At 42.9% G+C, this 121,896-nt stretch overlaps 1 protein-coding gene across 1 annotated transcript; it reads left to right on the forward strand.

Moving 5' to 3' along the window:
- Nucleotides 1–15,537: 15,537 nt before the first annotated feature.
- On the forward strand, nt 15,538–121,563 carry FAM124A (family with sequence similarity 124 member A). The gene is made up of 4 exons (XM_082675776.1): nt 15,538–15,670; nt 23,938–23,969; nt 43,754–44,487; nt 120,446–121,563. The coding sequence occupies exons 1-4, from the start codon at nt 15,606–15,608 to the stop codon at nt 121,253–121,255; spliced, it is 1,641 nt and encodes a 546-aa protein (XP_082531902.1). The 5' UTR covers nt 15,538–15,605; the 3' UTR covers nt 121,256–121,563.
- The last annotated feature ends 333 nt before the right edge of the window (nt 121,564–121,896 follow it).

Raw genomic sequence — 121,896 nt, forward strand, 5'->3', positions numbered from 1 at the left:
CTCCGACCCCAAGCAGCTCTAAAAACATATCTGTTTTGTTTGTCACTTTATCTTCAGCACTAGAGCAGTACCTGGTGCACAATGGAGGCAAATAAACAATTAAAATATATAGTATGTACGATGGTGCTGTGAAAAAAATTCAGCAGAGAGGGAGAGGGGTGAAGTGCAACTTTTTAAAAAGGTGGTTAGGGCAAGTTTTATTGATAAGTCAATATTTGAGTAAAGACTTAAAGGATTTAGCAAAGCAAGGGATGAGGCAATTGGGAATAAGAGATTTCTAGGCAGAAGAGTAGCAAGTGCAAAGCCCTGAGGTAGGAGTGTGTCAATCAAATAATATGCTGAATTCTTTTAAACTTTACACTTTAAATATACATAGAACATTCCTTAACTTAACACAGGAACATGAACACAGTAGATTTGATTTATGCCATCATTTCTTTAATTCCCAGGGTTAAAGATGCTAACCAAGTAAACAATTTTATTATTTTAAGCAAATGGAGGTGACTGTTCAAAGGGAACTGGAGCTGAGGTTACTACCCAAGAGAATTGAGGTGACCCTTCCAAGAAAGTGTGGGTGATCCCTCTGACAATCGAAGTTGCTTTTTAACAAGTCATAGATATGCAGGGCAATTTTGCAAATAACCCTGAACCATAAGATTTGAGCCCCCTTTTCTGGACATCATCGCAATAAGGACACCCAGCCCACACCTGTCTAATGGAGTCATCTCTTAGCTCACACAACTGGGTTCAGGTTCCCATTGACTAATTCTCCAGTCTGATTTGGGTCTGCAACCCCCTGAACTGGAATCGACAAACCTTCCTGTCACCTGATTCTCAGAGTCTCCACCACTGTAATGACACCTTGTTTCACTTTCTGTAGGGCTTTCTGATTCTCAGCACTTTCTTCATGGATCTCATCCGACTTGACCTCCACATGATATGTCGACTTGACCGACACTCTTGTTGACTAAGCCCGTTCCCCAAACTCTCACCTCTGACTTCCATAGCATAGTCTCCCACTAATCTAGGCTCTTTCCTAGTCTCCCCCTGCCTGGGGCCCTCCCTTAATCAGTAATGTTCCGAGGGCTGCTTTGACTCTTTTCTCTCTCCCCCTACACTGGCTTCTCACTTAAATGCTCATAACATTCTTCCTACATTAACCCACAGGAAGAAGGAGGCAATTTCCACTCCCATCCCCATCCCCATCATCATTGTAATGTATAAGTAATGGTACCTGCTGAGTATTAAACAGAAAAACCAATGACTCAGTGGATAACGTTTATCATATATAGAAGAAAACTAAGAGATTGTGTAGAAACACAAAACTATGCTATTTGCGTCTGTCCAAGCTCAGTCACGCTGGGCCTTCCTCTCCAAGGGGCACAATTGGAGTGAGATTTTTAGCTAAGAAAGCTGAAATCTGAACAAGCGTATTTTGCTCTTCCTGAAGAAAGGCTTGAATAGAAGGATGTGGTCAGCAGGTGACCTAAAGAAAGAGCAGCCAGACAGTGCAGCCCTGTATCCACTGCACAGACCAGAGGGGAGGGAACCCGTGTGTTCTGACCTGAGAGCTCGCCTCCATGCTTCACGCTCTGTTTCCCCATCACCATCCCCAAGCCCCACCCAGGGTTTGCCCGAAGTAAGGGGTCCATAGCCAGGGTGCTTAAGAAAAGAATCCTATCTTTTGGTGTGTGGGTAAGAAAGAAAAAATATCAATAGAAAAGGCAGCAATGTCCCAGCCCCCATCTCAGCTCCACTCCTACCCTGGTCCTCAGGTGGAACCCCTCCATGGGTGCAGGCAGTGTCCTCAAGCTGATGGTGACTTACCACAGACATGAAGCTGTCACCTGTTCCGGGACCATGGCTCATCAGCTCGGGACTCTCACTTCCAGGGAGAGCAAAAGGAAGAGGTTGGGACCTTGAGACCGTGAACTCAGGAATCAAACCAGCTGGGTTCAGATCCCGCTCAGCCACTTACTGGTTGTATGCCTTCAGCAAGTTCCCTGCCTTACTGTACCTCAGTTTTCTTATCTGCAAATTGGGGATAAATAGAGCATCTAAGTCACAGGGTTTTAAGCACTCAATGAGCCAAGACAGCGCCTGGCTCAGAGTTAAATTCTCGATGTCACGCTAATGGGCGGGAAGCAGCAAGACGACTACGAACCTCAGTTCTGAGGAAATTCATTGCCTCTCCCAGTTTCTGCTCAGGAGAGCCAAGCTTGCTTCGCGGGGGTCCTTTTCCCCCAAGGCAACTGCATCAGAAGCATGGCACTTATCTCTCTCTGGTTATTTTTTTCTAAGACCCAAGCAGGAGGGAGGAATCAAATGACTGCTTTATCCTCCTCAGAGCAAACAGTTTAATAAATTATAGAACATTCTTCTGGCTGGTTCCTCTGGAGAGGCCAAAGTTACCTTTTGAATTATGATATATTTTGAGCTAAATATTTCTACCTAAATCCTGAACATTTCCATAGCCTTATGTTTTCCTCTGGTTATTTGTTTGCCATTTTTGTTTTTTTTTTTTACAAGGGAGCAAAAACATTTGTAGAAAATAATTCTCATATATAAATAAAAACAGCTACAGAAACAGACTCACAGACATAGAGAAGAGACTTAATGGTTGCTAAGGGCAGGGGATGGGGGCAGTGAAGGATTGGGAGTTTGGGATTAGCAGATGCAAACTAGTATATATAGGGTGGATAAACAACGAGGTCCTACTGTATAGCTCAGGGAACTATATTCAATATCCTGTGATAAACCATAACGGAAAAGACTATGAAAAAGAATGTATATATGTATAACTGAGTCACTTTGTTGTAGAGCAGAAATTAACACAACATTGTAAATCAACTATACTTCAATAAAATTTTTAAAAAAACTCCACTGTTTTTTTCTCAACCTCAAGGTTAGCTATGCAGCAACAACTTTAAGACACAGGCTCAACAATTTCTGGAAATATGTATATGAATATTCTGGACCAACAATTCAGTAAGAATCGTTCATCTCACTTCCTTACCTTGGATTTTACGCTCGCGAAGCAGCCTGCTGGTCATAATTTGTCTTACAGGCAGAGAATGTATTGAGTGGTGAACTTGAGTCTTTGGGAGAATTTTTAGTATTTCTATTTCTCACTCTAAATGAATGAATTGACATGGTGATCGTACATCAATCTCTTGTGAGTCAGGTGTATACAAAACAGCCACTAAAACACTGGTTAGTTCTGGGGGTCCTAGCAAGTCAGAGTTCCCCACCCTCTACATCCTCTAGAATGCTATGGTCACACCCAAGTGTGGTTACCATTTTGTGAGCTCTGACTGGACCTTCTAGTTTACCTTTATAACGTCTCCATTTGGTTCTTAGCTACAGCCGCAACTACCATAGTTACACCTCCTACTGTGCCTTCCCTCTGCATCTGCCCAGCAGACCCTAACTGAGTGTCCCACAGGCATGTCTTTTTTATTTATTTATTTATTTTTGGCTGTGTTGGATCTTCGCTGCTGCTTGTGGGCTTTCTCTATTTGCAGCGAGCGGTGGCTACTCTTCATGGCGGTGCACGGGCTTCTCGTTACGGTGGCTTCTCTTGTTGCAGAGCACAGGCTCTAGGGCACGTGAGCTTCAGTAGTTGTGGCACGCAGGCTCAGTAGTTGTGGCTCACGGACTCTAGAGCGCAGGCTCAGTAGTTTTGGCGCACAGGCTTAGTTGCTCCTCGGCATGTGGGATATTCCCGAACCAGGGCTTGAACCTGTGTCCCCTGCATTGGCAGGCGGATTCTTAACCACTGCGCCACCAGGGAAGCCCCCCACAGGCATTTCAAGCTCAACACTTCTAAGACATAATTCAGAGTCTCACCCTGCAAGCCCATTCTTCCTGCTGCTCCCACAGGTGGTAGGGGATCCTAGGAGAGATTTAAGCCGACTAGTTACACGATCTGGTTTGCATTTCTGGTTTGCATTCCCTACCTGGTGTAGAGAATAGATTGTTAGAGGACAGGAGTGGATACAGGGGGTCAGTTAGGAGGATATCACAGTCATCTAGGTCAGCAATGATGTTGGCCTGGACTGAGGGATGACATTGAAGAGGGAGGGAAGGAACACTTACGAGATATGTATGAGGTGTATTTGTGATGACTGGATGTGAAAGGTGGGACAGAGGAAGACATCAGAGATGACCCTGGGTTGTGGTGGATGGTGGGATCATTCACTATGAAAAGGCAGCAGGTTTGGGGAGGAAGATCATCATTTCTCTTTTGGACATATTGCATTTGACACATCTCTGAGACATCCAAGTGAAAATTCCATGTAGGGAATTGGACTTACTCTTTGAGCTCAGCTGGGAGAAATGGGTCAGAGATACAAATTTAGATGTTGTCAGCCTATTGATAGTACTTGTATTCATGGGCATGCATGGAATCATCAAGGAAATGATTAGAGAATGTAAAGAGAAATAGAGATAGAGCCAGACAGAGAGAGAAGAACTAGAACAGAGTGACTCCAGTACAAGAAGTCAGACTGATCTGTAGGATCTGGTAAAGGCTTCTGAGCCACAGGGTCCGGAGCTGTGGGAGGAGAACCGGCAGGGGTGATGTCAAGAGAGGGGGATGCTCTAGGGAGGAGGGCATGGCCACCTGGATGGGCTGCTGCTGAAAGATCAAGTTGAAGTGTCTATAACCTTTCCCTTGGGAAAAATTCCATAATAGAATTGGAAAATGTTTATCACAAAACCCCCCCAAAACAAACAAAAAACAGCTCTCTGGATAGCCATAGTTTATGGTTTGAAATGCAATGTAAATCCTAATTACATATAATAAACTTTTCAAAAATGATTTATGCAGCACCAAAATAATTGAAAAAAAACCCACACGATTTTTCATCCAGAAAGTTTGTCATTTCAACGTCAGACAGTTGCATGTTTCCAAATGTCTCAGTGTTTGGCAACATAGAAACCAAATGGGCAGGTGTTTGGCTGTCTTTTTTTTTTCCCCATGAATCATCCTGATATTTAGCATTATGTGCAAAACAGCCTAAAACTTTCCACAGCTCACTGACCCACATTCCCACCTTTCTAACATAAAGCTGGTGGTTGCACCTTGATCTTTTTGGTTATGCACTGTTGGTTTCTTAAGTCACTTAGGACACCATTTGTCAGTGTTCCCAGACTCACAGATAAAATATCACATGTGTTCCCTCCCACCATGAAGCCAAACCCAGATAAATTTTGAGTCAGTAGCACGAGCCCTCCAAGATCCTCACATCAGGCTTTGCTTGTTTCCTAGGAGACGAAGCTATGCAGCTAGTTACTATTCCAAAGCACACAGCCAGATTCCCATCACTATGATATATTCCATTTTCTATTCAGTTTCATCCCCAGGAGGAAACTCAAGGGTTATATGGAATTGCACATTAAGACTTGCCCTTCTGTCAAACATTAATAGGATCACGGAATCATAATTCAGAAGGAGACTGGGGAACTCATGGAATCATTTCACTCACCATCAGCAGAAGAACGTTTAACGTAACACTGAGGAACTAAGGAATCCCCATGTTTAAAAGACAGCTCCTTTCCCCTCCATCAGAAATGATTCTACAACCTCCGGCAAACAATTCTCACTGCTTAGCAGCCTCTACCCTGTGAGAATCCTGGGTGACATGGCGTCAACACCCATCACAGTAGGAGATTGCTAGTCAAAGATAGACTGGGAAGAAAATGATCTAATTCACTTAGCGATGATTCAGATATAATATTTTGAATTCTGGAAAATATTATGGAAAAGTGAAAGCACCAAAACACAGCCAGTTCACAATATAATGTTTTCCACACTAGATTACTCATGCCAGGAAGAGTCCAGAGGTCACTTGGGTCAACTCTTGAGGAGATGTGGGAATTAACCACTGTCACTCAGTGTACCCTTTTTTCATGCTTCTTCCAGTAAATAAATCTCCCAGTGGGATGAGACTTAATTATTTGAACTGTGTCTGCTCTGTTACATATCTTTGAAAAAATTTTTAGTGTCCTCCAAGGAATTAGAAAAGGCATCAGAACATCCACCGTCCATGTGCTCAGTCACCCTTTCAGCAACATTGGTAGAATGCCTACTGTGTACTAGGCTCACTGTTAAGTGCTAGGCATAGAGGCATCTGTTGTAATGACATCCTCTGTCAATCACTGTGATAGACAGAGAAGGTACAGTGGTGAGTGGAAACGTCTGGGCTTCGTGAAACTTATCATTTAGAGGTGGAAAGAGGGAATGATCAAAGTACCACACAAACAAATACAAAATGACCACTACGTTAGATCCTCTGAAAGCATAAATAGGGGGACCCACCTAATGAGGGAGGAAATAATGACTAAGAGGCAACCTGATGACCAAGTGAACCACGTGAAAAGTATCCCAGATAGGGAAACTGGCACAGCAAAGGCTCTGTGCCTGGAGAGGAAGTGCAGTTGGTCATTTGAAGAACTAAAAAAGGCCAGTGTAGTCGAGAACAGAGAATGCAGAGAGAATGGCAGTGGGGTTGGTGTGGGGGACAGTGGTGACACATGGGTGGAGGTTTGGTACAGCTCTGCTCTCCATCCTAAGAGCAACAGGAAGCTCTTGTAATCCTTCAGGCTGTACAGGGGACGCCACAGCCAGATTTATCTTTCAGGAAGAGCACTCTGGCTACAGTACAGTGACTAAATGAGAGGGGCAGGAATGGACGCAGGGATCCATTTGAAAGATTAGTGTAGTAAGCTAGCTTAGAGAGAAGGGAGGAATGGACTAGGGTGATGGCAGTGGAGTTGAAGACAAGAGAAAATTTCAGGGCACATCTAGCAAGCAGAAACAGCAGGACTTGGTGATGAACTGATAAATGGTTAAGGGAAAGGAGAGTTTTCAAGGATGAAACCTCTGGCTTGCATACTAGGAGGGATGGTGATACCACTTACTGAGATGAGAAACAGAGAAGAGCATCGTGGCGGGGTGAGCGGGTAGAGAGGATGGGCGTGGCCACCACGAGTTCAGTTTTCTATGACTTTAATTGGAAGTGCCTTTGGGACCTCCAAGAAGAGACGTCAAGGAGACAGTAAGATGGACAAGTCTGAGGTACAGAGGCGGTGTCGCAGTTAGAGGTTCGTATTGGGAGCGTATGTGCATCCGTTGAAATCATGGGTCAAGGGAGAGAGTGCAAAGTAAGAGGAGAAGAGAGCCTAGGAACAGACTTTGAGGACTCCAGTCCATGAAACCTGTGGAAGAGGCTGCATGAGAGCCAAAGTAGATGTGACCAGAGGGATGGGAAGCAAACCAGGAAGCGTTATACCATGGGAACCCAGAAAAGAGATTGTCCCAAGAAGAAGGGAGGCATTAGTGTCTAAGGAATCTGAAGCCTATGTGGAATGGAAGGAAACGGAGATGACAGATATGGACAATGCTTTCAGGAAATGGGCTGTGCGAAGGAGTGAGAGCTGATGAAAGAGGATGTGGAGCTTAAAAGGTCTTTTCGTTGTTCAGCATGAGAGACAGGACTATTTAAACGTTGATGGGAGAGATCTCTGGAGAGGTTGAAGATACAGCAGAGAGAAACGGCAAGCGGCAGGGCAACGTTTCTGGGAAGGACGGATGGGATAGGAGCCTTTAGGTGGAGAGATTTTATTTTGAGGATAGTCATTGTGGGTGTTGACAACCCATGCAATTGCCTGAGCAAGCATCTGTTGCCAGCATCATGGTCCCAAAGATACTGGCAGTCCCTCTTCACATCGCCACCCTGAGGCGGCCAGTCTAGTCAGAGCACTGCCTACCAGTCAACCCAGCGGAGTGGTCATCTGAGCCTGAGGCTTTGTTCAAGCCCCTGCCAGTCCCACAGTAGGGCTACCTTCTCATTCAGTGGCCACGTTGTTTGTAAACCCAGAGCACGACAAAGGGCTCTGGACCCCCAGACATAGTTCTGGCAAAAAAGCTAGCAAACGAGGTGAGTACACCCACAGGGTCACATAAAAGGTCCGGGGTTTATGGAGGTAAGGAGGAACCTTTCATCCTGGCTTTGGATTTGAAAAAGGTGATCACTGTCAGGTTGCTTCTTAGCTCTTGAATAAGCTGGCAGCTGCTCAAGGGCAAGAACTGTGCTTTTTTATTTATGTCCCCAAGTGTCTAGCACTATCCGGGATACAGTTGATGGACCAGGAGGCCAGGATCCCTCACAGGGGGTGGAAAGAGGATAGAGAGAGAAATGAGGCTGGAAAGAGAGCCCGGTGGAGGGTCAGCGCCGGGTTGAGGTGTTCGCCCGTATTCTGTGAGTCGATGGGGGCCGTGAAAGTTCTTAAATCTGCAGACCTATCCAGAGACCTTTAGGGTGGTTCAACTCCGAGATGCGTAAATAGAAGTCTTTATGAGGTTAGGGAACAGGTGGGGAGACAGAAACAGGAGTAAGAAGGCCGGGAACATAAATATGTATCTTGGAGTTTTAAATTGCAGCTGGAGCAGCTGTAAAATGAAGGCATTATTGGGGTGGAAAGGATGATTTTGAGCCAAATGTCAAAGTCCTCACTGGACCAGGGAAGGAACAAGGAAGTCTGTTATATCAACCCACCAGGAGCAAGGGGACCAGAAGGGGTGGGAAGGATGTGGAAGGGAAGACAGAACAGCCTAGACCTCAAAGAAAGGCTTGTGCCCTTCCCCTTTCTGTTTGATGAATTCTATTCACTCCTTAAGTCTCAACTTACATTTTCTATTCTGTGAAACCTTCCTCCTCGTTCTTGCCCACCCCGCCCGACCCTGCTCAGGATGTATTGTTTCCTCTCTTCCATCCCTTCCATGGCTCTAACAGCGTTTCGAAACTGAACTGCGCACACATCTGTCATGACATTAATTACATTGTATTGAGGTTTGCAGTGTACTTGTCTGGATCCCCCAGTAGCCAGGTGGTTCAAGGGCAGGGGTTTATCTTATTTGAACCAGATCCATCACGATACCCAAGTCAGCATCTTTTTTTTTTTTTTGTGGTACGCGGGCCTCTCACTGTTGTTGCCTCTCCCGCCAGGGAGCACAGGCTTCGGACGCGCAGGCTCGGCGGCCATGGCTCACGGGCCCAGCCGCTCCGCGGCATGTGGGATCTTCCCGGACCGGGGCACGAACCCGTGTCCCCTGCGTCGGCAGGTGGACTCTCAACCACTGCGCCACCAGGGAAGCCCCCAAGTCAGTATCTTTTGAGGAGAGAGTGAGGGCATGGCATTGGTGTGGAGGCGGGCAGGTGCATTTGGACAAGATACAGATCGTGAGAGAGCTCATGGAGAGAGAGACTTGGAAGCTGACAGCAGAACAAAGTGATGATTAACACCCAACACTTCCCACGTGCCGGGCGCTACCTCCATGTAATAACTTCTCAGTCCTCACAAGCCCTTAGTGTGCCTGTGACACAAACAAGGAAACTGACTCTCAGAGAAGTTACAAAACTTGCCTCAGATCACAAACCTAGTAGGCGATAGCGTGAGAGTCTGAACTCGAGCATTCTGGTCAGCGCGAAGACTCAGACCTACCCACTACGCATACTGTCCTGCCTCCTAGTGAGACGCCTTCAAAGGCAGTGTTACGGGCTAAATTTTGTACCTGCAAATTCATATATTGGAAACCTAATCCTCAGTACCCCAGAATGTGACCGGATTTGGAGTTAAGGTCTCTAGGGTAATAAATTAAAATGAGGCCATTAGGGTGGGCCCTAATCCAATCTGACTGGTGTCTTTATAAAAAGAGGAGATTTGGACACACACAAAGACACCAGGGATGTGCACACTGAGGAATGACCCCATGAGGACACAGAGAGAAGGCGGTCGTTTACAAGCCAAGGAGAGAGACCTCAGGAGAAACCGCATCTGCCAACACCTGGAGCTTGGATTTCCAGCCTCCAGAACGGTGAGAAATTAACTTCCTGTTGTGGAAGCCACCCAGTGTGTGGTATTTTGTTACGGCAGCCCTAAGAAACGAAGACAGGCAGAGTGGTGGAAGACTGGGTCACTGAAGCAAAGTGTGAGAAGAGGGAGAGGAACGACAGCCAACATCCCAAATCTACACCGTTAATAAGATAAATAGCGGATCCGGCCACAATTCCCAGAAGACATGACCGTCCTCTCAGGGGCCTGGAGGGCAGCGTCCTGAGTCTAGGGTTTCCCCGTATTTGTACATTTCCACAGCACTTTTCCAGAGGTCTTTCACGTTCCCATCTCATTTTTCGCCCACCACCTGACAGTTAGAGGGGTAACCATGGGCACGGTGTGGGATGTCTGGCCTTGGACTCCAGATCTACCCAGTAAACCGTAGGCTGAGAGTTCTTCCGGAGGCTCCAAGACAGGACCACTATCTTTGCTCTCCCCTATCCAAGCGGAGTCATTTATATTTTAATAAGATTATTTTCCAACTCAACAGTTTATCGTTTCATGTATCCCTTTGCCATCTGGTCCCCTTATGCTTGCCTGTAAGGCTAGTGGCTTTCTTTGTCTAAGTAGACTTGTCAATAGTTGATAATTTTTCTTGTCATGATCATAATATTTATTTTTCACATCAGACAAAGTCTTCTGGAGACTTGGAAGAAAGATTCTTTTTTCATGTTTCTCTTTAACCTGAATATTTTATTGCTGGGTTACTTCCCCAACCAGGGATCAAACCTGCACCCCTGCAGCAAAGGCCTGGAGTCTTAAACACTGGACCAACAGGGAAGTCCCAGAAATGTATTTCTTAAAATAAAGAATTAAATAAAACTGAATGAACAAAACTTCTCAACCTCTACTGGATACCCTAAATTAGTGTATTAGATCAGGCTGGGCTTACAACAAACGAGCCGGAAGATTTAGACTCATGCAGTGAAGAGGCCTAACTTCCCTCTAACTTGAAACTCAAACCCAAGCAAATCCCATGCCCAGGAGATTTTTACTTTTATCTTTGTTCAATCTCTAGCCTTTAAATTTCTTATCTGAAAGCTACTTACCTTCTATTGTTTAAAACCTTTGGCGTTGTCCCAATTACTTTTGGCCTTCTTGATTACTAATCTATCTCTTTCACTGGCAAAATCAAAGCTCTTTACCATCAGATTATTTTGAGTTTTTCCTCCAATAATGGTGTCAGGTTCCTGGTAGGGCTTCCTCTAAGGAAGCTCAGCTTGGTGGGAGGGCCGGCCCTGCCCGTGGGGTCTGGAACAAGATAAATTGCCCTCTCCTTACCTCAAAAGTTCCATGAGGCCAGCCACTGCCTCTGACTTGTTCCAATGTGTGCCGGACACCCAGCCAATGCCTGGCACACAATGAGAGCTTAACAAATAAATAGACGACGGTCTTGTTTTCTAATACACCACCCCATGCTACAACATCCACAGAGGCTGAAACAGTATTCTAGGTGAAATACAACACGAGAGTGTGTTCAGATCTGTCTGAGAAAAAGTGATAAAAAAATCAGTGACATCTTGTAATCATATGCTCCGCGGTTTCTAGAGGGCTTCACGTTTCCGCTGCGATTTATGCCAAGAACCCCATTTTAAGGACAATGGAAGCCCCACAGGTTTGTGTGAGGATTAAAGAGATTGTGCGCATAAGGCCCCTACCACAATGCCTGACTTGTAGTGAGAGCTTCTGAAACAGCTCACGATCTACCCAGTTTCTCTAGTGACCTGTCGGACTCTGGTCAGAAATCAGCTTTCATTTTTCCTGGCCTATTACACCCTACCTCAGTGTTCCTCCCATTCTCACGTGGATGGGAACGTCTTTAAGGAGGAGGGCAGGGCGTTCTAAGCAGACCAGTGACACTCCTCTGCCCGCATCTTACAGCGGGGAGGGGGAGGGCGTTGCATCTCCCCAACAGTTAAAGTGATCAACGTTAAATAGCTGGAAGTAGAGCCCAGGAACCATGTAAAGTTATGGGCAAAATACCCTATTGCGATCGCTACAAGGTCCTTGCTCTGATTACCCGCTGACAGCTCTTTTACCAAAAAAAAAAAATTACAAAGTGAGGCTCCAGGGACCCAAAAACTTACGCGGGAGCCCATGCACAGCTGGATACGGGTGCTCAGAGGAACAGTGAAGACTGTTCAGAATTTTTCTCTTCCCGATAGTAAAGGCATCACTGAGTCACCATCTGAGGCTGTGCCAACAGTAAATAACACTTGTGTCCCCTGCAGTTGAGGGGGCCTGAATCAATGTATCATTTGAGATGCGGTCCAGGTTTTTGTCTGGTCTGACCTTTCTCTGGATATTTGAGAAAGACTGAAATAATTTAAGCAGCATCTCATTTTCTAAGGGCCATGCTAATTTCACTGTTTCTTCTCTGTTCTTTTTCTTAGTGTTGCCTTCCTGAGGGTGTACCTGGTCCACCTATAGACTTCCTGGCAGATGACAAGGACTCCATCCACATTAAATGGGTCACCCAGCTCCCCGACTCACTCACTGGGTGGCCTGGGGCAAGGCCCTTGAACTCACTGGGGTTTAGCTTCCTCGACTGTAAAGTGGAAAAATGAACCTATTTCACAGACCTTTGTGCAGGATTAAATGAGGTGACAAATATGAATTGTCCCTACACAGAATAGACAAAGGTAGGTTCCCTCGTGGCTGTAAGGATAACAAGGTAGCAGAATGTTCATTGGACTTACCTATTTGGCCACTTTTATCACTCCCTTTAACCTGGTCTCATGCACACTGTATTTGTCCTTCTACTTTTCTTTTTTTTTTTTTTTGCGGTACGCGGGCCTCTCACTGTTGCGGCCTCTCCCATTGCGGAGCACAGGCTCCGGACGCACAGGCTCAGTGGCCATGGCTCACGGGCCCAGCCACTCCGCGGCATGTGGGATCTTCCCGGACTGGGGCACGAACCCGCGTCCCCTGCATCGGCAGGCGGACTCTCAACCACTGCACCACCAGGGAAGCCCTGTCCTTCTACTTTTCAAATAGGCTATAATGACCTATTGATTTCGGGGAGATGTTACATGTGTATAGAACTGCCTCACTGTCATCTTTGCCATTTTGTGTTCTTCTGGTCCCCCAGCTTTCCTTCCCTCCCTCTCTAATCAAATGCTCAGGGCCCTGTCCTGCCACACACTTGCTGGTCTCCGCACTGGGAAACCTCTCCTCACTAACCCCCTCCACGCTGGGGCTGCTTCCCTTTCATTCACTCAACACGTATTTATTGCTCGAAGGACTATTCCAGGTGCTGGGAATACAGCAGTGAACAAAACAGAGTCCCTGCTCTCCTGGAGCTGGCATTCCATGGATAGGATTGGGGAAGAAAGAACAGGTAATTAGTCAACAAACTTATCATATGTTACGTGCTGGCAGAGTTATAAGAAAGAGCAGAGCAAGGTAGGGGATACTGTGATGGGTTTAGTTGGGAAGGGCTCTCTGATGAGGGGCCATTTGAACAGACTCCTGAAAGACATGTGGTAGGAGCCTTGCAGAAAATCTGGGAGAAATTATTCCAGGGAGAAGAAATGGCAAGTGCAAAGGCCCTGAGGCAGAAGAGAGCTAAATATGCCTTCCCAAGAGAGCGTTCCCTGACATTCCAACTTGAATTACATTCTCTCTCAGGGCACACTGTTCTTTTCTTCACAGCATTCATCTCCACTGATGTTTTATATATATATTTTAATATATACTTGTTTAATAAGTCTCCCTCTCCTGATTATAAGCTCAGTGAGGGCAGGCCTCATATCTGTTGCTGTTTTCCCTTATTTGTATATCCAGAATTCAGCCTCCTGTTTGGTATTTAGTTATCAACTGCATGGATAAATTTAAGATGGTCATTAATGACATTGTGCTTTAAATCTCTCACAACATTCCTTTAGCCTCATCTGAGAATTTTCTTTTAGGAATTGGTACATGGGGTGAGAGGTGGGGGGAGTCTCCTTTGAACTGGCATGCTCCTTTCTTCCAGCTAATGAGCACAAATTGAGTATAATATATCCATTTCTGTTTTGTGTGCAAGGAATTTTATGCTCAGTAAGGACAATTCAGTTAAGATTTGGGGTTGGCATATTTACCTGTGTTTTTTCTTGATGATGAGATTGCATGTCTATTCTTCTTTTGTTTAGTTGGATTTCTCTTTTATGTAATTTAATTAAGATAAGAATCAAAAGGAGTGACATTTAGGTAAGTAGGAAGAAAGAACAGAAGGGAGGGGAGAGGGAGAGAGGAAAGACAATGGATTCCCCTTCAGTGATACCACTTGTCACTGCTTTGCAAATTGAGACTGGGAATGTAGCTAGCTCATGCTTTAAAAGTAATGATAGCTGCCTGGTACTAGTGCTTAGCATGTATCAGGACCAATGCTACGTATTTTTATGTATGATCTCATTAAATTCACAACAGGCTCTAGGGTAGATATCAATAGTCCCATCTTACAGATAAATAAATAAAGGCTAAAAGAGGTTAAATAACTTGCTTTAAAACAGAAGAAAGAAGAAATGAGTGCCTCCCAATGGCTTGGACAGGGCTGTCAGAATTAAATCCAAACTGTTTTGATTCTCCCTGCCCCCAAGTTCCATCCAGCCTCACCCTACTAAGAGGCGGTGAGGCCCTCCAACGGTGATCATTAACTCACCCCAGGTGCTGAGTGGGGTACTTTACAAACATCCATTATCCTCTTACAACAACAACCCCTGAATGCAGGTGCCTGCAATGGTCTTTAAGTTATTTTTAAAGGCTTTTTTTTTTTTTTTAACTAGCAAAAGAATGCATGACACCAATTGTAAACTGGCACGTTGGTGGTGGGAAGCCACTCAGACCTGTGCTAAGAAAGGTGATAATGAATTCACTGTTGGCAATTCTGAGGGAACTGTACGAAAACACCTAGATGTTCTAACTGGTCCAGAAGTAGAACTGATTCCTCCTTGCTTTCACCGTGCGGCTGGGGGTTTCTCGGTGGGACTCGCGACGCTGGGGCTGAGGAACCTCCGGGCAATCCCTAGGATTCTGAATTCCGGGACTGTGGGCCCAGGGGAGAGGCACGGCTCACTCAGACATCACACGCGGTCACAAAGCACAGACGGGAACACGCGGTCAGCAGACACCCAGAAGCGTGCACATACAAATACATACCAACCCACAGCGAACCACAAAGACAAGTGCGCACGACCACACAGACCTCGCCCACTCATGCATTCACACCACTCATAGGCGTGCAACACGCGGGCTCACGCGAGCTCGCGCACAGACTCACAGCCGGAGCACACACCCTCTTGCGCGCGCACCTACCCTCGCGCACATGCACACACTTTCTTGCGCGCGCACATATTCTGCACACATCCCCCCGCGCGCGCTCACACCGCGTGCACACGCCCTCTTGCGTACGCACATACCCTGGCTCACGTGCACACCCCCGCGCGCACACGCGCTCCGTCCACTCACCCTCTTGCGCGCGCACACGCTTGCACGGCCGAGCGGCGAGGGGCGGGGCGGGAGCAGCCCCGGGGGCCTGGTTGGGCGCGGCCAGGAGAGGGCGCGGCGCGGGGTGGCTCCTGAGTTGTTTGCCGGATCCCGGGCCGTGAGACGCTCAGAGGGAGCCCAGCCAGCTCGGGCTGGTCCGGGCTGCGCTGGGCGGCCCGGAGGGAGCCCGTCCCGGGTCACGCCGGCGCCCGCGAGCGGAGCGCGGCGGGGAACGCGCCATGGACCCCAAGGCGGGTAGCGGCGAGGAGGATGACTGCGTGGACTCGGGCGCAGAGACCGGAGGGTGAGCGGCGCGGGCCGGGCAGTGGGCGGGGGCCACTCCGAGTTGCGCGGCGGCTCCTCCCGGCCCGGGACCTTCCTGGACCCCGCGCCGGAGTCGCTTCGGCGGGACGCGGCTGCGGGGACCGTTTCTCCTGCCGGGTCCCCTGGGGAAACCGGAGGGGCTGTGGCGAGCCCGCTGTCTGCTGGGCCGGCCCTGAGGGCAGAGCGGCGGGGTCCGTGGCTGCCCCGGTCAGGGCGGGCCCCACCCTGGAGGGCAGAAAAGTGGAAGGACTCAAGGTTCAGAGTAACCCCACGCAGCCCACACCACCCCAGACCCTCTTGCCCTCCGTCATCACTGAGCTGATGCGGAGTGCCGGGCAAATGCAGTGTCCCCCGGTATCACCGTTAGAGAGACAAGGGATGCTCTTGCACTTGTTTCCACCTTCCGCGAGGACTTTCTTATTGTTGCTCCGGAACCCCCTGGAGTCCAGGATGGGGGTCTGGGGGTGGGGAGAAAAGGTAAAGCGGGTAGGACACGTGAGACCTAAGAGTCTTTCAGAAGTCTTCTAAGAGGATGGCGTTTTTCATTTTACGGCTTTATTGTGCTTGCCAAGACGCCCTCCCCAGCTCCTCCACTGCCCCGCCGAGCTTCCTCACTTCTGAGCGCACCTGTCCCAGCTGGAGCCGCTTGCCTTGGGCACAGGTGGGATGAAGATGGTGCTATGATCTAGCCTTGCTTATTTTTAAAAATGTCCTCTTCTCTTCGGCGGACTCAAACAATTAGTCCAAACCTTTGGAGACTAATTAACCCTCTCCGAGCAACACTGTTTTCCTGAGTGGGACAAAAGACTGAATGTCTTTTAGGAGACGAACGTCATTGTAAAGCCTTCCGCCCAGCCCCTGTCTCTAGAGGACTTCCCGGTGCAGAGTCAGGGCTACATCCAGGATGCGGGTACCGACCCAGAAGGAAAGGGTGTCTTTGCCTATCTGCAGTAACCCAGGGGGGAGGGCTGGAGCTGCCCAGAACACAGAAATCCTCATTCCAAGAAGGCTGGGGAGATTTAGACATAGATCTAAGGATTTGGCAACCCTGAGAGGACAGGAAGAGAGTCCAGGCCCAGAATAGACCTAGGGTCACACCTGACCCGGCGAAAGGCTCCCTAGGCAGCCCCCCCCCACCCCGCCTGCCCAACCCCACCCTTCCTTACAGCCTCTATCCACTGGAACCGAAATCCAGGAGTTTACTGCCCCCAAACAATTACCCTGCAATGGGCTTTCCCTGTTATCCGCACTTGTGATCATTGATGGTTCGCTACAGAACCCTGTTACACTGCAGTGTTGTAACCTGACTCCAAATACTGAACTCCTGTGCTTTCTCCCACGCTTTGTATGTGGGGCATTTATCAACTTTAACTGAAGATCCTTGGCTTCCCCCACCTACCCCCACCCCGCCCCGCCCCAGTTAGCTGAACATGAGTAGAAGAAACAACAAAAGTAATCGGGTCATTTTCAGCTGGGTTAAATAAAGCACCGGCGGGTCCATTGGTTTTCAACGTGCAGAGCTCACCTGAAACAGATCTTTTATGCCAGGGCTCTCTCGGAGAAACGGAGAGAAAGCCCTGACCCGGGAGTGTCATCACCCCAGGAACCCAACGAACAGCATGACAGCTGTCGGGGCTCCTGGGAGGGGCGTGCTGAGCTGCTGACGCCTCGCTGTCTCTGTCTTAAGTGTGTAAGTTAACAGGACAGAATTGTTTGAAGAATTCTTATTGCCTCCGTAGCATTCTTAAGCTAAAGGTCAAGTGGCGTGCACTTAAATGAGATAGTTGCAGTGAATGCTTCTCAGTCTTGTATTTGCTGCATATTCATATATCCCTTAAAGCTGAGATTACGTATTAAAAAACCGTTCAGTTTCCCTGCTTTTCCAGAGCTTGCCACCTCTTACCCTCTCCAGCTTCCATACAGCTACCTGTCGAGATTGTGTAGAAAGCATGAAGAAAGCTTGCTCAGTATGTGTGTGTTATCATTATTTTTAAAAACGCAAATCGGATCGTGTCTCTCTGCCTTGCAAACTTTTAGTGGTTCTGTCATCTATAAAGCGCGAAGGGTTTAGCATGGCCTACAAGCCCCAGTGTTCATGGGGTCCCCACCCCTCTCTCTCTCTGGCCTTGTCACTTGGCAGGCTCGTCCCTGCACCCTGCATATAACCACATCAGCTGGGTTTTTTCCAATTCCTCACCTGTGTCAAGCCGCCCTCTTTGCCCCTAGGCCCTTCTCCACCTGGCACGCCTGTCCGCCAGGTGAAACTCTACTCTTCTTTCAAGAGTCAGCTCAAGTGACACATCCACTCAGGCAGGGAGCCTTAATTTGGGGTGCATGAATTGCTTTAAGTTGCATGCAGAATGATGGGCTTTGTGACGTTTTCTAAGATACTGTTTTTCATCAGATTCTCAGAGTAGCCTGTGATCCCCTCCAAACCACGTTTGGGCAGGGTGTAAGTTTCATGTTCATCATGCTGGTTTGAAGTATTGGGAGACATCCAAGTAAAGATGATGAGTCAGCAGTCGAGTAATCTACCTAGAGAGGAGGTCAGACAGGAGGACTGCAGTTGGGAACCGGCAGCCTAAAAATGGCAGTTGAAGCCCTAGGAGTGGATTCGATCAACTAAAGTTCATAGCAGACACGAGCCTGGCGTTTACTATGTGCCAGGTACCATTCTAAGACTTAACATGTTTCATTAATTCATTTAATCCTTCAACAAATCTGGGAAGCAGGTACTATTTAAGACCAGCCTTGAAAAACTACAGCATTTAAATGTCAGGTAAAGGAGGGTGAGCTGATAAAGGAGGCTGAGAAAAATTAGGCATGAAATGAAAAAAGGAAGAAGGTGATATCCTAGAAGCCAAGGGAAGAAAGGAAAGAGATCAGCTGTGCTGTTGAGAAACAAATCAGGATGAGGAAGTCATCTCCCTTCTTTTTAAAGGGAGATGATGAAAAGGCAGAGGAGTAGTGGAGGAGGAGGTGGCTGGAGCCCTTTGTCTGGGAAAGGGAGGGGTGAGAAGTGACAGTAGCTGGAGGGGAGAGTGGGATGAGGGAAGGATTTCTTAAACGTAGGCATGAATTGGGCAATAAATGCTCATAGAAGGGATTCTGTAAATGGGGAATGATAACTACGCAGGAGAAAAACGGATATCTGTAATGTCAGCTTTCTGAAAATGTGCAGGTAGGTGAACTTCAGGTCACGTGGACAGATTGGCTTTGGAAAGAGGAGGGACATCCCTGTTGCACCCAGTGGGAGAGAAGGGAAGATGGGTTTCCGTTCAGTGCAAATGCAGCCCCCCGTCCCCCAGGAGAATGGAGACTTGACACTGTTGTTCCGGGCGATGGTGAGTGAGACCCCAGTCAAGATTAGTGATTACATATGAAGGTACTAGTCTACCTTGCCATTGATTTTCCTGCAGCAGTGTTCACCCACCTGGGGGCAGGCGGAGAGAGACAGTGGGTCGTTGAGATCATCAGGGTTTGGGGGAGAGGGACTGTTGCTAGGCTGGGGTGAACAGAACATAGGAGTAAGGGAGATGTGCGGCTGTCGCTTGAGCTGATGACTGGTCCTTTCAGCAGCATATCGGAAGTGCTTCCAAGAACCTTCGTGGATTCCGCTGCCAGTAGACAGACTGTGCTGATCCCTTTGAAAGTTACAGTCCACAGAGCCAGCCTGCTGGGGTTCAAATTCTGGCTCCTCCACCTAGGAATTGTGGAACCTTGAGCCAGTTACTTACCCTCTCCCTGCCTTCAGCTTTCTCCTTTGTAAGATGGGGATGACGATAGTACTAGTACTCACCTCATAGGGTGGCTGTGAGGATTAAATGGGTCTATACACTTAAAGCCCAGAGAACAGTGCCTGGCATAAGTAAACCCTCAGTACATTATTATTTCTTATGAAACACTCCAAATGGTAAACTTAGAGTTTTATATAAATAAAAATGTACCTCTCCAGGTGCACTCAAGACCATATGTTCTTTGTTACGCATCACAGTAGAGGCTCTGATGCTTTTAAATGCCTTAAGCAACTTGATTACTGTTCAGAACACCTGAAATAGTACAGCACATGCCTCAATCTGATCATTATTTTTATTTGGAAGATGAGGAAACGGAGGTTTCAGAGGGCGCGTGGCTAGTTAGTGGCCTAGCTCGCAGCTTGCGTCTCCAGCACACCTCCTGCCTAGTGAAGTTGCCTTTCAAAGAGCTATTTGGTCTGGAATTAATTCTTGTTTTCTGCTCAGACATTTTCTTTTGCTCGAAATGCTACCTTTGCTGTCTGACGCCCCCAGCAATACAGGCTAAGACTGAATGCAAACTAGCATTCTTCTGTGGCGGTTGATGTCGTTTTGAAACTCCCACTTTCCAGATCCACTTGAAGACAAGCCTTGTGCTTCTATGTACTTGCTGTTAGAAAAAACTGGCAAGTTGGCTACTGACCATGGTCAACTGTCTTAAGAAACAGAGTCTCTTAACAGAGGGACAGGCAGTGTTTTGTAAACCCAAACAAAAGGCTAAGATGAATGTTTTCCAGTGGGTGTTGCATTAGTGCTGTCTCCCAGATTTGGCCTCTAAGCCAGTCTTTCAAATATAACCATAGCTGATGGATTATTTTCATTCAGAAGTTTGACCTGGCATTAGTGGATCTCCACGTCTGTGGCAGCTGTCACTGAGCTTCTGAAAACATAGGGTCACACCATGCTCTTTATCCTTGGGTGAACTCCAACGGATGCGTCACTGTGATTTCAGTGATAAACAGTTCACAGGTCTAGAGTTTATAAACAGGTGGATGGAAAGGAATAGGTAGAATCCATTTTTACAGGGGACAGGCTTAAAGAGTTTTAGATGGGGAAATGTTGCATAGAAGACAAGATGATCTATTAGGTACTCTGTTGTCTTTGCGTTCAAGGTGGAGCTAGATAGCTCTAAATTACCATGGCGTCTAATTCAATGGACTGGGAGTTAACAGATGAGGTCCGTGGTGCAGTGAGCTGGTGTTTTACTGAAATGCCAAGGTCAGTTCTTATCCCAGGATTTCCCTGGAAAAGAGAATTTAGGAAGGTATCCATTTTCTATAAATATCAAAATTGGCAAGTAGGCTGCTGACGGTGGAAAACTATCTTGAGTGCAGACCCCTTTATGTTTAACCCCTATACGTATAACTGAAGTACAGTCAAGGGACCACATCCTACTTTCTGTTCATTATTGGCACAGATACTAAATAAATGTGACGTTTGAAAATGCGTTTACTCTATGTGTCAGGCATGTGAGTCTATATAATCCTTGTATTATTCTGCTCATCTGTATCATGTGTCCACAAATTTTTCATCCTCAAATTTGTGGATTCACCTTGCACGCTTCATTCTGGCAAAGCTGAATGTCTCATTCAGAGCCAGCTGGATAAATTCTTAGGATGTGAGACCAATAAGCAAAATTCCCAAGACAGGTACCCTGCAGCTTGCTTCCTCCTACCCAAAAAAGCTGGGAGTACACATCCCTCCGGAGAACCATACTCAGTATCTGAAATTGTTTGAACCTATTTATGCATACAGTTTTTCCAAGCTTTACAGCTTGTCTTTCACCAGCCCTATTTCTAGTAAATAACCTTTTGGGGTTATTTGGAATGTATTTTAAGAACTATAAAAGTCTTCATACCTTGACTCAGCCCCCATTCCGCATCATGATAAGTTTTCCAAGGAAATTAAATATCAGGCTGTATTTATAAATTTCTCATCACCATGTGCTTTGCAGAAGTGAACAATCGGGAACAATCGTATAGCCAACAAAAGGGAAGTGGGTGACTAAATGATAGTACATCACCTTATCTAAAATTATAGTTACAGAAACCATGTAGCAGCATTTTATGATGGAGTTTAGTGAAAAGAGCAGTTTAAAATTGTATCTCCATCGTTACGGCAACTGAGTACAAATTACGTCACCAGGACCAGAGGCTGGAGAGTAATGTGAAGTTTGAGGTGACTTTTCTTTGTTTGATTTCTGTTTTGATGGTGGACAGGGGTGGAAGTTGGGGTGATGGATGAGACTACAGAGCTGGGCAGAGGCCATCAGTCATAGAAAGAGGGGTGCACTGTTGTGCACTGTCAAGCTTGAACGTCATCCAGAGAGGGACATGATCAGATTTGTGCCTTGCAAAGATTGGCTGCTGCATGAGGAAGGAATTGGAGCAGGGCGAGAGTGACAGAAGACCGACCATTTGGCAGGCCTGACCTGGGCGGCGCCTTCCATCATGAGAAATATGGAGAGATTCGTGGCAGGGGCATCCGTTATGCCAGCACCTGCCCTAAAATACCCCCGTTGCACTTTAAGATTCTTGGAATATGTTTTGAATGTAAATTTCATTCTACATAGGTATCCATCTGTATGCAGATCTTTAAAATGTATGCATATGCGAAACCCATATGCTTCAAGAGTATTTGGAAGATCCTAGCTGAAAATACTGACAGAATTTTAAAAATAAAATAAATACGATTGCACATTCTTACTGAATGTTTTATGGGAATTGTCCTGCAATTTCTTTGAAGCCTGGCCTTCTTAAGATGATCATATTGTAATGGAATTGTTTTGCTGTTGCATCTCCCACAGTGGATGTTGGTTGAGTTTTCACTGCATATATGTACAGTTACATTTCTAAGTATTGTCCTGCCTGGTTCCAGAAAGAATTTAACGCACCAACACTGGGGTTACAAATCCTGCATTTCAGAATGTGCTTAGTCCCTGACTCTCCTCTCTCATTTTCTCTCCCTCCATCTCCTCTCCCTTTTCCCTTAGCCAGCATCTCTCCGGGCTCTATCCAATCCCTTCTCCCTTCTAACTCCTTCCTTACCACCGCTCTGCCTGCCTAGTTCAAGCCTCACCTCCTGGTCTCCTTACAGATACTATCACTTTAGTTTCCTAATCAATGATATAAAAAATTGGATGAGATCTCTGTGGATGCAGTTTGTAGTATATAAAGGGATATGCAAATGTTAGTAGTTGTTATTCTTTCCAGTTTTGAAATTCAGGGACTCTGTGACAACTAGAGTATTTCATTTGGAAAGAGAAAATCACATGCTGTTTTTCTTCCATTTTGTTCCTCTAGCAATAAGTCGGTGCATGATTTTGTGTGGGAGATGTAGGTTGTTTGAATTAGTGAGAGGCATGCTTTTCATGACTTTTTAAAAAAGTTTTGTATATATCCTTTTAATGTGGTAAGAAACTCAATGGAGTAAAAATTGGATGATTCAAGAAAGGCAGCCTGAGACTAAGTAAATGAAAGGAGTGTATATCTATAAAATTAAACATAATTAACCACTTTATTTGCATAACTATGTCCCCTAACTACAACCTTGGTAGAATAAACTCCTCCATGCCTGAGAGCTTAATTTCCTACCAAGAATGACTTGGGGACACTGTGGGGGAGAAAACCAATAGCTTCTATACCATGTACGTTGCCAGAGAGGGACGGTTTAAGAGCCACACAAGTGGAGCAGAAGCTTAGCAGAGATTAAGCAGACACGTTCTTGGCCGCATTCCCATTCTCACAGAGGCCGAATGCCAGCGGCTGATTTTTCAGCATACAAACTGATGGCTTATTTCACCCCGGCCCTAACCCTGCCTTTTCCCTTTCCAGATCACGGCCCACATCCTGTTACTCTAATATCTAGCAGGATTTCTTCCTAGATGGAACTGAAATCAACCATCACTGTGCTTGTGTGTTACCTGATGGTCAGCCAGGCCTTGAATATGGAAGCCCTCCCAGCCAGGGTTCCTTCTCCCCAGGGTCCACCTCGCCTCTGCTTACATCAGCAAAGAAACATTTCCCTGAGGGGTGGTGCTGACATTTCAAGGGTTTAACCTTTTGCAGTGGTTTAACCTTTTGTGGGAGTCATGAACCCCTTTGAGAGTCTGCTGAAAACTTTGAGCGTTCTCTCCGGGAAAATAAGCTTCCACTCAAAAATTTGCCAGTAAATTTAGATGGTTCGGGACCCATCTGGTCTCCCATCTGGGAGACTCACAGAGCCCATATGAAGGACCCCGGATTTCTAGAATGCCTTTAAAGTTGTGCTTTCAAATCCAGACATAACTTGATTCTGCACAAGACAGTCCGCAGCATGAGAGTTTTTAATTTGGGGCATTTCTTTATCAGTTAAATGCTACTTACCACTGACTGTTTAAAATTCAACTTTGAAGAGATCACTTGGAGAGAAAAATAATGTCTAATCCTACTAATACTAAGGTTTTGTGTTTCAGGTCTGACTACAGCCACATGTCCTCCACCAGCAGTAAGTATGGCTTAAATGTTCTTCAGTTTTGTCTTCAGAGTCCCCCTGGGGGTCAGTCCCATCTCTGTGTGTAGAGAAGGCCATCCACGTAACCCTTGCTTTAATAGAAAGACTCTCCGAAGGTATCCTGGCCAAAGGATGTGATACAGGCTTCTCTGGGGAGTGGAGAAAAGTGGAGGCTTTTCCTGGAGAATGTGATTGTACCTTGATTTGAGGGCTAGACGTGCCACTACTTTCCCCGGGAAAATTCAGCCTGGAGGAACTAGCCCAGGCTTTATTAACCCGCATGCTTGGAAAATACCTTCTCTGACAAAGCTGAGGTAACTCATTCATTCAACAAACATGTATCAAATACCTGCTGTCCTTGGGCTCACAGCTCAGAGTACATTCATTGGATAATGAGGTGGCCCCAGTTCCTCTGTTGGGCAGATTTCCTCCTGTGTATTTCTGTACCTGCAGGCAGATACCACAGATGATGATTATATATGGTAAAAAAAAAAAAAAAAAAAGTATGTTTATAAACATACTCTGAGCATAGAAAAAGGTGCTTGTATTGAATATTAAATTACATGTAAATCTATTTATGGGACATTAGGCATTATATCTAGGAACAATTTACAGTGATGAAGGTCACTACAGAGCCATTCAGACTGATTAAACACTTATTTTAAAATAACAAAAAATTTTTCTTACAATAAACGCCCTGATGTTTTGAGTCGGTAAACACTGAATTGTTTTGGCCTGTCTCACTATCCTGATAAGCTCTCAATTCTAAATAGTTCCCAAATGGAAAGACACTTAATTGGATTATTCTGTTTATTAATGTTATGGCTTAGTTTTCCTTTGCAATGAGAGACTGTGTGGAAAGCTGTATATCTGGGATGGTTATTTAGTGTCAAATTATATTTAGTTAGTATAACTGCAGCGAGCAATTTCTGATCATTTCAGCCAACTGGAGACCCAGCATTGCCCCTTAGTTATTAAGAACCGTTAGTAATAAATTAGAGAATAATGCTCCAGTGATTTGCATTTCCTCCCTGAAGCTTCTGCGTTCCTAAAATCAGAGAAAGCACGCCCTCCCTCCCTCCCTCCCTCCCTCCCTCCCTCCCTCCCTCCCTCCCTCCCTCCCTCCCTCCCTCCCTCCCTCCCTCCCTCCCTCCCTCTCTCTCTCTCTCTCTCTCTCTCTCTCTCTCTCTCTCTCTCCCTCCCCCCTGTCATTTTCAGTTTTGCCCAGAGGCTACATTTCTTTAAGAATGATTTTTATAAAATACTTGCCCGAAGTCCTTTGCTCAATTTGTAGCTCCCAAAGCAGTCCTCTGGGTCACAATAAAGCGCCTTTCTTGTCAGCGACATGGGTAATTTGGTTTGGGATGTTTTCCTCCCCATTATTTTAATTGCGATCTCTGAGTTGGAATTTCTCTTAGTGCAACTGGGATTGATAGCCTTTTATTGCTGTTCCTTTTCTCTTTAAATTTTTGGCGAGTCCTGCCTCATTCTTCAGTGTTGGGGCCTCTTGGTGAGTGAGGGTGTATATGCGTTTCATATTTCAGTTAGGAAATGTATTTGACTACCAGTAATAGAGAAAAAAATGACTTAAGTAAGGGTTTGTTTTCCTCTAATGGAAAAAAAAAAAAAAAAAGTCCAGAGGAGGCAGTGTGGGTGTGCTACACAGTCCTCAGGTTTTGGCCTCCATCCTCAGGGTTGCCTCAAAGTTACAGAATGGCTGCGTCTACCACAGCCATCACATCCTTGTTCTGGGCAGGAAGAAGAGGGGAGGGGAGGATACTGGTGGGCCTCTGGCTGTCTTTGCTCTCTATGTTGCCTGAACTGCCTTTCCTTCCAGCCAGAAGCGTCAATCCTGGCCGCACCCATACACAGGAGAAGGACCCTTATGCATTCAGTTAAACGTAACAGAGTGGACCCTTTCTGAAAAGAAAAAGAGAGTATTAAACCTAGAGTCTTAAATCTGTCCTTTAACACATAGGTTCAACAGTGCTGCAATAATAAAAAGTATTTTCCAAGTAGATGTTAAAAACAGCATTTCCCCACAAGCTAGATAATCACTCAGAGGACTGAGTAGAAGTTTGCTGTTTCTCCTGAATGGTACAGTTCCAGGCTCACTCTCCCTGTCACAGCCAACTCGGTGCCAGCACCTTCTGTGTGACCACGGGCCCAGAGGGCTGACCCGTCGGTCCCAGTTCCCACATTTTGGTCCTGGAAGCAGCTCTGACGCCTCATGGTCATTGTCCTGCGATCTGTCAGCCTCTCGCCACTGAATGGCTTGTTTCTGAATGATTCCTGACTCCTGATTGGGATCTGAGCATTGGTTACCATTTACTTTTAGGAAGTGGACTTTTCTGTGTGTGCAAGTGGTTCTTCCCGCACATTCACCTGATGCCCCTTTACCTGTCTGTTCCTGAGTTCAGAGAGGCCTGAGTGCTTCCTTGGGGAGAGCTGGGCTTAGACTCTGTCTGTCCACAGTTGGTTTCTGTCGTTACCAGGACTGTCAGCAGAGCTTCCTGCAAGAACAGCACTCTATTTAGTTGCCGGTTTTCTTCTTGGAATGCAGGGACTGCTTCTTCACACTGCCTGCCCCTGATGGCAGAAGAAGAAAGTCATCCCTAAGACAAAGTACCAGAGCAGCGGTGTGGGGTTCAGGTGTCCTAGGCCCCGGTCCAGGTTCCACCATACATTAGGTGTATGCTCTAGGGCAAGTCATTTACACTCTGTGAGCTTCAGTTTCCGCCTCTTTGGAATGAGGAAGTTGGGCTGAATGACCTCTAAGGACCTCTCCAGGAGCTCTGGGATGCTCAGCTGTGACTGTCTTAGAAACTCCTCTAAAAAGAGAGGAGAAGGGAGGGAGGAAAGTAGTGAAGAATCAAGGACACTGTATCTTTCTCCTTGATCCCAGAGTAAGAGTCCAGAGGATGGGCATTCTCTCTAGTGGCCCGTAGCATTAACCCTCAAGTGAGCGCTGTTCAGAATCAGTTTGAGTTTCTGTATTGTGAGCTGCCCATAAGTCGGTGGCGGTAGAGACCCTGTGGTGAGGGGCAGCTGCTGCTTTTTATCCCCCCTCCCCTCAAGTAAGTGGAAGGGGGGCGCCATGAGATCATTGGGCTTCCTGCTTCTCCTCGACCTCTTGGGTGAAAGAATCGCATTTCTGTTGACTGTGTCCAGTGTCACTTTCAATTCAGGGGAGTGGCTGAGGGGGGCTTCTTTAATGGATGTTTTGATTTTATGTGGATGAATTTTTTCTAATTGCGACTTGTCCGTTTGTATTTTTTAGATTGATGGGCAGAAAGGCTCTTTCTTTGTGTTTTCTGCAAAACTAAGCCCACTCTTAGCACTCAGGAGATCTCAGTAAAGCCTAATACTTCCTTAGGAAGCTGAATTTAATTTATACTCTCAGAATTTTAGGTTGTTTTTTTCCAGCAACCTGGTTAGAAGATCATCAAGCCACTGTGTACAATTTGCATTCTTAAGCGATTTAAATAGAAAGGGGGAATTTTATAAACAGAATAAAAGAAAAACAATAATTATGCTGGGGGAAAAACATGAACTGTGCTACGTAATGCTAATGAAATTCTCGTGTGTGGTTGAATATTTCCCTTCAAATAAAGATCGTAATGATACTTGGAGAATTCCTCCTAGAAGATGCTGGGAGCTGAAAAAATGATATTTTCAGGACAGTATACCACTTCTTGTGGGTCTCTAGCCCCAGGATAATGCCGGTAGGAGGCAGTCAAAGAATTAACTAGTTCTCTCTGTTTGAGACTCTTCTCCAAGAGCCTCTTCTCTAGTTGCCCTACTAATTGTGCCCTAAGACTGTTCCTTCTTGAACCTCAAGTAGAGTCGTCAACTCTTCACCTGCCAGTGACGGCAGGACTGCCTTGCAGTTTTGTGCCCCTTCAGGCTTTTCAGAGCACACGTGATAAAAAGTGAGTTGAAATGATACAGAGGGCTCTTGGCAATGCCCCGAGGAATTCTGTGTGTCTGAAATTATGGAGAAATGGCCATGAGCAATGCGTTCTCATTTGAGCCCAGGAGCATGTAGCAAAAAGCTGTAGAAAAAAGGCACATGTCATGGGTGGGCGGGAGTCACCGAATCTGTCCTCACCTCCCTCCTCCAGGCCTCAGATTCCTGCCCTACGATTTCTTCCCTAACTTTCTTTCCCTGACTTCCTGCTCTGTCCTTCCAGTGACTCAGGTAGCTTCCCTGTTTCCTGCCTACACTCTCCCTGCTGGCCCCGAGCTTCTGCAGGCTATTGGTCCCATGGACTTCTGTCCCCTCAGCTTTCCTGGGGCTGCCATGTCTATGACCTGCCCTTGAGGGCGGCCTTACAGAGGTCCAGCTGGTGCCGGGGGCCTCTGGACACACACTGGTGTCCAGGAAAAAGGGTCAGGTGGATTGCAGGTGTTTTTTAAATAGGAAAATTGGGGTGTTTCGGTTCATTGCAAGGCACTGTCGCTGGTCTAGAGCCACCATGGGCTTGTCAAGTCTGCCTTGCTGCTCTGACAGGATGACATACGGTCCCTTCCTGAGGTTGCCTTTTCTCACGCGCGCATCTTTCTAAATGCTGTCTTTTCCCTTTCATTTCTCAGTGGTGTCGTCGTTTCCTTGCTGTTTCAGGATACCGAAGCATCATACGTTTCGATTTTGCCTCTGGCCACATCTGTGGGTCCCGTCAGCGTGCAGGGAAAGATAAGACCATTGTGATTTAATTAACAATGTAAGGAGCTTTCAAAGCAGCAACACCTTGAAAAGATGGGATTGCGCGCTGTCGAACTCATCAGTGACGGGACATTTGAACATATATGATCTGTGTCTCCGTATCCAAGAGCTCAGTCCAGACTTGGGATATGAAATATTCGTTATTTTCTTTCTGTTAGGGGAGACGATAACTTATTGAAAGAATTTGCTCACTTTAGAGCCAGTTTTTATCACATACATCCAAAAAAGGAAGATCGGTATCTTGGAAGAGGCGGTGCGAGCCAATTTCACTGTGATCCATTTGTAAGTGCCGTAGTTTTTTTTTTTTTCTTCTGTGTACAATGCTTTTCTCCATTATGATTTTGAGAACACATAGCTTTCAGAATCTCATTCCACAAGATCTAGGCAGAACTCGAATCTATTCATTAATCCTTATGGAGAACAACTTCAGCCAATGAAGTGGCTTAATTTTGTGATGAGTTTGGAGTTGGCAATATGCACACGTTTGCCAAAAGACTAAAAAACCCACCGAGTCCATCCCCAGCTTCACACTCCTATTGCAGTAAAAGCACCAAAAGAAAAGTCACCGATTTTCTCTAATTTAGAATATCGCCTTTCAGACGAAGTTAGTTCTAGATGGTAATACAGTCATCAGAGACCAGCCTGCCAGGTATTTTAAGTATCTCAGTTCACGTCCATCACTACTTTCACTGATTTTCTACTTCCTCTGATTCCAAAGGGCTTACTAATATTAGTGACACTGTTTGATTGACTTACTAATATGCAGTGTCACTAGTATTAATAACTGTTGTAAACCCAACAGTCGACATAAAACGAATCAATGCATATCGGGAACATGTGTACATATTTTCAATGGAGGATAAGTCAGGGTTTTGTGTGCCAGGAGGTCTTGAGTGTGCAACTTCCATCAAATGAATCCCAAACAAGAACTACTCTCATTTTTATTCTGGTTGAGACCCTATTCTGTCCCAACAGTCATGTTCATGTGCAGAGCTGTTCTCATGGAAGTTCAGAGTGAGCTGCTGCACAGCTGGAATGACTCCACAGCCCTAGACGGGCTCTCCGTGAGTGGCCTTGTGCTGGACGATTGTATCACTGATGACACAGTGCTTCCTGATGTGTGGCGATGACTGCAGAGACCAATCGGAAACCATTAAGATGTTGTGCACGTGGGACAGATCAATCTGATTTTCTTGTCTGGTCTGTCCTGCTTTGTGGCTCTGCCTTCCAAAGTGACTGTGAGATTAAAGCTTTTACTCAGAAGTACCTATCGCGTTCCCTAGCATGGGGCATCTGGGCCACTGACAGCTCCAGCTCCTGTAGCTATGTGGGAAAGAGCCCTTAAGGCTTCCTCTGTCCTCCTGGGAATGCACTGGCCTCACTCCAGTTAGGAACTGGCTCTCCTGCCTGTGGAGAAGGGCCTGGTGCTGGTGGCTCTTCCATGCCCCCAGGCATTGAGGCTTTCTGGGACAACTGTGGCTTCATGTTTGAGACACTTCTTATGTTCCTGGACCTTTCTCTTAGGGCTGGAGCCATTTAACATGGAGCTTGTAGGTAACACTAATAAAAAGGCCACAGTCCTGGAAGCGTCGTTTTTGACAGGTATGGACCTTGCAGTCACTCAGGTGGAGGCTGAGCAGAAGCTGAGAGCCACAGAAGGCCAGCTGGTGCAGGTTGGGGTATTTGCTCCTTCCACATTTTGTCAGCTGCCCAGACAGGATATTCTTGGCCTGGCAGAGCACATAAAATCACCACACTGGAAAACTTGCTACTCAGAGTGTGGTCCACAGACCACAGCATCACCCTGAAACTTGTTGGAAATGCAGAATCCCATTTCTGACTTCCTGAGTCATGTGAGTTGTTTGTACGGAAATTTTACAGAGCACTGATCTAACCCATCTCCCCAGGAAATAAGATTGCTCTTAAATCATCCATGATTGATGTGATTTATCCAAGTTTCTTACTTTCAGAGGCTAATTTTTAATGGTATAATCTGTAGGTTCTAGGATTTGTATAACGTCTAGATAAAATTATTCACTTAATATTTAAGTTATTTTATTGATAATTTAAAAGAATTGTGTTCCTCCTCTAAGAGTAGTTTATTTTAAAACACAGGACTTGTTCTTTATAAGGCAGGCTAGAGGTACTTGTTTGGGGTTTTTTTGAGAAGCAGGTGGCAGCCTTATCTACATGATCATGAAATTAGCAAACGATACCTGAGATGAATGAAACTACTGGAGGTGAAAGAGTGGGTGCACCTACAATGTTATTTGATGGTATGGGGTCTGTATATTCAGAGTCCTATGAGTGGGAACCTGGAAAACTAGACAATATTACTAGTTGACAGTTGATAAGTAAAAAGCAATAACCAAAGATACTCATCAGGAAATCAAAGGCTGAGGACAATATCCCACACGGACAGCTCCTCTGATGCTCTGTTACACAAACATCCATTTCTGAAAAAAATGACTGTGTAGTCCTTTTGGCTTCAAAGATAAGTTTTAATTCTGTGATTTCAATTACATATAGGGTGTCAATTTCTAGCCAGGATATGAAAGAAAAATGGAGGCAGGCTTCTCATGATCACATTTCCCCTGAGAGGCTGAAGTGACACTTCAGGGACATCTGTCCTACCAGGGTTGTCAGGACCGCTATCCCACGAGAGGGAACAAGAGTGAGTAGCTGCGACTACGCCTTCTCCTGACATGCCAGGTGCTTTTCCCAGTTTTAAAATAATTATATCCAAATAATACATAGTCCTTGTAGAAAATCAGAAAATACAGATTAGCAAAAGGAAGAAAACTCAGAATGCAGCCATCCAGAAACAAGTTGTAATTTGGTGTCTGCCTTTATAGATTTCTTTCTGAGCATCTATATTCCTATATATGTGTATATTATTACCAAAAAGTATATTGGATAGTTTTATAGTCTAATTTTCTCACTAAGCATATTGTAAAGTTCTTTATGTACCAGTAAACTTACTTCTATAATAGTTTGACTGTCTATACAGGATTCCATTGTATTTCTTTCTGCACCATACTTTATTCACCAGTGCCCTATTTTTGGTCCTATAGGTCCTATTCACTTTTTCACTATTATAATCAGCATTTTATACTATATCTTTGTGCATATCCTTCATTATTTCCTTAGTATAAATTCCTACGAGTGGAATTGCCAAGGTAAAAAGCGTACTTACTTTTTAAAGCTTATGATCCCTATTGCCAGGTCATTTCACTCTCCCATTGGCATGAATGAGAGTACCAGCGTCTTATAAAAATTGGGATTTTTATAAACTAAAACTGTGTGGATGGATACACACACAGTAACAATGGGCAAAAGTGCTCTGAAGAGCAGACTGTAAACAGGGAGACTCTCAGCTTTTGGAGACCCACAGGCTGAAGTCTGTTCTGTGGCTCTCATTAAAAGTATAGTATTGATTACGTGCCCGCTCCAACCTCAGGCAGCAATAACAGTGCCTCCAAACCATCCGTGCACTGCACAGGCTTCATGGAAAGCATTTCGCTTCCAGTAGACAATTTCTACCTTTATTCAACATCAGTATTGTTGCTGTTAACCTTTGAGGGGAAGACAAGTTGGAAGTATTCAGGGAAGGTTGTGCAAAAAGCCAGGTCATATCGACTAAACGTTAACAATATTCAGAACTGACTAGGAAAGCGAAGAGGATCCCATCAGCCCTCCCTCCTTTCTTTGTAAACCTTCTCTCCTTCATCCTCATTTGTTAAACTTTTAAATTTTGTACAACACACTGGTTATGGAAGGGAAGGTACATTCCATCTGCTCTCACTTCCCCTTTTATTTTTATCTCACCCTGACATCTTCTGACATTATTATTGGTACCAAAAGGTACTGATGCTGAGCTGTGCAACCAGTGCCTGGAAGACTTATCTCTCCTTCTTTGTAACAAGAATAGTTGTGAGAAGTCTTTCCTTTATTGCGGGGAGAACTGGACTTCCTCTGTGAGTCCATCTTTAGTATTTCATTGCCTCAGGCTTGAGCATAGGCTGAAATGTATGGGTCACACACAATCTAGACTCAGAAGTTGGAGGTCTTTCTGTGAGCTGGCGTGTTTAGAGGCTCACCGTCAGTTGGATGCTGTCTCTTGAGAACTGTGTAAGAACCTCCTGTTTCAGTGAGTATGAATTTTCACAGTCACCTGCTCAGGTGTAAGAGTGGAACTGTTCGTTGTATTTCTCTATAATCGAGCTGAACTTAGCTCTTGAGCCACCACCTCAGCCCCTGGCAAGTGAAGGTACAGGTCTGTTCTGCTTTGGAGCACCCACCCCTGCAGGGCTCAGCCCAGGAGTTCAGTACATGACCCTCAGAAACCTTCTGGCATCCAGGCTTTGGTCAGGTCTCTTCCAGTCTTCTTCCTCCCACCAGAAACCCAAACCGGACATCTGCTGAGGCGGAAAAGCCGCCCCTGCAGCATCACACATTCTTCTGCAGAGTCCAATTCATGGGGTAAACGCCCTGCCCTAGGTTTTTAGCCTTTCTTAGCTCAGAAGGCCTCTTCTGTCTCCGAAACCTCAGTCCTTGCAGTAGAGAAGAGCCTTGCCCTTCCAGACTGTTTCCTCTGCTGGGATCTGAAAACAGTCTAAATTCAGAAACTTGATGAATGGTGGGTCCATCTGCCCCCACCTGCCCTGAAGCAATGAACAGCCCAGACTCTGCAGGTGGAGGGCCGCAAGCAATAAGAAAAGTGTGGGAGAGGGAAACTTCGGTTATTATCTCTGAAATTCATCCCCTACGTCATTCAGAACCTACCATCTCCCATTTTGTGTTTCTCTTCTATTTCTCACGTGTGAGCATCTTGCTTTCTCAGTTAGGTTGTGATCTCTGGAAGGGACCCTGTCTCCTCCTGCTTTGCAGTCCTTGGGGCCATTAGCAGGAGTAAGCACTTCAGAGCTAGGGGGAGCCCCAAATTGGGAGTTGGGAGATGTTTGTTCTCTTCTAGACCTGCCGTTGACTAACCGGTCGACTAGGTCAAGTCGTCTGACCTCATCTGTAACATGAGGGGCTGGACTAAATGCCTCCCCCATCTTTAATTTTCTAGTCATGCCCAGGAAGCTTGTTCTTCAAATGGGATGTAAGGTACCTATTTTTCTGAGGAAACTTGGAAACAAGGCCCAGGGATACATCAGTATCCTATTCAAGTTAGTGAAGCATTTGAATATTTCACTGAATTTTAAGCCAAAAAAAAAGAGTCCACAGCCTCCATTTCCCACATTGCTAGTTTGATCATGAGCAGAAGCAATGCCACGTTTTATCACTGATTTTTCAATGCCCATCCATGCTATATTTTATAAGCATGTCCAGTGTTTTTTCCTGGAACACTTGTAAAGCTAATCATGGTTCATCTCATTTCTCAACATCCTGCCAGACAAATCCCTTTATGAGATAAATCTTAGTTACTGTAGTTGTGAGGACTCGTCCCGCTAGCTCTCGCGTAAGGCTGAGCCGTCCTGATGAACAAAGCCTCGGGATAGGTTTGGTGAACACCGCCTCTTTTGTCTGCTTGGCTTTGATAGATGTACCTTACTTCTTAAAACAAGATGAATATTCTAACCCTGTTGTTTGCAAGCCCTGCTGCCTCATCTCCAAATCTACAGAATTTCATTGAGGTCCTGGCACTCTCAGGGTGACTGTGGCACCGACGGAAATGGCAAGATACAATGTGGTTTAGAAAGAATGGCAGTTACTGAGGAGAAGAATGGATTCTGTGTAAAATACTAGAGTCTCTCTCTTTTCTAATTTATTTTTTATTGAAATAGAGTTGATTTACAATGGCCAGTAGACACATGGAAAGATGCTCAACATCACTAATCATTAGAGAAATGCAAATGAAAAACTATCATGAGGTATCACCTCACACCGGTCAGAACGGCCGTCATTAAAAAGTCTACAAACAATGCTGGAGAGGGTGTGGAGAAAAGGGAACCCTCTTGCACTGTTGGTGGGAATGTAAATTCGTACATCCACTTTGGAAAACTGTAGAGGTTCCTCAGAAAACTGAAAACAGAATTACCATATGATCCAGCAATCCCACTCCTGGGCATTTACCCAGCCAAAACTATAATTCAAAAAGATACAAGCACCCCTATGTTCATAGCAGCACTATTCACAATAGCCAAAACATGGAAGCATCCTAAATGTCCATTGACAGGAAAGGACAAAGAAGATGTGGTACATATATACAGTGGAATACTACTCAGCTGTAAAAAAGAATGAAATAATGCCATTTGCAGCCATTTGCAGCAACATGGATGGGCCTAGAGACTAAGTGAAGTAAGTCAGAAAGAGAAAGACAAATACCATACAATATCACTTATATGTGGAATCTAAGACACAAATGACCCTATCTACAAAACAGAAACAGACTCACAGACATAGAAATCAGACTTGTGGTTGCCCAGGGGGAGGGGAGTGGAGGAGGGAAGGGCTGGGAGTTTGGGATTAGCAGATGTAAACTATTATATATAGGATGGATAAACAACAAGGTCCTACTGTATAGCACAGGGAACTATATTCAGTATCCTGGGATAAACCATAATGGAAAAGAATATTTTAAAAAATGTCTATATGTGTATACCTGAGTCACTTTGCCATACAGCAGAGATTGGCACAGAGTCTCGTCAGTCATCTGAACCATATAACTTTTTATACACAGGGGGTCTAGTACATTGTTAAGCACTGGGGACTGGTGTGCGTCAGACCTGTCTTACCTTCTCATAAAACTGCAAAGTCATTATAGTCCTCAGGACTTAGATAACTATGCCAGATATATTTAAGTGTTTCTAGCTGAATTAAACCTTCTCAGACCAATTACATATCAACTTCCCGGACCTCTTCCAGAATCAATGTCAAGCAGTGTCAGAATTTAAAGTGACTTTGTTATTTCCTCTCTGGTTGGTGTCTGGCCTTTCCTTCCCCCTCCTCTTCCCATCTGCAGGTTTGTTCCACAACAAAGCTTAGAAATACATTTAAAGTCAAGTTGATGTCACATTTCCAAGTGGAGAAACATGCAGGATGTCTAAAGCATCTGCCTTACTTTCTATATCAATTCTTTCTTAATTTTCTTTCTTTTTTTTTTTTTTTTGCGATACGCGGGCCTCTCACTGTTGTGGCCTCTCCCATTGCGGAGCACAGGCTCCGAACGCGCAGGCTCAGCGGCCATGGCTCACGGGCCCAGCCGCTCCGCAGCATGTAGGATCTTCCCGGACTGGGGCACGAACCCGTGTCCCCTGCATCGGCAGGCGGACTCTCAACCACTGCGCCACCAGGGAAGCCCCCTTAATAGTTTGAGAGTGAGTTCAAGAATAAGCCTCTCACATCCAGATTCCTGACATTGTTTCTGTACTAGGTGATGAAAATTGAGAGCCGTCAAATAACTACAGGGACGGCAAAGCCGTACTTCTTACAAAATCCTGAGAGGGCCTAAGGATCAGAAAGATGCCATAGTGTTCTCCTCTGTCAAAGGAAAATAGAGTTTTGGGCTTAGTCTCTTCAGCCTATATTCCATTCTTCAGTTACAGGAAAGTTCTGTGAATTCAGGCTGAAGGAGGAGATGCATTTTATCTATATTATGGACGCATTTTGGATCCCCTATATTAAATACTCTGCATGTCACCTCATTGCCACCAGATTGCCACTATTCCCAACCCTGCGTCTCATTTTGACTGCAGTCTGGGGCTGGCACTGGGACCAGCCTTGCCCCTTTCATAGCTCAAAGTTTCAGGCCAACCAAAATTACTGAGAATTGAGAATGTCTTAGACTTTAAGTGTTGTCAGGGACAAAGGGGATTGCTTCAACTTTTTAATTAGTTCAGAGGTTCCAAGAACTGGCTGTAAAAAGAACTGTGAAAAATAAACCAAAAAAACTGAAGGCAGGTTATTCATTATATTCCGGATGAATAGACTCTCCCAGGAAGGAATTTGGAAACCCCTTTCTGGGAGCTTTTATTTCAGGCATTCTGGGAAGACCAGGCAGCTTGATGTGGGGAGGTTGGCCCCCTGTGCCACTTTAACGTAGCAGGTTTTATATTCATTGTCATTCTGGAGCTTCTTTCCCTCCTGCTTTCTGACCTAATCTTTCTTCACAGCATCACCCTATGCCCTGGGCATGTCTTTCTTACACACCTGGTCCACTGTCTCCTGTGGGTTTTCTGCCACTTGGTCACATGTGTCTGGTTGACAGACCACACATCCAAGCCCCTGAACTGTTGGGTGCTGTGGGGCTCTAGAAATGCAAATCAGGAGTTTATTCAGCCTCCTGCATTTGAGGTTAGAGGGACTCAAGCTAAGCTCCAGGGCCAGATTGCCTAAACCATACAGCCTGCAACAGCTAGAGGTGCCCTTGTTCAGACTCTTGGCCTCCTGGGTGTGTCTGGGGCCCTGTGGTTCTTATGGCGCTGGAACGTCCAGGGCAGTTTATTCAGGGGATTGTAAGGTTACTGCCTTGGAAACCCCTTGTTGTACCCACATTGAACATGGGTTTGTTCAGTGAAGTGTCTATTGCATTTAGGTACCTGACTTCATCTTATATATTTTATTGTCTATCTCCCACCACTAGATTATAAGTTGTATGAAGGCAGAGACTCTTTTAGTCACCACTGTATCCTACAGTGCCTGGCAGGTAGTAGGTGCTCAATTAACATTCCTTGGTTAAGTAAGTGATTGCCACTGAATTGCAAACTGTCAGTGATAAATGGTGGATAAAATGACAGGAGACATCAGTCATTGCCCAGAAATTCTAGAAAGGGGTATCTGAGCTTGTCATATCCTGAGACTTGGCCAGGCACTCCCTTTGGAATGAGCGATCTGGACCTTCAATTAGAGACGTACCTGCTGTTGGGAAGTCAGTGTCTTGGGGACACATCTGGGAGGAGGGCAGTCTGGCAGGCACTGGACAGCAGGGGACAGTGCGGGCAAGAGAGTGGCAGTGAGGGGTCCCACTGGCAGTGAGGCAGCATTGAGATAGCCAAGTGGGAGGACCAGCATAAGGACATCTGTCAACAAGCAGAAGGACCTCAGTCCCCTCCCTGTCCGCCAGCAGACTTAGGATGTCCATGTGGGTCAGGGATTGCCAGAAACTGTCCAGGTGTACCGCGTGGGTCAGGGATTGCCAGAAACTGTCCAGGTGTACCGCGTGGGTCAGGGATTGCCAGAAACTGTCCAGGTGTACCGCGTGGGTCAGAGATTGCCAGAAACTGTCCAGGTGTACTGCGTGGGTCAGGGATTGCCAGAAACTGTCCAGGTGTACTGGTCAGTCCGTCTGCAGCAGAATCACCCACCCACATTTCCTGATGGAGCCCAGCCACAGTTTCAGAGCCCAGCCAGGCAGGCCGAGGTTCAGGGCAGGATGATTCTAAGGATGGTGGACTCAAGAGGCAAGAAAAAGCACATGGTGAGGCGCACAGACACGCCGTCCTTCTCCAGCCGAATGGCCTTTGGCGAGTCAGTTACCATTTCACCTGCAAGATGGGGAGAAAGAATACACCTTTAGCATGGTGGTGTTTTAAAGATTAAATGAGATAATATATAGTAAAGCTTTTAGGACAGTGTCTGACAAATAATAAGAACATAATACATGGTTGTTATTGTCTAAGTTATTTTCTGTTACACTTATGAAAAAGAGGGTATATACTGGGGAAAATGGAACAAATCCTCAGGTTAATAATACACTTTCTGCCTCATAGAAGGCCTGAACTGGTGCAGTGCTTTCCTTACAGTTTGTGTTTTACATTATCCAAGGAAAATCTAATTGTAAATGATCCCATGGGAAAGAATCTTCTTTGTCCTCTTGGGAAGCATAAGCTAGTTGGAAAGCTTTGTGAACAGCTCCGATCTCTCTCCAGCCCTGGGGAGATCCGCCCATTGGCCGGTTTGGGTCTGTGTCCTGCCCTAGCCGAACAGGTGCTCTCTGAGGGCCTTTGAGAGGACGTGTAATAGATATGATAAAGGCATATCCTACAGTCGCAGCGTCTCTGCTCCTCCAGGGAGGCGGAGAGGCTTTTCATGTCAATTAATTATTCACATTTTCTCTTCATCCCCTCAAACACTTGGCGTCCTGTCTAGCTCCACGGGGGCAGGTTTGCTCTGGGCGTGCGTAACCCCAGCACCCGATGACGGTGACAGTGTGGGGCTGCGTTCTGTGCCCCTTTGAGCCTGTTTATTTCAGGGTCACATGCAGTGGGCACATGCTGGCGACGGCCAGAGCGCACTAATGCCACCACTCATTCCCCCGCCTCTTCTCAGCGGCAGGATATTAGCCGCTTACGTCTCTGTGGTTCACACGGTGAAGAGGGAGCTCTGGGGTCTTCGTCCTCCTTGCTTGCTTGATGACGGCTGCATCCCGGGTGAGCCGTGCTTGGTCGAGTGCCTTTCAGCCCCCTCCCTGCTCTGAAGCTGGGCATCTTGCCCTTTTGCAAAGCTGTAAACATCCACTCAGCCATGCAGGCTTCTGCATGGCCTTTGTTCCTGCTCCCTGGGAAACCTTTGTGCCGCCCATAGAGGTGGCCGACTGAGCACCCTGACAGCTCTGTCTCGGAGACTCAGAAGCTGACTTACCCCGGGCCTCTTCTCACGCAGGCCTCCCACACCCGTCTGCTTTCCCTTGTCACTCTCTTGCTTTTCTGTCACTGTTGTGCCCACCTGCAGTGCTGCCCTGCACTTCCCCTTGAGGGCAGCGCTCACATCGCAAAGACCTGGGTGTGTGCCCTCAGGGAGGCGGTTTCTGACAGTCTTCCTCAGAGACCCAGGGCCAGAAGAAAGAGATGTAAAGGGGTGTCCATGACAGGAAGCTATGGACTGGTGGCCGAGAAGCCAGCCAATCAGAAGCGAGCAGGAGAGAGAGGTGAAGTAGCAGAAGCGTGGCCAGAAATGGCTGGAGAGTGAAAGCTGCCCCTTCGGCTGGGAAACAAGTACTTCTGTGCAGAACCGCGGGGGAACTGTGCACACAGGCCTCATGCCATAGCCAGTTGCCTGCCCGCTCCCTCCCTCTGTGCCCTCGGCAGGTTCCTTCGCCTCTTTGTGCCTCAATATCCTGCTCTCTGAAGTGAGGACAAGGGGAGCGACCCTCCCCGCCCCCCCTCCCCCTACTTCTGGGGTTGTTGTGAGGATCCCATGAGCTCGTACATGTAGAACACTGGCCCCCAGTGAATGTCATCTGCGTGTCACGCAGCAGCATCACCCCACGTCCATGGCCACGCACACGCTGAGTGTGGGGTTAGGATCTTAATGGGACCGGCTGACGCTCTGACAACTTCCTTTCCCAAACACTCTTGCTACTCCACGTGTCCTTGTTTCCCCTCGTGGAAATCATCGGTAGTTTTCTCAAGTGAATGTCTTCATCCCCAGATTATTCAAAGCCTTTCTACACCTTCCATTTATAGTGAGCATTCACGACTGTTTAGTGACATCACGTCTCCACTGGTGGGCGATCAGGGCACCATAGAAAAGTGGAATATCCATCGTAGGCGACTGTGGTACCTCCTGGAGCTACTGACGGGCAGGAAATGTCATTGGTTTGTGTTTTCACTGCTCTTGTTTCCACGTCACTCCTGCTGCTAGTGGTGCTTGTGTGCAGTGAAACAAAGTAGCCAGGTGAGCTGAAAGAGCAAGCAAAGGACCAGAATAATCTATGAATTCCAGTTGTTTTGTAAGCCACCAAGATGAATTTTCACTGGTTCATATCAAAACAGGGCACACACGAGATAACTGTATGAAAGCGGGAATGTGGCCGAAAGGTAACTGGTCCATCCTTAAGTTCAGCACGTCACCTCAGCAACACACAGGTCCAGTTGCCAACAGGACATCCCTCCTGGAAGTCAATCGGGCATCACAAGCCAGCATGGCCAAAGTGGATCTCCTTATCTTTCCCCACAAACCTGCCCTTCTTCCTCTGTTTTGTGTCTCAGTTAAGCATTAACATCAGATGAGTTGCTCAAGCCAGAAACATCAAGGTCAACTCCTCTCCTGCTTTTCTTGCTCCTACCTCCAGGCCTGTGGGCTCCACGTGCTTCCTAAATAGCCTGTGAGACTAGCCCTCTTCTGTACACCCTCTGAAAGTGTTGCTGTGTGTTTTGAGCCAACTCCAAGCCGTGGCTCGAAACAGCAGTCATTTATCATTTCCCATGTGTCTTGGGTCAGCGGTTCCAGACCAAGATCTGCTGGGTGTCTTTGAGTGTCTTGAGCCCGGCTGATGGAGGCTTGGCTCAGCTAGGCTGGCTCGGGTCCACGTCGCCCTCATACTCCTTTCTGGCCCCAGTGGGCTGGCCCGAGCATGTTCTTCTCATGGAAACGTTAGAAGCACAAGAAACAAGCCAGAACGCATGCCGCTATTTCTGTTGGCCAAAGCTAGGCGTATGGTCTCATTTGAAGTCAAAGGGTGGGGAAATGCACTACAGCCATTTAGTGGAGGGAACTACAAAGCCACATGGCAGAGAGCAAGGTGACAGGGTAAGATAAAGAACCAGGGCCCATAATGCGATCTCCCACGTCCTTGTTATCCTGACCTAGACTCTTCACTCATCTTCTAACTTCTTGCTTCGCTTATAGCCGACCGCCCCTGACTTGATCCCAGCATCCCTTTATTAAAAATTTCCACTGCCCCTTATCACTGCCGGATTGAGCTGAAGCCCTGTACAGCTTGGCCCCAATCCATTTTTCCTGCTGTATCTGTTGCCACGTTTCAGAATTACTCACCACCCCTTTCCAAATGTGCTTGTTTTTCACACAGCTCTGTGCCTTCATAAACAGTCTTCCCTCTTCCTGCCATGATCTCCCCCATATCTGAGGTTATTGTAAGTGAGATATCATCGACCCTTCAAGACGCAGTTCACCTGGAGCATCTTCCAGAAAGCCCTCTCAGAAGCCCTCTGGAGAAAAAATTTCTGCTTCCTTTGTGATGTGGTAGTAAACTGCAATTGCATCGTGCTCATACTTAACTCATAGCAATTCGAGATTAGGCTCAGCCAGAGGGAGAAAGAGAGGCAGAGCTTAAATAATTCCACCCACCGTTCTACTCCGTGATTGTGGGAGTACCGAGACTTGACTTTGCTGTTACCTTAGTCATCCTTTCCTCTTCAGCTCCCAAAAGCCTCTTGTAGCATAAAAGGCACAGCCTACTGAGCGGGCGTCTCGTGTTTAATGATACCAGACTCTTCTTTTATAACAACCAGGCAGCAAGCCTTTATTTCATCTGCTGTTCAACCAAAGGAACATCTATCTGGATGTGTGGTCTTGTTGCAAATCAGGACCTTCCAGTTCTATCCTGGAGATTCGAGGGACCATCAGTGGTAATAGTGTCTATAGTCAGTGTTCATGTCATGGTGACCTTAGAATCTCCCCTCCACCTGAGATGCTACTCCATCATATTTCCTATAGACTTATATCAGATTGAATTTTAATCTTTATGTCGGTGTTTCCCAGCTAAGTCATGAAGTTCTCATTTGTGGCTTATGGTTCTTTCTGGCTGCTGCCTGTGGCTATGCAGGTCATACACTGTACAACTCTAAGGGGGCACTAGTCACACCAGAGTCTATGTAAATGGACTCCCCCGTAGTCATGGTGCCAGCTCCCTTGTCTCCCAGTGCCTGGTACATATTGATTGCTCAAGAAATGTGTGGGGGAATGAGTGAAGGAGAAAGAAGGCAACAGGAAACTGAGCTAACTGTTCCGAAGTGAGATATTTAACAGTCAGGGTTCGAATGCAAATTCAGACAGGTTTTGCTCCAGCAAAATGAAGACCATGTTACCATAGGTGCTTGTGATGAAATGGACCTGTAAACCCACTTGGAATGTCTTGTTTAACTACAAAAAAATCACCTTTCATCCTGCAAACTGATCAAGGTGATGGTTCCTAAAAGCACATCATGCTTCTCAAACGTTACCGACCCCGTGATCGCCCTGTGCCTGATACCCTAGCGGACATCGTGAGGCATGTGTGTGCAGACAGGTCTAGATTCTAGATGAACCTTGCCCTCCAAGTCACAATAGACTTGAAGTTTCCTTGACTTCCCTTGGACGGTCACACAACTTAAATAAATGCAAGAGGAGCCATCATGAGCAAGAACAAGCCTTTTATCGGGTTACTTGATGAAATATGCTGAATATCTTTAAAGTAGAAATATGCCAGTGTGGCTGGCAAACTGTTCACCCCATGGGAGAAGGTTGCCCAGGTAAATGGTCACCTTCACACTTGGAATTCGCTGTTCTGCCAGAGGACACGGGAAGGGGAACTGACCCAATCAGGATGTGTGGGCTTCTGGGTGGACACGGCCTGAGGAGGGGCCCAAAAGGCAGCAGGACACAGGCAATGATGGTCCGACCATGCGTCACCCCACCCCTAACCACGGCCCCTGGCAGCTATGACAGCAAGAACACGGTGCTCGCCCTCCTCCCCGCTGGGTCGTTCTTCCCTGTGTCTCGAGCAGCAAGATGGTCACCACCCGGCCACCCTACCATCAGGACACAGTTGGCAGGATGCCTTACCAGCCAGGGCTTGATGTGTCAATTAGAGTAAGTGCCTGGTGAAGAAAGGATTCCATAAATGTTAAATGAATGAACAAACCGATGAACAAACCAGTGAAATAAGCAAACCAAAGAAGTGCAATGATATAGGGACCATTTGTGGGGGAAGGCACTGCAGTTACCTAAGGGAATTCTAAATGGTGTGCACTTAGGGCTGCAGCATCTTCCCTAATGGCCCTGTTATCCTTTCCAAACCCATGGAGACTTGACTCTGTGCTGTTCAATAGAAAATACGCTCAACCTGAGGAAGCACCACACCAAGGTTGTCCTGACAGCAACCAGCTTGGGAACCGGTGTGAGTAATAGTTCTTGAGTTTGGGGCTGCCAGGGTGCTGCAACAGGAGTATTTGCACGGGAACTTGGGATCAGAATTTCAAAACAATCAAGGAGTCCGTTCAGTTAAAATTAACTTCTCTTCCTGCCCGAGGCCTTGCATGTTATCACGGGACACCTCAATGAAATAGTCACCATTTGTTTCTTGGGTTTTGTTTTGTGCTGCTAGGTGAGCTCTCCGTGGAGGAAGCGCAGGACCCTTTCTTGGTCAGTGTCCACATAATCGCAGACCCAGGGGAATCCCGACCCCTGCAGGAGGCCATCGACAAGGTCTTGGCTTGGATCCACCCAGACCTCCAGCTGTTCAGGGTCTCTGAGAGGAGGGCGTCCCGGCGGCGGAGGAAGGCCCCCAAGGTGGCGCAGCCAGCCCTGGCGGTGGTCCTCTTCCTGCAGGAGGAGTACGGCGAGGAGCAGATCCTGCAGCTGCACCGCACGCTGCAGCGGCCGCCCTGGCGCCATCACCACACGGAGCGCGTGCCTAGCAGGTTTCTGCCCTACCTGCCCTGCAGCCAGGAGTTCTTCACTCTGGCCCCGGGGACACCGCTGTGGGCCATCCGGCCTGTGCACTACGGCAAGGAAATCGTGCGCTTCACCATCTACTGTCGCCATGACAACTACGCCGACATCCTCAAGTTCTACGAGCTGATACTCAGGCGGAGCCCCAGCCAGAGGAAAACGGACTTCTGCATCTTCCCCATTTTCTCCAGTCTGGATGTGGACATCCAGTTCTCCCTGAAGAGACTGCCCTGTGACCAGACCCCGGTCCCCACTGATTCCTCCGTGCTGGAGTTCCGAGTCAAGGACATTGGCGAGCTGGTGCCTCTCTTGCCCAACCCCTGCAGGCCCATCAGCGAGGGACGCTGGCAGACGGAGGACCACGATGGGAACAAGATCCTTCTGCAGGTACCTTGGGGGAAGTCTGTCTGTCTGTGTCTATCTCCACTTGGGGAGAACAGAGAAACAAGTGAATTGGTTCTGCCAGAAACCCTGGTTAGTACCTGTTACAGAACAATGAGTTAAGAAAAAAGAGAGGTCAGTGATCCTCTGTCTGGCTCGTAGATCAAGTCAAGGTGTCCATACGCTAATTAAACAGTTTTCACTTAGCTGCGTGGCCATGTGCCCCAGGCAAGCAACGGCCGATTCCTCTAGCGCCTCTTCACCCACCTGTTAGAGCATCCACTAAATGCCTGTGGCTCCCGGGGATTTAGAATGAACTGATACCCCAGGGGATTTGGTATTAAAGATTCCTTAATCTACTCCCTCACAAGTAGGGAGATTTTACCAATGAATTCTTCACTTCCACAAAGGAACTTCAGGAAAACCCGTCTATGACAATTGTAAAATATGTTGACGTTCAGTAGAGAAGATACCTGTTTTCTTCATCGCTCTGGTGCTTCCCCCCGCTTCTACCCTTCCACCCTTCTGCTACTGGGCAATAGGTGGTTCAAATTCAGTGATCATTGGAAATGACTTTCTTGGTCTTTTAAGGAGTACGTGATGCCTCTGGAGCTTCTTTCATTCAGCTTAGGAAGGGGGAGTGAATACATGGAAGGAAATGGATGCAGTAGACTGTTCTGTGGTTAATGTCTTGGCTCAATTACTGGACCCATTTCTCCTCCCATCCTTCCAGCGATCATCCCAAACTCTTTAGACGTTATTAGTTATACTCTAGAATTCAAAGTTCAGCATACAGATTTAAGAAGGTCCTATACCTACCCTACCTGATAAATGCTTTCAAGACCCAGGCTTTCTAGAATTAACAGGTAAATCCGTCCAGGCATATAGGATTTTGTCTTTCTGAAACACCTCTGCCTCTGGCATCTCAGTTTTCACATACGGCTACCTGAGAGGAGAAAGTTGATAGCAAGTTCGGGGACACTGTCTTGAAAGGTGCTGATTGTATTTACTTGAATCACAGGTAAAGTTTCATAGTTTTTGTTGGTTTGGGCATTAAACATCAGAACTATAATCCACATATCGCAAAATGAAGTGAGGATTTGGCACATGACAGATACCTGGCTCAAACAGCCAGGCCACATGGCTCAAGTCAAAAAGGTCACCTTGAGATATTTACGATTTAGAGGAACTAGATAATTTTCAGATTTCCCTTTGAACTATGCAAATAAGAAATAATATTGCTTTATTATTCACTGAACTAAATGCTAGCCAGCATTTGTTTTATTTTTTAATTTTTATTTTATATTGGAGTATAGTTGACTTACAGTGTTGTGCTAGTTTCAGGTGTACAGCAAAGTGATTCAGTTATACATATATGTATTCTTTTTCAGATTATTCTCCCATATAGGTTATTACAGAGTATTGAGTAGAGTTCCCTGTGCTATACAATAGGTTCTTGTTGATTATCTATTTTATGTATAGCAGTGTGTATATGTTAATCCCAACCTCCTAATTTATCCCTCCCACCCACGCACCTTTCCCCTTTGGTAACCATAAGTTTGTTTTCAAAGTCTGTGAGTCTGTGTCTGTTTTGTAAATAAGTTCATTTGTGTCATTTTTTTTAGATTCCACATAAAAGTGATATCATATGATATTTGTCTTTCTCTGACTTACTTCACTTAGTATGATAATCTCTAGATCCATCCATGTTGCTGCAAAGGGCATTATCTCATTCTTTTTTGTGGCTAAGTAATATTCCATTGTATATATGTACCACATCTTCTTTATCCATTCCTCTGTCAGTGGACACTTAGGTTGCTTCCATGTCCTGGCTATTGTAAATAGTGCTGCAGTGAACATTGGGGTGCAAGTATCTTTTCAAATTGTGGTTTTCTCTGGGTATATACCCCAGAGTGGGATTGCTGGATCATATAGTAGCTCTGTTTTTAGTTTTTTAAGGAACTTCCATACTCTTCTCCATAGTGGTTGTACCAATTTATATTCCCACCAACAGTGTAGGAGGGTTCCCTTTTCTCCACACCTTCTCCAGCATTTATTGTATGTTAGACTTTTTGATGATGGCCATTCTGTCCGGTGTGAGGTGATACCTCATTGTAGTTTTGATTTGCATTTCTCTAATAATTAGCAATGCTGAGCATCTTTTCATGTGCTTTTTGGCCATCTGTATGTATTCTTTGGAGAAATGTCTATTTAAATCTTCTGCCCATTTTTTGATTGGATTGTTTGGTTTTTTGATATTGAGCTACATGAGCTGTTTGTATATTTTGGAGATTAATCCCCTGTTGGTCACACCATTTGCAAATATTTTCTCCCATTCTGTGGGTTGTCTTTTCATTTTGTTTATGGTAGTTTTCTTTTTGTACAGCAGCTTCTAAGTTTTTATTAGGTCCCATTTGTTTACTTTGGTTTTATTTTCATTACTCTAGGAGGTGGATCCAAAAAGATATTTCTACAATTTATGTCAAAGAGTGTTCTGCCTATGTTTTCCTTGAAGGGTTTTATAGTATCGGGTCTTACATTTAGGTCTTTAATCCATTTTGAGGGTTATTTTTGTGTATGGTGTTAGAGAGTGTTCTAATTTCATTCGTTTACATGTGGCTGTCCAGTTTTCCCAGCACCACTTATTGAAGAGACTGTCTTTTCTCCATTGTATATTCTTGACTCCTTTGTCGTAAATTAATTGACCATAGGTGCATGGGTTTATTTCTGGGCTTTCTATCCTCATCCATTGATCTATAAATCTGTCTTTGTGCCAGTACCACACTGTTTTGATTACTGTAGCTTCATAGTATAGTCTGAAGTCAGGGAGCCTGATTCCTCCAGCTCCGTTTTTCTTTAAGATTGCTTTGGCTATTCAGGGTCTTTTGTGTTTCCATACAAATTTTAAGATTTTGTTGTTCTAGATCTGCAAAAAAAATTCCATTGGTAATTTGATAGGGATTGTGTTGAATCTGTAAATTACCTTGGGTAATATAGTCATTTTGACAATATTGATTCTTCCAATCCAAGAACATGGTATATCTTCCATCTGTTTGTGTCATCCTCGATTTCTTTCATCAGCATCTTATAGTTTTTGGAGTACAGATCTTTTGCATCCTTAGATAGGTTTATTCCTAGGTATTTTATTCTTTTTGATGCCATGGTAAATGGGATTGTTTCCTTAATTTCTCTTTCTGATATTTTGTTGTTAGTGTACAGAAATGCAACAGATTTCTGTGTATTAATTTTGTATCCTGTAACTTTACCAGATTCATTGATGAGCACTAGTAGTTTTCTGTTAGCATCTTTTCTATGTATAGTATCATGTCATCTGGAAACAGTGACAGTTTTACTTCTTTTTTCCAATTTGGGTTCCTTTTATTTCTTCTCTGATGGCCGTGGCTAGGACTTTCAAAACTATGTTGAATAAAAGTGGCAAGAGTGGACGTCCTTGTCTTGTTCCTGATCTTAGAGGAAATGTTTTCAGCTTTTCACCATTGAGAATGATGTTTGCCATGGGTTTGTCATATATGGCCTTTATTTTGTTGAGGTAGGTTCCCTCTGTGTCCACTTTCTATAAAGTTTTTACCATAACTGGGTGTTGAATTTTGTCAAAAGCTTTTTCTGCATCTATTGAGATCATATGGTTTTTATTCTTCAGTTTGTTAGTATGGTGTATCACATTGATTGATTTGCATATATTGAAGAATCCTTGCATCCCTGGGATAAATCCCACTTGATCATGGTGTATGATCCTTTAATTTTATTGTTGGATTCGGTTTGCTAGTATTTTGTTGAGGATTTTTGCGTCTATGTTTATCAGTAATATTGGCCTATAATTTTCTTTATTTGTGTGGTATCTTTGTCTGGTTTTGGTATCAGGGTGATGGTGGCCTCATAGAATGAGTTTGGAAGTGTTCCTTCCTCTGCAGCTTTTTGGAAGAGTTTCAGGAGGATAGGTGCTAACTCTTCTCTAAATGTTTGATAGAATTCGCCTGTGAAGCCATCTGGTCCTGGACTTTTGTTTGTTGAGTTTTTTTTTTTTTTAACATCTTTATTGGAGTATAATTGCTTTACAATGGTGTGTTAGTTTCTGCTGTTGAGAGTTTTTTAATTTCAATTTCAGTGCTTGTGATTGGTCTGTTCATATTTTCTATTTCTTCCTGGTTCAGTCTTGGGAGATGGTACCTTTCTAAGAATTTGTCCATTTTTGTAGGTTGTCCATTTTATTGGCATATAGTTGCTTGTAGTTATCTCTTATGATCTTTTGTACTTCTGTGGTGTCAGTTTTATAATCCCTTTTGAAATGTGAGAAGAGTTTTCTTCTGTGTTTGAAGACTGCCAGTTTTTTATGCAAAACAATGCAGTTGTGTAAGTAAAAATTAATGAAAGGATTTTGTTTATACTAAAAGATCAAAATGAATGTGATTGTTTCTGAGGGACTTTTTCCTTTTTGCAGTATTTAGAATATTTTTTGCTCTCAATCCCTGTAATAACGTAAATGAAAGAATAAATTAGGAAAGCTTGGCCTGAACTCCACTCAAAGGAATCATTGAAAGAATATTTCAAAGAAAAGCCACAGATTTAAATGGCTATACAGTCTGTATGGGTGCAGGCTTTTGAATTTAGAGCATCCAAGAGTGAAAAGAGTAAGAAAAAAGATTTGTATCATGCGGTCTCAGGAGTTTGGGCCTTTGTTCAAAACAGTAATGTTCCAGAGAGTTAAATTAATGTGGGCAGAAATGACTAATAGTCCCTCTCACAGTTCTTGACTATGGCCGTTTGAACAGGTTACTATTTACTGCATCACTGCAGAAAGCCATCCTCTGCTCTAGCATGAGACATACGCCTGCCCACCTCTTCAAATTACTTTTAAAAGTAAAAATTTATACTTCGTTCTTTAGCAAAATTAAGATATTTTGGTCGTGGAGGGAGGGACACAGTTGAGAGAACACCTTTTTTTTTGTTTTTTACATTCTCCTTAGCAGTGTGTTTCCCAAGTTTCATTTTCAACATACATGCTTTTGTTCCATTGGGTGCAGGTATACGTTGAAGGCAATCTTGGTTGGGTAGTTTCTAGTTGCTTTCTTAAAATATAGATTGCATTTCAGTTCCTCATCCTGCCCCACTGAGTTAACATTCCGTATTTCAGAGACCTCCTCCAGCCATTTAATTCCTCTGGAGGAGAAAAGCTGAGAGGTTTGTTTCTGGGAGCTACTCAGCCTCTCATAAGAATTTGGAAATGTTTTTAACTAAGATCTGATTAGATGGAAAGAAAGCCTTCTACCTCCTGAAACTCACCTCTCCTTTCTTGGCATTGCCTGATTCAGGGGGGAAAAGGCGGAGAGGAGGTGGGTGGGGAGTTGCCAGCATCGGATGTTGCCCAAGATCCCTCTAGAAAACGCATCTTAGAAATTTGCATTAATGCTTGATGATCGAAACTACAGCTTTCTATAGCCAAGATCTGTGTTACACGGACTAGAAGTAAACCGACACTGTACTTTGAACATAATAAGTTCTCTTTATACATTTCTCTTTACTTTTTATTGAAGAATAATATAAATGATATATACAAGGAAAAGTGCACATCACAAATACATGCTCAGTGAATTTTCACAAATTGAACATTTGAATAAGCAACACCCAGATGAAGAAACAGAACATAGAAACAGAAGAGGAGTCTTCTCTTCCCCCATTCCTGGGACTCCCTTGCCTTAAATGAACGTATTAATTACTCTGTATTTCACAAAAGTGGGGGGAAGGAGCATCTGGTCAGAAAAGTTGGGAACATGGCTGTGTTACCTGGGGGTGTTTTTGTATTTATAGGTAGCTCCCACATTTTTTTTATAAAAAGACTTACGTTGGCTGACAAAGATATAGATCATACAAGAAAGATTAATAAAAATAATTAGATACCAAAGGGACTTGAAGTAGAGGAAAAATAATGATAGGAAAGTAAGGTAAACCAAGTATGACCTCCAAAGTGCACGTCATTTCCTATCTGAGAGCTGTGCTGTTTAACTGGTAGCCACTTATGTGAGGAATCTCATATAAGTGTGATCATACAGTATTTGTCTTTTCGTGGCCATTTAAATTTAACATTTATGTGAATTAAAATAAAAAATTCAGTTCCTCAGTCTCACTAGAACATTTCAAGTCCTCAGTAGCTCCATGTGGCTGGCGGCTGCCATATTGGTTAGCACACATACAAAACATTTCCATCATTGCAGAAAGTTCTGTGGATAGCGTTCTTCCAGAAATAGGCCCCAATTTTGGTTTTGAGTTCTCCAGCAGCAAAAACAGAATGGAAAATCAGCAGTGATACAATTTAGAATCCATGAGGCAAAAATAAACTATGCTCCAGATGCACAACTATTCCAGGTTCTGCGTCCTGGGAGCAGCGTTGCTCCCACCTTCTCGTGTCCAGTGAGGTGTTGGCAGCCTGCCCTCAACTGTGCTCTGAACAGCTGCATCGAGGCCTCGCAAGGCTTTCTTCCACGGAGCCTGCAGGGTGGGCAGGGTGCCCAGCCAAGTGTCGTGCAGCAAAGCCACTGCACAAAGGGAGGCTGGGCAAAACAAGGTGGTCCCTGCCTGCAGCTCCTGGGGCCTTGGCTGACTCCCAGAGGGAGGGACACACCTTCAGAGAATCTCCCCAAATTTGTTTCTCTCAGCTAAGCTTTTGGTAGATCGCGAGGGACAGTGAGCTTGGCTTGCTTCTTTCCAGCCGAGTCCCTGGAGTACACCTGTTCCATACAGCTGGTAAAGGACGGAGTCATATGTCTTGCAACTCAGCCAAGCTGGGTTGTATGTTGATGTCTTCTTTTTTTTTTTAATAAATTTATTTTATTTATTTATTTATTTTTGGCTGCATTGGGTCTTCGTTGCTGTGTGCTGGCTTCCTCTAGTTGCGGCGAGCAGGGGCTACTCTACGTTGTGGTGCGCAGGCTTCTCATTGCAGTGGCTTCTCTTGTTGTAGAGCATGGGCTCTAGGCGCTCAGGCTTCAGTAGTTGTGGCTCGCGGGCTCTAGAGCACAGGTTCAGTAGCTGTGGTGCACGGGCTTAGTTGCTCCATGGCATGTGGGATCTTCCCGGACCAGGGCTCGAACCCATGTCCCCTGCATTGGCAGGCAGATCCTTAACCACGGCGCCACCAGGGAAGCCCTGTTGATGTCTTCTTAGGGAGCTCTAAGGAGCCTGACAAGGACACAGGCCTCAACTATAGGCCACTGCCTCCCTTGGAGGTCTTCCACGGGAGTGCCAGGGGCAAGGCCAAACTCCTTAAGAAGTGATTTGGGGTCCATCCAAACACAGAGAAGCACAGTTGAGGACCCAAAGGTCAGTTTCACAAAGAGAATGCAGCTGCAATTTTAGGCTGGAAAAATGTGGAAAGCAGGTCACTCCATGTCTTTGAAGAGGTAAGGTAATTTAACAGTGGCCTCTAAGCCTTTGGAAGACTTCTTCCATAGAGGATGGTCGCCAGCTGTCCTTTGCATCCTCATAAGGCAGAACAGGGAACTGGCTTAAACCAAAGGTTTTAAGTAGCATTTAAAAGACAAGAAATCCTGACACGCAAAATTGTTACCAGTTGAAAGGGGCTGCCAGGTTCAGTCTCGAGGACTGTCTTCACTGGAGAGCTTTTAAGATTTCATTCACACCAGCTCATTTACTTGTCTTCTTCACCCAGCGAGGAGATTGTCTAGACAGTCAGTCCCGGAATACTGGGGCCATCAGCGCTGTGAGGACAGGGAGATGGGTGCTAATGAGGATGCAATTGAGGGACTAAGTGGGCTTCACAGACTTTTAAAATATTTTTAATTGCGGTAAAATACACATAACGATAAAATTTACTGTCTTAACCATTTAAAAATGTATGGTTCAGGAGTGTTAACTACACTCACATCATAGTGCAACCGTCACCACCGTCCATCTCCAGAACTCTTTTCATCTTGCAGAACTGAAACTCTGTCCCCATTAAACAGTAACGGCTCATACCCCCTCCCTCCGGCCCCTGGCAACCACCATTCTACCTTCTGTCTCTATGAGCTTGACTGCTCTAGGAATCTCATATAAGTGTGATCATACAGTATTTGTCTTTTCGTGTAACTAGCTTATTTCACTTAGCATAATGTCCTCAAGGTTCATCCAAGTTGTAGCACGTGTCAGACTTCCTTCCTTTTTAAATCTGAGTAATATTCTGTTATGAACGTGCCACATTTTGTTTAGCCAGTCACCTGTTGATGGACAGGTGAGGCGCTTCCACCTTTGGGCTATTGTGAATAATGCTGCTGTGAACATGGGTGCAAATACCTCTTTGGGTCCCTGCTTTTACTTCTTTGGGGCTTGTACCCAGAGTTGCAATTGCTGGGTCACATGGTAAGTGTATGCTGACTTTTTTGAGGAGAGGAGCTGCCATACTGTTTTCTGTAGTGGCTGTGGCATTTTACGTTTCCACCAGCAACGTATGAGGATGGGACGTGTTTTTTAAGAAAGCAGAGAGAGGCCTGCTCTTTGTTTGCGGGGTACAGTACACCGTATTCTGCACTAGGCGATAAAGAGGGTGATGGTTGGAAAGAATTGAGCAAATACTGAAGTGAGGCATTGACGCTTCACCCGACACGCTCCAGATCTAGACTCTACAGCAGAAATTCTTAACGTGCTGTCCTTGGATCCCAAGCACAACTTGTATGCATGTGGTTATGCGCATCATCATAAAAGGTACATCATATCATGTCTCTCAAAATTAACTCTCCAAAGGGTTCCCATTCTCTGGCAGCCCTTCTAGATGTTCACCAAGGCCCAAGGCTTTCCGTCAGCGGCTCACCTCTCTGGCTTTACCTCGCACTTCTCTCCCTTCTGCTCGCTCTGTGCCTTCCACGTTGGCCCGCTTTCTCTTCCTCAGATGCAGCAAACTCATTCCTGCCTCAGGACCTTTGCACCTACTGCCTGGAATGATCTCCTCCAGGATCTTCTCATCATTCAGGTTTCAGAGATGTCTTCCCTGCCCACCCCACCTAAAGTAGCTCCCAGATAGCCTCCTGACCAGTTACCTTACTTCTCCACTGGACAGCTAGAAGGTCCTTTTAGAACGCAAGCCAGATCATGTGACTCCTGTGCTCAGAACCCCCAGGGGCTACCTGTCCCATCTCCCGTGCAGTATAAACCAGTTTCCTCGCAGTGGTAGGTTGCCTCCCTGCTCTGCTCTTCTCCCATCACTCTGCCCCAGCCACCCTGGCCTCACTCTTGACCCTTCAGAACATCCTGTGTCTGCTCTGTCCCTCTGCCCACCATCCAGCTGGCCACCTGGCTGTTCCTTCTCCCCCACCTCGTCAGGTCTGTGCTCCGTGTCCCCTCCCTAGCAAGGCCTTCCCCGGCCGCAGCATGAAGAGCACCTCCCTCTCCTGTTCCTGCACACACGGACATGCCGGCAGCCGTACTCCTGCCCTGCTTGCCTTCTCCCCATGGCGCCATTCCCTTTAACTGACTGCATGTTGACCGAATAGAGGCTTGTCCGTCCCTCCCACCAGAACCTGAGCACCTGGAGGGCAGGGACTTTCCCTGTTTTCCCCACCGTTGAGTCCCTAGTGCCTCTAATGGTGTCTGGCACACATTAGACACTCAGTGTTGAACGAATTTGTTAAAAAAAGGAGACAGAAGGGGAGAGAGGTGGGGACGTGGGGCTGTTCCGGGCAGGCCCACGGAGGCGGCTTGAGCAGGGGGAGAGCCCTGGCTGGTGGTTAGAAGCAGAGGAAGAGTGACCAGGGCCCAGAGGAGGGGACTGTGACAGAAGGCGCCCGTGGGAGGACTCCTTGGGCCACAGTGCCTGCTGGCTGATGGCAAGGGGGACTCCGGTGCTAAACGCAGGGCAGGGGGCAAAGAGGATGAGTGGGTGGCCTCCCCCCACCCCTCACGTCAGGCTGGGGGCCCCAGAGAGAACAGTGGCCATGCTGACAGGAGCCCTTCTCCTGCTGAGCCCCTCTTCTCCCAGGAGAGGTGGGAGAGTAAGGGGTGGGTCAGCCAGCATCTCTGGGAAGGCCAAACGACACACGCGACAACGTAACACTGTCCCCACTGCAGGCTGGGCACCTCTGCTTCTAGCTGCCAGAAACGGACACAGGCCGTCTCCAGTCGGTCAGCTTCTTGTCTGGGGAGGAGCTTATGCAGGGAAGAGTTTACCCGAGAAATAATAATGGTGTGATAGTGAATATTAATTGCTTGCTTAGGAGCTGCCACACTGGAGGCTAAGTGCACTCTAATACCTTCCTTCCTTAACCCACTCAGCGCGTCTACAAGCCGGGGACCACCCGTACCCCCATCCTGCAGACGCACACCCGGAGATGTAGGTCAGTAGCTGCCATGCCCAGAATTACCAACGGCAAATGGTGAGACTGGGAGCAAACTTGGGGACATTTGACTCAGGAACCCATGCTGGCTGTGCTGTTCCCTATTCTTTTTCTTTTTTTTTTTAAAATAAATTTATTTATTTATTTATTGGCTGCGTTGGGTCTTCGTTGCTGCACATGGGCTTTCTCTAGTTGCGGCGAGCGGGGGCTACTCTTCGTTGCGGTGCGTGGGCTTCTCATTGCGGTGGCTTCTCTTGTTGCAGAGCACGGGCTCTAGGCGAGCCAGCTTCAGTAGTTGTGACACGAGGGCTCAGTAGTTGTGGCACACGGGCTCAGCAGTTGTGGCTCACAGGCTCCAGAGCGCAGGCTCAGCAGTTGTGGCGCACAGGTTTAGTTGCTCCGCGGCATGTGGGATCTTCCTGGACCAGGGCTCAAACCTGTGTCCCCTGCATTGGCAGGTGGATTCCTAATCACTGTGCCACCAGGGAAGTCGCACGTGCTCTTCCCTATTCTTTTCCGAGGAACACAGCCGGGACCCGGGTGTTCCCTCTGCCGGCACCTCTCAAGCTTCAGCAGACCTGAAAATCACAGATCCCTGGGCTCCGCCTCCAGAAACTCGGATCTAGGAGGTCCAGGGTGGGGCCCGAGATCCTGCATTTCTAACCAGCTCCCAGGTGCTGACGTCTGTAACATCCTCTCTACATGTGCACCGGGCTCAGGATATTCTAAGCAGGACTACCCAGTTGTCACTTCATGTTTGATAAGCACTGCCTGGGGCACATTCCCTTTTTAAAAATTATTATAACCGTACTTAGTAGCAGGCTCAGGACAGAATGTCAAGAGTACAAGTCACAGTATTGTGATGGTCATTCACAATTTAAACTACATGCATCGAATCATTGCTGCACACCTGAAACAAATATAATGCTATATGTCAATTATATCTCAATTAAAAGAAAAAAGAGTACAAGTCACAAGAGGTGTCTGTAAGATGAGCTCAGAGCTTCCTGAAACTGCTTGTATCCTGTTCCCAGCCCCAAGTGCAATGCCCAGCAGCTACTCAGTACACGTTAGCTTGTCCCTCCTCCCCCTTGGTCTCTGGTGTTCTCAGGGCAGGTGCAGTGACCCAAGGGGCAGGGCATCCGCACGTGCAGGCAGGGAGGGGTTTGAGTGAATGGGAGGCCATCGGGCACGCCAGCATGCCACACCCGCCCTGGGGTTTTTTCAGTCAACCACGTTGCCTGCACTGGGTTAGTTTATCTGTGCAGATTGCCCAGGCTGGCTGAAAGTCACCCCTAGAAAATAATTTCCCGGAGCATCGTCTGAGTTTGCTATTCCCGCAGAATGTGTAAGTGACATCATAGCTCTTTCAGGCCTGGAAGGAAGAGTAATTTGCTTTTAGGTTAAAAAAGGAAGTGAACTATGATTATAGACCTTGGCAGGACTTGGAATCAGATCTTTGAGGCAGAGGAAGGAAAATGAGGAATTTTAGTCAGTGTTTTCTGCTCTCAGTCTCAGAGCAGCTTTCCCCTGTGGCTTGCCTGTCTCACTTGTCTCACTTAGCATATTTAGTTTGGTCTGTCCAGGGCTCTGCTTCCAAAGGGGTTTGGTTTGGTGGTGGACCTGGAAGAAAGGGCTGCTGTTTCTGCATGTGGCAAGCGACTACCAGCAGGTAGGGCCAGTCCCCTGCAGGCCGACCGCGTGGTGCCTGTAGGTAAACTCCAACAGAAGGGGACGGTCCAGCGCTTTGGGGAGCTGGTCAAGTTAGCAAGCACTTTGAATATCTCCTCTCAGTCACACGTGGTACTGGAGATGGACAGAGATGAACAGTAGAGTCCTGTGCTCCAAGTTCATGACGGATCCCAGACCATTCCATGGAGTGTGACATGCAAGCTGTGGTACAGCAAAGTGGGGTGCAGAGGGTGTGCCCCGGAGGGGCGCCTCCCTCCAGGCCTGGGAAAACAGGAAGACCATAGCAGAAGCCTTCTGGAAGCCAGCAGTTAGGAGTTGGGTCTCTAGATCCCACCGATCTAGACCACATCCTGTTTGGACAGCTCTGAGTGGATGGCTGAACCTTCAAACACTGGGCCAAAACACCTATTTTAATTTCCACTGAATTTTCCTCTTGTGTTAATATATTTTTTGTTAGCTCCCAATTAGGCATCCTTTTTTATTGATGTATGGTTGATATACAGTATTATATAAATTACAGGTGTACAATATAGTGATTCACAATTTTGAAAGGTTATACTTCATTTATACTTATAAAATATTGGCTGTATTTCCTGTGTTGTACAGTATATCCTTGTAGCCTATTTTATACCTAATAGTTTATACCTCTTAATTCCCTACCCCTATGTTGCCCCTTCCCACTTCCTTCTCCCCACTGGTAACCACCAGTCTATTCTCTATATCTGTGAGTCTGCTTTTTTGTTATATTCACTAGTTTTATTTTTTAGATTCCACATGTAAGTGATAGCATATAGTGCCTTTCTGTTTCTATTTCACTTAGCATAATGCCCTCCAAGTTCATCCATGTTGCGGCAAATGGCAAAATTTCATTCTCTTTTATGGCTGAGTAGTAGTCCATTGTATATATATATACTGCATATTGTTTATCCATTTATCTGTTGATGGACACTTAGGTTGCTTTCATATCTTGGCAATTGTGAATAATTCTGCTATGAACATTGGGGTGCATATCTTTTCAAATTAGTGTTTCTGGGTTTTTTGGATATATACCAGGAGTGGAACTGCTGGGTCATATGGTAGTTCTATTATTAGTTTTTTAGTTTGATGTTTTCATTTTTAAAGTTGTTATTATATTTTTATTAGAAAGTAATCAAACCAAATTACCTAAAATATTTTTGGAAATTAGAGATTTTTTTAAAAAATAACTCTTCTTACCACCATAACAGAGCATCTTTTGTTCCATTGGTCTATGCATGTGTTTTTATGACAGTACCATACTGTTTTGATTACTATAGCTTTATAATACAGCTTGAAATCAAGAATTGTGATGACTCCAGATTTGTTTTTCTTTCTCAGGATTGCTTTGGGTATTCTGGGTCTTTTGTGGTCCCATATAAATTTTAGAATTTTTTTTTCCATTTCTATAAAAAAACTGCTGTTGGAATCTTAATAGGGATTGGATTTAATCTATAGATGTTTTTGGGTAGTATGAACATTTTAACAATATTAGTTCTTCCAATCCCTGAACACGGGATACCTTTCCATTCATCTGTGCCTCCTTCAATTTCTTTCATCAGTGTCTTGCAGTTTTCAGTGTACAGAACTTCACCTCTTTGGTTAAATTTATTACTGAGTATTGTATTGTTTTTGATGCTATGAAGTTTTTATGACTTTTTATATATAAAATCATGTCATCTGCAAATAGAGACCATTTTACGTCTTCCTTTCCAATGCTGATGGCTTTTATCTTATTCTTGCCTGATTGCTTTGGCTAAGACTCCTGTACAGGGTTGAATTGGAGTGGTGAGAGAGGGAAGCATGGTCCTGTTTCCAATCTTAGAAGAAAAGTTTTCAACCTTTCACCAGTGAGTATGATGTTAGCTGTGGCGTGTTATATAAGGCCTATGTTATGTTGAGGTATGTTCCCTCTATACCTAATTTGTTAAGAATTTTTAACATGAACAGATGTTGAATTTTGTCAAATTCTTTTTCTGAATCTATTGAGATTATCATTTGATATTTCTTTCATTCTATTAATGTGATGTATCATATTGATTAACTTCCATGCATTGAACCATCCTTGCATCCTGGGACAAATCTCACTTAATCATGGTGAATGATCCTTTTTATGTGCTGCTGGATTTGGTTTGCTAGTGTTTTTTCTTTTTTATTGGAGTATAATTGCTTTACAATGTTGTGTTAGTTTCTGCTGTACAGTGAAGTGAGTCAGCTATATGTATACCTATATCCCCCCGCCTTGGACCTCCCTCCCACCACACCCCCATCCCATCCATCTAGGTTGTCACAGAGCACTGACCTGAGCTTTCTGTGCTGTATAGCATGTTCCCCCTAGCTATCTGTTTTACACATGGTAGTGTATATATGTCAGTCCTGATCTCCTGATTTGTCCCACCCTCCCTTTCCCCCTCTGTGTACACATGTTGGTTCTCTACGTCTGTGTCTCTATTCCTGCCCTGCAAATAGGTTCATCTGTACCATTTCTCTAGATTCCACATATATACATTAATATACGATATTTGTTTTTCTCTTTCTGGCTTACTTCACTCTGTATGAGTGACTCTAGGTCCATCCACATCACTACATATGACCCAATTTCATTGCTTTTCATGGCTGAGTAATATTCCATTGTGTATATGTACCACATCTTCTTTATCCATTCATCTGTCATTGGACATTTAGGTTGTTTCCATGTCCTGGCTATTGTAAATAGTATTGCAATGAATATTGGGGTACATGTGTCCTTTTTAATTATGGTTTTCTCAGTAGATATGTCCAGTAGTAGGATTGCTGGGTCATATGGTAGTTCTATTTTTAGTCTTTTAAGGAACCTCCATACTGTTTTCTATAGTGACTGCACCAATTTACATTCCCACCCCTGGTATAGGAGGGTTCCCCATTCTCCACACCCTCTCTAGCATTTATTTCTAGACTTTTTTTTTTTTTTAAGCTGTATGTGGGCCTCTCACTGTTGTGGCCTCTCCCGTTGCGGAGCACAGGCTCCAGACATGCAGGCTCAGTGGCCATGGCTCACGGGCCCAGCTGCTCCACGGCATGTGGGATCTTCCCAGACCAGGGCACGAACCCACGTCCGCTGCATCGGCAGGCAGACTCTCAACCACTGCACCACCAGGGAAGCCCTGTAGACTTTTTGATGATGGTTATTCTGACTGGTATGAGGTGATACTTCAATGTAGTTTGGATTTGCATTTATCTAATAATTAGTGATGTTGAGCATCTTTTCATGTGCCTCTTGGCCATCTATATGTCTTCTTTGGAGAAATGCCCAGCCCCTCCGCGGCCTTTGGGATCTTCCCGGACCGGGGCACAAACCCATGTCCCCTGAATCAGCAGGCAGACTCCCAACCACTGCACCACCAGGGAAGCCCTTCTGCCCATTTTTTAATTGGGTTGTTTGCTTTTTTGATATTGAGCTCCATGAGATGTTTGTATATTTTAGAGATTAATCTTTGTCCGTTGCTTCATTTGCAAATACTTTCTCCCATTCCAAGGGTTGTCTTCATCTTGTTTATGGTTTCCTTTGCTGTGGGAAAGCTCTTAAGTTTCATTAGGTTGCATTTGTTTCTTTTTTGTCTTTATTTTCATTACTCTAGGAGGTGGGTCAAAAAAGATCTTGCTGTGCTTTATGTCAAAGAATGTTTTTCCTATGTTTTCCTCTAAGAGGTTTATAGTGTCTGGTCTTACATTTAGGTCTTTAATCCATTTTGAGTTTATTTTTGTGTATGGTGTTAGTGTTCTAATTTCATTCTCTTACATGTAGCTGTCCAGTTTACCTAGCACCACTTATTGAAGAGGCTGTCTTTTCTCCATTGTATGTTCTTACCTCTTTTGTCATAAATTAGTTGACCATATGTGCCTGGGTTTATCTCTGGGCTTTCTATCCTCTTCCATTGACCTATATTTCTGTTTTTGTGCAAGTACCATTCTGTTTTGATGACTATAGTCTGAAGTCAGGGAGCCTGATTCCTCCAGCTCCATTTTTCTTTTTCAAGATTGCTTTGGCTATTCTGTGTCTTTTGTGTTTTCATACAACTTGTAAAATTTTTGTTCTAATTCTGTGAAAAATGCCATTGGTAATTTGATAGGGATTGCATTGAATCTGTAGATTGCTTTGGGTAGTACAGTCATTCTCACAATAGTGATTCTTCCAATCCAAGGACATGGTATATCTCTCCATCTGTTGGTGTCATCTTTGATTTCTTTCATTAGTATCTTATCTTTTGTGAGTACAGGTCTTTTACCTCCTTAGGTAGGTTTATTCCTAGGTATTTTATTCTTTTTGTTGCAGTGGTAAATGGGATTGTTTCCTTAATTTCTCTTTCTGATTCTTTGTTGTTAGTGTATAGGAATGCAAGAGATTTCTGTGTATTAATTTTGTATCCTGTGACCTTACCAAATTCATTGATTAGTTCTAGTAGTTTTCTGATGGCATCTTTAGGATTTTCTATATATAGTATCATGTCATCTGCAAACAGTGACAGTTTTACTTCTTTTCCAATTTGGATTCCTTTTATTTCTTTTTCTTCTCTGACTGCCGTGGCTAGGACTTTCAAAACTATGTTGAATAAGAATGGCGAGAGTGTACATCCTTGTCTTGTTCCATTCTTAGTGGAAATGCTTTCAGTTTTTCACCATTGAGAATGATGTTTGCCATGGGTTTGTCATATATGGCCTTTATTATGTTGAGGTAGGTTCCCTCTATGCCCAATTTCTGGAGAGTTTTTATCATAAATGGGTGTTGAATTTTGTCAAAAGCTTTTTATGTATCCATTGAGATGATCATATGGTTTTTATTCCTTTATTTGTTAATATGGAATATCACATTGATTGATTTGCATATATTGAAGAATCCTTGCTTTCCTGGGATAAATCTGACTTGATCGTGGTGTATGATTCTTTCAGTGTGTTGTTGGATTCTGTTTGTTAGTATTTTGCTGAGGATTTTTGCGTCTGTGTTCATCAGTGATATTGTTCTGTGATTTTCTTTTTTGATGATATCTTTGTCTGGTTTTGGTGTCAGGGTGATGGTGGCCTTGTAGAACGAATTTGGAAGTGTTCCTCCCTCAGCAATTTTTTGGAATAGTTTGAGAAGGATAGGTGTTAATTCTTCTCTAAATGTTTGGTAGAATTCATCTGTGAAGTCATCTGGCCCTGGACTTTTGTTTGTTGGAAGATTTTTAATCACAGTTTCAATTTCAGTACTTGTGATTGGTCTGTTCATATTTTCTATTTTTTCCTGGTTCATTCTTGGAAGCTTGTACACTTCTAAGGATTTGTCCATTTCTTATAAGTTGTCCATTTTATTGGCATATAGCTGCTTGTAGTAATCTCTTATGATCCTTCATATTTCTGTGGTGTCCATTGTAACTTCTCCTTTTTCATTTCTAATTTTGTTGATTTGAGTTCTCTCCCTTTTTTTCTTGACGAGTCTGCCTAAAGGGTTTTTAATATGATTTATTGTCTCCGAGAAGCAGCTTTTAGTTTCATTGATCTTTGCTATTGTTTTCTTTATCTCTAGTTCATTGAATTCTGCTCTGATCTTTATGATTTCTTTCCTTCTACTAACTTTGGGTTTTGTTTGCTCTACTTTCTCTAGTTGCTTTAGGTGTAAGGTTAGGTTGTTTGAGATTTTTCTTGTTTCTTGAGGTAAGATTGTATTGCTATAAACTTCCCTCTTAGAACTGATTTTGCTGTGTCCCATAGATTTTGGATCATTGTGGGGTTTTTTTGTTTGTTTGTTTTTGCGGTACGCGGGACTCTCAATGCCGCGGCCTCTCCCGTTGTGGAGTACAGGCTCCAGACGCGCAGGCTCAGTGGCCATGGCTCACGGGCCCAGCCGCTCTGCGGCATGTGGTATCCTCCTGGACCAGGGCACGAACCTGTGTCCCCTGCATCAGCAGGCAGACTCTCAACCACTGCGCCACCAGGGAAGCCCCAGATCATTGTGTTTTTATTGTCACTTGTCTCTAGGTATTTTCTGATTTCCTCTTTGATTTCTTTAGTGATCCACTGGTTATTTAGTAACATATTGTTTAGCCTCCGTGTGTTTGTGTTTTTTGCAGTCTTTTTCCTGTAATGATTTCTAATCTCATAGCATTGTGGTCGGAAAAGATGCTTGATATGATTTCAATTTTCTTAAATTTACTGAAGCTTGATTTGTGATCCAAGATGTGCTCTATCCAGGAGCATGTTCTGTGTGCACTTGAGAAGAAAGTGTATTCTGCCACTTTCGGGTCAAATGTCTTATAAATATCAGTTAAATTTATCTGGTCTGTTGTGTCATTTAAAGTTTGTGTTTCCTTATTTATTTTCTGTTTGGATGATTTGTCCATTGGTGTAACTGGCATGTTAAACTCCCCTACTGTTATTGTGTTACTGTTGATTTCCCCTTTCATGGTGGTTAGCATTTGCCTTATGTATTGAGGTGCTCTGTGTTGGGTGCATAAATATTTATAATTGTTGCTTCTTGTTCCTGGATTGATCCCTTGATCATTATGTAGTGTCCTTCCTTATTTCTTGTAACAGTCTTTAAAGTCTATTTTGGAGACTTGCTACTCCAGCTTTCTTTTGATTTCCATTTTCCATGGAATATCTTTTTCTATCCCTTCACTTTCAGTCTGTACGTGTCCCTAGGTCTGAAGTGGGTTTCTTGTAGACAGCATATATATGGGTCTTGTTTTTGTATCCATTCAGCCAGTCTGTGTCTTTTGGTTGGAGCATTTAATCCATTTACATTTAAGATAATTATTGATATGTATGTTCCTATTACCATTTTCTTAATTTTTGGGGGTTTGTTATTGTAGGTCTTTTCCTTCTCTTGTGTTTCCCACTTAGAGAAGTTCCTTTAGCATTTGTTGTAAAGCTGGTTTGGTGGTGCTGAATTCTCATAGCTTTTGCTTGTCTGTAAAGCTTTTGATTTCTCCATCAAATCTGAATGAGATCCTTGCTGGTAGGAGTAATCTTGGTTGTAGGCTTCTCTTTTTCATCACTTTAAGTATATCCTGCTACTCCCTTCTGGCCTGCAGAATTTCTGCTGAAAAATCAGCTGATGACCTTATGGGGATTCCCTTATATGTTATTTTTTGCTTTTCCCTTGCTTTTTTATTTTCTTTGAATTTAATTTTTGTTAGTTTGAGTAGTATGTGTCTTGGTGTGTTTCTCCTTGGGTTTATCCTGTATGGGACTCTCTGTGCTTCCTCGACTTGGGTGGCTATTTCTTTTCCCGTGTTAGTGAAGTTTTCAACTATAATCTCTTTGAATATTTTCTCAGACCTTTTCTTTTTCTCTTCTTCTTCTGAGACCCCTATATTTCGAATGTTGGTGCATTTCGTGTTGTCCCAAAGGTCTCTGAGATTGTCTTCAATTCTTTTCATTCTTTTTTCTTTATTCTGCTCCTTGGCAGTTATTTCCACCATTCTGTCTTCCAGCTCACTTATTCATTCTTCTGCCTCAGTTATTCTTTTTTTTTTTTGCGGTACACGGGCCTCTCACTGTTGTGGCCTCTCCCGTTGCGAAACACAGGCTCTGGATGTGCAGGCTCAGAGGCCATGGCTCACGGGCCTAGCCACTCCGTGGCATGTGGGATCTTCCCAGACCAGGGCACGAACCCATGTCCCCTGCATCAGCAGGCGGACTCTCAACCACTGCGCCACCAGGGAAGCCCCTGCCTCAGTTATTCTTTTACTGATTCCTTCTAGTGTATTTTTTGTTTCATTTATTGTGTTGTTCATCTCTGTTTGTTCTTTAGTTCTTCTAGATCTTTGTTAAACATTTCTTGTATTTTCTCAATCTGTGCCTCCATTCTATTTCTGAGACTCTGGATCATCTTTACTATCATTACTCTGAATTCTTTTTCAGGTAGGTTGCCTATTTCCTCTTCATTTATTTGATCTTGTAGGTTTTTACCTTGCTCCTTCATCTGTGACATATTATTTTGTGATCTCTTTTTTTTTTTTTGATAGGGGGGATTGTGTTCCTCTCTTACTGGTTGTTTGACCTGAGGCTTCCAGCACTGGAGTTTGTAGGCTGTTGGGTAGAGCCGGCTCTTGGTGCCGAGATGAGGACCTCCAGGAGACCTCACTCTGATGAATGGGGTCTGATCCCTGGGGTCTGAGGTTCTCTGTTAGTCCAGTGGTTCAGAGTTGGAGCTGCCACTACAGGAGTTCAGGCGTGCCCCCCAGGTTGTTAACCAAGATCCCACAAGCCATGCAGGCAGAAAAAGAAAAAAAAGGAGCAGAACAATAATATAGAGTAAAAAATAAAATAAGATTAGAAAACTAACAGATATGTTAGAAAATATATATATAGATGAAACAACAACTGGAAGGTAAAACAGAACCACAGTAGCAAAAAAGAGGGGAAAAAAAAAGAAAGCCAGGAAGGGCCTTGGCTGTGGGGGGTGGGGTTTAGGTGGGGACAGGGCCTATGTTTAGGACCCACAGGGCTGGAAAAACCCCGGGTCGGGGGTGGGGCTTAGGCTCAGCACAGCCAGAGTGGCCCAGGAGTGCCTCTGGCCTCAGAGGGCAGAGGACCAGGTCCAGGACCCCAGCAGGCTCCCTGGGCCCAAGTGGGCAGGGGAAACACTAGGCACATTTCCCCCAATCCTCCAGTCCTGGAGGGTCCCTCACCATTGGCCTCTCCTCTTCTTCCCCCCCACTCCTATGCCCCTAGGACCCATGTGGTCGGAGGGGGCCCCAGAAGGCAAGGGACCAGGCCCGGAAGCCCAGCAGGCTTCCCGGGGCCTAAGTGGGTGGGGGAAATGCCCTCCACACGTCCCCTCATCCTCCGGTCCTGGAGGGTCTCCCTCATATCCACCTCTCCTCCTCTTTTCCCCTCCTCCCTCCTTCCTATGCCCCTAGGACCCATGTGGCCAGAGGGGGCCTCAGAGGGCAGAGGACCAGGTCCAGGAGCCCAGTAGGCTTCCTGGGGCCCAATTGGGCAGGGGAAACACTAACCATGTTCCTCCCTGATCCTCTGAGCCCCCAAGGGTCCCTCAAGGCATGGGAACCCCTCCCCTCTCCCAGCCACCCCTCAGGGGCACCAGTCCCATCTGGCCTCCACTTCTCCTATCCCCCTCTCCCCCACCATGTCCCACTTGGTCACTCAGGGGTTCCTCCCGTCTCTTTGGGCATCAAGGTACCCCACCAGCATCTGGTAAGTGCCCTAGCTGTGGGGAGACAGGAACTCCGTGTCCTCTCACTCCGCCATCTTTGCTAGTGTTTTAGTGAGAATTTTTACATCAGTATTCATTAGGGATGTGGCTTGTAGTTTTCCTTTCTTGTAGTGTCTGTTTCTGGTTTTGTTGTCAGGGTAATGCTGGCCGTATAAAATAAGTTTGGGAGTGTCCCCTTTTTTTCACTTTTTTGGAAGAGGTTGAGGATTCACATTCATTCTTTAAATGTTTGTTAAAATTCATTAATGAAACCATCTGGTTCGGGGGTTTTCTTTGTTGGAAGATTTTTGATTACCAAGTCATCTCCCTACCTAAGTGGTCTGTTCACATTTTCTATTTCTTTATGATTCATTCTTGGTAGGTTGTATTTTCCTAAGAATTTTTCCATTTCTTTTAGATTGTACAGTTTGTTGGCACATAATTTTTCATAGCAGCTTCTTACAATCCTTTGTATATCTATGATATCAGTTATACTGTCTCCTCTTTCATTTATAACTTTTAATTTGGGTTCTCTCTTTCTTTGGTTTGTCTAGCTAAAGTTTTGTCAATTTTTGTTTATATTTTCAAAGAACCAACACTTAGTTTTGTTACTCTTTTCTCTTGTTTTCCTGTTCTTTATTTCATTTATTTCTGTTCTAATCTTTATTATTACCTTCCTTTGGCTAAACTACGGTTAGTCTTATCTTTTCTAGTTCTTTGAGGCATAGACTTAGGTTGTTTATTTGATATATTTCTTGTTGCTGTATAGGTGTTTATTATTGTTAGGAACTTTCCTCTTATAACTACTTTTGCTGCATCCCATAAGTTTTAGTATGTTGTTTTCATTCGTCTAAAGGTACTTTTCAATTTTCCCTTTGATTTATTATTTGATCCATTGGTCTTTCAGAAGAGTGTTGTTTAATTTCCATTTTTTTGAGGGTTTTCCAGTTTTCCTCCTGTTACTGACTTCTAGTTTCATGCCACTGTGGTCAGAGAAGATACTTACTATGATTTTGATCTTCTTGAATTTGCTAAGACTTATTTTATGGCCTAACATATGATCTATCGTAGATAACATTCCATGTGTGTTTAAGAAGAATGTGTGTTCTGCCGCTGTCAGAATGTTGTGTATGCATCTGTTAGATCTATTTAATCTATGGTGTTGTTCAAATTTGCTGTTTCCTTATTGATTCTCTGTCTGGATGATCTAACCATTGTTGAGAATGTTTTACTAAAAACCCCAACAATTATTTATGTTGTTCATTTCCTCTTTTGCTGTGTTAGTTTTTGCTTTATATATTTATGTGCTCCAGTGTTGGGTGCATAAATTTTAGTATGGTTGTATCTTCTTGAAGGATTGACCCCTTTGTTATTATATAATGACCTGCTTTGTATCTTCTTACTACTTTTAAAGTTTATTTTGTCTAACTTAAGTATAGCTATCCCTGCTTTTTTTGGTTACCATCTACTTGAAGTATCTTTCTCCATCCTTTTTCTCTCAGTCTGTGTGCATCTTTAAGGCTAAAGTCAGTCTCTTGTAGGCAGTATATCATTGAATCTTGTTTTTTTTAATCCATTCAACCATTCTTTTTCTTTTGATTGGAAAATGCAAGCCATTTATGTTTAAAGTAATTATTGATACTTAAGGACTTACTAGTGCCATTTTGTTAATTGTTTTCTGGCTATTTTGTAGATCCATTGTTCCTCACTTCTTATTCTGCAGTCTTTTTTGTGTTTTGATGTCTTTTGGTATCAATATGTCTTGACTTCTTTATGATGTTCTTTTGTGTAATTACTACAGGTTCTTCCCTTGCAGTTACCATGAAGCTTACATAAAATATCTTAGAATTATAACACCACATTTTAAACTGATAACAATTTAACTTTAAGAGCATTCCTAAAACTTTACACTTTCATTTCTCCTCCCCTCACATTTTAGGTTTTTGATGTTACACATTTCATATTTTTTATATTGTATATCCCATAACAGATCACTGTAGTCATAGTTTTTACTACACTTGTTTTTTAACTTTTAAATTGGAGGTGTAAGTGAATTACACATCACCATTACCATATTACTGAGTTTAACTTTGACTATATATTCACCATTACCAGTGAATTTCACACTACCTTCTTATGTTTTTATAATGTTAAATAGCACCCTTTTACTTCCACTCAAATAACTCCCTCTAGCATTTCTTGTAAGGCAGGGTTAGTCGTTGATCTTCCTTATACAAACTTTTGTTTGTTTGGCAAAGTCTTTATCTCTACTTCATTTCTGAAGGAAAGCTGTGCTGGGTATAAAATTATTGGTTGACAGTTTTTTCTTTCAGTATTTTGTATATATCATCCCATTTTCTCCTGGTCTGAAAAAATTTCTGTTGAGAAACCCACTAGTAGTCTGTGGGGGTTACTTTGTATGTAACTTGTCTCTTCTCTATTGTTGCTTTCAGAATTCTTTGTCTTGACTTTTGACATTTTAATGATGATGTGTCTCAGTGTAGTCTATTCAGGTTCAACCTATCTGGGGTCCTTTAGGCTTCATGGATCTGCATGTCCATTTCTCTCCACAGGTTTGGGAAGTTTTCAGCCATTATATTTTAAATATACTTTTTGTCCCTCTCTTACTCTCCTTCAGGAATTCTCATAATGTATATACTGTTTCCTTTTATTGTGTTCCATTAGTCCCATAGGCTTTCTTCACTATTTTTCATTCTTTTTGTTTTTGTTCCTTTGACTGGATAATTTCAAATATCCTGTCTGCTAGTTCATTGATATTTTTTCTTCTGCATCGTCGAGACCATTTTTGAAGCTCTCTATTGAATTCTTTAGTCATTGTATTTTTCACCTCTAGGATTTCTTTTTGTTTGTTTGATGCCTTCTGTTTCTTTGTTGAACTTCTTGTTTTGTTCATGCATTGTTTTCCTAATTTCGTATAGTTGTCTGTGTGTTCCTGTAGGTCATTAAACTTCTTTAAGAGGGTTATTCTGAATTTTTTTCCAGCTCTTCATAGATCTCCACTTATAGGGGTTAGTTTTTAGAGCTTTATTAGTTTCCCATGGTGATGTCCTATTTATCTGATTTTTTTGGACCCTTGATTCGTTACATTGATATCTATGTATCTGAGTGCTTTCTTTTCCAGAACTTTGCAGGGGCAGTTCTTTACTAGTTTGCTCAGCTTAGTGTTCTGGACATGTCAGCTGGTACCATACCTGGGCAGGAAGGGCTTACTGTCAGCGTCTGTTTTTGGATGAGGCCTCTGCCTGGACTCTGAGGTCATGGGGAGGGGAGTGTACCACGGGCTGTGAATACTGGATGGGACTCTTGGCTTGGTTCCCTGCCCAAAAAGACTGTAGGATGGGCTCCACGTTTGTCTGGACTCTCTAGTCAGGCTTCCTAGATGGTCGGGACTGGGTATTATACTCTGCAGTTGGCTGGGCTATGAATTAGTTTCCCTGCCTGGGGATGCAGCAGAACAGGGCCCAAGGCACTGTTTTGGGGACCCAAATCAGGCTGGACTGTGCACTGAATATCCTGGTCAGACAGGGCCTTAGTTTTGCTTGCAGACAGGGAAAGCCCTGTGCTGTGCTCTCTGTTCATGTGCCACTGTGAACAGGGCTGTGGGGTGGGCTACGTAGCTTCTCCTGTGTTCTGGTTAGGTCCCCTGGTCAGGTGGGCTGAAGGCCATATTCAGCAGTGGATGGAGCTATGAGTTAGTTTCCCTTCCCAGGCAGGGCCCCATATAGTCCCCAAGGCCGGCAAGGCTCTTGTTTGCAGATCAAATTAGGCAGAACTATATTCTAACTTCCCTGGCCTGATGGGCCAGCATCCTAGCTCTGCTGATGGGCTGGGCCATTGGCCAGGTTCTCCACTCAGTGCTGCTGTAATTGCAGTTGCAAGATGGGCTACACAGATTGCCGGGAGCTCTGGTTAGGTTCCCATCTTGTTTCAGGCTAGAGGCTGTATTCAGCTTTGGGTATGGCAATAAATGACCTTCCCTGCATGGTTGGGACTGCAGAACAGTCTCCAGGGACAGCAAGGCTCTTCGGGAATCAAATCAGACAGACTAACACACTAAGCTCCCTGGACAGATGGGGCTACCTTCAGAGGCAGAGTTGCTGGTCAGGTTCTCTGCTCAATTGCTGCTGGGACCAGGGCTGCCGGGTGAGCTGCTGAGATTCCCAGAAACTCTGTGTAGGTTTCCTAATTAGCAGAGTCGGAGGCTGCACTCAGCACTGGGCAGAGCTGCAGGTTAGCTTCTCTGCTAAGGCGGTGGGGGTGGGGAGTGGGGATGCAGAGCACACCTCCAAGCTGGGAAGACTCTTCTTTGGGAAGCTAATCAGGCAGACCTGTGCACCAAACTCTCTGCTCAGACGAGGTCACTGGCTTGTCTCTGCAGACTGGGGGAGCTGCTGGCCAGGCTCTCTGCTCAAGTGCTGCTGGTCCTTGCCATCTCCCAGGTGGTCAGGCAGGGCCCAAAGCTACCTCAGCAGTGGGCACAGGTATGAATTAGCTCCCCTTCCCGGACAGAGCAGGAGAGTTCACGGCAAGCAGCTTTGCAGGTGTTCTGGAAGGCTTTCTGGTTGGGCAGAGCCAGGAGCTACACTCAAGTACTCTGGCTGTGAATTAACCCCCTGCCTGGGCGGAGAAGAGGACTGGCTCCCAGCCTGGCAAGGCTCTTTGTTTGTGGCCTTGACTCAAGCCGGCCCACACCCCAAGCTCCCTGGCCGAACAGTGCTGCTGGCTTTGCTCTGGGGATGATCAGCTCTGCCCGCCGGACTCTTCGCTCCAGCGATGCTGGGCTACACAGCTTTGAAGTGTTCCCACCTGGCTCTCTGGTCGGCAGGGCCAGGAGCTACCCTCAGCAGTGGGCGGGCTCTGACTCAGCTGCCCTGCCTGGGCGAGGGGACAGACCCGCTACAGAGCTATGAAGGCCCTTCATGTGAGGTCCCACATGAGGCAGACCTGCGCCCTGCTGAGTTCCCTGCTCAGACCGCGCCACCATCTTGGCTCTGCACGTGGGCAGAGCCACTGTTGGGACCACTACTTGGGTGCTGCAGGTAGGAACTGAGGCTGCCAAGGTCCCAGCGCTGGTTGTTTCAAGCCCCTCCCACCTTTTCCATCATAGATCCCCCGGGTCAAACCCCACAGGTTCCGCTGCCATTCTCATGAGGCAGGACCAGAGTGCGGCCTCCCATGAAGTGACCCGCAGTGCTGGGGGAGCTGGATGTCCCTGCTGGGCTCTCTTTTCCCACTGGAGGAACCAGGGACCCAGGGGCGACCTCTCCGTGCGGTGCTGTGCTGGCCTGGAGGCGGGGCAAGGCTGGCGGTGCGTAGCTGCTCTTCTTACCCTTCCAGCGCAGTCTGTCTTGGTCTCTATGTGGAGGGGATGCTCTAGCCTCACCCCATGTTCTAGAATTTCCTCGGTGGCATTTTGCCCATGAATGGTTTGTCGACAAAAAAATTAATCCATCGATCTAAGAAAGAGATGGCAAATTTTATTCTAGCCAAGGTGAGGATTATAACCTGGGAACAGCCTCTCAGAAAAGCTCTGAGGACCGTTCCGCCGGTTGGAGGTCAAACACAGTTATATACGTTTTTGAAACAGGGCTGCACATTAAAGGATGTATTCTTGACAGTTTACACAATCCAGACCTGAGCGAGGAGCGGGTTGTGGTTCATCGTGGCCCCTTACAAGATTAAGCAGGAATGTTATCTTTTAAGGAGTTGTCTTGTTGGTGCTGAGAGAATGTTGCTCGTTACGACCGAGCAGGTATTTCTGCCGATGGGGAGTTTGGTCGATGCATAATGTGTATACACAGTGCACAGTAGAGGGTAGAGAGGAGGCCAAAGGGCAGAAAAAACTTTTTTTCAGTTTAACTTTTTCTTGTCTTGCCATAAAATATGAATTATATTTCACAGGTTGTTAATTGTTCTTCTTGGGAGGGGAGCAAAGTCAGCAACAACCTATGTTGCCATCTGGGTGATGTCACTCCTAGGAAAGGATCTAGAATAGTAATTCCGGCACACGGTGAGGTCTGTTAAAGTGCCTGCTGCTGCTGTATCATCACCACCACCACCATCATCATCAGAGCTAGGAAGCCACTTGCCCCAGGCCACAGGGCTGACGAGCGGCCTAATAAGGATTCAGATGCACAGAGGAGGCTCTGCCATTAGCTGAATTTGGTGGCCGCCCAGGGCCTCCCAGCTTCGGGGACCTCTCTCCAGACCACAACAAAGCACCTTCCTGCCTGAGACAAGAATGCAAGATGCTTGCTTGGTACATGTGAACATCTCAGCCACATACATGGGGTTTACGTAAATTATTCTTGGAGATGAAGGCTGAAATACTTAGAAGTAAAGTGTTACGAAAGCCACAAGTTGCTCTCAAGTGGTTCAACAAAAAGCTATATATAGATTCTACTACGTATACATATTCTCATACATATATGTACACATATAGATAAACCAAATGATAAAATGCACATATAAAACATATCTGTACATTGCAGATAAAGGGAATAAGACAAAATAATATTTGTATCTAGGGTGTTCCTTCTATTCTTTCAATTTTTTTTAATATTTGAAAAGCTTCATAATAAACATTGGAGAAAAGTACACATATTTTTTAACCATTTTAAGGGATAGTTTGGGGGCCTTTCATCTGTACAGCCCACTGCATGGACCTTGTCAGGTTTTTATTTAGAATGTATAAAAGCTATAGTATGGTAGACAAAATATCAGATAAATTCGGTGCTTCTCTACTCCTGAGTTGGATAGCTGAAGCTGCATTTCAGTCTGCATCAGTGACCAGGAATCTTCCCATGTGACCCCAAAGCCCATTGAATTAGCAGGGCTCAGTAATGCTGTGAGGATACATGTGCAGTTTGTTTATGGCAGAACTTGGTAACTAAACTTTGTGATGCGGCCGATTATGAGTGATGTGGATTAATGATTCGCAATACTGTAAGTTTACAGCCATTGTAAAAATGTGTGCAAGTAGGAATGGAAGTAGCAAGGTCAGAAGCTTGAGTTTTATCACAGTAAAAGAACTGATTCATATTCTTTTGACTGAGGCCAGTGAATCTGCCTAAGATGTTTTATTCAGGTTTGTACTTCAGGAGCTTTGATGTTGGTTTATTTCCTTGGTTTTTTTAATTGAGGTATAACTGCCAAAAAATATTAGTTTCAGGTGTACAACATAATGATTCTATATTTGTATATTGCAAAATGATCACCTCAGTAAGTCTAGTTAATATCCATCACCATACATACTTATAATTTTTTTTCTTGTGATGAGAACTTTTAAGATCTACTCTTTTAGCAACTTTCATATATGCAGTAGAGTATTATTTAACTATAATTACCATGCTGTACACTACAGCCTCATGACTTATTTATTTTATAACTGGAAGTTTGTACCTTTTGACTAACTTAACCCATTTTGTCCATCCCCAACCCCCTGCCTCTGGCAACCACCAATCTGTTCCCTGTATCTATGAGTTCGGCGTTTTTATTTTTTTAGATTCCACATGTAAGTGAGATCATACAGTATTTGTCTTTGTCTGACTTATTTCGCTCAGAATAATGCCCTCAGGGTCCATCCATGTTGTCACAGATGGCAAGATTTCATTCTTTTTTATGGCTGAATAATATTCAACTGTGTGTATGTATATGTACGTGTGTGTATGTATATATACACATACATATATGCCACATCTTATTTTTAATTGAAATAGAGTTGATTTACAATGCTGTGCCAATCTGTGCTGTACAGCAAAGTGACTCAGTTACACACGTGTAGACATTCTTTTTTTAATATTCTTTTCCATTATGGTTTATCCCAGGAGATTGGAGATAGTTGCCTGTACTATACAGTAGGACCTTGTTGTTTATCCATTCTAAATGTAATGGTTTGCATCTACCAACCCCAAACTCTCGGTCCATCCCTCTCCCTCCCCTCCTCCCCCTTGGCAACCACAAGTCTGATCTCTATGTCTGTGAATCTATTTCTGTTCTGTAGATAGGTTCATTTGTGCCATATTTTAGATTCCACATATAAGTGATATCATCTGATATTTGTCTTTCTCTTTCTGACTTAGTGTGATAATCTCTAGTTGCATCCATGTTGCTGCAAATGGCATTATTTCATTCTTTTTTACAGCTGAGTAGTATTCCATTGTATGTACATACCACATCTTCTTTATCCATTCATCTGTCGATGGACATTTAGGTTCTTTCCATGTTTTGGCTATTGTGAATAGTGCTGCTATGAACATAAGGTGCATGTATCTTTTTGAATTATAGTTTTGTCAGGGTATATGCCCAGGAGTGGGATTGCTGGATCATATAGTAATTCTATTTTTAGTTTTCTGGGGAACCTCCATACTGTTTTCCATAGTAGTTGCACCAATTTACATTCCCACCAACAGTACACAAGTGTTTTGTTTTCTCCACATCCTCACCAATACTTGTTAGTTCTTATCTGGTAGATAAGAGCCATTCTGACAGGTGTGAGGTGATATCTCATTGTGCTTTTGATTTGCATTTCCCTGATTAGTGATATTGTGCACCTTTTCATGCACCTGTCGGTCATATGAATGTCATTTTTGGAAAAATATCTATTCAGATCCTCTGCCCATTTTTAAATCAGATTGTTTGGGGTTTTTTGTTGTTGTTGTTGTTTTGCTATTGAGTTATATGAGTTCTTTATATTTATCAGATACATGACTCGTAAATATTTTCTCCCATTCAGTAGGTTGCCTTTTCATTTTGTTGATGGTTTCCTTTGCTGTGCAGAAGTTTATTGGTTTGATATGGTCCCACTTGTTTATTTTTACCTTTGTTGCCTTTGCTTTTGGTTTCAAATCCAAAAAATCACCTCCAAGACTGATGTCAAGAGCCTACTACCTATTTTTTCTTCTAGGAGGTCTATGGTTTCAGGTCTTATATTCAAGTCTTTAGTCCATTTTGAGTTCCTTTTTGTGCATGGTGTAAGACAGAGGTCCAGTTTTCCCAGTGCCATTCATTGACGAGACTGTCCTTTCCTCATTGTATATTCTTGGTTCTTTCGTCATAAATTAATCGACAGTAAATGTGTGGGTTTATTTCCGGGCTCTCTATTCTGCTCTGTCAATCTAGTCTCCGTTTTTATGCCAGTACCATACTGTTTTGATTACTGTAGCTTTGTAATATGTTTAAAATCAGGAGGTATGATACCTCCAACTTTGTTCTTTCTCAAGATTGCATTGGCTATTCAGGGTCTTTCTGTGATTCCATACATATTTTAGGAATGTTCTGTTTCTATGAAAAATGCTATTGGAATTTTGATAGGGATTGCATTGGGAGGTTTTTGGCTACTGATTCAATCTTGTTACTGGTAATCTGTTGAGATTTTCTATTTCTTCATAATTCAGTCTTGATAGGTTGTATGTTTCTAGGAATTCATCCATTTCATCTAGGTTGTCCAGTTTGTTGGTATATAATTGTTCATAATAGTGTCTTATGGTCCTTTGTATTTTTGTGATATCACTTGTGACACCTGTTCTTTCATTTCTGTCTTTATTTATTTGAGTCCTCTTTTTTCTTGGTATAGCTAAAGGTTGTCAATTTTGTTTATCTTTTTAAAAACCAGATCTTAGTTTCATTGATCTTTTCTTTATTGTCTTTTTAGTCTCTATTTCATTTATTTCTGCTATGATCTTTGTTATTATCTTCTTTCTGCTAACTTTGGGCTTTATTTGTTCTTGTTTCTCTACTTTCTAGAAATGTAAAGTGAAGCTGTTTGAAATCTTTGTTTCTCGATTAGGCGTTTATCACTATGAACTTTCCTCTTAGAGTTGCTTTTGCTGTATTCCGTAAGTTTTGGTATGTTCTATTTTTATTTGTCCGAAGGTAATTATTATTTTTCTCTTGATTTCTTCTTTGACTCATTGGTTGTTCAGTAGCATGATGTTTAATCTCCACATATTTGTGGATTTTCCTGTTTTCTTCTTGTAATTGATTTCAAGTTTCATACCATTGTGGTTGGAAAAGATGGCGGATATGATTTCAGTCTCCTTAAATTTATTAAGACTTGTTTTGTGCCCTAACATATGATCTACCCTAGAGTATGTTCCATGTGCACTTGACAGTATATGTATATGATTTTGAATATTCCAGAATGAAAGTCATTTTAGTCTAAAATCAATGCATTACTTAACTATTTGTTGTCAGAAATTGCAAATAGATTTTTCTCTCTTGGACCTGAAAAGATAAGGATACATTCCTAAAAATGAGAAGCAAAGAAAATACCTAAAACTGCTAGACTGAAATCATACCTCAGTCATTAGGCTATTGGCTACCTGTTCATTTCCTACAAATTTTCAGGAAGTAAGCTTTTGCAGTCTTAATTGCCACCTAGCTTTCAGATAAATAAGATTTTTTAAAATATTCTTCTTTGATACAGAAGACTTTCTAACAATGTAAATGAGAAATATAATTTATTTAAGAGAAAGCCTAATGTTGGACCATCTAAGCAGTGATCTCAAGTGTAAGGATTAGGATGCCCTTCTGTTAATGTTCAGCCTGGTCATCTCCATACTGTGGCCCAGTAAGGTATTCCCTTCCCAGTGGTCCTTTGTTGAGAGCCCCCTCCCCCATTCACACAGGTACAGCCAAAGCCCCATGTTAGACTAACCTAATCCTGCCTTCCAGCTGTAGTTGATGTATGTCAACTATCTGTGCACTGTCATTTTCGCATTGGGGAACTGGTATTGATTGAGAAAATAAGCTAGTCTCTATCCAGATGGCTGAAGCTCTAACATATAAAGCCCGGGAGTGGTCAGCAGCTGTGTTTCCTACCGTGTAGAGAAAGCCACGCTACCATGAAAGAAAAGAATAGTACTGAACTACAAGAAAAGGCCTGAGAAGAGAAAGAATTGGCCTTATTGTATATGAATCCTTAGCTCTGCTTATTCCCATGGCTTGCTGCCCTTCTGCAGTTATGAAGGTCTCCTCAGTATTCTTACGTAATTCTTTCTTTCTAATAGTTTGAGTTTCAGTCCTTGACAACCAAGGGAGTAATACATTCAATCTTAGAGGACAAAATTCAGTTTTGATTGCCATCTTTTGAAAGGGCCATAGAAAGGATCAATGGGAATAGCTGACGAAATAGTAAACAGGATCAAGGAGGAAGCTTCAAGGGCTTGGGTATTGTGAAATAAAGAAACAGTTTTACAGCGTTTTCCTAATGCTATAGAAAGACGGTCTTTAACCTCCTTTCACCAGAGAACGTGAGGTTAGGTCAGAACTAATACTTTGTCTGTTAGACAAAACTCCAGACTCCTGGGACTTCCCTGGTGGTGCAGTGGTTAAGAATCCGCCTGCCAATGCAGGGGACATGGGTTTGAGCCCTGGTCCGTGAAGATCCCACGTGCCATGGAGCAACTAAGCCCGTGCGCCACAACTACTGAGCCTGTGCCCTAGAGCCCGCGAGCCACAACTACTGAAGCCCACGCGCTTACAGCCCGTGCTCCCGCAACAAGAGAAGCCACTGCAATGAGAAGCCCGCACACCACAACGAAGAGTAGCCCCTGCTCGCCGCAATTAGAGAAAGCCTGCACGCAGCAACGAAGACCCAACTCAGCCCAAAATATAGATAGATAGATAGATAGATAGATAGATAGATAGATAGATAGATAGATAGATAGATAGAAAAAACACTCCAGACTCCTGCTGTGCCATTGGTGTGACCACCCTTGGCTGTGTGTCTTCGTTCAGGAGAGAATCCAGTTGTTCAGCCCAGTATTTTTGCTTGTTTCCCTTTGGTCAGGTGTCCACTCTTGGCTCAGTCACTTTAGGTAGCAGGAGCAGGATCATGTGACCTGAACACATGCAGCTGGGACCTCCGAGGAGGTAGACACTGGAGGCCTGTGGGTCCACGAGTGGCCACAAGAGGGTGCCATGTTGGAGCGTCCTGGAAGTCAGTACGTGAAACTGTTTTCCCAAGATCCCCTTAAGTCTAATGATGTTGATAGTTGAGTTATGAGCCAGTCTAACACCTTTCTTTCCTGAACCTACCTCTCTCTTCAGTTGCCCAGCTGCTTTGGGGTCACTACTTTAACACCTGATCACATGGGTCATTTTTTTTTAAATTAAGTTTTACTGGCATATCGTTGCTTTACAGTGATGTGTTAGTTTCTACTGTACAGCAAAATGAATCAGCAACACATATATCCCCTCTTTTTTGGATTTCCTTCCCATTTAGGTCACCACTGTGCATTAAATAGAGCTCCCTGTGCTATACAGTATGATCTCGTTAGTTATCTATTTTATACATAGTATCAATAGTATGTATGTGTCAATCCCAATCTCCCAATTCTTCCCACCGCTCCCCGCCAAGTGTGGGACATTTCAAATGGCTGGGCTTTCCAGGCTCAACTGGCTCATCCTTCCATGAACCCAAGAACACCTGGTTATCAGCAGACTGCAGAGACAGCAAAGCCCTGAGAGTTGTAGAGTCCAATGGAGTAACATGTAAATATCTTAAGCGAAGCAAAGACTTGCAGAGCTAATGAAGCAATGATGGAAGTTGCCACAATCTGAGGGGAGGATGCAGAAATCTGTTCATAGAGAGAAATTAGATAGCGATTTGACTTAAATCCAGCAAGATGGACCATGCAGATAACCTCTTTAACTCCTGGAGTCCCTGTTTAGCAACCATAAAAGAGGGCCCTATTTGTCCCTCCTAAGCAATGCCAAATTGTTTGGGATAACAGAGTTATCTCCTTAGTGGATGTGATGTCTTAATCCCAGAATAAAATAGGATTAAGTATAGAAATAATAAAGTAAACAAAACCTGTGTTAAAAAGTTTGTGTTAGGTTCAGAAATAATTTGTTCATGTCTGGTATTTAAGAGTTTGTTGTGTTTTCGAGAATTTGGTCTATGAGAACAAGAGATCAGTATTGTGATTCCAATTTAAATGTAGCTTAGAATTGATTTATATTTGCTGTTTTAAGTAGAGGGATATGAGAGTCAAGTTAGTAAATTTGTAACATTGAAACATTTAAGAGGATTTAATAGTCGACATTTCTATGTTTAATTGATTAGATTTACTAGAGTTATTTAGGGACTGAAAAGGTTTTATTAATGAGACCACTGAACTACTTAAAAAGAAAATCAATACATTAAATGTATAAATGCAGTTTAAGATGTTAAAGGAAGTTAATTAAGCTGCAAGAGCCCTTTTAAAAATAAGTGTTAATTATTAACATTTGCTAGAGCTATTAGTTGAGTAATAAGATTTGGGAATTGAACTCAAATTAGTAAGTTTAAGGAAAATTTGGGCTTGAAATGGGTAGCTGTATTTAATTGGATATTAATTTTTCAGAAGTAGTTTTTAGAGAGTTTGCTGTGCACAAAAGGAGATCAGAAAACCTAAATTGATAGTCAAGAATTTTCACTGAGTGACCAATGGGATGTTAGTTTAATCCCAGCCAGAACTAGTCCAAGCACAGCCAGGCTGTTCCCCAAGACAGTAGAAGGTCCAAGGACCCAACTACTGAACTGGGTGAGCGTGGGGCCAGGGAGACAGTTCTGTGGGCCACTCTTACTCATGGTGTTCTGGGAGAGGTCCTGTTTACTCCAGGCACTCCCAGATCGCATAGAAATGGGGATCTGGCCCATCCTCTCAACGGTCCTCTGAAACTTCAGCGTGGGCCCAGCCCAGAGCAGTGACCCCAGACCCATATTCGTCCTCCAGTCCTGATATCCCAGCGGGTTAGAGTGGCTGGTGCTCCTTTAGGCAAATGGGCCAGTGACTGCATGTCAGGTTGTTGCCGTATCTGAATATGCAAGCCTGAAACAAGCGATCCTTTATGACATCTGAAGATACTTGCATCCTATCTTGTCTTGAGTAAAAATGCTTATTTAATTGGCATATTCGTTGCACATCTATCAGGTTGTCCCATCTTTAGATCCTTCTGTTTCTGCATCTGTGTTTTGAACAGTAAGCACTTCAAAGACTGGATTTTTTTTTAATTTAATATTTTTACTTGCTTTTCACCACCCAAGAAGGCCCACACATAATTCTGGTCGGGAAAGCTCCTAAGGACATAATGAGTACTACTGCTTTGCAAATAACAGCCACAGTGAGTTCCTGACATATTCCTGGCATGCTTCTCATTAACTCAAGAAATGGGAGGCACTGTCCTAAATTCTGTTTGCTGAGTAGAGGCATTGTTATTACAGGACTAATCTCAACAATCAACATTTTTCCCCAGTGAGGCGGATTCATGGAAAAGATTAGATCCATCTTTGCGCTTTAGAATCTACAGTGACAGTGATGTCCGTGTATTCTGGGGAAGGCTATATGGAGCTTTTGTTCAGCCCGGGTCTTTTTTCTGTGGGGCAGTTAGTTGATCTCTTCTGATGTAGGCAGCCTTGTGTTCCTGGCCTAAGCATTACAAATATATTCAGTAGTTCTCTGTTTTAAGTGAGTCAACAGATAATACTGCAAGAGGAAGCTTAGGTAAGCCATAGCTTACCAATGTGCCAGTGGAAACTTATTCTTTGGAATTTCCATTATCCATATTTTCCAGACAGAGGTTGGGAGGACAAGTTCAGTGTATTTTAGCCAAAATAATTGTATAAAACGAGGGGGAAAAGTGAATGCTAACCTAATTAACATAGTGGGGGGTTAGACAGAGAGAAAAGAATATTCCTGTGTGCTAACTCTGCTTCTCCCACCAGCTTTCTTAGTGAAAGTTACATAAGGCACAGTTTTCTGGGTCTAGGTTTTCAGAATCACAGATTTTTGGAGCTGGAAGGTGGCAAGAGTTTACTTCACAGAAAGTAAGAAAGAGGGTTTTTAAATTTTGAAGAGTATACAGTTATGAAAATATATACTCTCAAGTCATTCAGAATATCGCTTTCAGTAGCCATAAAGATAGTTACATGCCCTGGCACAAGAGAAAATCAGGAAGTTGGACTAAAACAGCAGTCCCAGTTCTGGCCGGACGTTAAAATCACCTGGGAAGTGTTTCAGCTGATGCCTGGGACCCACCCCAGAGATTTTGTTTCATTTGCTCTAGAGTGGGATATTTTTAAAAGCTTGCCAGGTGATTCTTATGTGCAGCCGGAGTTGTAAACTACTGGCCTGCCTAATACAATTAATTCCACTCTCACTTCTCTTGGCATGGTTTCATGACAGCCTCGGTCTCGAGGACGCTTTGCCAGTATCTGTTCTGTCACATGTGTGTGTTCACGGCCCTAATGCCAGTGTTAGGGGCTGAAGTTGAGAGTGGCCAGGAGGGGAACAGTAGTCTGGCAGTAATGTAACCTTGCCCAAGTCAACTGGAAGGTTTTGAAGATGTTCACTAGACATGACTCCTTGGTGTTGCCTCATTTTAAGTGTGGCTCCTTATCTGACATGGGCAGCTAGCTCAGACTTGCAATAGCATTGCCTTTGAGTTTTGATAATTCATTTTTATTTATTTATGCCAGACAGTAGCGATGGGTGCCCAATTATCCCTGAATTAGTCATCGGAGTCCAGGCAGGAAAACAGAGGTGTTAAGAACCCTACACTTGAAATTTTGAGAAGCTCCAACTGTGAGACCAGCTGTCTCCCTCTACAAGGCATGCCGGGTGACCCAGTTCAGCAGAACCAGAACTTCTTCCAGCCCCATCTCCATATAAGAGGGCTGGGGGCATTGTCAGGTCAATAAGTTATCTTTGGGAGGATACAGCCCCTGTGCTTCCTCTAAGATTGAGGGTCCCCAAACCACTCCCTTCCTGCCTTCATGAACTAGGGGACTAGTGACTGTCTCTTGTCACTGACCGGCCGATAGCTTCCATACCAGACAGCGCAGATATAAAACATTTACGTTATTGCAGGAAGTTTTATTGAACAGCACTGCTCTAAGAAATAAGACTCGAGGGTAAAAGTAGAATTTTTTCCACTACAAGCTCTGTAGAACCACAGTTGACCCTTGAACAAGGCAGTGGTTAATCCACATATGACTTAGAGTCAGCCCTTGGGATCCATGGTTCCTTTGTATTCACGCCATATGGTACTGTAGTATTTAGTATGGGAAAATATCCACATGTAAGTGGACTCATGCAGTCAAACCCGTGTTTTTCAAGGGTCAACTGTACTTTGTTTTTAAAACTGTCTACATATCAGTTTGTAAAGATAAAAATTTTAAAAATGATGATGAGGGATTCCCACAGAAGTTTTGACTGCTGAGTTTATTTAAAGGCGTTATGTTTCCATAGTACAAAAGCAGTGGTTCTCAGCTGGGGGCATTTTTGTACCCCTCCCATGCCTGAGAACATTTGGCAATGTCTGGAGACATTTTTGGTTGTCTCAGTATGGCAGGGGGGAGAGGGGTGCTACAGGCATCTGTTGGGCAGCATACAATGAATGTAGAGGGCAGCCTCCCACAGCAAGGAACTCTCCGGCCCAAAACGTCAATTGTGCTGAATTGAGAAACCTTGAGCTAAACTAAATCTCTAAGATTCCTACCAGGTTCCGAAATACATATGTGTGTGTGTGCATGTTGACTTAAATGAATAATCCTCTGACCTACAATATAGTAATTAGTTAAAGGTCAGTCCCACAGGCTAGCATTATACCTTCAGTGCACTAGAAAACTAAAAGGAAGAATTGAAACAATTATCTGGATAATTCAAAACCAAAAATACACTTTCTCTTGATTAATGCTCAAATAAAGTAAAAATGGGATTTTTAAGAATTTCAGGTGCAGTGTGTTGCTTTGATAACATTTATATATTACAATATAATTACTTCAGTAGTGTTAGCTAAAAGCTTTATCATGTCTATTATTTTTTCTGTGTATGAAGAATGATAAGATCTACACTCTTCGCAACTGTGAAGTTTATAATACAGTATTGTTGACTATAATCACTTTGTTGTGCATTAGAGCTCCAGAACTTACTCATCTACTAGTTACAGGTTTGTACCCTTAAATAACAACCCTCCAATTCCCCCTCCCCCAGCCCCTAGTAACCACCATTCTACTCTGTTTTTACAGGTTTGGTGTTTTTAGATTCCACATATAAGTGATGTTTGTCTTTATCTGACTTACCTCACTCAGCATAATGCCCTCAAGGTCCATCCCTGTTGTCACAATGGCAAGATTTCCTTTTTTCTCAGAGCTGAATAATATTCCATGGGCATATATATCATATTTTCTTTATCTGTTGATGGACACTTAGGTTGTTTCCATGTCTTGGCTATTATACATAATGCTACCATGAACATGAGGGTGCAGATATTTCTGTGACATAGTGATTTCATTTCTTTTGGACATACTCCCAGAAGTGGAATTGCTAGATCATATGGTAGTTCTATTTTCAATATCTTGAGGAAACTTCATGTTGTTTTTCATAGTGACTGCATCGTTTATATTCCCACCAACAGTGCACAAGTGTTCCCTATTCTCTGCATCCTTATCAGCATTCGTTATCTCATCTGTTTGACATAGCCTTTGTAACAAACGAGAGGTGATATCTCATTGTGGTTTTGATTTGCATTTCCCAATGATAGTGATGTTAAACACCTTTACCTGTACCTCTTGGCCATTCGTATATTTTCTTTGAAAAAATGCTTATTCAGGTCCTTTGCCCATTTTGTTTGGGTTGTTTTTTGTTTGTTTTTGCTATTAGGTTGTGTGAGTTCTTTATATATTTTTTGATATTAACCCCATATCAGATATGTGATTTGTAGATATCTTCTCCCATTCCATAGGTTGTCGCTTCATTTTGTTGATCATTTCTTTTGCTGTGTAGAAGCTTTTTATTTGATCTAGTCTCACTTGTTTATTTTTTATATTGTTGTTTGTGCTTTAGATGTCATATTCAAAAAATTACTACCAAGACCCATGTCAAGGAGCTTTTTTACTATGTTTCTTCTAGGAGTTTTATAGTTTCAGGTTTAAGTCTTTAATCCACTTCAAGCTAATATTTGTGAGTGGTGTAAAATAGGGGCCTAGTTTCATTCTTTTCCAAGTGAATATCCAATTTTCCCAGCACCATTTATTGAAGAGACTGTCTTTTCTCCATTGAGTATTCATGGCTTCTTTGTCAAATACTAGTTGACCATATATGCATGGACTTATTTCTGGGATCTCCATTTTGTTCCATTGGTCTATGTATGTCTACTTTTATGCCATACCATAAAAGCACACAGTTTTGATTACTATACCTTTGAAATATAGCTCACATCAGGTATTGTGATGCCTCCAGCTTTGTTCTTCTTTCTCAGGATTACTTTTGCTATTTGGGGGTCTTTTATGATTCCAAACCAATTTTAGGGTAATTTTTTCCATTTCTGTAAAAAATGTCATTGGAATTTTGATTGTGATTGCACTAAGTCTGTGGATCACTTTGGGTAGTATGGACATGTTTACAATATTAATTCTCCCAATCTAGGAACACAGGATATTTTTCCATTTATTTGTGTTTTCTTCAGTGTCTTATAGTGTTCAGTGTACAGATCTTTCACCTCCTTGGCTAAATTTATTTCTAAGTATTTTGTTGTTTACAGTGCCATTGTAAATGGAATTGCTTTCTTTTTTTTTTTTCTTTTGGAAAGAAACACTTGTATTTCTCAGATAAACAGTTTTCATGGATAATATTTTTGCACAGTTCATTATTACTACTGACACATGTATTAATCAGCTTGCCACATGTTGGCACAGCTGTGGTGGATTTGTCCAAATATCTACAGATTTTTCTTTCTCTGCTCAGAGATATTTTTCTTTTTTGTTTTTTCACACTGTATTTTATTTTTACAAGAGATAAATAAACTGACACCAAGCATTGTAATTGGATGACCACAACAAAAGCAACGACTGCAATTACCAAACACAAAACACACTCATACTATGTCATAATATTGACATTCAGTCCAGTAATCCTCCACTGTAACAGGTCCTTTACTTTGCAGTGAAAATTGATTTGTATATTTTTTGCCTCTGAGTCCTTTTGGTTTTTTTTTAATTCAAACAAAGTCACAAAAATTATAATCATTCTCATCAGTTCACTCAGTCCCATGTAATAAATTTTTTTTCATCTTGATCTTTTGTTAGCACTTTTATGAATTCATCAGTTTTCCATTAGAGTTCTGAAAATGCTTATTCATTCAGTTCAGCAGTATAGTCAGTTACCAGAAACCTGTACTTGTCAGAGTCTTTTCCATGAATTCCTTGAAGATGAAACCCTTTTATAGGAACATTTTTGCGAAAGCGTCAGAGTACACCCAGACTGTAGGTAAATGACAAAAGACTTAAAAATGACTATGGTTAAAGATTTGATGAAAGTTCATAATAATGCAATTGGCAAGGAAATTTAGTTATTTCTGAGATATACATTTTAAAGTAATAACTAGAATTATGACTTATAACATTATACCAGAACATATAAGATTTTTAGAAATTTCATGTAATGTCTGAAACATTTATATTAACCTTTCCATACAAATAACCCAAAGAAAGTTTAGTATTAGTTATTTTTGTTTGTTTTTTTATACTGCAGGTTTTTATTAGTCATCAATTTTACACACATCAGTGTATACATGTAAATCCTAATCGCCCAATTCAGCACACCACCATCCCCACCCCACCCCGGTTTTCCCCCTTGGTGTCCATACGTTTGTTCTCTACATCTGTGTCTCAACTTCTGCCCTACAAACCGGTTCATCTCTAGGTTCCACGTACATGCGTTAACATTACTATATTTGTTTTTCTCTTTCTTACTTCACTCTGTATGACAGTCTCTAGATCCATCCACGTCTCAACAAATGACTCAATTTCGTTCCTTTTTATGGCTGAGTAATATTACGTTGTATATATGTACCACAACTTCTTTATCCATTCATCTGTCAATGGGCATTTAGGTTGCTTCCGTGACCTGGCTATTTTAAATAGTGCTGCAATGAATATTGGGATGTATGTGTCTTTTTGAATTATGGTTTTCTCTGGGTATATGCCCAGTAGTGGGATTGCTGGATCATATGGTAATTCTATTTTTAGTTTTTTAAGGAACCTCCATACTGTTCTCCATAGTGGCTCTATCAATTTATATTCCCACCAACAGTGCAAGAGGGTTCCCTTTTCTCCCTCTCCAGCATTTGTTGTTTGTAGATTTTCTGATGATGCCCATTCTAACTGGTGTGAGGTGATACCACATTGTAGTTTTGATTTGCATTTCTCTAACAATTAGTGATGTTGAGCAGCTTTTCATGTGCTTCTTGGCCATATGTATGTCGTCTTTGGAGAAATGTCTATTTAGGTCTTCTGCCCATTTTTGGATTGGGTTGTTTATTTCTTTAATATTGGATTTTTTCAAAAACCCTGGATTTTTGTTTCTTTAATACTGAGCTGCATGAGCTGTTTATATGTTTTGGAGATTAATCCTTTCTCCATTGATTCATTTGCGAATATTTTCTCCTGTTCTGAGGGTTGTCTTTTCGTCTTGTTTATGGTTTCCTTTGCTGTGCAAAAGCTTTGAAGTTTCATTAGGTCCCATTTGTTTATTTTTTATTTATTTATTTATTTATTTATTTTGCGGTATGCGGGCCTCTCACTGTTATGCCCTCTCCTGTTGCGGAACACAGGCTCCGGACGCGCAGGCTCAGCAGCCATGGCTCATGGGCCCAGCCACTCCGCGGCATGTGGGATCTTCCCGGACCGGGGCACGAACCTGTGTCCCCCGCATCGGCAGGCGGACTCTCAACCACTGCACCACCAGGGAAGCCCCCATTTGTTTGTTTTTATTTCCATTACTCTAGGAGGTGGATCAAAAAAGATCTTGCTGTGATTTATGTCAAAGAGTGTTCTTCCTGTGTTTTCCACTAAGTTTTATAGTGTCCGGTCTTACATTTAAGTCTCTAATCCACTTTGAGTTTATTTTTATGTATGGTGTTAGGGAGTGTTCTAATTTCATTCTTTTACATGTAGCTGTCCAGTTTTCCCAGCACCACTTATTGAAGAGACTGTCTTTTCTCCATTGTATATCCTTGCCTCCATAGGTGCGTGGGTTTATCTCTGGGCTTTCTACCTTGGTCCATTGATCTATGTTTCTGTTTTTGTGCCAGTACTGTATTGTCTTGATTACTGTAGCTTTGTAGTATAGTCTGAAGTCAGGGAGTCTGATTCTTCCAGCTCTGTTTTTTTCCCTCAAGACCGCTTTGGCTATTTGGGGTCTTTTGTGTCTCCATACAGATTTTACGATGATTTGTTCTAGTTCCGTAAAAAATGCCATTGGATAGGGACTGCATTGAATCTGTAGATTGCTTTGGGCAGTATAGTCATTTTCACAATATTGATTCTCCCAATCCAAGAACATGGTATATCTCTCCACCTGTTGGTATCATTAATTTCTTTCATTAGTGTCTTATAGTGTCCTGCATACACGTCTTTTGTTTCCCTAGGTAGGTTTATTCCTAGATATTTTATTCTTATTGTTGCAATGGTAAATGGGAGTGTTTCCATAATTTCTCTTTCAAATTTTTCATCATTAGTGTATAGGAATGCAAGAGTTTTCTGTGCATTAATTTTGTATCCTGCAACTTTACCAAATTCATTGATTAGCTCTAGTAGTTTTCTGGTAGCATCTTTAGGATTCTCTATGTATAGTATCATGTCATCTGCAAACAGTGACAGTTTTACTTCTTCTTTTCCAATTTGTATTCCTTTTATTTCTTTTTCTTCTCTGATTGCCATGGCTAGGACTTCCAAAACTATGTTGAATAATAGTGGTGAGAGTGTACATCCTTGTCTCATTCCTGATCTTGGAGGAAATGCTTTACAGTTTTTCACCATTGAGAATGATGTTTGCTGTGGGTTTGTCGTATATGGCCTTTATTATGTTTAGATAAGTTCCCTCTATGACCACTTTCTGGAGAGTTTTTATCCTAAATGGGTGTTGAATTTTGTCAAAAGCTTTTTCTGCATCTATTGAGATGATCACATGGTTTTTATTCTTCAATTTGTTAATATGGTGCATCACATTGATTGATTTGCATATACTGAAGAATCCTTGCATCCCTGGGATAAATCCCACTTGATCATGGTGTATGATCCTTTTAATGTGTTGTTGGATTCTGTTTGCTAGTATTTTGTTGAGGATTTTTGCATCTATATTCATTAGTGATATTGGTCTGTAATATTTTGTGTGTGGTATCTTTGTCTGGTTTTGGTATCAGGGTGATGGTGGTCTCATAGAATGAGTTTGGGAGTGTTCCTTCCTTTGCAATTTTTTGGAAGAGTTTGAGAAGGATGGGTGTTAGCTCTTCTCTAAATGTTTGATAGAGTTCACCTGTGAAGCCATCTGGTCCTGGACTTTTGTTTGTTGGAAGATTTTTAATCACAGTTTCAATTTCATTACTTGTGATTGGTCTGTTCATATTTTCTGATTCTTCCTGGTTCAGTCTTGGAAGGTTATACCTTTCTAAGAATTTGTCCATTTCTTCCAGGTTGTCCATTTCATTGGTATAGAGTTGTTTGTAATAGTCTCTTAGGATGCTTTGTATTTCTGCAGTGTCTGTTGTAACTTCTCCTTTTTCATTTCTAAGTTTATTGATTTGAGTCTTCCCCTCTTTTTCTTGATGAGTCCGGCTAACAGTTTATCAATTTTGTTTATCTTCTCAAAGTTTTATTGATATTAGTTTTATTGATATTTGCTATTGTTTTCTTTGTTTCTATTTCATTTATTTCTGCTCTGATCTTATGATTTCTTTCCTTCTGCTAACTTTGAGTTTTGTTTGTTCTTCTTTCTCTAGTTCCTTTAGGTATAAGGTTAGATTGTTTACTTGAGTTGTTTCTTGAGGTAGGCTTGTATAGCTATAAACTTCCCTCTTAGAACTGCTTTTGCCTCATCCCATAGGTTTTGGATCATCGTGTTTTCATTGTTATTTGTCTCTAGGTATTTTTTGATTTCCTCTTTGATTTCTTCAGAGATCTCTTGGTTATTTAGTAACGTATTGTTTAGCCTCCATGTGTTTGTGTTTTTTACGTTTTTCCCCCTGTAATTCATTTCTAATCTCAGTGTTGTGGTCACAAAGGATGCTTGATATGATTTCAATTTTCTTAAATTTACTGAAGCTTAAAAAAAAAAAAAAATTTACTGAAGCTTGATTTGTGACCCAAGATGTGATCTATCCTGGAGAATGTTCCGTGCACACTTGAGAAGAAAGTGTCATCTGCTGTTTTTGGATGGAATGTCCTATAAATATCAATTAAATCTATCTGGTCTGTTGTGTCATTTAAAGCTTCTGTTTCCATATTTATTTTCTGTTTGGATGATCTGTCCATTGGTGTAAGTGAAGTGTTAAAGTTCCCCACTATTATTGTGTTACTGTCAATTTCCTCTTTTATAGCTGTTAGCAGTTGCCTTATGTATTGAGGTGCTCCTATGTTGGGTGCATATATATTTATAATTGTTATATCTTCTTCTTGGATTGATCCCTTGATCATTATGTAGTGTCCTTGTCTCTTGTAACATTCTTTATTTTAAAGTCCATTTTATCTGATATGAGTATAGCTACTCCAGCTTTCTTTTGATTTCCATTTGCATGGAATATCTTTTTCCATCCCCTCACTTTCAGTCTGTATGTGTCCCTAAGTCTGAAGTGGGTCTCTTGTAGACAGCATATATATGGGTCTTGTTTTTGTATCCATTCAGCAAGCCTCTGTCTTTTGGTTGGAGCATTTAATCCATTCATGTTTAAGGTGATTATCGATATGTATGTTCCTATGACCATTTTCTTAATTGTTTTGGGTTTGTTTTTGTAGGTGCTTTTCTTCTCTTGTGTTTCCCACTTAGAGAAGTTCCTTTAGCATTTGTTGTAGAGCTGGTTTGGTGGTGCTGAATTCTCTTAGCTTTTGCTTGTCTGTAAAGCTTTTGATTTCTCCATCGAATCTGAATGAGATCCTTGCCGGGTAGAGTAATCTTGGTTGTAGGTTCTTCCCTTTCATCACTTTAAGTATATCATGCCATTCCCTTCTGGCTTGTAGAGTTTCTGCTGAGAAATCCGCCGTTAACCTTATGGGAGTTCCCTTGTATGTTATTTTTCGTTTTTCCCTTGCTGCTTTCAGTCATTTTTCTTTGTCTTTAATTTTTGTCAATTTGATTACTATGTGTCTCAGTGTGTTTCTCCTTGGGTTTATCCTGTATGGGACCTGCTGCACTTCCTGGACTTGGGTGGCTTTTTCCTTTCCCATGTTAGGGAAGTTTTCGACTATAATCTCTTCAAATATTTTCTCTGGTCCTTCTCTCTCTCTTCTCCTTCTGAGACCCCTACAATGCGAATGTTGTTGTGTTTAATGTTGTCCCAGAGGTCTCTTAGGCTGTCTTCATTTCTTTTCATTCTCTTTTCTTTATTCTGTTGCACAGCAGTGAATTCCACCATTGTGTCTTCCAGGTCACTTATCCATTCTTCTGCCTCAGTTATTCTGCTATTGATTCCTTCTAGTGTAGTTTTCATTTCAGTTATTGTATTGTTCATCTGTTTGATTGTTCTTTAATTCTTCTAGGTCTTTGTTAAACATTTCTTGCATCTTCTCCATCTTTGCCTCCATTCTTGTTCTGAGGTCCTGGATCATCTTCACTATCACTATTTTGAATTCTTTTTCTAGAAGGTTGCCTATCTCCACTTCATTTAGTTGTTTTTCTGGGTTTTATCTTTTTCCTTCATCTGGTACATAGTCCTCTGCCTTTTCATCTTGTCTGTCTTTCTGTGAATGTGGTTTTTGTTCCACAGGCTGCAGGATTGTAGTTCTTCTTGCTTCTGCTCTCTGCCCTCTGGTGGATGAGGCTATCTAAGAGGCTTGTGCAAGTTTCCTGGTGGGAGGGACTGGTGGTGGGTAGAGCTGACTGTTGCTCTGGTGGGCAGAGCTCAGTAAAACTTTAATCTACTTGACTGTTGATGGGTGGGGCTGGGTTCCCTCCCTGTTGGTTGTTTGGCCTGAGGCAACCCAACACTGGAGCCTACCTGGGTTCTTTGCTGGGGCTAATGACAGACTCTGGGAGGGCTCATGCCGAGGAGTACTTCCCAGAACTTCTGCTGTCAGTGTCCTTGTCCCCACAGTGAGCCACAGCCCCCCCATACACACACCTCTGCAGGAGACCCTCCAACACTAGCAGGTAGGTCTGGTTCAGTGTCCCCTGGGGTCACTGCTCCTTCCCCTGGGTCCCAATGTGCACACTACTTTGTGTGTGCCCTCCAAGAGTGGAGTCTCTGTTTCCCCCAGTCCTGTCAAAGTCCTGCAATCAATTCCCACTAGGCCTCATAGTCTGATTCTCTAGGAATTCCTCCTCCCATTGCTGTACTCCCAGGTTGCGAAGCCTGACGTGCGGCTCAGAACCTTCACTCCAGTGGGTGGACTTCTGTGTTATAAGTGTTCTCCAGTTTGTGAGTCACCCACCCAGCAGTTATGGAATTTGATTTTATTGTGATTGCGCCCCTCCTACCATCTCATTGTGGCTTCTCCTTTGTCTTTGGATGTGGGGTATCTTTTTTTGGTGAGTTCCAGTGTCTTTCTATCGATGATTGTCCAGCAGCTAGTTGTGATTCTGGTGTTCTTGCAAGAGGGAGTGAGAGCACATCCTTCTACTCTGCCATCTTGATTCCTCTCCACTGCAATTGCTTTCTTAACTTCTCTTTCAGAAAATTCATTGTTAGTGTATAGAAATGCACATGATACTGATTTTGTATCCTGCAACATTACTGTATTCATTTATTCTAATAGTTTTTTAGTGGAGTCTTTAGGGTTTTCTTTTTATTGAGGTCTAATTGGCATATCACATTATATTTGTTTCAGGTGTTCAACCTAATGATTCAATATTTGTATATATTGCAAAATGATCATAATGAGTCTAGTTAATATTCATCACCAAACATAGTTGGAAAATTTTTTTTCTGATGAGAACTTTTAAGATCTACTCCCTTAGCAACTTTCATATATGCAGTACAGTATTATTAACTGTAGTCACCATGCTGTACATTACATCCCTAGGACTTATTTATTTTATAACTAGAATTCTATAAGTCTGGGCCCACTTTACCCATTTCACTAACCCCCCCCCCCAACTAGCCTCTGGCAATTAATACCCTATTCTCTGTATCAATGCACTCATTTTGTTTTCTTTTTTGGTATTTGTTTTTTATATTCCACATATAACTGAGATCATATGGTATTTGTCTTTCTCTGTCTGACTTGTTCCACTTAGCATAATGCCCTCGAGGTCTATCCATGTTGTCAAAAATGGCAAGATTTCCTTCTTTGTATGACTGAGTAATATTCCACTGTGTGTATATGTGTGTGTGTGTGTGTGTGTGTACACACCACATCTTCTTTTTCTATTCATCTATTGATGGATACTTAGGTTGCTTCTGTGTCTTGGCTATTGTAAATAATGCCACAATGAACATGAAGGTGAAGATATCTTTTCAAGTTAGAGTCTTTAATTTTTTGAGGAAGCTTCATACTATTTTCCATAGTGACTGTACCAATTTACATTCCCAACAGTGCACAAAGGTTCCCTTTTTTCCATATCTTCCCCAACACTTATTTCTTGTCTGTTTGACAGTAGCCATTTTAACAGGTGTGAGATGCTATATCATTGTGGTTTTAATTTGCATTTCCAATGTTGAGCACCATTTTGTGTACCTGTTGGCCATCAGTATGTCTTCTTTAGAAAAATGTCTGTTTAGATCCTCTGACTGCTATTTAATTGGATTTTTTTTTTTTTTTTGCCATTGAGTGTGTGAGTTCCTTATATATTTTGGATAATTAATTTTTTTTTTAGTTTGGTTTGTTTAATAACTTACAAAATGGGTCGTCAGGGGAGCAGCCATAAAGTTTACACCATATGGGTCTGTTGGGAAAATAGTAGGACCAACTCCTTACTCTGCCCAGGAGAAGGGAGTGTGAGGTCACCAAGGACCCTAAGGGAGGTGGGCAAGAGCCTGGGGACGAGCAGGTCTGGAGAAGCCTGGCTCGTGCTCAGAAGACCACACTGGGAGGAGCAAAGTCTGGATCAGAGGTGGGTGGCACCACTGGTGATCAAAATTGTGTGGTTTGCAGAATATTAGTCTTCTTTCTCATTTGTAGATCAAAAAATTTAGTAGGGAGATTAGGACACATCATATTGTCAAATCATTGCTTTCTACTTCTGAAACTCCAAACACGTTTTCTGCTGCCCATTTCCTTCCCTAACCCATCATCTGACCTGAATTTTCTATTATTCTAAGTACACCACAGTAGGCTGCAAAGTTCCTGCTATCTTCATTTTCACCACCTACTCCTTCTCGTGCATCAGTCACAACTCCGTTGTTCTTGCCAACTTCTATGTCTTCCTCCTCTCAAAGTCACACTCATCCTCTTATTTTACTATTTCAAATCCTGTATGTTCCGTGAGTCCAAATATTCCCAGCCCAAGAGCCTCTTTCCATCTCCTTCACACCCTTCACACTTTGTGACGCCTACTGTGTATGGTCACATCTGCCTATAGATCAGTGGTCCTCAACCTTGACTGCAACTAGAGTCACACTGATAGTTAAAAAAAAAAAAAAAAAAGACAGGGGCCTAAACACAGAGAATCTGATTTAATAGGTCTAGAAGGGGCAACATGGATCAGTACATTTTGTTTTGGTTTTTGCTTTATTGGAGTATAATTGCTTTACAATGGTGTATTAGTTTCTGCTATATAACATAGTGAATCAGCTATACATACACATATATCCCCATATCTGCTCCCTTTGGTGTCTCAGTCCCACCCTCCCTATCCCACCCCTCTAGGTGGACACAAAGCGCCAAGCTGATCTCCCTGTGGCATGCGGCTGCTTCCCACTAGCTATCTATTTTACAGTTGGTAGTATATATATGTCCATGCCACTCTCTCACTTCATCCCAGCTTACCCTACCCCCTCCCTGTGTCCTCAAGTCCATTCTCTAGGTCTACGGCCATACCACTCTGAATGCACCTGATCTTGTCTGGATAATTAATCTTTATCAGATATATGATTTGCAAATATTTTCTCCCATTTGGTAGACTGCATTTTCATTTTGTTGATCGTTTCCTTTGCTGTGCAGAAGATTTTAGTTTGACGTATTCTCACTTCTTTATTTTTGCTTTTGTTGTCTTTGCTTTTGGTGTCAAATCCAAATCATTGTCATCAAGATCAATCTCAAGGAGCTTACTATGTTTTTTCCTAGGAGCTTTATGGTTTCAAGTTTTACATTCAGGTCTTTAATCCATTTTGAGTTCATTTTTGTGTATGGGATAAGTTAGTGGTTCAATTTCATTCTTTTGCAAGTGGCTGTCCAGGTTTCCCATTATCTTTTACTGAAGAGACTGTCCTTTCCCCCATTGTATACACTTGGCTCCCTTGTCATAAATTAATTCACCATATAGGCATGGGTTTATTTCTGGACTCTCTATTCCATTCCATTGATTGATGTGTCTGTTTTTATGCCAATAGCATACTATTTTGTTTACTATAAGTTTGTAATATAGTTTGAAATCATGAGGCATAATGCTTCTTCTTATTTCTCAAGATTATCTGCTTTGGCTATTCAAGGTCTTTTGTGGTTCCATACAAATTTTGGGATTGTTCTATTTCTGGGATAAATGTCATTGGAATTTTTATAGGGATTGCATTGAATCTGTAGATTGCTTTGGTTAGTATGGACATTTTCATAATATTCTTCCAATCCAGGACATAGAATATCTTTCCATTTATTTGTGTATTCTTAATTTTTTCATCAGTGTCTTATAGTTTTCAGTGTACAGGTCTTTCAGCTCCTTGGTTAAATTTATTCCTAGATATTTTATGCTTTATGATGCAATTGTAAATTTGATTTTTTTTAACATCTTTATTGGAGTATAATTGCTTTACAGTGTTGTGTTAGTTTCTGCTGTATAACAAAGTAAATCAGCTATACATATACATATATCCCCATATCCCCTCCCTCTGGAGTCTCCCTCCCACCTTCCCTATCCCACCCCTCTAAGTGGTCACAAAGCACTGAACTGATATCCCTGTGCTATGCAGCTGCTTCCCACTAGATATGTTTTACAGTTAGTAGTGTATATAAGTCCATGCCATTCCCTCACTTCGTCCCAGCTTACCCTTCCCCCTCCCTGTGTCCTCAAGTCCATTCTCTATGTCTGCGTCTTTATTCCTACCCTGCCCCTAGTTTCTTGAGAACCATTTTTTTTTTAGATTCTATATATATGTGTTAGCATACAGTATTTGTTTTTCTCTTTCTATGACAGACTCTGGTCCATCCACCTCACTACAAATAACTCAATTTCATTTCTTTTTATGGCTGAGTAATATTCCATTGTATATATGTGCCACATCTTCTTTATCCATTCATCTCTTGATGGACATTTGGGTTGCTTCCATGTCCTGGCTATTGTAAATAGTGCTGCAGTGAACATTGTGGTACATGACTCTTTTTGAATGAATCATTAGAGAAATGCAAATCAAAACTACAATGAGATATCATCTCACACCAGTCAGAATGGCCATCATCAAGAAATCTACAAACAATAAATGCTACAGTGGGTGTGGAGAAAAGGGAACCCTCTTGCACTGTTGGTGGGAATGTAAGTTGATACAGCCACTATGGAGAACAGTATGGAGGTTCCTTAAAAAACTACAAATAGAACTACCATATGACCCAGCAATCCCACTACTGGGCATACACCCTGAGAAAACCATAATTCAAAAAGAGTCATGTTAAACCATTCTTGCATCCCTGGAATAAATCCCACTTGATCATGCTGTTTGCCACTTTTAATGTCCTGAATTTGATTTGCTAATATTTTGTTGAGGAATTATCCATCTGTGTTCATCAGGGCTACTGGCCTGCAATTTTCTTTTATTCTGGTGCTCTTGCCTGGTTTTGGTGTCGGGGTTATGCTGGCCTCATAAAATGAGTTTGGAAGTGTTCCCTCCCCTTCTATTTTTCTGGAAGAGTTTAAGAAGGATTGGCATTATTTATTCTTTAAATATTTGGTAGAATTCACCAGTGAAGCCATCTGATTGATCCTAGACTTTTGTTTGTTGGGAAGTTTTTGATTACTAATTCAATCTCCTTACTAGTAATCAGTCTGTTCAAATTTTTTCTCTTTGTTCTGATTCAGTCTTGGTAGATTGTAGGTTTCAAAGGAATTTATCCATTTCTTCTAGGTTGTCCAATTTGTATATAGTTTTTCTTAGTAGTCTCTGTGTTTCTGTGATATCCATTTTAGCATCTATTCTTCATTTCTGACTTTGAGTCTACTCTCTTTTTTTTCTTGATGAGTCTACCTACAGGTTGTCAATTTTATTTATCTTTTAAAAAAACAGCTCTTAGTTTCATTGATCTCTTCTATTATCTTTTCAGTCTCTATTTCCTTTGTTACTGCTCTGATCTTTGTTATTCCCTTCGTTCTGTTAAATTTGGGCTCAGTGTCTTCTTCCCTTTCTAGTTCTTTGAGGTGTAAAAAAGGTTGTTTATTTGAGATGTTTGTCACTATAAACTTCCCTCTTAACTGCCTTTGCAGCATCCCATGGGTTTTGATATGCTGTGCTTTCATTTGTTTCAGGATATTTTTTATTTTGCTTTCGATTTCTTCTAAGACCCATTGGTTTTTTATGAGTATGTTATTTAATCCCCACATATTTGCGAATTTTTCAGCTTTCCTCGTGGTATTGATTTCTAGTTTCATACCATTGTGGTTGGAAAAGATACCTGGTATGATTTCAGCTTTCTTAAATTTGGTAAGACGTGGTTTGTGACCTGTCATGTGATGCATTCTGGAGAATGTTTTGTGTGCACTTGAGATGAATGTGTATTCTGCTGCTGTTGGATGGAATATTCTGTATGTGTCTGTAGGTGCATTTGTTCAAAAGCATCACTCACATCCATTATTTCCTTCTTGACTTTCTGCCTGGGTGATCTGTCCATTGTTTAAAGTGGTGTATTGAGGTCCTCTACTATTATTGCATTGCTGTCTATTTTTCCCTTTAGGTCTGTTAATAATTGTTTAATATTTTTAGATGCTCTAATATTGGGTGCGTATATGTTTACAATTAATATATCTGATGAATTGCCCCTTTATCATTGTATAATGACTTTGTCTTGTGTTACAGTTTTTGGTTTAACATCTATTTTGTCTGATATAAATATAACCACCCCTGCTTTCTTTTGGTTTCTATTTGCTTGAAATATCTTTTTCCATCCCTTCACATTCTGTTTGTGAATATCCATAATGCTTAAGTGAATCTCTTGTAGGCAGCATATAGTTAGGTCTTATTTTTAATCCATTCAGCCCATCTGTGTCTTTTAATTGGAGAATTTAGCCCATTTACATTAATTATTGATAGCTAAGGACTTACTGTTGCCAGTATGTTAATTGCTTTCTGATAGTTTTGTCATTCCTTAGTTCCTTTGTTCCTCTTGCTGTCTTTTTGAGTTGATGATTTTTTGTAGTAGTTTGCTTTTCTCTTTATCATTGTATATCTGTTATCTAGTTTTGGTCTGTGGTTATTACCATGAGGCTTTCATAATATGTTATAACCATCTATGATAACTTCAATTACATAAGAAAGTTCTACCCAATTACCTGCCCCCCCTCAGATTTATGTTGATGTCCCAATTTATATATTTTTATATAATTATATTTATATATTATACATTTATGTATTATATTTATAAATACTATATTAACATAATATTACAGCTATAGTTATTTTCAACACTGTTGTCTTTAACCTATATGCTAGATTTCAAAGTGATTTACACACCACCATTGAAGTATTAGAGTTCTTTGAATTTGACTATATATATTCACCTTTACCAGTAAATTTTATATTTCAATATGTTTTCATGCTACTAATTTGTTTCAGTTTGAAGAACTTCCTTTAACATTTCTTGTAGGGCAGGTCTAGTGGTGATTAATTTCCTTCATGCTTTTGTTGGGTAAGATATCCTTGGATGAGTTTTGTTGTTGTTGTTTATGTGCTTTGAATGTATCATCCCACTGTCTCCTGGCCTGTAAGGTTTCTGCTGAGAAATGTAAAGCCTTATCAGAATTCCCTGTATGTGATTTTCTTTCTGACTTTGATTTTTGAGAGATTGATTATAATGTGTCTCAGTGAGGATCTCTTTGGGTGGGATCTCTAAGCTTCCCATACCTGGATGGCTGTATCTATCCCCAGATTTGGGAAGTTTTCAGCCAATATTTCTTTGAATAAGATTTCTGTCCCTTTATCCCTTCTCCTCTGGGACTCGCAAAGTGAGGATATTGTTTCTGATCATGCCCCACATAGCTCATGTATGCTTTCTTCACTCTTTTTCATTCTAATTTCAAAAATGGGACTCTTGCTTAAGCTGCTGTTAATCATTTCAGTCAGCTACTTTTAGGATTTGCTCATGGAACTGTGGCAAGGAATATTTCTCTTTTGATATTCCTTAAATCAGTGATACTTAAATTCTGATGATCCTTTGTTGATATAAAAATCAGTCTACCTCGTGTTTTACAGCCAATGGCAGGGTAATTCATAAATCATACTGAAAAATAAATATTCAGGGAACATGCAGAAGTTATACAAAGAGAAAGCTTTGCATTTGGGCAAGATATGTTTGTTCTTTTTCTGAGTCGTCTTTTCAGTTTTACAGATCCTGTCATTTGATCTGTCAGCCTCAGCTCCTAATCCTGAGATCTATGACCTTGATTTTCTCTCCTGTTCCTTCTTAAATGGATAGCTTTTTAATATATATCAGATCAGTAGTCTGTGTCCTAGCAGTTCTAGGTGTTCACAGTCCCTCTATTTATAGTATCTTCTGTGATTTTTCCCAAGAGCTGATACTGATGTTTAACAAAGCTGGCCCCTGAGGCAGCCCCTCAAATACTTCTTGACTTAAAACGTTTTCATTGTTAGATATTGCTACTGCTCTCCAGTAATACTAAAGTCCTCATTTTTTTCCATCAAATTCACATAATAACTGTTGGTATTTATGATTTATAATATATATGTATATTTATACATATATAAGCACCTTAAAATTCCCTTGATCAAAAGCGATCTTAGAAGATATGTATTTTTATCTCACATGTATTTATTCAGTATGACTTTGAGTGCCTGTTATGTGCAAATATGATTATTTTTAAAAATACTTATATAAGTACGGGTGCTAGAGGTCAATCGACCCAGCTCCTAAATACCTTACAGCACCAAGTAAAAATTTTACAGTTAAAGCCAGTTCCTTTAAATATGTAAATGTACTTCTGTGCAGAATGTTTGTTGTGGTGATATGTAAGCTCAGGTTCAACTGAGAAAGAGGCTTGAAAAAAAATAGAGGCTTAATAACAATAGATGCTTACTTCTCTCTCCTATGTATGGCAGCCCACAGTCCTCAGGGATCCAAGCTTCTTTTCATTCTGTCCTCCACCCTCTGGTTCAGAATGGCTGCTGGGTGGAATAGCAAATATTACTAGTCTTAAAAGAAAAAAAAAGATAAATAACTTTATTAAAAAATAAGAACTTCTGTTCATCAAAAGACACCAAAAAAGAGTAAGATGGCAAGCCACAGACTGGATAATGATATTTACAATACATACATCCACGAAAAGAATCCAAAATATATACAAAGAGCAGGTGCTTCACTAAAGAGGGTATTCAAACGGCCAATAAAAAGATAATATCATTAGTCATCTGGCAAATGCCAATTAATAGCATGATGAAACACCATTACCTATCAGAACGATTAAAATTAAAAAGAATGCTAACAATAAATGTTGGCAAGGATGTGAAGCAACTGGAATACTTATAAATTCCTGGTAGAATTACACATTTTGATGCAGTCAGTTTGGAAATCTGTTTGGAAGTACCTACTAAAACTAAAAATTGCTCACCCTGTGCCCCAGCAATTCCACTCCTAGTTATATGCCCAAGAGAAATGAGTGCATTTTGTTGAGTACGTGGTCAGATAAGGCTTCACAGCATCACGTTAGGCTTGGTCTCTGAAGATGAGCAGGTGTCTCTAGGCAGAAAGGCATCAGCAGCAGCATGAAGTCAGTCATGGAGATATAAGCCAATCTGGTCTGTTTGGGAATGATGGCAGTTCCAAATGGCTGGATCGTGTAGGTTGCAATTCCAGAAAGACACAGGGCCTGAAGGAGTAGACAGGGTCTTGTAGAGCTTGCTAGTTAGTGTCTTCTGCCAGAAACATGGTCAGGTTTGTATTTAGAAAGGTCATTCAGAGAGGTGTGGCGGGGAGGCGGGAGGGGAAGCTGTATAACTGTTGGCAGGAAGACAGTCCAGGTGGATAGTTGTCACTTTGCTGCCATTTTGCCAATTCTGGAGAATAAGTTCTCTTCTTATATTCTGCATCATCCTGTCTTTCATTCTACGAGGAATGGAATTAGTATGTTGCTCTGATAATTCTTCAGGAAGTCTTACGATTACATAATGGCAGAGAGAAGAATGGACAAATAACTGTCCAGCAAAGATTTGCTTAAACCACCATCCTATGTGGCTTAGAATCTCTGAAAATTTTCAGACTTCCAACCTAGAAATGTCACTGATTTGACAAAATGTACCCAGGCTTTGATTACTTTTAGAGTGAATCTTGCCTTTTTTCCCATAAGTCCTCCTCTCTTCCTACTAACCATTCGAAAAAGAACCCCAGTGTTCCAGTTCAGGAGGGTGACATAGGAGGATCCTGAACTCACTTCTTCTCACACCAAGTCTACAGCTAGATATGGAACAGTTTCTTCTAAAACTATCTGAGCAATTCCTACAAATTAGGTAGGAGAGGCTGAGACACAGTATCACCATGAACCCTGGCATGGTGACCCACAATCTGGAGGGCTCTCACAACTCCAAGCCTCTCCCTGAGGAGCAAAGGGTTTGAACCTCAACTTTTAAGGCCTGCACCTGAGAGACAACGACCTCTAACTTTGAGAACATCTAGCTTTGAAAGCCATTGGGGCTTGTTCCCTTGAGACCCAGAAGGTGATTGATTGATAGTGATCTGGGAAACAGTTTTTGAAGGTGATTGATTGATAGTGATCTGGGAAACAGTTTTTGAAGGGCTTAGATAGAATCACTCACCCCAGGGCCCAGAGCAGAGGCAGCCAACTAAAACGTACCCAATCTTCCTGTTAAAGCTTCAGCCCGAGGGGCAGGCATCTAATTAATACATATCCAGGGACTTACTGACACACTCTCCAAAACAGAGGTGAGCAGGTGCCATCTTTACAGTCTCCCTTGCTCCAAGCCGCTGGCATCTCCCAGAAAGGAGCTTGTGTACTCCTCTCATGTCCTGCTTTTTGCAGCTGCCACCCAGGGGACACCCCTTGATCACCTGGCTCTGGTGGACAGCAGGGCTTACACTCACAGGTACTACAGGATTGTAACAAATAGAGAAGACTTCTTAACCACCTAACCCCAGGGTACAGCAGAGAAGTAACAGACTTGAAAGTCCCAATCCTTCTATACAAGAAGCCTCTTATCTTCATAGCTGTGCCCTGTGGGCCAGGCTTCTTTCTAACTAACACACACATAGAGGGTGACTACAATTCTCTCCAGAGACCAGGGAAGCTGGCAAGTGTCATCTTCATGCTTTCCATCTTCCCAGCCCCAAGTCGCCAGTGTCTGGGAGAGGTGGCTGATTTCTCTAGTGCATACATACCAACATGGAAAGTCAAAGAAACAGAAGAATATACTCCAAATGGAAGAACAAGATAAAATCTCAGAAAAAAACCTTAGTGAAATACAGATAAGTAATTTACCTGATGAAGAGTTCAAAATAATGGTCCTAAAGATGCTCATGAGTTCAGGAGAACATTTGATGAACAAAGTGAGAACTTCAACAAAAGATAGAAAATATAAGAAAGTACCAATGGAAGGTACAGAGCTGAAGAATATAGTAACTGATGTGAAAAATATACTAGAGGGGTTTAACAACAGACTAGAGGAAGCAAGAGAAAGGGTTAGTAAACTTGAAGACAAGGTACTGGAATTCATCAAATCAGAGAAAGAAAAAAAATGAAAAAGAGTGAAGATAGATTAAGGGACTTAAGGGACACCATCAAGCAGACCAACATTTGCATTATAAGGGTCCCAGAAAGAGGAGAGAGAGAAACAGGCAGAAAACTCATTTTAAATAATAGCTGGAAATATTCCTATCCTGGGGAAAGAAACAGACATCCAGGTCCAAGAATGCAGAGAATTCCAAATAAGATAAACCCAAAGAGACCCGCACTAAGACATATTACATGTAGTTAAAGTGTCAAATTTAAATGCAAGGAGAGAATCAAAATCAGCAAGAGAAAAACAATTTACATACAAGGGAACCCTCATAAGACTATCAGCAGATTTTTTCAGGAGAAACTTTGCCGGCCAGAAGGAAGTAGCATGATATTTTTAAAGTGCTGAAAGAAAAAACTGCAAACCAAGAGTATGCTAACAAGCAAAGCTGTCCTTCAGAATTGAGTTGATGTTTGTTAAGTCAACTCATTTTGCTATACACCTTAAACGTATATAGTAATGTATGTCAATTATATCTCAATAAAACTGGGGGGGGGGGGAGAAATACAGGAGAGAGAAAGGGTTTTCCAGATGATCAAAAGCTAAAGGAGTTCAACATCACAAGACTGGCCTTACGAGAAATATTAAAGGTACTTTTTAAAGCTGAAACAAAAGTATGCTAATTAGTAACAGAAAAACATGAAAGTATAAATCTTACTGGTAAAGGTAAATTTATAGTAAAATTCAGTATAATCTAATGTTGTAAAGGTGATGGGTTAATCACTTATAAAGCTAGCATAATGGTTAAAAGACAAAAGTGGTAACAATAAATGTAACTACAATAATTTGCTAATGGATACACAAGATAAAAAGGTGTAAACTGTGACATCAAAATGTGAAAATGTAGAGCTTTCAAACTTAAGTTGTTATCAATTTAAAATAGACTGTTATAAATATAAGTTGTTTTTTGTAAGCCTCATGGTACCCCAAAACAAAAACCCATAGTATATACACAAAATATAAAGAGAAGGTAATCTAAGCATGCTAATGCAGGAAATTATCAAATTCCAAAGGAAGAGAGCAAGAAAAGAAGGAGTAGAGGAATTACAAAACAGCCAGAAAACAGTGAACAGAATGGCAATAAGTACATACCTGTTAATAATCACTTTAAATGTAAATGAACTGAATGGTCCAATCAAAAGACATAAAGTGGCTAAGTAGATTTAAAAAACAAGATACATCTATATGCTGCCTACAAGATACTTCAGATGTAGGAATACACATAGTTTGAAAGTGAAAGGATGGAAAAAGATATACCATGCAAATAAAAGACAAAAGAAAGCTGGGGTAGGTATACTTATATCAGACAAAATAGACTTTAAGAAAAAGACTAATTAGAGACAAGGTGATTTTGTAATGATAAAGGGATTAATCGAACAAAAGGATATAACATTTGAAAATAGCTATGCACCCAACATAGGAGCACCTAAATATATAAAGCAAATACTAACAAACATAAAGAAATATACAACAATACAGTATTAATAGAGGACTTCATGTTCACCAATGTTTCGATCATTCAGACAGAAAATCAATAAGGAAACATTAGCCTTAATGACATGTCAGACCAGAGAACTTAACAGATATATACAGAACATTCCATCCAAAAGCAACAGAATATATATTCTTCTCAAGCACACATGAATATTCTCCAGGATACATCATATGTTAGGCCACAAAACAAATCTTAATAAGTTTAAGATGACTAAAAATACATCAACTGTCTTTTCCAACCACAATGTTAGAAACTTGAAGTTAATTACAAGAAGAAAACTGGACAATTCACAAGTATATGAAGACTAAACAACATGCTACTGAACAACCAATGGGTCAAAGAAGAAATTAAAAAACAAATACTTTGAGACAACAAAAATGGAAATGCAACATACCAAACTTATGGGATATAACAAGAGAATTTCTTGCTATAGAGGGGAGTTCGTAGTGATAAATGCCTACATCAAGAAACAAAAAAGATCTCAACCTATCTCTATACCTCAAGTAACTAGAAAAAGAACAAAGAAGCTCAAATTTAGTGGAAGGATGGAGATAACAGATCACAGTGGAAATAAATGAAATAGAGACAAAAAATAGAAAAGATTAACAAAACTAAGAGCCAGTTCTTTGAGAAGACAACAAAATTGACAGACCTTTAGCTAGACTCATCAAGAAAAGGAGAGGACTCAAGTCAGAAATGAAAGAGGAAAGATTAAAATGGATAACACATAAATACAAAGGATCATAAAGGACAACTATGAACAATTAGGTGCGAACAAATTGAACAGCCTAGAAGAAATGGATAAATTCCTAGGAACATACAACCTACAATGACTGAATCACTGAACAAATAGAAAATCTGAACAGACTGATTACTAGTAAGGAGACTGAATTAGTAATCAATAGTCTCCTAACAAAACTCCAGAGTCAGATGGCTTCCTAGTGAATTCTACCAAACATTTAAAGAAAAAATTAATGCCAATCCTTCCCAAACTCTATCAAAAAAAAAACAGAAGAGGAGGGAACACTTCCAAACTCATTTTACAAGGTCAGCATTACCCTGAAACCAAATCCAGACAAGGATGCCATAAGAAAAGAAAACTACAGGTCAATATCCCTGATGAACATAGATGCAAAAATCCTCAACAAAATATTAGCAAATTAATTCAACAATACATTAAAAGGATTGTACACCATGTTCAAGTAGGATTTGTTCCACGGATGCAAGGATGGTTTGACATCTGCAAATCAATTGGTATGATACACCACATTATCAAAATGGAAGATAAAAATCATAATCTTATCTCAATAGATGCAGAAAAAGCATTTGACAAAATTCAACACTCATTTATGAAAAAAACTTTCAAGATATTGGGTATACACGGAACATACCTCAACATGATAAAAGCCACATATGACAAGCCGACAGCTAACTCAGTGGTGAAAAGCTGAAAGCTTTGCCTTTATGATGAGAAACAAGATAAGGATTCCAACTCTCACCACTTTTATTCTATGTATTATTGCAAGTTCTAGCCAGGGCAGTTAGGCAAGAAAAAGTTATAAAAGCCTTCCAAGTCAGAAAGACAGAAGTATTCTAAGAACTCATTTATGACTAAGGATGTTAACCATTTGTCATGTAGTGTAAATGAAATGCCATATTTTATTGCCATCAATTTACTATGGTGTTTTGTATTTTGGTTTTGTATTAAAATATAATCATGTTGTGTTTTTTTTAAAAAAAGGAGTAAAACTGTCACTATGTACAGATGAAATGCTATTATATAGAGAAAATCCAAAAGCCTGTGCTATAAAACTATTTGAATAAATTCAGTGAAGTTGCAGGATATAAAAATCAATATATCACTGGTGAACACAGATGCAAAAATCCTCAACAAAATACTAGCAAACAGAATCCAACAGCACATTAAAAGGATCATACACCATGATCAAGTGGGGTTTATTCCAGGAATGCAAGGATCCTTCAATATATGCCAAGCAATCAATGTGATAAACCATATTAATAAATTGAAGGAGAAAAACCATATGATCATCTCAATAGATGCAGAGAAAGCTTTCAACAAAATTCAACACCCATTTATGATAAAAACCCTGCAGAAAGTAGGCATAGAGGGAACTTTCCTCAACATAATAAAGGCCATATATGACAAACCCACAGCCAACATCATCCTCAATGGTGAAAAACTGAAAGCATTTCCACTAAGATCAGGAAAAAGACAAGGTTGCCCACTCTCACCACTCTTATTCAACATAGTTTTGGAAGTTTTAGCCACAGCAATCAGAGAAGAAAAGGAAATAAAAGGAATCCAAATCAGAAAAGAAGTAAAGCTGTCATTGTTTGCAGATGACATACTATACATAGAGAATCCTAAATATACTAAAAATCTGTTTTGTTTCTATACACTAATAGCAAACTATCAGAAAAAGAAATTTTAAAAAACACCATTTACAATTGCATCAAAAGAATAAAATACATAGGAATAAATTTATCCAAGATCAGTGATATATACATTGAAAACTATAAGACTTTGGAGGGAGGAATCAAGATGGCAGAAGAGTAGGAGGTGGAGCTTACCTCCTCCCACAAATACATCAGAAAACACCTACAAGTGGAATGATTCACACAGAACATCTACTGAATGCTGGCAGAAGACCTCAGACTTCAAAAGTCCAAGAAAACCTCCACATAACCGGCAGGACAAAAGAAAAAAAAAAAGAGAGTTGGGGGGAGCTTTCCAAGATGGAGGGAGAGTAGGAGAACGTGGAGTTCATCTCTCCCTACAAACACATCAAGAATACATCTACAAATGGAACAGTTCTCACAGAGCACTTGCTGAACACTAGCAGAGGACCTCAGACACCTAAAAGGACAAGAAAGATCCCCACATAACTGGGTAGAATGAAAGAAATAAGGTAAAAGGAAGAGGAGAGGAAACAGGATGCAACCTGCACCCCTGGCAGGGAGCTGAAAGAGAGGTTCCCGCATCTGGGGAAGCCCCCTCACCACCTGGAAGATCAGCTGGGACAGAAGGGAGCCTCAGGGGCTTGGATGAGAGCCCAGCAGCTGGTCTGTGATAGGACAGAGTGAGACCTACACAGATGGTCCATGCCACAGTCCTGCATGCCCCAGCCTGAGACAGGTGTCTGCCAGTACATGTGGGGGCTGGGTGATGGAATGTGGGGTTTGGAGAGCAGACCCGGGGGGAGACCAATGTTGGCTGTAAGGAGACAGCCTGTGGGGACAGGAGTGAGGAGCTCCGCAACTGGGAATGCTCGTGGACAAAGCCCAGACCACCACAACAAAGAAGCACCATGGTTGAGTGACGTGCAAAGGGCAGGGCCACCATCACATCCTCTCTCCTCACACACCAGCCCCTGCCTCCACGGGCACTAGGGAGGGCTCCACCAGAGCCAGCTCACACGCCCCTGCCATGACCTCCCCTGCAACCCCCGTGCAAGCCTGGGTGACCCGCTCACCCTGCTTGCCACCTGATGGGCTTGCATGTTCCAGTCCCTACCGTAGCACCCTCCCACCTATGCAGCCTGCTCGCCCCAATCACTGCCTCAGCTCCTTTCTGCCTGATAGGCTCATGTGCTCCGGCAACCTCTGGAGCAGACTCCAGTGGGAAGAACATATTCACAGGTGGGGCTGAAACCACACCTGAGCCCCAGGGGCTGTGTGACTAAGGAAGAAGAGCTGAAATCGCTCTTCAAGGCTGCACGAACCACAGAGTTACATCTCTGCTGGCAGCTTCCTAAATTCAGCACCTGTGAAACATCTGAAAGGACAACAAGCTCTCCTGCAGCTGGGATGGGTCTGGCTTCAGCAGCTGTGGGCTTTGTGGGCACATACATGTGTGAGTTGGTCCAGGCCAGAGTCTGAGCTGCCTCTATAGCTCCCACAGCAGGTCTAGGTGCATGACTACTGCAGTCCTGGGACCTGACCTCAGTGTATCTGCACCAGTGATCTGCTGAAAACACCTGAGAGTCACCAGGGCCAGTTGCCAGCATCCCCACAGTAAGGGCAGACTGAGAGCAGTGTCAACAACAGTGTACTTTGTGAGTCCGCACAATGGGCAGAAGGGGGCACAACAGAGCACATTCACAGGTGAACAGCTCCAGAGCAGGAATACTCAGTGGCTTGAATCCCAGTGGGAGTGCTCCAGTCCCACCTGCCTCACACCGCAGATCAGAAACACAGCTAAGAAACAGATCTGGGGGCCTCTACTCCAAAAACTAGGGAGCAGACCCTGCCCCTGACAGGGCAGTGACAACCACAGAGCAAAGGGGAGGCCCCGCTCAATATCCAGTGCAGGCTGTGGTCACCACAACACCAATCAAACCCCCTGTCAAGGGGATAATGGCAAAGCCTCTGAACCAGCCTCACCCACCAGGGGTCAGACACCAGAAACAAGGAATTACGATCCTGGAGCCTGTGGAAAGATGACCACAAACACAGTAAGTCTGACAAAATGAAAAGACAAAGAAATACGTTGCAGACAAAGGAGCAAGATAAAAACCTACAAGAACAACTAAATGAAGAGAAGGCAATCTATCTGAAAAAGAATTCGGAGTAATGATAGTAAAGATGATCCAAGATTTCAGAAAAAGAATGGAGGTGCAGATCAAGAAGAAACAAGAAACGTTTAACAAAGACCTAGAAGAAGTAAAGAACAAACAAACAGAGATGAACAATACAATAACTGAAATGAAAAATACACTAGAAGGAATCAACAACAGAATAACTGAGGCAGAAGAATGGATAAGTGACCTAGAAGACAGAATGGTGGAAATCTCTGCCACGGAACAGAATAAAGAATGAAAAGAAAAGAGTACAGTCTCTCAGACCTCTGGGACAACACTAAATGCACCAACATTTGAATTATAGGGGTCCCAGAAGAAGAAGAGAAAAAGAAAGGGTCTGAGAAAATATTTGAAGAGATTATAGTCGAAAACTTCCCTAACATGGGAAAGGAAATAGTCACCCAAGTCTAGAAAGTGCAGAGTCCCATACAAGATAAACCCAAGGAGGAAAACGCCAAAACACATATTAATCAAACTAACAAAAATTAATCACAAAGAAAAAATATTAAAAGCAGCAAGGGAAAAGCAACAAATACAAGGGAATCCCCATAAGGTTATCAGCTGATTTTTCACCAGAAATTCTGCAGGCCAGAGGGGAGTGGTGTGATATATTTTAAGTGATGAAAGGGAAAAACCTGCAACCAAGACTACTCTACCCAGCAAGGCTCTCATTCAGATTCAGCAAAGAAATCAAAACTTTACAGACAAGCAAAAACTAAGAGAATTCAGCACCACCAAACCAGCTTTACAACAAATGCTAAAGGAACATTTCTAGACAGGAAACACAAGAGAAGAGAACAAAAGAGGAAGGGAAGAAAAACGACCTACAGAAACAAATCCAATGATCTATATTTCTGTTTTTGTGCCAGTACCATACTGTCTTGATTACTGTAGCTTTGTAGTATAGTCTGAAGTCAGGGAGCCTGATTCCTCCAGCTCCGTTTTTCTTTCTCAAGATTGCTTTGGCTATTCTGGGTCTTTTGTGTTTCCATACAAATTGTGAAATTTTTTGTTCTAGTTCTGTGAAAAATGCCAGTGGTAGTTTGATAGGGATTGCATTGAATCTGTAGATTGCTTTGGGTAGTACAGTCATTTTCACAATGTTGATTCTTCCAATCCAAGAACATGGTATATCTCTCCATCTATTTGTATCATCTTTAATTTCTTTCATCAGTGTCTTATAATTTTATGCATACAGGTCTTTTGTCTCCTTAGGTAGGTTTATTCCTAGGTATTTTATTCTTTTTGTTGCAGTGGTAAGTGGGAGTGTTGTCTTAATTTCATTTTCAGATTTTACATCATTAGTGTATAGGAATGCAGCCTCTTCAATAAGTGGTGCTGGGAAAACTGGACAGCTACATGTAAAAGAATGAAATTAGAACACTCCCTAACACCATACACAAAAATAAACTCAAAATGGATTAAAGACCTACATGGAAGGCCAGACACTATCAAACTCTTAGAGGAAAACATAGGCAGAACACTCTATGACATAAATCACAGCAAGATCATTTTTTGACCCACCTCCTAGAGAAATGGAAATAAAAACAAAAATAAACAAATGGGACCTAATGAAGCTTAAAAGCTTTTGCAAAACAAAGGAAACCATAAACAAGACGAAAAGACAGCCCTCAGAGTGGGAGAAAATATTTGCAAATGAAGCAACCGACAAAGGATTAATCTCCAAAATTTACAAGCAGCTCATGCAGCTCAATATCTAAAAAACAAACAACCCAATCCAAAAATGGGCAGAAGACCTAAATAGACATTTCTCCAAAGAAGCATACAGATTACCAACACATGAAAGAATACTCAACATCATTAATCATTAGAGAAATAGAAATCAAAACTACAATGAAATATCATCTCACACCAGTCAGAATGGCCATGATGAAAAATCTACAAACAATAAATGCAGGAGAGGGTGTGGAGAAAAGGGAACTCTCTTGCACTGTTGGTGGGAATGTAAATTGATACAGCCACTATGGAGAACAGCATGGAGGTTCCTTAAAAAACTAAAAATAGAACTAGCATATGACCCAGCAGTACCACTACTGGACATGTACCCTGAGAAAACCATAACTCAAAAAGAGTCATGTACCACAATGTTCACTGCAGCTCTATTTACAATAGCCAGGACATGGAAGCAACCTAAGTGTCCATCGACAGATGAATGGATAAAGAAGATGTGGCACATATATACAATGGAATATTACTCAGGCATAAAAAGAAACAAAGTTGAGTTATTTGTAGTGAGGTGAATGGATTTAGAGTCTCACAGAGTGAAGTAAATCAGAAAGAGAAAAACAAATGCTGTATGCTAACACATATATATGGAATCTAAAAAAAAAAAAAGGTCATGAAGAACCTAGGGGTAAGACGGGCCTACTAGGGAATGGACTTGAGGATATGCAGAAGGGGAAGGGTAAGCTGGGACAAAGTGAGAGAGTGGCACAGTCATAGATACACTACCAAATGTAAAACAGATAGATAGTGGGAAGCAGCCGCATAGCACAGGGAGATCAGCTCAGTGCTTTGTGACCACCTAGAGGGGTGGGATAGGGAGCGTGGGAGGGAGATGCAAGAGGGAAGAGATATGGGGATATATGTATATGTATAACTGATTCCCTTTGTTATAAAGCAGAAACTAACACACCACTGTAAAGCAATTATACTCCAATAAAGATGTTTAAAAAAACAAACCCAAAACGGTTAACAAAATGGCAATAGGAAAATACATATTTATAATTACCTTAAATGTAAATGGATTAAGTGCTCCAACCAAAAGATACAGACTGGCTGAATGGATACAAAAACAAAACCTGTATATATGCTGTCTACAAGAGACCCACTTCAGACCTAAGGACACATACAGACAAAGTAAGGGGATGAAGAAAGATATTCCATGCAAATGGAAATCAAAAGAAAGCTGGAGTAGTAATACTCATATCAGACAAAATAGACTTTAAAGACTGTTACAAGAGATAAGGAAGGACACTACATAATGTTCAAGGGATCAATCCAAGAAGAAGATATAACAATTGTAAATATATATGCACCCAACATAGGAGCACCTCAATATATACGGGAAATGCTAACAGCCATAAAAGGAGAAATTGACAGTAACACAATAATAGTGGGGGACTTTAATACCCCACTTGTACCAATGGACAGATCATCCAGACAGAAAATTAATAAGGAAACATAAGCCTTAAATGACACATTAGACCAGATGGACTTAATTGATATTTATAGGACAGTCCATCCCAAAGCAGCAGAATACACTTTCTTCTCAAGTGTACACAGAACATTCCCCAGGATAGATCACATCCTGGATCATAAATCAAGCTTCAGTAAATTTAAGAAAACTGAAATCATGTCAAGCATCCTTTCCAACCACAATGCTATGAGATAAGAAATCAATTACAGGGAAAAAACTGCAAAACACACAAACACGTGGAGGCTAAACAATATGTTACTAAATAACCAGTGGATCACTGAAGAAATCAAAGAGGAAATCAGAAAATACCTAGAGACAAGTGATAACGAAAACACAATGATCCAAAACCTATGGGGGCTTCCCTGGTGGTGCAGTGGTTGAGAGTCCGCCTGCCGATGCAGGGGACACGGATTCGTGCCCCAGTCTGGGAAGATCCCACATGCCGTGGAGCGGCTGGGCCCGTGAGCCATGGCCACTGAGCCTGCGCATCCGGAGCCTGTGCTCTGCAACAGGAGAGGCCACAACAGTGAGAGGCCCGTGTACCGCAAAAAAAAAAAGCCTATGGGACACAGCAAAAGCAGTTCTAAGAGGGGAGTTTATAGCAATACAGTCTTACCTCAAGAAATAAGAAAAATCTCTAACAACCTAACCTTAAACCTAAAGCAACTAGACAAAGAAGAACAAACAAATCCCAAAATTAGTAGAAGGAAAGAAATCGTAAGATCAGAGCAGAAATCAATGAATTAGAGATAAAGAAAACAATAGCAAAGATCAATAAAACTAAAAGCTGCTTCTTTGAGAAGATGAACAATATTGATAAACCTTTAGCCATACCCATCAGAAAAAGAGGGAGAGGACTCAAATCAATAAAATTAGAAATGAAAAAGGAGAAGTTACAATGGACACCACAGAAAAACAAAGGATCATAAGAGATTACTACAAGCAACTATATGCCAATAAAATGGACAAATTCTTAGAAGGGTACAACCTTCCAAGACTGAACCAGGAAGAAATAGAAAATATGAACAGACCAATCACAAGTAATGAAATTGAAACTGTGATAAAAGTCTTCCAACAAACAAAAGTCCAGGACCACATGGCTTCACAGATGAATTCTATCAAACATTTAGAGAAGAGTTAACAACTACCCTTCTGAAACTCTTCCCAAAAATTGCAGGGGAAGGAATACTCCCAAGGTCATTCTATGAGGCCACCATCACCCTTAATCCAAAACCAGACAAAGATGTCACAAAGAAAGAAAACTACAGGCCAATATCACTGATGAATATAAATGCAAAAATCCTCAACAAAATACTAGCAAACAGAATCCAACAGCACATTAAAAGGATCATACACCATGATCAAGTGGGGTTTACCCCAGGAATGTAAGGATTCTTCAATATACGCAAATCAATCAATGTGACACACCATATTAACAAATTGAAGGATAAAAGCCATATGATCATCTCAATAGACGCAGAAAAAGCTTTCAACAAAATTCAACACCCATTTATGATAAAAACCCTCCAGAAAGTAGGCATAGAGGGAACTTTCCTCAACATAATAAAGGCCATATATGACAAACCCACAGCCAACATCGTCCTCAGTGGTGAAAAACTGAAAGCATTTCCACTGAGATCAGGAACAAGACAAGGTTGCCCACTCTCACCAGTATTATTCAGCTTAGTTTTGGAAGTTTTAGCCACAGCAATCAGAGAAGAAAAAGAAATAAAAAGAAACCAAGTCGGAAAAGAAAAAGCTGTCACTGTTTGCAGATGACATGATATTATATGTAGAGAATCCTAAAGATGCTACCAGAAAGCTTACACCATATACAAAAATCAACTCAAAATGGATGAAAGCCTTGAACACAAGGATTGAAACCATAAAACTCCTAGAAGAAAACATAGGTGGTATGCTCCTTGAGATTGTTTTTGGTGTCAAATCGAAATTATCATCACCAAGACCAAAGGCAAAAGAAGCAAAAAATAAACAAGTGGGACTACATCAAACTAAAAATCTTTTGTACAGCAAAGGAAACCATCAACAAAATGAAAAGGCCACCTACCAAATGGAAGAAAATATTATAAAGAATTCATACAACTCAATAGTAAAAAAGCAGACAACTTGATTAAAAAGTGGGCTGAAAGTCTGAATAGACATTGTTCTGCAGAATACATACAGATGGCCAACAGGTAAGAAATGATATTCAACATCACTAATAATCAGGGAAATGAGAATCTAAACCACAAAGTGGTTTAGAAACCACCTTATAACTGTTACATGGCTTTTATCAAACAGATAAGAAATATTAAGTCTTGGTGAGAATGTGGAGAAAAGGGAACCCTTGTGCACCGTTGGTAGGAATGTAAATTGGTGTGGCCACTACGGAAAGTGGAGTGGAGGTTCCTCAAAAAATAAAAATAGAACTACCATATGATCCAGGAGTTTTAATTCTGTGTGTTTATCTGAAGGAAATGAAAACACTAACTTGAAAGGATATTTGCACTCTCCATGTTGATTGTAGCATTATTTACCATAGTCTAGACATGGAAGCAACCTAAGGTAAGGGTCCATCTGTGGATGAATGGAGAAGATGTGGTGTGTGTGTATACACACACACACACACACACACACACACAGTAGAATATTACTCAGCTATAAAAAAGAATGGAATCCTGTCATTTGTGACAACATGGATGTACCCTGAGGGCATTATGCAAGATAAGCCAGAGAAAGACAGATAGCATATGATCTCACTTATATGTGAAATTAAAACAACAACAATAAAAAACCTAACTCATAGATTCAGAGAAGAGATTGGTGGTGGTTATGGGCGGGTGATCAAAAGGTACAAACTTCCAGGACTTCCCTGGCGGTCCAGTGGTCAAGACTCTGCACTTCGATTGCAGTGGGCCAGGGTTTGATCCCTGGTCAGGGAACTAAGATCCCACATGCTGCACAGTGCAGAAAAAAAAAAGCCAAAAGGTACAAACTTCTAATTATAGAATTAATAAATCTAGCGATTTAATGTACAGCTTGGTGACTATAGTTAACAATACTGTTTTGTATATTGAAAGTTGATGGGAGAGTAGATTTAAAGTTATCATTGCAAGAAAAAACATAACTATGTGTGGTAATGGATTAACTAGACTTATTGTGATCATTTCACAATATATACAAATAATATGTTGTACACCTGAGACTAATATATGTTATATGTCAATTATATTTCAATAAAAATTTTAATTAAATTAAAAAAAATTTTTTGAAGACAACATAGGCTTTTTCTGGGGGTAGTACTCTTAGTGGGTATATGAAACCTAATCCAGAGGACAGTGAAAGGAGAAGCAAAATACGACGCTTTTATTTAGAACAAAAATCTGGTTTCTCATGTGAACCCATTGCCCAATTTCCTTGAGACTGCCCCTAATTCTTATTAGTCCCTGGGTTAAAAGGTCTTTTGCTGGCTCACTGCATAACAGACAGTGCCACACTGGTTGTGTTTCTGCCCAGGACAGAACAGGAGGAAATGACCTTTCTTGGAAAGAGGAGGTGTGAGGGTGAGAGAAAATGCCCTGACCATGATCGACCCATGAGACACTGCACAGGCTTACTGGGTCAGGGACAGAATCACCCTTCCTAGGGATTCTATCCATGTGTCTGTTGAGACACCCTGATCCTTGAAAAAGGCCTTTTTACTCCTTCCATTGCAAACTGCCCAGGCTCGAAGTTCCATGTGAAGCTCATGGGTCACTTACTGCATTTCGGCTTTTTGGTGATTTCAGGGACACAACCAGATCTCCCTGGCTGGTTGCCTTTAGGCAGAGTCATTGATGTAATGCTACTGTGTTCCTTAGAGAAAGTTCCATAAACAGCAAAGAGGGAACTACTGGATTCCAGTGAGTCAGCTAGCCCGCACTGCTTCAAAGAGAAGCAAAGGAAGCCATCCTCAAGGTACATTGCTGCTGTCGCATGGAGAAGCTGCCGAGGGGCAGCCCTGAGAGCCGAAAGCTGGGGGAGGAAGGAGGCTTTTCCAGAGTGTTGTTTCACTCTGGAAAAGTCCACTGGGGAAGAGCTTCTCGAAACATCTTTGATGGTTCATTCTCAGATTCTAGTGTTCCTGGTCAAGTCAGACAGGCAGACAGGAAAGATCAGAAATAGAGCCATCGCCATGGGAAGGACACCAAAAGCAGGGCCATCCTTTGCATATGTGAGTTGTCATTAGACAGACAAGACCCTGCTTTTAGAAGCTGACTTCTCTGCCTCCAGGCAGAGCTGGAGAAAACCACCAGATCTGCTGCAGGCACATCCCACCGGCACAGCAGCCCTGGGCAGACCCCGGGAGCAGGGGCTGTGAAGCCTCGCAGCCACCCTCCTCCAACTCCCCACCCCAGGATCCTGCATCATCACCGGCCAATGCTGTGCCAACTGGAATCCCACCTGCCCAGCAGCCACCTCTACGGTGCACGTGGGCACCCCTCCAGTGAAAAACACTGGCTACCACCTCTCTTCAAAGAAGATATTAGGATTTATCTGGACCCCTGCCTTCACGATGCAGTAAAAAAAATAAGAGCACAGTGATGAAAATCTCTGCAAAACCACCAAGGATGCGTCCTCTGCTAGCTGTTCCTGATTTTGAGTCTAATTTAACACGGCTCTGTCTCTGACAGTGGAAAGCTTCAGATGTCTCCAAACAGTTCCTCAAGTTGGAACCTTGGCCTTTTGCTTCTCATGGAGCAGTATTCACAGAGGCTTCCTCTTTCAGGCAGATTCTGACTGCAAGCATACTCACCCAGAGCATGCCCCTTGAATAAGACTCTGAACATGCAAGTTACAGGGTGGTACATACTTACTGGGGCACCCAAGGGACTCAGCCCTTTGGAAAAATAAGACAGACCTCTTAATTAATAAACACTGTCCCCCCACTGGAAGCAGCCTCTGTACCTGAGGACTTCCTTCTCTAAAGAGCCTCATGACTTATTTTCTCTCTTATTTAGCCAAACTCAAATGATTGAGAAAACTGGTTTGTCTCTTCAACAGCCACTCAGCTGTCACACCTCCCAGGTACACATGGGCCTTCTGAGGCCACTCCTGACCCCATCCCAGAGCTGTGACTCTTCATTCATGCTTAAGTTCCTGCTGTGTATTGGGTACTGGTCAGGGTATGTGCTGAGCAGGATCTCCCTCATGAAGCACAGAGCCTTGCAGAGAAGATGGATCACTAACCAGAGCAGTACAGCACAGAGTCAGAATGGCTGGGTTGGGAGTTCAGGGGATACTGGAGCACAGAGCAGCAAGCCCTGGTGAGTGGGTCATACCCCAGGAGGAACGAGTTTGGCTCAGCACCTTCCTTGCCATATTCAGTGAGGTCCCCATGCACATAAAATGCAAGTAGAATGGCCTTGTAGAGTGTGATCTTTATGAGAACCATATCTTATAACCTGTACTAAAAACATTTTGCATCATATTCTTTAAGAATCTATAATTTAGACCATCAGAAATCTCCGTAATTGCTGCTCTTGACCTTCAGCTCCTTAAACCACCCTTAGCAGAACAGCTTGAGAATTTCATTATGCTGTACAGAGCCTGTTGGGCAGGAAGACAGCAGGTCACGGGGACAAAGACACCCCCCACACACAGAATTAGAGACTGAGGATTAAGAAGAGGATCAGTAACCTTCCCAGACTTCAGACAACACTACAAAGCTACAGTAATCAAAACAGCATGGTATTGGCACAAAAACAGACATATGGATCAATGGAACAGAATAGAGACCCCAGAAATAAACCCACACACACATCATCAATTAGGCTTGGACAAAGGAGGCAAGAATATACAATGGAAAAAAGCAAGTGGTGTTGAGAAAGCTAGACAGCTGCATGTAAACTCCCTCACACCATACAAAAAAATAAACCCAAAATGGCTTAAAGACTTAAATATAACACATGACACCATAAAACACCTAAAAGAGAACATAGGCAAAACGTTCTCTGACATAAATCATACCAATGTTTTCTTAGGTCAGTCTCCAAAGGCAATAGAAATAAAAGCAAAAGTAAACAAATGAGACCTAATCAAACTTATAAGCTTTTGCACAGCAAAGGAAATCATAAAATGAAAAGACAACCCACAGGCTGGGAGAAAATATTTGCAAACGATGCAACTGACAAGGGATTAATCTCCAAAATATACAAACAGCTCATACAACTCAATAACAAAAGAACGAACAACCCAATCAAAAAAATGGGCAGAAGACCTAAAGAGACATTTCTCCAAGGAAGACATACAGATGACCAACAGGCACATGGAAAGATGTTCAGCATTGCTCATTATTAGAGAAATGCAAATCAAAACTACAATGAGGTATCACCTAATACCAGTCAGATTAACCATCATCAAAAAGTCTACAAATAATAAATGCTAGAGAGGGTGTGGAGAAAGGGGAACCCTCCTATTCCATGGGCAGGAATGTAAATTGGTACAGTCACTATGGAAAACAGTATGGAGGTTCCTTAAAAAACTAAAAATAGAGCTACCATATGATCCAGCACTCCTGGGCATATATCCAGAGAAAACCATCATTCGAAAAGATAAATCCACCCCAATGTTCACGGCAGCACTATTTACAATAGCCAAGACATGGAAGCAACCTAAGTGTCCATCGATAGATGAATGGATAAAGAAGATGTGGTACATACATACAATGGAATATTACTCAGCCATAAAAAAGAATGAAATCATGCCATTTGCAGCAACATTGATGAACCTAGAGATTATCATACTAAGTCAGACAGAGAAAGACAAATATCATATGAGTGGAATCTAAAATATGATACAAATGAACTTACCTGCAAAACAGAAACAGACTCACTGTCATAGAAAACAACTTATGGTTACCAAAGAGGAAAGGCAAGAGGGATGGATAAATTAGGAGTTTGGGATTAGCAGATACACACTACCATCTATAAAATAGATGAACAACAAGGATTTACTGTGTAGCATAGTGAACTATACTCAGTATCTTGTAATAACCAAAATGGAAAAGAATCTGAAAAAGTATATAGAGGGAGAGGGAGCTTGCGCACACAACAGCACGCCCCGATGAGGCTCCTCTCACTTCTCAGGGCTCGCCTCTTGTTTTGGTTCATGCCCCCAGCCTCTGCTCAGGCTGCCTCTGTGCCTGTGTGCCTTTCCATGCCACGCCCACTGCCCTCCAGTTGACAAACCCCTCTTCCACTTCCAAGATTCTGTCCAGTCATGACTTCAAGGCAAGCTTTTTCTACCCTCTCCCCTCGTAAAATCAACCCCTCCCCCCTTGGTGCCCCAAACGCCCCCATTATTATCGCCGCTCACTTTATCATTGTGGCTCACTTTATCACACTTGACCGTTGTATTGTTAATTGTGGGGGGCTAAGATCGTGTCTTATTCAAAATTATCTGTGCCTGGTCCTCCAGACCTGTTTCACATCAGAGCACACAGGAAACGATAATATTTCTGTGGTACGAGAGGCTGCTGGTGACAGAGATCAGTCCTCAGCACACCTTTATAACCCAGGCAAAGCTTAAACACACCAGTTGAGGAGCTCCGCTTAAAAGACTCTCGGTTAATGTTGATTGAAAAACAATGAGTCAGTCGGTCTGTTTATAGGATTAAGAGATGTCTGGAATTAGGCAAAAAAAGATCTAAGAAATCAGTGAAAGGAATGGTCCTATAGGAAAAAACATAATGAGTGAGCACGGCCCCAGCAGAAGGATAAGTCTGTGGATTTCTTACCCACACGGTCAGGGTCTCCTTGACCAACGCTAGACTCCATCCCCAAGCTGACCTACAGCACTGCTTTCCAGGCACCTGGTCTGTAATCAAGCCGAGCTGCTTGCTCCCCACTCCCTGCAACTCCCTTGCTTACCTGCCAACAGTCAGCCCGTTTGTCTTGGCCTCTCTCTCCAGCACAGCCTCCTCTCCACGCGTGCCACCCACTAGGACGACAGCCGCCCATCTCCATGGCCACCTCCCACTGAAGACTCCTGTGCTCCCGCGGGCAGGCCCGGCCTCTCGCTCTTCGGCCTAGTATTGTGCCTGTCTTCACACGCCCTTGTCTGAGTTCTTTTTGTCTCCGATCCTGTCAATGAGATATAAGGTTCATGTGGTTGAGGACAGTCCTCATTGTAGTGTCTCCTCCTTTACCTGTAATAGGTACAAATAAGTATATTGCATTGAATAAAATTTCCCAGGTGGCTATGAAAAAACCAGGTTCCTGTCTAACAGGGAGGTGGGGGACTTGCCTGTCCAGGGAAGAGCCAATGTCTCGTAGCCTGCTGGGTGCTAGGAAATAGCCCTTATAGTAAACTGCACTCAGCCCTCTTGTTGCAGGGATTCATAAATCAGGTAATCCTATACAGAGCAGAGCCAGACCCACTGTCCCCAGATCCATTATCTGGGTAGTAAGTAATCCAGACTTTGGCCTGCAGGCCTGGTGAACCAGACCAGGGGGAGAACCCGAGAGCAGCAGCCCCAGGGGTGCATGAGAATCGGAAGTGAAGCCCCAGTTCTGTGCAGCAGAAACAGCTTCCTGCAGAGCTGCAGGGAAGGTCAGGGAGACTAGGAGGACAGGGCGGAGTGTTAAAGGGTGAAACTGCTTGTCCAAGCCCTGTGGGGCATCCACAGGGTTAGTCAGTAGTCAACCGCCCCCTTTCCCATACAGTTTCTGAAAGGCAAAATAGAGGAGTATCGTGGAGTTCCTTAGAGCAAGTAAATAAATGCCAATTTCCTGATAGCCCTGCACTCTTTGAAGATGTACTGCCCTGAATCGTAGGCCACCCCTAGGCTGTGTCCTGATGTTCACACGTGCACTGGAGTCAAGTCCCATCCCGATCCTTCCATGCTGCCGTCAGTAGTATTTCCAAACAGTGGGGCTTTGGTTGGAGGGAGATAAACCCTTCAAGCAACCTTCTTGCATTGAATGGTAATTCTTGTCTCCCCTCTCCTGCTCAGCCAGGCCTCATGCTTGCGGCTAATCTGTTGAGCATCCTTGCGTGTGCACTGGAAGACGTACCGTTCCCTGTCGTGACAAGGGACTGCATCTCCCCCTGGGTTTGGGGATGTCTGCTCAGACTGAGAAGTCTGATCTGTATTCCCCCAAGCTCCGCTACCTCTGTCTTTGCTTTAGAATTTGGAGAATGAAATTTCTGGTAATGCTTTATTGCCGAGACATTGCCAGAAGTTTCCAGTCATCAGAAAATGTGTCTCACGTTCTGTTAACAGCGGAATCCCCGTCCCCGGTGACCGCCAGTCCTGCACTGATGTGATATGCCCTCTTCCCCCTGCAGGCACAGAGGGTCCGCAGGAAGTGCCCTAAACCCAGCAGAGCTCACCACGCCTCAGAGCAGAAGGCTGGGTCCACGCCTTCTCCGAGTGCCGCTGCACAGAGCCAGACCCCTGGCAGCGGCCCGCAGCCCCCGATGGACACTTCAGACCTGGGGTTCGGCCAGACAGGCCTGCCTACCCGGCAGCCGCAGGACTTGGCCAGACCAGCCGGCAGCCCTCCCAGCCTCCCCTGGCCTTTCCAGAGAAGCAAGTCCTTGTTTTGTTTGCCCACGGGAGACCCCTCCCCGGCCTCCTCAGCTGAACCACTGTGCTTTGCAAACACAGACGGCCCGGGACAGAGGGCGTCGGAGCGGAGGCACGGCCACCTCCTCTCCATCGATGACTTAGAGGGGGCCCAGGAGACGGACGTGGACACGGGGCTGCGGCTCTCCTCCTCCGACCTGTCCGTGGTCTCTGCATACTCTGCACCCAGCAGGTTCTGCAGCCCCGTGGAGACACTGCTCCCCTCCGAAAGATGCAGCAGCCTCTGGTCAGAGCGCAGGGCTTCCAGAGAAGGACCCCTGCCCGCTGGGGGCGGCGTGACCACAGAGGCCTCCTGGGCTGCCCTCCCTCTGTTCACCAACGGGCCTTCCAGCTCCTCGGCCACAGCTGTCACCACTTCCCCAGGTTCCGACACCTCCTGGCTCCCAGAGTCACCCCCAGAACTCCCTTACGATGCTCCCGACGCCCAGCAGACTGGCAGAGGCGTCCTGCCACCCTCAGTGCTGGCCGGAGGCGCGGACAACGACGTGGAGGAGGAATTCTACATCTGAACACACCCGACTCTTGTCTTTTAGACCCACAGGCTCAGGTGCCCCTGCCCCTCTGGGGTCTGCACGCCACCCGTGTTCTCGGCCCCGCGTCCCCAGGTCCTCCGGAATCTAATTATCTGTCTCACGGGGTCGTTATTAGCACGTTTGACACACCACCCGTTACCTGCAAGGTGGTGGGCTCAGTGGAAATATACTGGGATTTTTATGCAAATAAATTCTCAACAAACTTAAGGCATAAAATATATGTTTTGAATACTCAGTTCCATTTGAGATATGGTTTGGTGCACTTATTTAAATGCTTCATATAATTATTTGAAATGGAAAGAAAACCTAGTCAGCTGGAGTTGATTTCACAATTTTTCATGCTGGGAAGGAAAAACAATTAAAGCCAAAAAACGTTGAATGTGAGAAAGATTCCAAGTGACTTGTATGAGAGATTCGTGCGCATAATTCCACCTTACTGGATTCTCCATCTCTGTTTACCTTACCAGGGAGCAGTGGCCCTGAGAATTTCCAGGTACCGTTACAGTGAAAGGAGTCATTGTAGTGCATTTATAATACGATTTTGAGTTCCCAAAACTAGATTTGCACACATCTTTCAAACACATTCACTGTAACAGCTGGGGGTCTACAGAAGACTC

This window comes from Grampus griseus (assembly GCF_964374135.1).
Source record: "Grampus griseus genome assembly, chromosome: 18".
Classification (NCBI taxonomy): Eukaryota; Metazoa; Chordata; class Mammalia; order Artiodactyla; family Delphinidae; genus Grampus; species Grampus griseus.

Coding starts and splice junctions, on each gene's coding strand:
- FAM124A (XM_082675776.1), top strand. CDS start 15,606: ATGGACCCCAAGGCGGGTAGCGGCGAGGAGGATGACTGCGTGGACTCG. Junction 23,970..43,753: donor CCACATGTCCTCCACCAGCA/GTAAGTATGGCT, acceptor TTGTGCTGCTAG/GTGAGCTCTCCGTGGAGGAA. Junction 44,488..120,445: donor GGAACAAGATCCTTCTGCAG/GTACCTTGGGGG, acceptor TTCCCCCTGCAG/GCACAGAGGGTCCGCAGGAA.